We start from the raw sequence: 119430 nt of genomic DNA, 5'->3' as shown, positions 1-119430 counted from the left end.
TTATCATTAATTATTCATAACTTATGAATTTTTATTAATTATTAACAATTAATGATCCTCTATTAGTTATAAAATATTAATATTTGCTCAATATCGTCAATAATTAATTATTAATAATTAATTTAATAATAAATTGATAAAAATAAGTTATTAAGCAAAAATGTTCTATTCATAATTATTAAAAAGTTAAGTTTATTAATTATTGATAAAAACAACTTAATAAGGGAAAAAACTTTAATATTTCTTTAATAATTCTTTATAACTTAGAGTTAATAATTAATTATTAAGAATTAATTGCAAGATTAATGACTACAAATTAATTACTAAGGAATTTTGAATTTTTATTGTGAAATTTGGAATTGTCAAAATTATTTTTGACAATTTTTAAGAGTTGTAAAAATAAAATAAAAAACTTTGGATGCATTGAAAAAATTAAATTGTTAATTTTAGCAAAACTTCTTTTAAAAAATTTTGACAGAATAATTAATGCGTAAATTTGAATAATTATTCGGTTTTCTAAATTCATTTGGGATTTACATATTTCCCTGGAGGACACAAGTGTTGAAGCAGAACTTTTTATAACCCTTCGTCACTCACTTAACGATCTGGCGCCGCCTCTTTACATTTTAAAGGTTTTTCTTATAAATTTAAAAGTAAATACAAAAAAGTAACTCAGGAATTTATGGAAATTTGGGCATTCAAAGGGACGAAAGTCATCGAGTTTTAATTTTTCACACAAAAAACCATTCAAAGTTTACCGTTTGGAAATATTTCAAATTTTTCTCGACAAAGTTTTTAATTTATGGCTTTTAATTTAAAAAAATTAAATTATTCAAGAAAGTTACAAAGAAAATTTTGGACAAAAAGATAAAATTTTAATTGAGGCCGAAAAAAAATTCACAGCCTCTGCCTTTATTAATTTTTAAAATAATTTATCACAAAACCAAAAACTATAATTTAGAACTCGAGTATAATAGTTATTTTTCTCAGAGCAGAGGGTCGAGGTCGAGGTCGATTGTACCGAAATAAATCACCGAGATATTTTCTCGGCGTGAAAATCTTCGGGTTTTCGGATAAAAGTGTGAACTAGAACATCTCTAACACCCAAACTAATTTTTTATCTAATCCAAGTGTCGGGTTTTGAGTTTTAATGGACTCGGAGTTAATATTAATTCTTTAAGGAAAAAATGGAACCCAGCTGGAGGAGATAATTTCTGTTTTAGTATCTTCGCAGCATCCTCGTCCACCATATGTCGGGGATTTGCATCGGGAAAAGCTTTTCCACATAACAGAGCAGTCTTTTTAGTTTATTTGTCGGGTCTATAGCTACCAGATGGCCGCAGGAGATTCTTTTTCTCCCTTTTTATTTCAGTTCTCAATCGGTTAGGCGTCATCGCTAAATTTTGGGCATTAGTCCTCCGGGGCATTAGTCAGCTGGTCAAGAAATTTAAGTGCTACGTAACACTATCCTTCAATATTATCTTTAATGAGTTATTTATTTATCTGAAAAATTCTGGGGTGTAATTTTTGTTTTTATGTTTTGATATTTAGTTATGGCTTTATTTAATAGTTCATTTATTTTTTTTAATGATTAAAATCGAATTTCTTACAATCAAAGCTTTATAATAAGTAATTAACAATTAAATCAATGATTAATGATCTATAACTACATATTAAACATAAATGATTGATTTATATCCTAAAAAATTAATAATTGACAATTATTTCAATAATTAATAATTAAAGAAAAATTATTATTAATTATTCATAATTTAGGATTTTTAATTAATAATTAAAAATTAATGGTCCTTTATAAGTTATTTAATATTAATTTTTGCCTAATATTGTTAAAAATTGATGATTCATAATTAATTTTATTAATTATTGATCAAAATAAGTTATTAAGCAAAAATATATTAATAATTATTAAAAATAAAAAATTATTATCAATTATTCATAATTTAGGATTTTTAATTAATAATTAACAATTAATGATCCTCTATTAATTATTAAATATTAATACTTGCTCAATATCGTCAAAAATTAATGGTTAATAATTAATTTAATAATAAATTGACAAAAATAAGTTACTAAGCAAAAATGTTCCATTAATAATTATCAAAAATAAAAAATTATTATTAATTATTCATAATTGAGGATTTTGAATTAATAATTAACAATTAATGATCCTTTATTAATTATTAAATATTTATAGTTGCTTTATATCGTCAAAAATTAATGAATAATAATTAATTTTATTAATTATTGATCAAAATAAGTTATTAAGCAAAAATCTATTAATAATTATTAAAAATAAAAAATTATTATTAATTATTCACAATTTAGGATTTTTAATTAATAATTAACAATTAATGATCCTCTATTAATTATTAAATATTAATACTTGCTCAATATCGTCAAAAATTAATGGTTAATAATTAATTTAATAATAAATTAACAAAAATAAGTTACTAAGCAAAAATGTTCCATTAATAATTATCAAAAATAAAAAATTATTATTAATTATTCATAATTGAGAATTTTTCATTAATAATTAACAATTAATGATTCTTTATTAATTATTAAATATTTATAGTTGCTCAATATCGTCAAAAATTAATGGTTAATAATTAATTTAATAATAAATTGACAAAAATAAGTTACTAAGCAAAAATGTTCCATTAATAATTATCAAAAATAAAAAATTATTATTAATTATTCATAATTGAGAATTTTTAATTAATAATTAACAATTAATGATTCTTTATTAATTATTAAATATTTATAGTTGCTTTATATCGTCAAAAATTAATGAATAATAATTAATTTTATTAATTATTGATCAAAATAATTTATTAAGCAAAAATATATTAATAATTATTAAAAATAAAAAATTATTATTAATTATTCATAAATTAGGATTTTTAATTAATAATTAAAAATTAATGATCCTCTATTAATTATTAAATATTAATACTTGCTCAATATCGTCAAAAATTAATGGTTAGAATTAGAATTAGGGGGGGGGGAGGGAATATTGTAGCCGACATTGAGCCAAGCACTCAGTCCTATTGGACCATTGTACTCAGCCCTTCTAGGTTGGTTACGTTATATAGCTTGGAGATTGGCCAGGCCTGTCTGCTTCAAGAAGTGAAGCAACTGTCCCACGCCAATCTCCTGTATATCAATAGACTCTCCATCGTAGAATCCTAGTATGTCCTTTCGGGCTGTTGCCAGTTTTCTGCAATGGAGGATTAGATGTAGAGGAGTTTCCTCCTCCGATAGGCATCTGGGGCACATCGAGTGATCTGAGATGCCTAGGCGTCTCAGATGCCTGCCGGTTAGCCAGTGTCCTGTGATATACCCGACAGTTAGCCTTAGCAGCTTCTTGTCGAGCCCTATCAAGGACAAGCCTAATGTCTTGGAGGGTCCTTTAAAAAGTGCCCTCGTATGCATCATGCCTTTTGCCTCTGCCCACACTTCCTGAAACTTGTCATTAGTCCATAGGGAAGCGTGTTGCTTTATGAGACTAAAAGGCACCGCTATGCTGATTACTGGTTCAGGGTCTCTTTTACGAGCTCCCGCTTTCGCCAGCTCATTTGCTTTGTCATTTCCTGCGTTCCCGCTATGGCCCGGTACCCACAGTAGTTTGACTTTGTTATACTCTGCTAATTCATTTAGGGAGTCTATGCATTTTCGCACTAGTCTCGAGGACACTTCAGTTTGTTCTAGTGCCCTGAGCGCAGCGCAACTATCGCTGCAGATGTACACGTGCTTGTTCCTGTGGTTGAGCTTAGAAATGTGCTCTACACAGGCCCAGATCGCGTATACCTCTGTCTGGAAAACCGAAGCAGTGTCCCCTAGCCGCAGAGAGATTTCTGTTTTCGGTCCACTGCTATAAATTCCAGCTCCTGCCCCTTTGTCCGTTTTGAGCCGTCCGTATACCAGACTAGCCCTATGGGGGACAGGATGCTCTTGTTTTCCTCGTCCCATTCCTGCCTACTTGGGATAAGGACCTTATATTGACGTCTGAAGTGGTAGCTTCGAGGGCTCATGTCTCCTCCTTGGGTTAGGAATCTGTCGAGTCCCCTGTCCCTTAGGATGGCTGCATGTCCCGTTCTAGCCCTTGTCCAGTGTCCGTTAAAGAGCAATCTCATTGCTGTTTTCATAGCAAGAGCTTCTGCAGTGATATGCGGGGGCTCCAGGTTCAGGAGCGCCCCCATTGCTAAGGTAGCTGTGGTTCTTAGAGCCCCAGTTATCCCTAGCAACGACAGTCGGTAGACTTTTAGGAATGCCTTGATGTTGATGTTCTTCTTAAGCGAAGGCCACCATACAACAGAGGCAAAGGTGAGCTGTGGAACCAAGATCGCCGTGTAAATCCACTTGATCAGTCTTGGTTTCAGGCCCCATGTTATGCCAAATATTCTTCTGCATGCCCAGAAAGTGGCAGTTGCTTTTTGGGTCTGCTTCTCGATATGGCTTCTCCATGTGAGCTTACTGTCTAGAGTTACGCCTAAATAGCGTACCTCCTTTGAGAATTTAAGCTCCATGCCAAAGATAGAGGGAGCCGTAATTTTCAGCTTCCTTCTTTTGGTGAAGAGTACCATCTCTGTTTTGTTGGGGTTAACCCTTAGAGATTTTCCTATGCACCATTTCTGGATGAGATCTAGAGCACGTTGTGTTCTCCATCTCATCTCCGTCGGGCTTGAGCCTTTAATCATCAGTGCGACGTCATCGGCGTAGCCTACAGCATATACTCCTAGGTTTTCTAGTGCCACTAGGAGCTCATTGATGACCAGGATCCACATGAGAGGGGAGGTAACCCCACCTTGTGGGCAGCCCCTTCTCACACGGGCCCGGACTCTAGTATCACTGAGTCCGGCAGTCACTATTCTTGTGCGAAGCATAAAATGAGCCCAACTGGTGATAGATTTCTCTACCCCGAAGAGCTCTGTAGCCTCGCATATTGATTCGAAGGGGGTATTGTCAAACGCCCCTTCTATATCTATAAACACTCCCAGGACCGATTCCTTCCCTCGAAAGGCCCTTTCAATGTAGGTAACCACATCATGTAGGGCCGTTTCGACGGATCTGCCTGCCTGGTATGCGTGCTGTGTATAATGCACCGGCGTGTCGTTTAGTGCATTATCTCTTATGTGCCTATCCACCAGTCTTTCCAATGTCTTGAGGAGAAACGATGTTAGGCTAATAGGTCTGAAGGACTTGGCCAGGTCATAGCTGCTTTTGCCATGTTTTGGTATAAAGACAACCCTGACCTCACGCCAAGCCTTCGGTATGTAGCTTAGGGCCAGGCAGGCCCTAAAAAGTCTAGTTAGGTGTTTGATGAGGATTTCTCTTCCCTCCTGCAGAAGAGCCGGGAAGATCCCATCCACCCCTGGGCTCTTGAACCTTTCAAAGTTTCCAATTGCCCACCTTATTCTATCAGGTGTTATCACTCTGACGGCTGTGCTCCAGTCTCCTCGTTTCGTGACTGCTTTTATTATCGCATTCTCTGAGGCTTCTTCCTGTTCCAGTTCCATGAGTTCCGAGCCAGGAAAATGAACCTCGCAGAGGTGCGCTAATGTTTCCTCGTTGTTTTCAGTCACTCTACCATCTTGTAGGGTGAGGACACCGAGTTTTGTTTTAGGTCCTGAAGTAAAGATTCTGCGTAGGCGGGCCACCAGTGGTAAGTCCTCCAGCTCTCCGCAGAATCTCCTCCAGGCGTCTAGTTTTGAGACCTTGATATGTTTTTTATACAGTTTTTGGGCAGCTTTATAGTTTGCCCAGTCTTGGTCCGTTTTTGTCTTGATGGACTTATTCAGCAACTTTCTGGACAGGGTGCGAAGCTTATTCAGCTTTGCATTCCACCATGTCACCCGTTTGTTGCTTTTCCTAACTTTTAGTGGGCAGGCAATCTCATAGGACTGAACAATGGCTTGTTGCAAGTGTTCGGCCACTTGCTCAATCCTTGGCACGTTCCTCAGTCCTCTTACAGGTCTCCCCAATCTGTTTCTTAGCTCTTTTTTATATTTGAGCCAGTCCGCAGATTTGGGGTTCCTATAAGTGTCCTGAGTTCCGTTGCTATTGTTGCCTCTCACTAAAAAGTTTATCTGTCTGTGGTCGGAAAGAGAATCCTCTTTGCTGACTTCCCAGCCTCTGATTTCCTGTGCTATCCTTCGAGAGCCCAGTGTTATATCGATCACTTCTTGCCTTCGAGAAGTGACAAAGGTAGGTTTGGATCCTTCATTCAGGATTTCCAAGCCTGTGGTTGAGAGGTACTCCAGCAATGCTGAGCCTCTTCTATTAATGTCTGAGCTGCCCCACACTATGTGATGTGCGTTTGCGTCACACCCCACAATGAGTGGCAGATCATTGACTTTGCAGTGCTCCACCAGTCTAATGACCTCCTCAGTGGGCACTGTCGTATCTTCATAGGGGAGATAGGCAGATCCTATTATGATATCCGCCTTAGTTTCTCCTATGGGAATTTTTATTGAGGCAACAGCCAGGTCTCTGGTGCAGAACTGGTGCAACTTGAGCGCTGTATGCTTCCTGTTTATGAAGATACAGGCCCTAGGCCCCTGCTCTGATTCACCATAGACCAGACTGCCACCTTTCAGTTCTATCCCTAATACTTGCCCTTTGTACGTCCAGGGTTCTTGTATCAGGGATACATCTGTGTGCCTCACTGCTAGGTCTCTGCTAAGTAAAGCAGATGCCGCTTTGCAGTGCTGTAAGTTAATTTGCGAAAACGTCGTCTGCCCTGCAGCTGTAGTTGCTGCATTGCTGACGGTCTTCGCGAATTTGCGGGAAGAGGGAGGTGGGAATGTGGGGGAAGGTTGGAGTTAAGGTGTGTCAAGGGGGATGGGGACATTTTCATGCCCATCTTCATCTCTCTTGCCTTGGGTGTTTGGTTCCTTCAATGTGCCGGACCCTTTCTCCCATTTGGCTAGGGCCTGAGCAAGGGTAGATTGCTTACCCAGCTTAAGCCCTTTGGCCCCTTCTTTAGCTAGCGTCTCCGCTTTAGTGGGCCTTCCTCTGGAGCTGGAACGTCCCTCGGGGATCGTTCCATCTTCTTCGGAGGCACTCCTAATTAGGAGACGCGCAGGCTTCAGAAGGGACCCTATGCCCTGCATCGTCGTTAGGGAAGAAGGACCCGGTTTCGTCGCTTGTGCCTCTCCACGGGAGGCCTCTCGGCTCTCCAGCGGGGTGGCAGCGACCGAAGTCCCTCGTCCCTCTGGAGGGATCGAGCCGCCCTTGGCATCCGAAGCCTTGGCCGGCTCGACCTCTCCCGTCGACAGTCCTCCCTTGGGAGGCTCGGTTTTGGGTGTGGGCTCAGTAGCCCCGGCAGCACTCTCTTTCCCCCCTCCGGATTTGGATTGGGCCTCGTAAAAGCGAGCCCTACCCAATCCGAAGTGGGGTGAGTAATTGCACCCCGAGAGTGTCGCCAGTGACTTCTGGTCCACCCCCAGAACCAGGTGAACGGTCTTGCCGACCGTTCGTCTGTCCCAGATTCTCCACAATTCAGTGTTGAGTCCAGGGTTTTGGCGAGCGAGTCTTCTCATAATGACTCCGCTCTCTTCGTTGGTTCCCAGGACCGCCGTCAGCTTCCTGAGCCGAGGAAGAGCCTCCCTCTCCAAAACTTGGAGAACGAGACCCTCCCTAGCCCTGAGAGCTGGGACTGTCCTTAGGACCCACTTTTTGGAGTCTTCGTCGGTGCAAGTCACCCACAGCACTCCCTGTTCCCACCGGCATCCCTCGAAGCACGGGACTGCTTGTCCTGTGGGGACAGCATCCAGCGCTCCAACGAGTGCCTGCGTTACCAGGTCGCTGGTCTCTTGGCTCAGTAGCACCTCAGGGTAGCCAGAAGGTGTTATTGCCACCTTCCTGCTCGCCCGTACGGCGTCACTGAAGCCGCTCGACCTGTGGGCTATTTTGCCCTTTTTGGCCAAACTCTTAGCCTCTGGTGGAGTGTTCCCCTCGGGTCTAGGCCTTTTATTGCTTTTTCCCCTGGGGTCCTCCTCCACTTTGGCCACGGAGATGGTGGGAGGAGTAGTCCCGCAGTTTTGCTCCAGAGCCTGGGTCCCTAGGGCCAGTTTGGCTCTTCGGGCCCGTCTCTTTGCAGCACCACTGCGGTTCCTCTTCCTTCCATCATCTTTGGAGGAGTCTTCCTCATCTTTGGGGGAGTCACTGTGCCCGGCATTTGTCGAGCCCTGTGCCTCCTTCATGATATCTTTGGAGGAGTCACTGTGCCCGGCATTTGCTGAGCCCTGTGCCTCCTCCACGATGTCCATTTTCATGGAAGGACTGGGGTTCTCCGCAGAGTCCCCCAGTCCGTTGGGGTTTTTTATTGTGTTGTCCATTTTGGTCCCACGAGTCTCCAGGAACTAAAGGTCACCGCTAACAGAGCCTGGCATGCCAGCGGAAGGCGCATAAATACAATGGGGTTGCGCCTGTTGCCCCAAGGGCATCGTTTGCGGCACTATAACCCTAGTACCATACAGCCATCGGCACGATGGCTCCCACCTTAGCTTAGGGGAGTTGGTCCGCGGCAGGGTCGAGGTCGCCCAAAGCCAGGTTTTACACTGGTTGTGCTTCCTTCGGCCTCTGCTGGCCGGGATCTGATTAGAGATCCCTGTCCTCTGTTGTAAGGGGTCCAGGTTTCTCCAAACAGGCCCACAGCCCCCCTATCCGCCACCCGGGGACGCGCCCGGTCGGCACTCAACCATGATATCCGCACCCGTCTATAGGGTTAGGATATCCCGAGAAATTAATGGTTAATAATTAATTTAATAATAAATTGACAAAAATAAGTTACTAAGCAAAAATGTTCCATTAATAATTATCAAAAATAAAAAATTATTATTAATTATTCATAATTGAGGATTTTGAATTAATAATTAACAATTAATGATCCTTTATTAATTATTAAATATTTATAGTTGCTTTATATCGTCAAAAATTAATGAATAATAATTAATTTTATTAATTGTTGATAAAAACAACTTATTAAGTGAAAAAACTTAAAAGTTAATCACAAAATATTATGATTAAAGTTAATTATTTATAATTTCGGATTTTTAATTAATTTTAAGGATTAATTGCAAGATTAATGATTAAAAATGAATTAATAAAGAATTAATTTCAATTAAACATCAAATTTTTTATAAATTAGAGTAAAAAAATTGAAAATAAATATTGAATTTAATAATTTAATAATTACTTAATAATTAATGATTAATGATTGACAAAAATAGTAATAATTAATTTTAATTTTTATTTTGGCGATTAAAAGGATTTTAAATAATTAAATAATTGAAAAAAAATGTTTCCAAATTTTGAATGAAATTAAAAGCCGCGAAAATAAAGAAGAAGATTGAATTTTATTGAATAAAACAAACCTGGAGGGGTTTAAGGTAGTACTACCGTTACCACAAGAGTCAAATGCCAAAACCTAACCTTATTTAGTTAACGTAGTAGATTTCCCTATACTAAATCACGTTGGAGAAAGAGAGACAGAGACAAATTTTGAAAAATTTTTTTATTAATAAATTTTTTACATGCTCGGAAACCATACTGATCGTTATTAAATATCTTCTAGATGTTATTTTCTCTCGTTGTCTCAATTTTTATAAGAATCTTAACGTCCAGTTTTGTGAAATAAAATAAAGTCTGTAATGTTCCATAAGGATCAATGGTAAAGGCAAAAATATGTAAATATTAATATCTTTTTTTCAGGACTCGCCAGGCTTCCAAAAATTTTACTGCTTAATTATGATATTATAAAGTACCAATATGCCAAATTTCATTAAATTCTGAACACAAATTCTAAAACCGGTAGTACTACCTTAAGGTGACACAAACCGGCCCGAATATCGACTATCGAATAATCAAAGTTAAGTAAAGTGTGTCAGGGACCATTAAGGCAATTAACAGTCGGCGAGATCTTAAGAAACACCTGAGTGGTGGCTGATTTTGGATCCTCACTGATTTCTCTATTCGCCGGTTAATTGAAACGTAATTATTAACGTAAATGAGTTTGATTATAAATTCCGCGATAATCACCCAATCTCTAATGCGATGAATAATTACGCAGAGATAGGATGCGTTTTGGTCCTCGGGCTCGCGTGTAAACCCAACACTCGTTTCTTGTTTTTGTCAGACCATGCAAACAATGCGGACAATGGAGAGAAAAATGAAACAGACGTCGGGCATCAAGCATAAGGCATTAACCACCAGATCTCCTTCATCTTACAGAATATTATTCGGGTTTTGTTAAATCTAAGTTCGGTTTAGTTTCTTATTTCCGAGCCCGACAACAAAACGAGTTGATAATACGCCTGGCGTCTGTTATTGTCAGATATATATTATTTTCAGGCTAGAATCGCTTTGAGGAACTTGTCGTCGGGATAAAGGAAACCAAAGCCTCGTTTTTACCTGAAAAAATAATATAAATATTTTTTATTTTCGCAGAATTTTAAAGTAAAAATGATAAAATCATTTTTTAAATAAAATACTCACGAGTTTTCTGATGGAAGGGACTTTATATCAGTTTAAGATCAAAAATTAATTTATTCCATTCATAGGCTCGCTTAATTAGAGAACATTTTTATCTCTCGGGATTTTTTTCCGTTTGAATGATTGATTTTTTACTGTCCTATTAATTTTAAAATGTACCTGGATTTTTTTTATCATTTTTCAAGTTTAATATTTTGTTTTTAACTTTTCTAGCTTTTAATTTAAGAACATTAATTTTTTTTTTTAATAAATAATTGTAATTATTCTGCAAAAATTAGTGAATTTTTTTTCATTAACAAAAATTAATTCAAAATTTACACTTTTATTATTTTTAAAAAATTCCAAAGTCCAAAAAAATAAATTTAGAATTTTTTTTTTAAATTTTCTAGCTTTTAATTTTGATAAATTAAATTTTTTTTTAAATTATTAATTCTTGTAATTATTCTGCAAAATTACTGATTTTTTTTATTAACAAAAATTAATTCAAAATTTTTTTAAATACTCTTAAAATTCCAATAAAATAAATAAAAAAAAAATACTTCCCATTTTTTTTCTATCAAGCTTAAAAAATTTTATTAAAATTTTTTTGACCAGAATTTTCTTCAAAAAATCGCTAAAAATTAAAGAAAAAAATTATTAAGTAACCAAAACAACTAAAGCCATGAAATGGAAACTTAAAAATTATTTTCCACGACTAAAATCCCAATTTTGGCTTCTAATCGTCCGTGAGATACAAAATCTATCTCAAAGAGAAAAATAAACTATCATCGTTAGATCATTAACTACAAACCACGATCCGTGTCGCAGAGGTGGTTCGTAGGGGCTGTAATTTGTTGACTGTTAATTACCCAGTGGTTAATAATTACAGAGCTCTTATGAACTACTTTGTTGAAGAACCTAGCCGTAGTCGAGTTAGCTCGTTCGGAAAAAAGGTAATTTAGTTTTTTATTCTTCCGGAGTTATAATCCCACGGAGCTTTCATTCGGAAAATTCAATTAGACCGTAAACTGGCCTTCAAAGACCCGCCGTTCTTATTCATCTATTATTTTATATTATATATAATGTTTCAAATAAATATCTCAGCCGAAAAAAATTTTTTATATTTTTTCCGACGGGAATAAAAATACAAAATATAATCGTTTAAGTTTCTGAATATGAAGGAACCCTTGATGAGTAACCCTTTGTTGTCTTGGAAGGGTCATTGCGTTTGTTTAATTGTCCGTGAAAATATATTTAACTATAGAAATTTATTTTACCAAACATGTATTGTAATAATTTAAAATTAAACTTTTACGTCTGGTCTAAGAATTTGAATTGTGATCGCCAGATTGGGCCTCAGCCTTACCTGGACTCTCCAGCTAAGCAGGTAGAATATATTCCGAGCCTCGACCTGGCTGAGGAATAATAATAATAACAAGGAGAAGAATAAAATACAAGACCCGGGAATACAAATAGAAGAAAAAAACACAAATAAAAAGGAAGAATGGAAAGCAGAAAAGTAGAGCCATAACTATTGCTAGCTCTTGGAGATAAATCTCAGGAGCGTCACGTTTCTGAAAGGTCCGTCATCAACTGGACTCCTTCCTATCCTGTCCTGAGCTATGGAGAATAAAATTTTAAATTCTGAGTAAACGCTGAGGTATCACGGGATATCATCTCCTATTTACTTCTATGATAATTTGATTTTTTATTTTTTATCTTGGTTAGTTCTGTGGTTTTCAGGCATTTAATCGGGAATCAGGACTCAATCTATCGCGCAAGATTGTCGTGACAGAAGATCTAGGGTTTTATGTCGGATTGTCTCGATGTTGCTCATAAATAATTCGGGTTTATTTATAAACCTACGGAAAGAACTCTTGTATATTGAAACAAATAAATAATTACTAACAAGACGCCTTTTTTTGGGCAGGTAAATTATTTGAGGATCGTAGTCGAGTTTTTTATGAAAATATGTAGTTAAAATTTGATTATTATAATTTTTAAATTTTATTTTAGTGATAAATTTAAAGATTGATAGTTGTAAGATGGTAAAACTTTATTTTCAAAATTATTGTTGAAGAATTGAAGATACTAAAATTGATAAAGACTTTTTTGTAGAAAATTCAGTCCTTTATAAGAAAAGTCCGTAATTTTTTCATATCTTCAATATTTTAGTCAAAATTAGCATTTTAAACTTTTGAAAACTATATATAGATTGTAAAATGTTACTTTTGAACGTTAAATTCAAATTTTGGAGAAAAAAATAAAGATAGGACAAAATTGATGACCTTTTTTGTAAAAATTCAATCTATAATAAAGGTTCTTTACAATTTTTTTTATCATCAATATTTTAGCCATAATTAGTATTTTAAACTTTTGGGAACTAAAGATAAGTTTTCAAGCTTCATTTTAAAAATTCAAATTCAAATTTTGGACAAAAAATGAGAGATAGGGCAAAATCAATTATAAAATTTAATCCTCTTTAAGAAAGATCTCTTATAATTTTGTATCTTTAATATTTTAGCCATAATCAGCATTTAAAACTTTTGAAAACGAAAGATAAGTTCTATAATTTAATTTTTTAACTTTAAATTCAAATTTTGGAGAAAAAAATTAAGTTAGGACAAAATTGATGACCTTTTTTGTAAAAATTCAATCTTCTATAATAAAAGTCCTTTACAATTTTTTTTTTGTATTTTCAATATTTTAGCCATAATTAGCATTTAAAACTTTTGGAAACTATAGATAAGTTTTTAAGCTTCATTTTTAAAATTCAAATTCAAATTTTGGACAAAAAATGAGTAAAGAAAAATTTGATGAGGGCTTTTTCCGTAGAAAATTTAATCCTTTATAAAAAAAGGTCCTTTATGATTTTTTTTATCTTCAAAAAGCCAAAATTAGCATTCTAAACTTTTGGAAATTACAAATAAATTTTCAAGCTTCATTTTTGAAGTTCAAATTCGAATTTTGGACAAAAATATGAGAGATAGGGCAAAATTAATTACAAAATTAATCCTCTTTAAGAAAGGTCCTTTATAATTTTTTTGATCTTTAATATTTTAGTTTAAATTATAATTTTAAACTTTTGAATACGAAAGATGAATTCTAAAGCTTAATTTTTGGATTTTGAACTCAAATTTTGGAGAAATAAAAAGAAAAATAGGTCAAAATTGATAAGATTTTTGTACAAAAATTGAATCTTTTTTTGGCATTGTGTTAAATGAATTGAAGAGCAACAGTAAGGAAATATTATAAAGTTTTTGGTTGATAGGAGTCTTTGAATTTAGAATAAAACTCCCCGGAAAGAAGAAAAGACTAAACGTCGTAATAACGCAATCTGGATGACGATAATACACAAAGAAGCGAATGACGTAAGCCAAATCTTGTTGCAGTGCTGGCGGGAGCTTTTCACGATACGCTAAGTCAAAAAATCAACACTGTACGGTGGATGCGAACCAAATAATCCCCTTGTGTATTTACGGGCGAGGATGTTGTGTGTAGGTATGTGTACGGTGGATTTGACGTAGATCGGTCCATTCAGCGCCAGAAGAGTATAAAGTAGAGGGAGGGTCCCTTTGAATTTGAAAGCCTCCATCGGAATACGGGGCCATGAATCACTACCGGATCACACAGATGCCACTAGAGCTGCTCCCGGATAAAGTATTATATATTATACTTTATACTTTATATACAGTATTATACATTATGTATAATATAATTCAATAAAATATAATGTATAAACGCGAATGAGAATTGAGAAAGCCCCGGTCTAATGTGTATGATGAATGCACCTCAACGGAATAACTTTTTTACCTTTGGGCATATTATGTGTGTTTTTTATTTATCGATCCCTTTTCAGAGGCTCAATGCGCTCGATAAATTTAACTCGGGCTTTTACTTGTACCAAGATTTTATAAATATAGAAATTTTTCGGATAAAAAAAGGTATAACTGTTTTTTAACCTGGACCAAGTGACCGATAATTACTGAAGGAATGATTAATTGCTTTTATAGAAATAAAAAATTAAATCTGGCTTTTTCTATTTAAATTATTTATAATTTAATAATTAATAATCCTCTACTATTTCTTAAGAATAAATATTTGCCTAATATTGGCAAAAATTAATTTCATTAATTATTGATCAAAATAAGTTTTTAATAAATAATTTTTCATTATTAATAATTAAAAATTAAATATTAATATCAATTAAAAATTAGGAGTTAACAACTAAAAATTAACAATTAATTTAATAATTAATGAAAAAGAATTAAAAAAAAAAATTTAGCTGGAAAAAAATGAATTTTTTCAATTTTCAAAAATAGATGATACCCGCCATTTTGAAACTAACCAACCGATTTTGGTTCTGATTGAAGCTAGTCCTTTCAAATTACTAAAAAAAGAAGCCCCTTCAGTTTCATTGAACTCCCTTCAATATTGCAGGAGTTATTGAGGTCACACTAAAAAAAGAAATCATGAATTTTAGAATCAATGGTTAAATTTCCATAAAAATTCGATTTTTGAGCTAACAATTGTGCTGTTATTACAATATATTTTCTCTGGCTGAGTAAATACAAGCCCGAAGTTTGTTTTTTATTTTTGAAATGGGCAGCGAGCCATCAGCCGTCAAACAGAAGAGGAATAGAAGAAGCATGTGTGATTCGTCAGCGGCCGTCACGATAATGCATTCCGATGTCTGTTTACACTTACCAAGTGCCTGGCACGTGGTCGTCTTGGATGTTATATTATGTTGGGAGTACGATAGGAAGGATAGGACTCTTCACTCACCGTGACTCGAGATTTCACACATGCCTCCCCCTCATCACCATATTTAAAACATTAATGCCTACGCTGAAAAGCCAACAAATTTATTTTATTTTTTTTTATTGTATAATATAACAATACCCGCCTTAACAATACAAAATTCATTTGTTATTTATAATAATTTAACTTTTGTACTTGATTTTGAAGAACAGTTGTGTCAACGTTAACGCAGAACTGTATTCTTTGGACAGAATTAAAGTTAGGAATTATTTGTAATGAGTAATGGGTTTAGTTATTAGTTTTACAGTTCAGGTACTTAGAAAGAAGTGAAAAATTATTTTTTGAGTAGCTTAAAATATTTAGAAAATTAAAAAAACTTCTTCAAACCACCTCTTCAAAAGTTAATTTGAAAAATAATTAAATCTTCAATTTTTTAAATATTTAAAATTCTTTTCACAAAATTTAATTAATTATTTACAACTATGATTATATTTAAATTTTAAAATAATAAAACAGTAGCCTAAAATTCCAGAATTTAACCTTAGAATAAATGAAAAAAAAAAAAAAAAAAAAAAAAACAACTACCGTGACACAAAAAAGAATAAATGTCAACGGATCTTCACCTCGACATATCTGTCCTCGAATGGGTTCAGAGTCAGAATAAACTGTTATGTACATAAATTATATTACATCTACATCCACATACCAGATATAATACCAGGTACGCGATACGTAGCATAAAGAAAAGGACAAGACCCAAAGTACACGTTAGATTAATACGAACCGTATCATAAAAATGTGAGCCACGTGTCTTTGCTTATCTTGTCCTTACATAACAAAAAAAAGGTTTATTTGAACTGATAAAATTTTTTTTCTGGAGAAAAAAATTTTGTAAAAACTTTTTATGCTCGCTGGTTGCAATTCTGATTAACATTGATCGGCCGCTTGTTGATCTGGCTGCCAAGATTGATTGTGGTAATTGTTTGTAGGGTTGGCTCGTCAACAGTCGTTGATTTAGTGGCGCTGACGTCCTCTCTGTAGACGAAGGCTGCGACGTACCCAAGAAGCAACATCTCGATTAACATCAGCGCGTTGTAGGTAACTGAAATTGAGAAGGTAACATGAGCCGAGAGATCACCGATCCCAAGCTTTTGTGTAGCCTTAACCCTACCGATTAACCCGGATCACGGTCTCCGTCATCGCGGCCTTTTTTTACTAAAAATTTTGCTACAAAAATATTAATCTCGGCCTTTGTTCGTCTGTCGTCGGGCTCTCACTGCTATTCTTCGTAGAATTTATTTAGATAACTTCATTAGATACTATTGTTATTATAAATTATAAATAAAGGATTTTTAACTTACAGTTTGCATACATCTGCGGAGTTATTGGAGGATTGCAGGGGAACAGTCCAGTTGCCGGAAGAAATTTAATAACAGTAGCCTGGAGTTTTGAGAAAAAGAGGACTAGCTGCGTAAGCAGCGCCTTCAACTGCAGCTTCCCTTCTGAAAACAAACGTAAAACCTTATTTTAATTGTCATTGTTGTTCTTACAAGGGAATTAAAACAGGGAAGGGATTATTACACCTGTGTCAATACCCAGAAGTTTTTTGGGACCGGCTGCCGTGAAATTTGTTTGAAATTCAATGTAAGTTTTGGGTTGTTTGATTTTTAAATTCTTTAAATTGCAGTCTCATTTCAAAACAGACTAACTGTAATTTTAGACCCGTTTTTGTTGATATTATTACAAATTTTCTACTCTAAGTAAACAATTTTATTATTTTTTCTACAATTTTCTCGTTGATGTATCTTCTATGACTTTTATAAATTTAGAGCGTAAAAATTTGAAGACATGCCCCGCTTTTAGAAATAATTATTTTGATTAGTATTATCCCTTATAATAATTAGTATTTTAATCACAATTGTGTGAAATACATTTTTTTTTTCGTATATAAATAACGAAAATGAAATTTTCTGCGCTCGTGTGTCAGCACACACACTTTGCTCGTTGTGCCAATTCCTTTATAGCCCAAAAATCCACCCACTTACACAGTATACATAAAATACCATCACTTTAAATTGTAATAGACAATTTAAATCATTTTTATAAAAAATTTCGTATTTTATATGATTAATAATGTTTCTAAAAAATTATTAGTTTAAAAAAAAACTTTAATAATTAACTAAAAAATTTTTTTATTAAATTACGGAGATTTCTTTTATATTTTTTCTACTTTTTACGAATTTTAAGACCAAAATCCATTTTAAATAAATAAAATTCTAAACTACAGTAGTGCGTTGTCTATTTTATATGATTAATAATGCTTTTGAATAATTATTAATTCCAAAAAAAACCTTCAAATTAATTACAAAAATTTTTTTATTTAATTAAGGAGATTTCCTCTAAAATTATTGCATTTTTTACGAACTTTAAGACCAAAATCTATATAAAAAAAATAAAATTCTAAATTACAGTATCGCGTTGTCTATTTTAAATGCTTAATAATGCTTTTGAATAATAATTAATTCCAAAAAAAAAAAACTTTAATATTAACTAAACAATTTTTTTGTTCAATTAAGGAGATTTCTTCTATATTTTTTCTACTTTTTGGGAACTTTAAGACCGAAATCTATAAAAAAAAAAAATAAAAAATTCTAAACTACAGTATCGTGAACCGTAAAATTGTCGTATTAAAAACTTTTCTCACCTGGGTTCACCTGTTTGAGACTAATCGCAGCAATGTTAATCCCATAGAGAGCCATAAGAATACTTGCAAAACAGAATGGTTGGAAGAAAACGTTGTACGAGGTATAAACAACGGGGTCCTCGAGGTGCATTATCAAAAAAATAATGTATATCATTCCCTAAAAGCATCCGAGCGATTTCTTATTAGCATATATGTTAATCCTTGATTGTGCATCTTATTATGTAAATGTGTTGTAGAATAACCTTACCTGGACAATGGGGAACTGGAGGACGATAATCCTCAGCCAGGACAAATTGGCGTCGTTGAACTGGAGGCTAGGGAAGGGCAGGCAGGGCCAGCAGCAGCAGGGCCCGACTTTGAGGACCATCGCCGGGTCCGAGACCTTCCTGAGCCCGACTTCGGTGACCAGCAAGTACACTCGGTAGAAGGATATCGTCAGCGCCATCTGCGTGACTGCTTCCGTGAGTAATTGAGTCCTGAAATTTTAGATATTGTTAAGAATTGTTGTATGTTTGTCACATTCTGACGCGACAGCCACTAAATTTCCAGGCTGTCCTTTATATTTAGCGAGATACAGATCTGGGACAAAAACTCGGCATTAAAGGCTTGAGATCGATTATTTTCGGGGGAATTGTTAGTTGTTTGGCAAAAACTCTACAGATGCCGGAGATCGAGATCGAGATTCGATCTGCTTACACATAATGAAGTAGTTTCAAGGAGGTAACCCCGTCTAACAGGGAACATACAGGCTGACATTTTTTACGCCGAACCGGTTTTAAGTAATAGAGACACTACAATTACATACACGTACTTCTTATCCTTAAGCTGTTAATTTCGGGAATAAAGACACTGTAACGCTTTTTTCGAAGCTACATTTCGAGTTAACAAGATACACATCTTTTGTTTATTTATTTTTGGTGACATTACCATCATAAATACAATTAGGGGAACGAGCTTAGCGTTTGTGCGAGTTTATAATTGAGGATAATTATTTGCAAGGTTGGCAATTTATTCGATAAGGTTTGATTTGGAATTTGCAGGAAGGATAGTTTGAAATTGCACAATTTTATGATTTCTTTTTCATTTTATTAAAAAAAAAAAAAAAACAAACCCAACAGCCTAAACAATTAACAGGGTTAATAGATACATTAGTTATAAATTTTTGTATAATTTTATAAATAATAAAATAATAATCAAGAGTTCTGACCTATTTTTGAAACTTAGAGATGCCAAAAAATATTTTATTTTGAATTTATTTTGCTAAGGACCTTAAAAAAGATTTTTTTCTACATTTAGGTGGGAAAAAAAATTTTTAAAAGGTAATTCTGTGGAAAATTGAGAAAATTTGGAGTTTTGGTCAAATTTTGGTTTTTAGCAATTCTTAAAAAATTTTTAATATCCCAAAATTCTTACAAAAGGTCTTGGAAAAGATTTTTTTTTCAATTTGGGTGGGAAAAAAAATTTTTTAAAAGGTAATTATTTGGAAAATTGAAAAAATTTTGTGTTTTGGTCAAATTTTGACTTTTAGCGATCCGTAAAAAATTTTTAATATCCCAAAATTCTTACAAAAGGTCTTGGAAAAAATTTTTCTTCTAATTGGGGGGAAAAAAATTTTTTTTTAAGTATTATTTTATCAAAATTCTTTAATAAATTAAAGTTTTGGCCAATTTTTTGAGATTCAGCTTTAATATATTATTAATAATAAAACTAATTTAAATAAAATAAAGTATTTAAATTATATTGCAAGAAAACTTTCACAATAATGATGTATATCATTTCTAGAAATCAGTTATATTGTTCATCCATAATTTATTGTTTTCCAATTTCTCCACCAACTTTTCCTTTAACAATTTTATATCTCCAAAAATGTCTTTAAAAATGATCTTTCTAATTCCAAAAAAACCATCTTAAATATGAGGAATTTAATTCCCTCCGCCCTAAAAACAAGAATGACAAATGAAGAACGACAACAAAAACCGTAGATTAATATTAATCCAACGTTAGCAGCTGATAGACAAATATATATCTACGTCTTCCGACATCGGAGCGATCTCTCATCTCTCAGGAAGGATCAACACGACGTTATCTAATCGCCCTGAAATTAAAAGCCGACCTTCCTCAGATATCGGCACGAGAAACGAGATCATTAGCCTCTAACTCGAATAATCTCATTCTACTTTTTTTTTCTTTTTAATTTTTTTGTCATTTCATCTACAGCCGTTGCTCAAATGTCTCGTTCATTAAAACTGATGGTCCTTTAGTCGCTCTACATCCACAAAGATCTTTTCTAAATGAAACGATCGTCTATTCATTTGAAACCTGACATCGGACACCAATCTTAATCTGAGGTAATTGCCGTCGTTGAAAGTCTTCACCAATATATATATATATTTTCATGAATATTTATGTCCCTTTTTTTTTTTCCTTATTATTCATTTATTTATTCATCAAATAATAATAATAACTAGCAACCTTGCAGTCACTATGTGACTGCCGTGACTTGTGAACTATATAAATAAAATTTTGCTTTACTTAAATAATGAATTTTGTTAAATTGCACTGTACTTTCTTGAATATTGATCTTTTTAAAGATATAAGCTCATCCCAATGTTACACTCATCAAGAGCTTTCATTTGAGTACCCACATCAATTTTTTATATATTTTTCATATATACATATATATAAATATATAAATATATGAAAAATTGATGTGGGTACTCAAATGAAAGGTCTTGATGAGTGTAACATCAAAATGAGCTTATATCTTTAAAAATGTTAATAATTCCCAAGATATCGGTTAAATTGCACTGTACTTTCTTAACTATTGACGTTTTTAAAAATATAAGCTCATCCCGATGTTAGTCTCATCAAGACCTTTCATTTGAGTACCCACATGCATTTTTGACATATTTTTCATATATATAAATATATAAAATATATGAAAAAATTGATGTGGTACTCAAATGAAAGCTCTTGATGAGTGTAACATCAAGATGAGCTTATATTTTTAAAAATGTCAATAGTTCACAAGATACAAAATGGTTTCTTAATTATCTATCTAGAGATAAAGCATTTTCGAATGCAGCCTAAATACTTATCATCATAAATTAACTAAATCCATTTTATCATATAAATATACTGTCCATAAAATTTTGCTTATTCTCTTAATAATATAGATAATAATAATAATCTTGTAACGAACGAGCATGATTAAAAGCAAAAAGCAACAAACAATTTCCAGCGAAAGTAAATTGAAAGTTACCTTGGCAATGAAAGAGCAAGAAGACTACAGAAGCTGGCGATCGGATAAAGCCACAGTATCACAAAGCAGTTCTTCTTGTAGGTCCAGGTCTCTGCCTGAAGAAAGACTCGGTAGGAGGCGTGTGACGCTAATGAGATCGTCGCCATTGTCAGGATCGACCCGATGCTGATGAACACAGTGCCAAATGCTCCCAGTCCTGCAAAAAATGCCCATTCTTAAAAATCCGCACCAGCTGGCTGATAATGATGGCAAGGATTGCTCCTTTCAGTTTATTTTTCTACGAATCGTGTTAAGGAAAATATAATGATAATGGGCCACAGGTTTCAACACGTAATCGCCGAGAGAGTGAAACTTTCACTGAGCAGCAATACACGTTATACTAAGCATGATTATTTTAAAACAAATATTCTTTTGAATTACTGATAATTCAGTAATTGATCAATCTCGCGTAATTATCAATAAATATTCCATTAAAGTCAAAGACTTACGTTCTAGGTACTCTGATGAGGGCGAAATGATATTTTGGTCACAAGAAAGGTTCCAAAAATCGTAAGTTGGGCTGTCTTCCGGCACGCTCAAATATTCGTCCATTTTCACTCAGAAAAATTGTAATTTTCACTCAGAAAAATTGAAAATAAAAGTTTTATTTGATTTAAAGCAACTACTTGCTCTCAGGTTGAACACCAATAGACCAGCGGTGAGTTGCCCGAGTGAGAGTTTCTTCCCCACTCGCTTTCTGTTACATAAACATTATTTGTTTTTATGACTTTGATTTTCAAATCGGGCATAAATCAGTCGGCAAATAAATCAAAATTAATCTCTCATAAAATTGCAACAATCATATCTAATCTCATTACTTTAAAAGAAAAATCTTATCATCACTCCGCTTTTTCCGGAGAAATTTAAAAATAACGAGCAGAGCGATTTCTGCATTTTCGACCGCCAGTTGTTACCTTCAGGCGCTTAGCTCAAAAAAGAATTTTTTTTCGACGGATGGAAAAATAACCTTTTACCAAAAATAAGAGATGGATGTTGACTTGTTGATAGCCGATGGAAGTAAAAGTTTCCTATGTGCTGGGAAATGAAATCGAATTACAGTTCAATAAATCAGCGATCTTGAAGGTCAATCTTCTGACCCGATTTCCTCAATGGCTTCTAACTTTCTTTAGATTGCCTAAAAAATGCCCGCGACATTGAAAGCAGAAAGTGAACTTGGAAGAGATTATATGGAGACTTTATTTGATCTAGGGCTGGATGATCTTTCGTCAAATGGATATATCAACGGTGAGGGTATATATAAATGGAATACCCGAGTTGGGACCTTGCAGAGGGAGAATCACAACTTGGTAAGATAGAGAGAGTTTGAAAGTAGGCCTCAGTCGTTCAGTCAGTTGGTGACTACTTCTCCAGACGATTGGACAGAGCTATGGTGAGTCATTTGAACCAATAACTATCAATTTAACAAACTTAATCAATACTTAATCAAACTAACAAAACTTTGCTGATTATCAATCAGAAATTCAAAAATTCAATCATCCTAATTGAAATGGTCAATTAAATTCTAATTAATTCTCTCTAGAATTGCCAAAAAATTTAAAATTCAAATTGCTGATGAATTAATTAAATATCAAGCTTATAATAAATTAATTCGCTTATTCAAATGAATTAAAAACACAAAACGCAATCAAGCAAATCGTTATTAGTGTGTTAAGTGCGTGCGTGACAATCTCGGACTTTCTCGGTTGGTCACGCTAGTCAAGGACCTCTCGCTCGGTGTTCACTCACCTCTGTATGACTACTTGTTACGTGTGTTTGCTTATAATTTATAAATAATAACATACTATATAAACTTATTGCAAAACGCGGTCAGATCTTCAGAACAAGAATTTTAGACCACGTTTCGGGTCAGAAATTTTTCCGGCCGCTTTAAAATTAATTATTGTTCCAGATATTACTAATTTTGGTGACCATTATTGGTCTGGGAAGATGCCTGGAGCAGGTTCCTTCCAAATTGGAGATCGAGTCTTCGATCAACAGGACGATCGAAGAGGTAGAGCGGATGATAGACCGGGACGAAAAGCTGCCTAAATTGTCAAGGGAGCAGATCGTGGACATTCTGTTCAACATCACGAGCCAGGACATTGATTCGATGGAGGAATCGGTTAGACAAGCGCGATCTGATTATCAGCGAGCGTTGCTGGTGGTCTTGCCGTACAATTCAAAGGATGCGAAGAATCAAGATATCAAGGATTTGTACACCAAGCCGCCGATGGTCCAGATAATTCCTGACTCAGAAGGCATGATTCCCTTTTCTTCGATCCAAGAGGAGAACCCGGTGCTGGACAACTTTATCAGCTCCAAGTATGTGGAGGAAATCAACAACGAGTTTGGGAGCATGCAACACAGTTCGGAAGAGAAGGCAGGGTCTGATCCGGAAAGGTTTAGTTTGATTAGTGATGATTGGGAGATTGAGACCAAGCAGACGAAGAATAACCAGGTTGGATCTGGCAAAACTGATAAGACTACCAAGATGATGAAGACTGCCGAGCCAGAAGCTGTTACTGTGCCTGCTACTAGGTCTACTGTTAATGTTCTGACTTCGGATCAATGGAGGTACTTTGGTCCTCCTGCTACGCCAAAAACTACCACTTCTACAACTACAACAACTACGACGACAACTACTCAGAAACCAACTACAACTACTCGAAGACCAACTACAACAACTACAACAACTACAACGACTACTCGAAGACCAACAACTACAACAACAACCACAAAGTCTCCATTAATTGGATTCTCGAAGGAATCCCACAGAAATTGGGCGCCATTCCTTCCAACCGCAATGTCATCAAGCCTAACGGAAGAAGCTTCCTCAATTCCTCCTTTCAAAAAGCTGCCGACTACCACGACAATCCAACCTGAGATTATCACCTTCGATATGATGGAGATGATGAAGGATGAACCGCAGCCATCAATATTCGTCACGCCAATGTCATCCCACTCTGATGAAAAGCTAATCAATTTAACATCACTAAAAGACTCTAAGATTGAAATTCCGATGAGAAACGAAGTGATGACTCTGCTAAAATCGATTGGACTTAGCGGGAGCGAGACTAAGTTAAATGCCAATCCCTCGGCAGGCCAGGGGATCTACGCGACCAATTTCGAAATTCCAGAGTCTGATAGCATTGGCCAGATGTCCGCGATGGGGGTCGACTCCCCGACGATTGCCAGCCAGAATACCTTCGAGCAGACTCCCAAGGACGTCCGGCAAGGGTTCAACAACTTGGCGCCAGATGTTCAGTGGCTGTTCCAGAGATTCGGTATGGCTGCTCTAAAAGATTTGGACAATCAGAAACAAACTACTACTTCTACGACAACCAGGGCTCCAGTTCCAGTTCGCTGGAATAACTTCAAGCCTCTTCCGACTTCTGAGGTCAAGGACGAGTCTATGAGGGAGTTCCTCGCTAAATTCGGCCTGGGGACTGACAGGAACCGCAAGTCTATGAAAGATCAGCGAACGGCAGAAAAAGATGAGCAGTCAGTGATAGAAGCCGTTCCTGAGAACATGAGGGGTATTCTGGCCAACATAGGACTCATAGAACGGAAAAGTCGTCCTGGAAAGGCTAAGCCAACTCCGAGGGTTGATTCCGAGCCTAAATTGCACGTCTTCAAGCCCCATGAGATTCAACTCAGTGATCAGCGGCAGCGGATCAAGATTAATCAGCTTCTAGACACTGTAAGACTCGCTCAGGAGGGCAAGGCTCAGGTTTCTGATGTCCGTCAAGCTGCTTCCGAGCTTCTAGAGACGGCTAAGACTCTCAAGGAAGGCCCTGACCCGCTGAATCTTCAGGAGTTGATGCAGATGTACAACAACGAAGCTAGGAATGAGGTCAAGCGGCAGAACAATTCTTCAATGTCTGATGGTAAGTTGTTTTTTAATTCGGGTTATATGCGTAACCCTTTGAACATTCTTTAGATAAGTAGCTTTTGACCGTTGGACGTTTCTCAATCAGTAACTGGTTTTGTCCTTACTTTTTTTAGTTTTCTAGTCGTTATATGTATTAATAAACATAAATGTATGTCTCGTTGCATCATCCAGAACTTTCATGTTTTTTTAACATGTGCTACTGCTACAATATTGCAGAAATTCAATATATTCAGTTTGGTACGCCTTGTCAAGCGAATTGCATGTCTGAGAATTGCATGACAAGTGTCGGGAGCTGACAAGTTAAATAATTGTTAGAATGAGGAAATAACGGTGATAATATTATTCCTGATGATATGAATTTGCTGCATGCTATTTACTGAATTCGTTAAATAAAAGTTGTTTTTCTGATGCGTGAAAGTCGTTTGACTACTTTTTAAAGTACAATTGTTAATAGGAACTCCGGATGCCGAAGAGGATTCTACTACGTCAATCACGACAGCTTCTCCCACTCCGGCTACTTCCAGCGAAGCGACAGGTGCGGAAATGCCTAAAGACGCTGAGTTATCGGCAGACAGTGTGGGGGTTTCCAGCGACTCTAGCAGCAAGACCACGGAGAGCGCCAATATTGATGACCTAGCGGACTCTTTCGGAGGAACCACCAGCGAGCCTGATCCTGTTTTACCGACGCCCAAGAAAACCGGGCTCTATTTTCTCGTAGATTGGAATTCCTTCTTGGAAGTCGGTGAGGATGATAAGGACAGTAAGGTCAATCTGAGGTTCGCTCCCAAAGCTGGAGATAGGACGCAGTTTATTCCAGTTGTTATTCCGTAGTTTTTGTAATTTTGTTGGTAGTTTTAAGCGTGTGAATAGTATTTATATTTTATTTTTGTTCAAAGATTTAATTTTGTAGTTTTAGGTTTATGTTGTACTTTATGCCATTGAAAATAAATTTTTATTATATTTATAACTTGTCATATCTACATATTAATGCAAGAATTTATTATTTTTATTCTTTAGTTTGTTTATTTAAAATCATTTGATGTTAACAAGTCATTTTTTTTTTTAACAAAAAGCCTATTAAATATTAATAAATTCTTCAATCATATTTAATACAAAAATTTATTTTTTATTTTAGTAGTATAAATATGACTTTTCCCGACTCTAAATAATCAAATAGGACTTAAAAATTGTTTTTAATTTAAAAACATAATTGATTTTCACCAAAAAAGGATCACAAAATTCCAATCCAAAAAAATATTTTTTTTTCGTTTCCTCTATTTTACACATAATTTTTTTTTTTTTTTTTTATCTTAGTAGTATAAATATGACTTTTCCCGACTCTAAATAATTAAAGAGGACTTAAAAATTGTTTTTAATTAAGAAACATAATTAATTTTCACCAAAAAAGCATCAAAAAATTCCAATCCAAAAAAAATGTTTTTTTTTCGTTTCCTGTATTTTATCCATAATTTCATTTTTATTCATGAATTCATCATTTACATTATAAAATAAATATTTAAAAAATGATGTTTTAATATATAAACTCCTATAATATCATTTGATGTTCAAAAAGTCATCATCAAATTTATCAATTCCTATAATAAATTTATCGACAATCGATATAACTTTACATTTACCATCAATCCTTACTTCTAACGATAAAGCAGACTTCTACTCACCACAGAACTTCGTAACAACCCTGATAGCCACCTTACCTATAACTTACTATCAATCTACGTCCGCAATTTGAAACAAACTTGACGGAAAGAGTTGGCAAAGCGAGCGATTACCTATTAGTTACCTATAACTTACTCTGCAAATAGACGGCAAAACTTGCTGTACAAGTATTTCCATCAAATTGTAGTAAAGTTGAAAGGAAATTTAACTACAAGTTTGATTGTTAACTTGTATTCAAGTTGCGGCCGTAGATTTCCGTCAATTTGCTTACAACTGTTGTTGAGTGAAGAATTACCGCCAACTTGATGTATAAATTAACCGTAACTGCTGGAAGTCAACACTTACTGAGAAAGCGCTGGCTATCAGGGTAAGATCAATCCCTCCAAAAATACCTCCTAAATTTTTTCATACAAATGTAAACCAATGTTTCTTAAATATTGATGGCTTTAATGGAGCTTTCGAGTCAAATAAAATCCTTTATCTATCTATCTATGAATCTATTCCCCAACAAAACAACATTTTCCTTCATCTCCACAACGTACCCTCCTAGATGACAATCCCGACCCCCAAAAGCCCACCCAGAATCTGAATTGTCAAGCCGAAGTGGATGAACTCCATCGCTCTGACATCCCAGCTTCTGTTCGATAAATCGAAACGTTTGCGTACTGCGAACGCGTCGCCTTAACGACGCAGCTCGTCAGGCCGACGGACAGGCGCAGACGTACTCTCGGTCTTTACTCTGACTCCGTTTGCCTAGTTTCTGTCACGGTTTTCCCAATACAAGTCCATGTGTCCAAGTTGCGCTTACCTCTCAAAGTATCTCCAAGCTTTAATTCTCAATTATTAAATCCAATCATCTCCCCCAAAAAGATCATCAACCCCTTCATTAATCATCACCCCAGTTCTAGTGATCAGGATGATTGTCACCTTTGTTGTCTTCGGGAATCCGAAGCCTTCTGTCAAGAACATGTGCCCTTTCGGCGTCTATTGATCCGCCTGCTCCAAAGCTAGGTGAGTTTTTTCCTATTTCTAATTAATTCCACTTTCTCATTTTAATTAATTAACATTAACAGCGCAATTGCATAATTCTCGACGGTTATTATAATTAAAGTCAAGCTAGTTTGGCGGAGTATTGATCGTGTTTGGGTTTCGTCTGGTGAGTCTCTGACTTTTGAACCCTTCTTGTAGCACAACAATGAGACGCGTCAGCATTGTCACCTTTTTTGACTAAAAAACAGCCAAGTAGTGATCAATGTAATGTGCCACGTGCTAGGTTGGAAGCTTTAGACACTAGTGCATGCCTTGAAATAGCTCAATGCAGTGTTTGAAGAGAGCGTCTATCTTTCCGCCTTTCTCCAACATGACTTGGACATTACATTACACTAGATCAAGACTTGCTCACTGATTAACGATACTCTATATTGAATCGTTTCCCCATTAACGACCGCACCTGCATCGGTATCGATATCATGTCCAGGGGAGAGATAATTTAAATCCAGCCGATGATTAATGAATGATGAATTAATGGAGATTGTTGGTAGGCAATTCAAGTCTTAATTAACTGCGGATCGTCTTACCGAATCTACCTTGTAGGCTTTCCGCTAGACACTTTTACAAGCAATTATTGTATATGCTAATTGAATTGATTAAGCTAGGCAAGCTAATTCGCTTTGTGGGGGTTAGTTGTTTTGTTTTGTTGGTTGTTTCGGAGGTAATTGGGTTAATTAACTAGCGATGGATTGTAAATTGTGGGAGATATTACTAATAGGAAGGAGGTCGGAAATTTCGGTTATTAATTATTTATGTCAAGGGTTTTGAATTGTGGCGTGCGTGATAAGGTTAGGGTGGTTGTTTCATCATGAACGGCTTAGTGAGTTAAGGGAGGAAATGTTAGTTGTAAAATTTTGGGAAGTTTAGATTTATTTTGTAAATTAATAATTATTTTTTTAATTGATTTCTTGATGGTTTAAAAAATTAATGAATTCGATTTTTAGTTACAAAATTTACTTTCGTTTTTATGAATGAAATTTATTGATTAAATATTTATGAAATATCGACTTTATAAATTAAATTTGTAACTCTATTTTTGAACAGACAAGAATAGATCAATTAGATTAACTTCTCAATAAAGCGAAAGTCATTATTCTTCATTGACTTTACTAAAATAAGTTTATCGAGCGACTGAATAATTTAATTTCGATAATATTAATGAATTAATAAATTAAAGTAAATATTTTGATAAAATAGTATTGTGATTTTCGGTAAAACAAAATGACCTTTATTAAGCATGTAATAATAAGGAGATAATGATTCAAGTGCAAATCCTCGTAAATATATATGACAAAACACACAGCACGCGAGCAGAAGTAAGTTGCAAAATAACTTGGCATTTTAAAATGTCAGTACCTTCCTACATGGATTCCGATACATCTATTCGTACTTCACTTATATATTTACCTTGTATATATATCTAGTATTTTATATCACCTATTGTCAATTGTAAATTGTTAATTCATTGACAATCGATGAGGAAGTGTTATAATATGTCTTTAGACCGATTATTTTTACTTTGAACGTTCCACAATTATTAAATCATTTATTATTATTTTATTTTAAAATTCTAATTCTAATAATAATAACAATAACAATAATAATAATAATAATAATAATAATAATAATAATAATAATAACTTGTTTTTAAAAATTAAAATTAAAAATTTTGGAGAAAAAAAATGTAGATAAAATAAAATTGATAAAAATCTTTCATATAAAAAATGAAATCCTCTATTATTATTATCATTAAGCTTGTAGATAATTAAACTACAAACGTCTCGCTGATTAATTTATTGTAAATCAAAATCAGATAAGTAAACATATTTCATAGTAGATAATTAAGCCGTAAGCGATAAGAATATTTAATTTCCAATTAATAAAAATCCCGACTGATTAATTAATTGAATCCATAATTCGAAATAATACAGGATATATATTATACATGTGTGTAGAGCGATATAATTTTACAGAAGTGCACATGGGTATGGTGCAGTGAGATTCAGTCTCGAAAATAGTCTCGGTATTTACCCGTGAAACGAAGAAACTCCGACCTCGAGTTAGATCTTCGTTATTTTTCAACTCTATTTATTTTTCTCGGGATTTTTACGGCGAGCGTTAAAGTGAGACACCAAGCCTTGGTAGAGCGTAAGATTGAGTAAGATTGAATTTTAAAGCGACATGACTCCGAGCTGGAGGGTGACAACACGAGCAGAGCCGTGTTTATTACGCTGATAAACTACTCGAGTATTAATAGATGTAAATAGATAGACCAGAGGCTGGATAGGAGAGGCTTGAGGTTGGAGATGCTCTACACTGTGTCAATTGGTACAAAGAACCCGATGAAATCGATACTGAGACCAAGACCGAGACCGAGATCGGCTTTACGAGCTTCATACATCTCTACGTCTCGGTAGAGTAACGACCTTAGGTATTAACATGTGTGCAGCTGTCAGCTGCTTGTTTGGTTTGCTCTTCAAGGGGACTAGTCTATTATATCTACATCTATAAGTGTATTCTTATTCATATTCATATAAATATGTTGGAAGAAGAGTGTTCACATGGAAGCTTACTAGGTCCTGCCAGACCATGTGTAATTGTCTACACTCTAGTCTATGGCAGAAGTCCTGAATCTTGGAACTGGTTTTCTTGGTGATCAAACTTGGACCTTGACCATCGCACTAATTTCAGCCCGGGGACAGATAGTGACAGTTAGTTACGACTTTGGTGGAGTTTGCAAAGTCCGTTTGCAGAAAGTGACCTTACTTTTGGTAATTTTAAGAGAAATGATACATAATATTGAGCTTAATAACAAGGATTTTATTTTTGTGGAGAAAATTGAGCTAAAGTGATCAACTTTCGTGTTTTATGAAGAATTGTGCATCATATTGATCAATATTTGGGTGTTTTTTTTTAATATCATGCATAATTTGAACATAATTAGGTAACGTTCTTAGTTTTTATCAATATTTGTGCATGATTTTGAGGTCAAAGGATTGATATGTTCTCATTTTATCTAAATTCATGCATAATTTGATTATAATTAGTCAAAATTTATGCTTATTGATAAAATTGTGCATGATTTTGAGCTCAAATGGTTGACATGTTCTATTTTTATTAAAATTGATGCTTAATTTGAGCTGAAATGATCAAAATTTAGTATTTTCATCAAAAATTATGCATCATATAAAGATAGTTGGCCTATATAATCAATTCAAATCTAAATTGATGCATAATTTTGAGTTTGAATGAACTACATTTGATATTTTTATAAAAATTCATCCACAATTTGAACTCGAATGATCAAAATTTGGAGATTTTATCAACATTAATGCATAATTTGAGCATAGTTAGTCAAAATTTATGCTTATTGATAAAATTTGTGCATGATTTTGAGCTTAAATGGTTGACATGTTCTATTTTTATCAAAATTCATTCTTAATTTAAGCTGAAATGATCAAAATTTAGTATTTTTATCAAAAATTATGCATCATATAAAAACAGTTAGTCTATATGATCAATTCAAATCTAAATTGATGCATGATATTGAGCTCAAATGAACGACATTTGATATTTTTATAAAACTTCATGCATAATTTGAGCTTAAATGATCAAAATTTACCGTTTTTATTAAAAACTATGCATAATTTTAGTTCAAATAGTCAAAATTTGATAATTTTATTAAAATTTATGCATAATTTGAGCTCAAACGATGAAAATTTAGTGTTTTTATTAAAAAGTATGCATAATTTTAGTTTAAATAGTCAAAATTTGATAATTTGATCAAAATTCATTCATAATCTAAGCTTAAATGATCAAAATTTCCTATTTTTATTCAAAAGTATGCATGGATTGAGTTCATATAATCAAAATTTTTCTAATTTTATCAAAATTCATGCATACATAATTTAAGCTTAAATGATAAAAAATTACTGTCTTTATAAAAAATCATGCATATTTAAAGGTCAAATTTTCAATAATTGTTAATTATTTAAAAAATCATGCATTTTTTAAACTCAAATGACTGATAATATGTATTAGCATCATTTTTTGAGCACAATTACTCTCTACAATCATTTTACATAAAAAATAGATCATTTTGAGCTTGATCATGATCACAAGTATATTAGCTCAACACATCTCCCTTAAAATGACGTCATTAGCAGGATCAAAAACTTATCTCACGAGGGAAAAATCGTTGACATCGATTCGCCTAGATCGGAGATAAACTATATTCAGCAGGTATATGTTGTTGTATCTTGGATCTCTCGACGGTACATTACACTAAACCGCGAATTCCTTTCACGGTCATCGAGACTGAAAGCTAAAGCTAACTAAAGCGTTTCCACGACTCGTAAAGAACTTGTTGCTCTGCTAAGGTTCATCAACTATTGCTTCTTTTTCTGGCTTTTACTACCTTGTGCCTCAGTCAGCAGCCTCCAGACACCAATCCAACTTTTATTCCTATCCTCAGTTTCTCCCCCCTGACATTGTCATCACTTTTTGCGAGGCGCCTTCTTAGAACACTTGTTTATTGTTTTTGCAGATTGTTTCGATTAGCAAGAACCACAATCAGAATCATAATCCGTGCTCTAAGACCGTCAATTGCTTTAATTTGCGCAATTGCCGCTTGTACTAGACCCTCCGGATGCTATCATTACCCGCAATTTGCGTTACATTTAAGCCAGGCGTCAATTTTATTTTTTTTTATTTTATTTATTTTAATTTTTATGAAATTGATCAGTGTCCTTGACCCGATCTTTTTATACAGCTATTGATTATTATAATTGATAATTAATATTATTCTTATCAATTTTTTCTCCAAAATTTTAAATTCAAGTTCAAAAATAAAGTCATAAAATCCATCCATAATTTTCAAAAGTTTAAAATGCTAATTATGGCTAAAATATTGAAGATAAAACAAATACAAAGGACCTTTTTTATAAAGAATTAAATTTTCTACAAAGGTCCTTATTAATTTTGCCCTATCTTAATTTTTTTCTCCAAAATTTGAATTTAAAATTCAAAAATAACATTTTAAAATTTATCCATAGTTTTCAAAAGTTTAAAATGCTGATTTTGGCTAAAATATTGAAGATAAAAAAAATATAAAGGACCTTTTTTTATAGAAAATTAAATTTTCTATAAAAAATTCTTATCAATATTGCCCTATCTTAATTTTTTTCTTCAAAATCTGAATTTAAAATTTAAAAATAACCTTCTAAAATAAATCCATAGTTTTCAAAAGTTTAAAATGTTAATTATAGCTAAAATATTGAAGATAAAAAAAATACAAAGGATCTTTTTTATAGAGAATTAAATTTTCTACAAAAAGTCCTTATTAATTTTCTCCTATCTTTATTTTTTTTCCAAAATTTAAATTTAAAATTCAAAAATAACATTCTAAAATCTATCCATAGTTTTCAAAAGTTTAAAATCTTAACTATAGCTAAAATATTGAAGATAAAAAAAATACAAAGGACCTTTTTTTATAGAAGATCAAATTTTTTACAAAGATCCTTATCAATTTTGCTTTATCTTAATTTTTTTCTCCAAAATATGAAATTAAAGTTAAAAAATAACATTTTAGAATTTTTCAAAAGTTTAAAATGCCTATTATGGCTAAAATATTGAAGATAAAAAAATTAAAAAGGACCTTTTTTATAGAGAATTAAATTTTCTACAAAAATGGCCTTATCAATTTTGTCTTACTTTATTTTTTTTCCAAAATTTGAATTTAAAATTCAAAAACATTATTTTAAAATCTATACATAGTTTTCAAAAGTTTAAAATGCTAATTATAGCTAAAATATTGAAGATAAAAAAAATTACAAAGGACCTTTCTTATAGAAAATTAAATATTTTACAAAAAAAGTCCTTATCAATTTTACTGTATCTTTAATTCTGAGGAAAAAGTTTTAAAATAAAGAATCAATAAAATTAAATTTTGGAAAGAGTGTAATAACACTAACAAAAATTAAAAAATAAAATCGATAAATGTCCTTGACCCGATCTTTCCACCCAACAAACATCCCTCTTAACGGCCGTGAAATTATAGCAATTATGCAACTATTTATCTTTTAACTGAGGGCGTGGAGGAAATTACCATGCATGCTTCCGGAGTCCAATTACCAGCGTTATCATAATTGTAATAATAATTTTAAATATCGACTTAAAATTGCAACATTGTCCTCGATGTTTATCATTTAGTGTCCTGGATAGATAATTTATGCGTTGATTAAAAATAAAAATTGCTGTTAAGTTCTATGGAGTGTCTCTACACCTATAAACTCGACGTCTCGCCAAATGGGTCAACCAAATGGGTGACTAACCTCGTGCCACGGGTAGGGGGACAGATGTTTTAGTTTGGTCCACGCACTTCCTACTCCAGCTCCTTTCTGTTCTGTTGAAAAGGGCTTCCACTCGGCCCCTAAAGGATAACCTTCAATGTTTAACTACCCTCATGTCAATTTACTACAGACTGTACCTACATGAGCATGACTATAGTTTTTCTATCCAAGCGACAGACATTCGGCAGTAGCGACCCGGCTGCTGTCAAAAATGCCGGCTTTTTTTTGAGGAAATGTTTTTTTTTAAACATAAATTTATCTGAAAAATTTCTGTGAATTCTAAGTGCGAATTTTTTTTTAAATCAAATTTTTTGGTAATTGCTTTTATTTAAATTCTGGCTCATGGGTGGGAGATAAAAAAATTGATAAGGATTTTTTTTATAGAAAATTAAATTCTCTACAAAAAAGGTCTCTTATGTTTTTTTTGTCTGTTCAAAATTTGAGCGACAATTTTAATTTAAAAATATTTGTAAAAATTGTTGACTTTGAAAATAAAAATAAAAATGTGTGTAGATTTAAAATAAAAATGCCGTAAATTACTCGCGATATATTAATTAAAGTGTAAAGGAGATTTACCATAAGAGCGTCTAAGTCTATAAGTCGACATTCCGGCGAATTTCTCGAGGTAAATTATCATACAAATGACTTTCAGCTTTGATTTTAACTCAATATTTATCTGCTTAACTTTTAACACGGCATTCCTTACACTCGGGGTTTCTATTATATTATTATATTTGTATACAAGTGTCGATTGCCGGTAATTCTTAAGACTTGCGATCTTAATGCCGCGGCCTATTTTTACTTTGTCAATTTCCGGATTTTCGCGCACATAAGGGTGACGAGAGAGTTACAGAACAAATTATCCAATCGGACGTGTCACTCTTGTCTAAAGCTGAATTGCAAGAGCAAGCCAAGACCGGAAGAGTTTAAGTGTGTACTTTTATTTGTACATGTGTGAAATCGATTATATTTATCTTTGATGTATAAGGATGTGCGGTATTATTATGTACACGTGATAAATGTCCACGAGCTGTTAAAGTCATCGCTTATCCGCACATTCATGCAGTGAAAAGTGAAATTTTTTTTTATTATTATTTTTTATTTTATCGAATAAAAATTTATACATCATTATTTATTAATTAATAATAATAATAATAATATCTAGCAACCTTGCAGTCACTATGTGAACTATAAATAAATAAAATTTTGCATTATTAAATAATGAATTTTGTTAAATTGCACTGTACTTTCTTGAATATTGACTTTTTTAAAGATATAAGCTCATCGCGATGTTACACTCATCAAGAGCTTTTATTTGAGTACCCACATGCATTTTTGATATATTTTTCATATATACATATATATAATATATATAAATATATGAAAAATTGATGTGGGTACTCAAATGAAAGGTCTCGATGAGTGTAACATCGGGATGAGCTTATATCTTTAAAAATTTCAATAGTTCACAAGATACAAGGCCATTTCTTAATTATGTCAAATTGCACTGTACTTTCTTAATTATTGACAACATTTTTAAAGATATAAGCTCATCCCGACGTTACACTCATCAAGAGCTTTCATTTGAGTACCCACATGCATTTTTCATATATTTTTCATATATACATATATATAATATATATAAATATATGAAAAATTGATGTGGGTACTCAAATGAAAGGTCTTGATGAGTGTAACATCGGGATGAGCTTATATCTTTAAAAATGTCAATAGTTCACAAGATACAAGGTCATTTCTTAATTATGTATCTAGAGACAAAATTTTTCTTATTCTCTTAATAATGTAGATAATAAATTTCATTTGATTGAATAAAATATAAATTTATTTCGACGAAAAAAAATTAACGGTTGACTGAATCTTATAAATTTCTAATAATAAATTCAAAAAAAAAAATACAAAAAATGTTAGCAAAATAGAGTCCCGTTAAAAAGACAATATAATAATTTAAAATTCTTGATGGCTTCCTGGACGCCTTTGACCGCAGTACAGACAAAACAAATATTCAGCAGTCTAGATCAGTATCTTTAGTTTCTAGCCGGGTTTCTATCCGGAGAATATATATTAACTTCGAAATGATTCATCGAGGTGGAAATGAGTTGGGGTTGAGACCTGTGCTCCCAGACGAAATCAATAGTAAACACTCCCTCGCATCTTCAACCCCCAGCAGTCTTAACCCTCTAATTACTTCTATTCGGTTACTCGCTTAAACAGACAGACCAGACCGACTGACTGTTTAATGCCCAGTTCAATACTCGATACCGATACCGTTAAAGTATTCAAAACACTGTGTGACCTTGGTACAAATGTCTCGTGAAATGGATGACTTAACGGGCCAGAGTAAGTAGGTACGAAAAATTAACATAACACATCATAAAATCACAATACGCTTTTGTTCAATAAACTCGAAAGATTTAGCCATTTTTTAACCAAAAAAATATTCAATTAAAATTAATAAAAAATAAATGAATTATGCTTGAGAACATAGAGCATGAATAGACGTTAACTTGCAAAATGGTTGAGAAATCACCGATAGGTCTGCTCTCTCATGCATAAAGTTTCTAATCTCCCAGGCTTTGAGAGCGAAAAAATAAATATAAAATATAAAATATAAAATAATAAAAAAACAGTGAATGAAAAGAGAAAAAGGCTTGGTAGCAATACGCGGGTAAATGTAATAGTTTTAGAGGAAAAATCTCGGTCCACTGACCCAGAATCGGGCGATAAGCTAAGCCTGATACGCTGATCCTGATAGTTCTTTATTGCATACAAGGCACTTCCTATTTTCTCCTCTCCACTCGCTAAAATTCGTTATTAGTTATTACCCTCATTACCACCATCATCATCATCTACATCTATATTTTCATTTTTACGACCATTTAACTGCACAGAAAACTTTTATCGAGCCGCATAACCCGATGTTTATCAAAGAAAATAACTTTGGACGTGAGAAGATTAACATCGTCCAAATACGAACGTGTCCGGGTTATTTATTGCGCTCAGCAATGAGCTAACAATCTTTCAAAGTGTTTAACATTTATTTTGAACTCCTTCCTACTTGCTCGAAGGTGTTTGCCGGCAAATTCTCCTTGTTACATTTATGTGGTCTACTTACAGTCCGGAAAGGACACTTGGTTGTTATTATTATCATTATTATTATTATTATTATTATCTTTTTGACACTGATGATTTTTAGTTAGTTAGTTATACTTAATACGCGTCCGGCATTATTATATATCAAGACAGCCCACGCGTTTTATTTCATTTATTAACATTGTGTGTGACTTGATTTAAATGCCGGTCAGATACGGCCTCGTTGGTCGCGATCGAGATCCAGATCGAGATCTATATTCATTTCATCTATTCCAAAACAACAGGAGGTCACTGTCCTATATTATTTATATTTTTCTTAAAAACATAATTCAATTTTTAATTATTTAAAAATAATACCATTTTTTAATTTATTTATTAGTATTATATTGACTAAATTTTAAATTTTTTTTATAAAAAAATAAAAAATTTTTAGGAAATTATTTTTTAATCTAAAAATTTAAAAATTAAAAAAATAATGTATTTATTAATAATGTCGTAATGATGATAAATAAATTACCAAAAAATCTAGTAAACGATTCGATTACTTACATCGATAGAAAATAAAGTTAAATGTCAGCAATTACCGATGTTAATACGTATTAAAAAGTTTTCATTAATATGATGACTGTAAGAGTGGACGAGACGAAATCCGGGGGAACACTAACAGTAATAAAAATCCATTTTTATCGGCAATAAATACCTTAAGACCTGAGATTTGACAAATATCACGGCGATCGCGGCTAGATATAAATATATTTACATAAAGGTCTTTTGAATTATTTATCATCACTACGCTCGCGGATAAAAAAATTCTACTGATATCTAATTGTAATTGTCCATTTCGCTTTATGGGTGTCATCATTTGACATTATTAATTCATACATCTAGTGTCTCAATTCGGTAATATAAAAAAAAAAAATTGGTAATTTTTAATAATAAAAGCTAAGAAGGAGATCGAGAGTAGATTGTCGGCTCTGAAAGTTAGAATGATCCTCTGAATAATATTAAGAGAGTATATAAGTTAAGTATTAAATGTGTGGACATGTGAGTGTATAATACTACAGTATAACGGGTCTCGGTGAGTAGGTCGATTCGTGGTACGTGCAGCAGTTGACACCGATTAGGACATTGAGAATTAAATGAATATAATATGTAGTAACCATACGCGGTGTAGAGCACTTTAACACTATAGACCCGGTCTTTCTCCGACGACTCAATTTTTGGGTGGTCTAGGCGCTTTTAGTCTCGTTGTTTACACATTTTACTTGGATCGGTATTTGCCAAAGAGATTATGGGCTCCGAGCCATCCCGAGATATTTAGATTTTTATTTTTTATTTATACATATAGAGGATTAAATTAAAGTTAAGCGATAAATCTCTAGTGAAGCCGTGGCATTATCGGGTGTCTAGTCGTGTAGGTGTCGTGACATAATACTCAGGCATTTTAAAAGTATACGATCTTTCACCTCTATGCAGATATCGGTACTGTTGGCATGTGAAAAAAGGATATAAGCATTATCAACAAATAAATTCACACTTACACCTGGGTTGTGTTAATTGTCTGAATCTTTTGAATTTTTTTAAATTTATTATTATTATTATTTTAAACAGAAATTTAAGTTTTGACTCTCAAAAATTTCTGATGTAATTTTTTTAGGGTGAAAACACAATTTTTAAATGAAATTTTGCTTTATTAAATAATGAATTTTGTTAAATTGCACTGTACTTTCTTAAATAATGACATTTTTAAGAATATAAGCTCATTCTAATGTTACACTCATCAGGAGCTTTTATTTGAGTACCCACTTGCATTTTTTATATATTTTTCATATATACATATATATATATATATATATATATATATATATAATATATATAAATTTATGAAAAATCGATGTGGGTACTCAAATGAAAGCTCTTGATAAGTGTAATGTTGGAATAAGCTTATATCTTGGAAAATATCAATATTTTACAAGATACAAGGTCATTTCTTAATTATGTTAAATTGCACTGTACTTTTTTAACTATTGACGTTTTTAAAGATATAAGCTCATTCTAATGTTACACTCATCAAGAGCTTTCATTTGAGTACCTACATGCATTTTTGATATATTTCTCATATATACATATATGTAATATATATAAATATATAAAAAATTGATGTGAGTAGTCAAATGAAAGGTCTCGATGAGTGTAACATCGGGGCGAGCTTATATCTTTAAAAATGTCAATAGTTCACAAGATACATGGTCATTTCTTAATTAAGTATCTAGAGATAGAACATTATCAAATGCAGCCTAAATACTTATCATCATAAATTGACTATTGGTAAGAATGATATGAAATCTTGAAAAGGCACAACTTCAGGTTTAGACCTTTTTAATGACACCAAATTCAACCATAAAAACCCATTTTATCATATAAATACACTTGCCACAAAATTTTTCTTATTCTCTTAATAATATAGATTATTATTTTTTGGAATTTCAATAAAAAGGAAAAAAAAATTAGTGTTCATTTTCTATTTATTTTTTATCTTGATAAAAAATTAAAATTTTTCTTTTTTAATGGAAAAAAATTAATTATGTAAAATTTTTGGTTATTTATAATTTACAAATTTTTTAATGCTAAATTTACATTTATTTCTACAATAAAAATTTATATTTTTTTCACTATAATATTCAAATTTTAATTTTTGGAATTCTTTTTAAAATAATAATAATAATTTTTCACAAATAAGTATCTTTACAACTAATTCCACAAATAAATCATATCCAATTCCTCCAAATCTATTAAACATTACGGTAACTCTTTTAAAACTCCATAACGAGAAACAAAAACCCCAGATACATAACACAAGATAGTTATTACAAGAGCATTAGCAGAAAAACGTAAGAATAATTGTAATTGCCCGGTAGCGGAATAACTCGTGCAGCAAGAGCGACCTGTTACAGCCTCATTCCCCACTTCTCATTTGTTCCCTGTCGATTAAACAATTATCAGCGGGATCTAAAAACCGAGTATCAACTATCAGTCAATCAAAGCTTCAATGATAATAGAACAGATTGTGATTCTATTAGCCGTGCTTTCGAAATCGGCAACACGGTTTATTTCCTCCAGCGTCCGTCCGAGCGTGATGCTCGTCCTCCTGACCTGACCCGCGGATCTCCGATCTTTCAGCAGCAACAACCAACAACCAACAACTAGCAACTAGCAACTGGCAACTAGCAACTAGCACTGGAAAGTGCTATCTCAAAACAACTTCCTCTATCCGAGGTTTTAGAGTTAAGATTCCGTGGAGATAGAGGTATCATTCTATCAGAGACAATATTATATGTTAACTGCATCAACAGCTGGAAGTACATTAGTGTAGAGCTAGCAGACCAGCTGTCTACCAAACACCACTTATTTATAGTTGTAAGTTATAACGTTTTGTTACAAACTAACGGCTTCTGTCGAGGATCGAGAAATCCACACCCGCGTATGGATCGATTTATACATTCATACATTCTAACATAAATGTATATAAATATAAATATATTGCATGGTTTACGGTATATCTACGTCGGCATACCTCAAAATCGTTTGTTATCGATTTTGCTGACACAGTTTCTTCTCTACGTGCAAATATTTCCTTATTTAGTTAATATTATTGCACTAATGACTAATAAAAGAGTGATTTATTATTTAAATAAATTCTTTTTTATTTAATGAAAAGAAGTAGTTGTTTTTTAATAGGTTCATTTGTCAAAAATAATAATAATAATTTTGGAAAAGATTCTAAATTTCAAAATTTGTTAAGGATACATTATTATAATTGTTAAATTTTGAAAATCTGATAATAATAATTTTAAAAAAGATTATTATCAAATTTTCAAACTAAAAATTGATATTATTGTTAAATTTTGGAGATCTGATATTAATAATAATTTTAAAAAAGATTATCAAAATTTCAAACTAAAAATTGGTATTATTGTTCATTTTTGGAGATCTAATATTAATAATAATTTTAAAAAAGATTATTATCGTCAGAACTTCTATTGCTAAATTTTGGAAATCAATAATTTAAGCTTAAAGCGCTGGAAAATTGAATTATTAGCTTATTTTTGAGCTTTTTAAACTTTCTAGAGTGATAAAAAAATTAAAAGTTTAAATTTTAAACCAAAAATTTAATTTTTGAGAAGTTTATTATTTTTATGCAGAAAAAATTTTGGAATAAAAAAATTGTTTTTAGATTGGATAATTTTTGATTGATTCAAAAATTTTTTTGCTTAAATTAAAATGATCTAATTTTGTAAAATAATTTTCTTGGTTCAAAATTCCTTTTTTAAATTAAGTAAATTTTGAAATCATGCCAAAATTTATTTCTTTAAATCAAAAAAATTCTAGATAATTTAAGTTATAAATTTAGATTTAAAAAATTGAATTTTAAATTATATAAAAATATTTTTTATATTTTGATTGATTGAAAAATTTTTTTGCTTAAATCAAAATTATCTTTTTCAGAATTATTTTTTTGGTTCAAAATTTTTGCTTTTAAATGTCAATTTTTAATTAAAAACCCCAATTTTCTTCTATATATTCAAATTCAAATAAACTTCAATGAAAAATTATTATTATTACATAATTATAAAAAGAAACTACCCGCATTTTAAGTCTGCAGCCTTGAATTCATCGATTTAAAAATTGACTTCTGTTTAAATTATAAATAATTAATTAAAATTACTTCTTTTACAATCAATTCTATTCTAAAATCTTTTTAAAATAAAATAATTACTAATTTAGGCTAAAATTTGTCCAAAAGTATTAAATATTAAAGAATGAATTGATAAAATAAAATAAAAAGAAACTTATAAAAAATGTAATAATACCTCAGCAAGTAGTTTAATTACTTTAATTTCATATCCCTTGTTGTGTATGGAAATGAGTATGTGGGCGTCTGGAATTATGACACACAACTCGTGCGGTAACCAATCACGGTAAACTTTTTCCATCCAAATAAATAATAAATAACGAGGACGTTAATGTCAAATTTAAGTGACGGGAAGAGCCCGAAATTCCAACCGGATAAAATTCTAGGATTTTAGAAACCGAAAAAGTGAATTTGAACCTGAGCTGAGTCCATTACTCGGCTGAGAGTAGAGATAAGCCAATAATAATATAATAAAGACAGTTCCTTGTGATCCCCCTCCAGCTTTTTAGTGAGGCTCTCCCGTCAGGCCGTCAGGAGAATACAGGTAGACCGTGCAGCAGGTTGCTGTTCTCCGAGGTGTTGTATTTTCAGCTGGCAGTGCCAGTTCAGTTCCCCTGAGAATCTCGAGCAAGAACGTTCTCTCTTAACTTGAGATTGTTGCTTTAATTATTATCCTTTCGGTTTCCCCGTTTATTTATTTCCGTCCGAGTTACATTCGCTAATTTGAATACTGCACGTGCTTGTTCTCCTTTAAAGATAAATTACATTTCATTAATAATTAATAATAAATATTATTTGTTTATTCTCGAGACAGTCTAAGTGAAAATTTATAAATTCGGACCAAAAGTAGTGACCAAAAAAATTAGTGTAATAAAAGTTTGGACAAGTGAAACTTCAGCCCCGGGCGGAACTTTCGTGCAGACAATTTGGGCTCTCACCTGTGCTGCATTCTGCAGCCTGGACATTTATTTTTTATTTTTTATAGCCTTTATCTCCTCTCGGAGAAACTCTGTTATATTTTGGAGGCTCTTGGAGGTTTTGACATGCACCCCGACAGGGCAAAGCCGCTGAAATTCTCCGTGGCTCGTTAATATTGATCCACGGAGCTGGTCTGGAGTCACACGCGTGACCGACACGCGCCAACATCCAGAGACAGCACGCGAGTCCTCGGGAGGAATTCTCAAAATAAGTCACCGTGACGTGCCCCGATTATATATAATTATTTGTTATTTGTTATTTTGATTTCAACGGGTAATTTTCACCTGTCAAGATGGACACTGTGCTTGAGAAAATTGGAAAATTCAACCTGGTAATCTTTTGTTATTTCTATTATTTATGATGCGCTTCAAGTTATTTTTATTACAGTCGTTTGTTACGCGTTAGTATTTGATGACTTGCAGTATACTTATTAATTTCAAGGAATTTATTTTTTATTGTTAGGATAATTTATATTTATATTTATATAAAAAATAATTTTAAATTCAATTTTTTAAATCTAAATTTTCTAGAATTTTTTTGTTTTAAAAAATAAATTTTTGGCATTGTTTCAAAATTTACTTAATAGAAATTTTGAACCAAGAAATAATTTTGAAAAAGATAATTTTTATTTAAGCAGAAAAATTTTTGAATCAATCAAAATATAAAAAATATTTCTAGGTAATTTAAAATTCAATTTTTTAAATCTAAATTCATAAATTAAATTTTCTAGAATTTTTTTGGTTTTAAAAAATAAATTTTTGGCATTATTTCAAAATTTACTTAATTTAAAAAGAAATTTTGAACCAAGAAAATAATTTTGATTTAAGCAGAAAAAGTTTTGAATCAATCAAAATATTAAAAAATATTTTTAGATAATTTAAAATTCAATTTTTTAAATCTAAATTTATAACTTAAATTATCTAGAATTTTTTTGATTTAAAGAAATAAATTTTGGCATGATTTCAAAATTTACTTAATTTAAAAAAGGAATTTTGAACCAAGAAAATTATTTTACAAAATTAGATAATTTTAATTTAAGCAAAAAAATTTTTGAATCAATAAAAAATTATCTGAACTAAAAACAATTTTTTTATTCAAAGAATTTTTCTGTATAAAAATAATAAACTCAAAAATTAAATTTTTGGTTTAAAATTTAAACTTTTAATTTTTTTATCACTCTAGAAAGTTCAAAAAGCTCAAAAATAAGCTAATAATTCAATTTTCCAGCGCTTTAAGCTTAAATTATTGATTTCCAAAATTTAGCAATAGAAGTTCTGACGGTTAAAAAATATTTATTAGTGTTATAAATAGCTTGATATAATTTTGGTTGATTATGAAACACATGTAACATTTTTGATGAATGTTTTCGAAGAGTTTCGTAGTTTAATAAAAATAATACCTGATTAACACAAAGGTCAAAGTGTGTGTGTTAGATTGTTTCTAACTAGCTCCATTTTTTTACAACTATTCAAATTTATTGTGACACATATTTAAGATTCATTAGATTTTCATTTGATAAGTAAGAAGCTTATTTAAATAATATGTGACTGATGTACTGATATTCAGATGTTCACATAAATCATATAGATCAACAATTTTTAGTTTGAAATTTTAATAATAATCTTTTTTAAAATTATTATTATCAGATCTCCAAAATTTAACAATTTTAATAATGTATCCTTAAAAAATTTTTGAATTCAAAATTTTTATAAAAAATCATTTTAAAATTATTATATGTGCCACAAAATATAATTATAAATATAATGTATGCTGTCGTCTAATTAAAATAAAAATTAAAATGATTTGAGGCAATAATTTATGCAATAACGGTAGGAAAAAAGTAATCGGAATATTCGCACAATTATCAATAATTGCCCTTGTGCAAATACAAAATAATTAATTGTAAAGTTTGTTAGCGTACCTATTGTACATTGTGGTAGAATGAAAATAAAAAAAGGCATGATTTATTGGGGTCTTGTGTACTCTCACCGAAGATATTCGAGGAGAGAAACTGTACAAGTTGATTTGCTCCTGTCGAATTGGTGTACGAATAAACGATCGATCGACGATCCTTCCTTCGTTTTCACTTGTGTCTGGTTCCGAGTTCCAGCTCAACAACCCAAGACTCCCACTGATACACTGTCCGGTTTGGCCTGACTTTTTAAAAATTCCTCTTTATCTTCCATCTACCTATTTTTTTTTTTTTTTTTTTTTTTTTTACATGTGTGTAATGGTATTTTTATTTTATTATGGGCGGTGCGGGCACGGTCTCATTAAAAGTTTGTTAGAAAATTTCTCTCGGGTCAGTTCCAAACAAATGGTTATTTACGATTTATCATCACCATCATCATTACTGTTATTATTGTTATTAACAGCGTGTTCATTGTAATTACTGTTGCGCTGTTAATAAATTCAGCAGAGTCAGAGTCAAAAATCTCATTAGCGATAGACGATAGGCGATAGACGTAACTGATGAGAGCAATTGCTTAAGTGAGCGTACAAATAACAGTAGAGAGTTGAGGATTTGGATTTGTATCATGTATATCGTAGGAAGATGATAAAAGATTGGAATTTTTATTTTTATTTATCAAGATTTGCTAAACGCAAGATTGTTTATACTATTAAGAGAATAAGCAAAATTTTGTGGCCAATATTTAATAATATTTATACGATAAAATAGGTTTTTTGATCAATAGTCAATTTATGATAATAATTATTTAGGCTGCATTCGATAAAACTCTATCTCTAGGTACATAATTAAGAAATTACCTTGTATCTTGTGAACTATTGACATTTTTAAAGATATAAGCTCATCCCGATGTTACACTCATCGAGACCTTTCATTTGAGTACCCACATCAATTTTTCATATATTTGATATATTTATATATATTATATATTAAATATATGAAAAATATATCAAAAATACATGTGGGTACTCAAATGAAAGCTCTTGATGAGTGTAGCATCAGGATGAGCTTATATCTTTAAAATGACCAATAAGAAATGACCTTGTATTTCGTGAACTATTGACATTTTTAAAGATATAAGCTCATCTCGATGTTACACTCATCAAGAGCTTTCATTTGAGTACCCACATCAATTTTTCATATATTTCATATATTTATATATATATTATATATATGTATAAATGAAAAATATATCAAAAATGCATGTGAGTATTCAAATGTAAGCTCTTGATGAGTGTAACATCAGAATGATCTTATATCTTTAAAAAAGTCAATAGTTAAAAAAATACAGTGCAATTTAACAATAGTCATTATTTCATAAAGCAAAATTTTATTTATTTACAGTTCACATAGTGACTGCAAGGTTGCTAGTTTTCTATTAATTATTATTTGGGCAAAGATTTTTCGTTTAATTTTATTTGTTACTTAAGATGTTGATTTTTTTTGTGAGACCCGGAAGGAATTTGCTGTTGCTGAGATTTTAGAATGACTTGACATTCTTAGAAAATTTTTGAGGGATTTGTCATAAGTTATACGAAAATATTTAGTAGAAAAAAAAAAAATCTGTTGACTCAGGTCACTTTCTTGTAAATTTTGACTAAATAATTATTGAAAATTATTCTTATGATTATTGATTGAAAAATAATTATTATGACCAAGAAAATATCAATAAATTTCCATAAAAAAAATATTAAAGAAAAAAATATTTTCCTCGGATGTTTCGTATTTATAATTTAAAAATGATGCAATTTAAAATAAAAAAAAAAGATGTTAAGCGGTGATTATTATGCGGTAGTTTATAAATTATTATCAGACCTGACTTCACATTCTTCCATAAGTTGATTACCATAATACGTGTTTATCATATCGCGTTTGCGTTTATAAACGTACATCATAATGTGAGTATGTAGTGTGTAACATGTAACCCATCTGACAATATTTTCCTTGTTAATATTAACATTTACGATAAACCATCTTGACCTTGGATGACATTTACCTACACTTTTATATTTCAATAAATAAAATAATTAATAGTAATTGTTAATTACTATTTTTTTAGCCAATAATCTTGAAGAAGGTCAAGTTTAGAAAATCAAGGAGATGTAGATTAAAAATAGTTTGTTGTTTGTTGCAGTAATATAATAAAAAAAAAAAAAGTATATATCGTCTATGAATAAGAACTCGTGCCGGTGCATAAATATAACTACTGACTATAAACGAAGTTATTTAATTGTTATTTCTCAATGAAAGTTTAGGAGTCATTGTGTTCGCGGTAATTAATTTAAATTGCAGATAACGCGGGACAGTAAATATTAAATTAAAATACCCGTGGTGAAATAGCACTTTAACTTGGACACATATTACAACTATTGACTTTCACATACTGACCGAATGACATCTTATACTTAAGTTTAACACCGGAATATTTTTTTTAACAAAAATTTTAATTATCTTTATTTCTTACGCCCGAGCATAATGTATCCTTTTAAATCTTGTTTTTTAGTTAATAAAAAATGTTATTTGATACACACGATCCATGACGTAAAATTAGTAACTTAATATTGTCATTGGATATTTTCAAGGGAAATAGGGACTAAGTAACCATTAAAGTTCTTAAAAAAAATTTTTTTTTCTACGATAAATATTTTAAAATAATTAAATCAACTAGCAACCTTGCATTATGGAACTGCCATGACTTGTAAAATATAAATAAATAAAATTTTGCGTTATAAAATAATGAATATTATTAAATTGCACTGTACTTTCTTAAATAATGACGTTTTTAAAAATATAAGCTCATCCTGATGTTACACTCATCAAGAGCTTTTATTTGAGTACCCACATGCATTTTTGATATATTTTTCATATATACATATATATAATATATATAAATATATGAAATATATGAAAAATTGATGTGGGTACTCAAATAAAAGGTCTCGATGAGTGTAATGTCGGGATGAGCTTATATTTTTAAAAATGTCAATACTTTTCAAGATACAAGGTCATTTCTTAATTATGTTAAATTGCACTGTACTTTCTTAATTATTGACGTATTTAAAGATATAAGCTCATCTCGATGTTGCACGCATCAAGAGCTTTCATTTGAGTACCCACATGCATTTTTGATATATTTTTCATATATACATATATATATATAATATATAAAATATATGAAAAATTGATGTGGGTACTCAAATGAAAGGTCTCGATAAGTATAACACCGGGATGAGCTTATATCTTTAAAAATGTCAATAGCTGACAAGATACAAGGTCATTTCTTAATTATCTATAACAAAAAATAATTTTATGAAATAATATATTGAAAAAAAAATATTTTAAATTGACCCGCTTAAAAGTAGATATTTATGCATATCGATACAGCGGAGGGCATAATAGCCCCGATAACAACTTGTGTGTCGAGATAAAAACTACCTATCGGAATTTAAAAACCCGGGAAACAAAAGTTGAGTTAGTCTTCACTTTTTAGTGTTAAGTTTCAGTCTTGGTACGCCGCTATCGGAAGTCGCTCGACGACCGCAATGTACACTATAAATAACATATAAAAACACTTAATACTGAAAAGCATTAAGTGACCAGCAGTACCAGTTTTAGCAATGATAAATAATTGCTTGGATATTCTGTTAATTTTAATTGCTGATAAGTGATAATTGTTATTGATTAGACGAACCGGAATGGGAGTTTATCTGACACAATAGAGCTCCGCATCCGGAAGGATCAGCTGATGACTGGCATAGAAATAAACTTTCAAAGAAACTAATTAACATGATTTTCTATTTAAATGATAAATATTAATAATTTATTGTATTATAATTATTAATATCATTGTGTTGCTTCAGAGGATTCCAAGCTGTTCGTTGAAGAGTCCCCAGCCTTTGAAGGAGTTTGTGGTGCACTGCCAAACGATGCCGTCGAGAGTAAAGAAATCATTCTGCGGTTGCTTGCAGGTAAGCGACTCCTCATAATTATTATTATAATTGTTATTATTGTAATGATAATGATAATGATGAGCCCGATGCGAAGCTAAGAAGCTAGAAACCGAGAGTTTATTATATCGTGCGTGGTGAGTTTCATTTCCATCATTGTATCTCCCAGGAGTCAATGAGCTCCGTCGTTATTCATTATCATTATGAATACGGTTAGATGCATACTAACTACCGACCACCAACAAAATTCGCTCTCACTCATCAAGTGAAAGTTTTTAATAATCCAGTGTCATTTTAATCCTCTTCCCAGTTTAATCTTAAGCGATACATTTTCGTACTAAAGTCTTTAAAGTCCACTTTGCTCCCAGCGATGCGGAACCCAAAGTAAAGTTTGTCCTTGTTTGCTGAGTTAATGTAAATATATCGACCTTGTGGTTGCCGGAAGAAAGTAATCGGGTTGTTTTACTTGCAAGTAGGAGGAGCTAATTAAAAATGTAGAATGAATTCGATCTGAATTGAGCAATTTCAAAGCCAATTTGATGGAGAAATTGCGTGAACAAATTTCGCTTCCAATCATGTGGGATCCATGATTTCTAAGTGTCCTTGTTACTCAAGAGGCTTTGATGTTTTATGGTTAGAAGGAAATGAAAGTTATTTGATTATTTCATTAACGAGAAATAGAAAGATACAATTTTTAGATGAATTGGTTTGAGATTTTTTGCTAGAAAACTGTTTTTAGGGGCGTTACTTAGTAATAGTTGCTAAGAAACAATTTCTAGGGGCGTTGCTAACCACTAGTTGCTAGGAAACGGTTGTTAGGGGCGTTACTAAGTCATGGTTGCTAGGAAATAATTGTTAGGGGCGTTACTAAGCCATAGTTGCTAGATAACAGTTGTTAGGGGCGTTACTAATAATTTTTGGGAGGTTTTTAAGGACGAAAATTAATAATTTTGATATTAAATATAATTCTACATTTAATTTTACATCAATATAAATTCTTATTAAATTAAATTCTACAAATAAACCATATTATGTTTGAAAACTAAGAAAAAGAATTGAATTATTAAATCTTTCAATACTTTTTCACTTAGATCATTTGTATATTTAGCGCTGATTTTGAGTAGGTGCAACAGGTTTTAGAATTGATACTAAAAAACTAGATTTCCAGAGTCCAAAGAAAAATCGTATATCCTGTCGTCCTTGAGAGTTTATTTAAAAAAAAATAAAAACTAACTCTCTCTTTCTGAAGCCCGTTTTGACATTTATTTGCCTTTTAAATCACATTTATTTCCCTGAAAACACATATCCCGAGTCGATTTCGCCGTTTAAACTCGACTTTTGGGCAGTTAAAATAATTCAGAAACTTAATAACGGAAAATACCGAGCACTAAAATCCTCCAAAATATCTCAAACCGGTAACTTATTTCTTGTAGCAATATTTAACCGGGCTGTTATTAATGTTATTGACTAAAAAGTTCGTTTGAGTTCAAGAGTAAGAGAATGTTTCGCAAACTGCGCTCGGTGCAGGATAGAAAGGTGAAGAATTCCCTTAGAAAGTAATGCGTGATTGCCCGCATCAGACCTTTATAACCGATTTGCTTAGTAATATTTATATTTGCTCAATAACAATGTCTGTGTCTATGTCTAAATGTTTTCTACGAGTCAGAGAGCAATAAGTAGTCTTTAAAAGTTCAAATTAACACATCATTGCGTCATTTTCTCAATCTTCATCTATAAAACTCTATAAAGAGCAAAAAAAAATATTTTTGTTACATTACTTAACTCCTCAAACTAAACTCTCTACAAGCGAGAAGATTTTGCAACCATGCGCCCCCTATCGGAAATTTCCAGAACTAAAATAAAAAATTTTTAACTCAATTCAATGCTCAGCAAAATAAACACCTGGAATTTAATCTTAATAATTAATTATTCACGTGTGAAAGTACTTGAGGAATTCTCCGATGAAATCTCCAGAGTAAAGCTAAGTCCTTTTACCTTTGTTGACTGGGTGAGAGCGCGTCTGACAAACAACTCGCTCCTTTCTTTAAAACAAACATAGGTTTCTTTTTGCAAACATTGTAACACATACTGTTTGCTTATCATTATCATAATCACAATCACTTGTCACACCTCGTTTCTTCTTTTCTCCCTTCCAAAGCACGAATCATCTCAATAACTTAATCATTTTATTGTTCCAGGATGATGAACCGCCAGAAATTACATACTGCGTGGTGGAGCAGACGGGGACACTCACGCTACAGGCAATGACACCGACGCTTCCCATGCCAGCGGAAGAGGAGCTGAACAAGATGTTCCTGGAGTTGGTAGACGAGCTCGATCTCACGCAAGCTAATCGTCAGGCAGTGTTGGCCCTTCCTGCGAACAAAAAGTGGCAAATCTACTGCTCCAGGAAGGGCAACGACACCTTGGACAACGGAGGGCTCAGGACCACTGACCTTAGTGGTGACCCTGAGGATTACATCAACAGGATCCGAGTGATAGCCAGCGTAAGAACCATTCCTTTGATCTTTGATCAATCAATCCTTACTTTTGCAGATTGGCTCAATAATTTCTAATCTATTTCAGACCACCTTCTCCGAGGACGCGGAAGAACTGTCCAACCAAATGCGACAAGCAGAAGCTCTGAAGACTGCCCTAAGGACCCAGCCGCACAGTTTCGTCCTCAGGTTCATCGAGCTCGACGGGTTGAATGCTCTCTTGCAGGTCTTGGGGACGATAGACGTCGAGGCGGCCAACAGCAACCTTCATACCAGCGTGATAGGATGTCTCAAGGCGTTGATGAATAATTCTGTAAGTAAATTTAATCAACATTCATCACAGTCTTGATGATTATTATGATAACTAATTCCAGAACGGCAGAGCTCATGTTCTGGCGCATCCGACAGCAATCAACACAATCTCCCAGTCGCTGGCGACTGAGAACATCAAGGCCAAGATATCCGTCCTGGAGATCCTGGGAGCTGTGTGTTTAGTTCCGGGCGGCCACCGCAAGGTTCTAGAAGCCATGCTGCACTTCCAGCAGTTCCATTCAGAACGCACAAGGTTCCAAAGCATAATCAACGACCTGGACCGGAACTTTGGGGTCTACAAGGACAATCTATCTTTAAAGACAGCGATCATGTCCTTCATCAACGCGGTTCTGAACTACGGACCTGGCCAAGTCACCATGGAGTTCCGGCTGCATCTGAGATACGAGTTGCTGATGCTCGGAATCCAGCCGATTATTGAAAAGCTTCGTAAGTATGAAAACGAAACCTTGGACAGGCATCTGGACTTTTTTGAAATGGTCCGGAATGAAGATGAGAAAGAACTGGCCAGGAAGTTTGAGAAAGAACACGTTGATACCAAAAGCGCGACGGCTATGTTTGATCTTCTGAGGCGGAAATTGAGCCACACTGCAGCCTACACGCATTTATTAAGTTTGTTGGAGCACTGTTTGCTTCTGCCGCTGGACTATGGATCTTATCCTCAGCATTGGCTGCTTTTTGATCGAATTGTCCAGCAGATTGTACTTCAGTCTGAGGGCAGCGAAGCCGGCAAGGCTCGGAACCCAGACGTGGCTCCAATTGACATCAATGTCAAGGAAATTGTCCATCTTCTGGCCAAGGAGGAGGAATTGGTCGCTGCTAGGAAGAGGGCTGAAGAATTGGAGCGTGATAATTGTGAAATGTCTTCTAGACTGGCGAAGAAAGAGCAGGAGCTTGATCTGAGAACTCAGGAGAAGGAAGACATAGAGGCGAGTCTTGCGAGGATCAAGGAACGCCTTGAAAAGGAGACTTCTATGCACATTGAGACCAAGCAGAAGATCTCCGAGCTTCAGGACAATGTTGAGACTCTGTCAAGGCAGGTTAATAATGAGAAGTCGGAGAGGAAGAGGCTTGAACAGTTGGTCGCTTCTGGAAGTCTTCCTGATGACGCTAAGGCAACTATCAAGATTGTCGATGATGATGTAGAGGAGAAAGTTGAATCAAAGCCCACTCCGCCGCCGCCGCCACCTCCACCTCCGCTAGCTCCGCCACCTCCGCCGTGCTTGATGCCCATCGCTCCTCCGCCGATGAAGATGGAGATCATTAAAAATGTTCCTCAGCCTAGTAATCCCTTGAAGTCGTTCAATTGGTCGAAGATTCCGGAGCAGAAGCTCCAAGGAACGATTTGGTCTGAGCTGGATGACTCCAAGCTGTACAATGTGATGGATCTGGAGTCTATTGATAAGATTTTCTGCGCTTATCAGAAAAATGGAATCCCTGCTGAAGGATCCATTGAGGATTTGAGGAATTTGGGGAAGAACAAGAAGACCATGTCGGTGATTGACTCCAGACGAGCGCAAAATTGCACTATTTTGCTGTCTAAATTGAAGATGTCTGATAATGAAATCACGAGGACCATTTTGTCGATGGACCAGCAGAATATTCTTCACATTGACATGGTGGAGCAGTTACTGAAGTATATTCCCTCGTCGGAAGAAGCAGCTCTGTTGGATATGAACCAAAAGGACTTGCAGAGCAGAGCTGACTGTTTTCTGTATCAAATTTCAAAGTAAGTGTGACTTGGATAAATCTTTGAATAATTTAATTATAAACTTTCTCCTCAATAATGCATGGAACTGTTGTAGGTAATGAATTACGTATAAGCGGTTATTTACAATGTTGTCTTGTAATATTGATTCCAGAGTGCCGCATTACGAGCAGCGCCTGAGGTCTTTGCACTACAAGAAAAAGTTTTCAGCGAGCATTGCGGAATTGACGCCGAGGATGCGTGCCGTCCTCGAGGCAAGCCGACAGGTTGCCAGATCTCGACGACTCAGGAAGTTGCTCGAACTGGTTCTTGCGCTGGGAAATTACGTCAATCGTGGAAACGCTCGCGGCAACGCCTGCGGCTTTCGATTGGCCTCCTTGAACCGGCTGGTTGATACCAAGTCCTCCTGCTCGAAAGGCACCACCTTGCTTCATTATTTGGTTCAGATCTTGGAGTCTAGGTTCAGGGAGGTTTTGGATATTGAAGAGGATATGCCTCATGTGAAGACTGCTGCTCGGGTTAGCATGGCTGATCTTCAGAAGGAAGTTGCTAATCTTAAAAATGGATTGCAGGATGTTCAGAGGGAGATTGGTAGGTCTTTTAGCCTTTATAATGCAAGATGTATAGTTTTCCCTTTTCCAGTAACCTTAGCAACTGTTGCCAAGCAACTATTGGTTGGCCACGACTCTAACAACTATTTCCTAGCAACCTAGCAACTATTAGTTAGTAACGCCCCTAACAATTATTTTACTTCACAATTGTTGCCTATTAACGCCCTCTAACAACTGTTTCCTAGCAACTATTAGTTAGTAACGCCCCTAGAAATTCTTTTTTAGCAATTATTGGTTAACCACGCCCCTAACAACTATTTCTTCGCAACCGTTGCTTAGTAACGCCTCTAACAATCGTTGCCTAGCAACTATTGCTTAGTAACGCTCCTAACAATTATTTTACTTCACAATTGTTGCTTATTAACGCCCCTAACAACTGTTTCCTAGCAATTATCGGTTAGTAACGCCCTTAACAACTATTTCTTCGCAACTGTTGCTAAGTAACGCCTCTAAAAATTGTTGCCTAGCAACTATTGGTTGGTAACGCCCCTAACAACGAGCTTAGCAACCTAAGCCACGCCCCTAACAACCAATATTTAGCAACAAAGCTTTACAACTCCCACATTGACTTTTTATTCAGAAAAAAAAATTACTACTACTATTATTTGTTGATTTAATGATGAATTTTTTTTATTTCTTGCAGAATTCCATCGAGCTCAAGCCCAAGTTCTCCAAGGCGACATGTTCCTGCCTGCCATGCGTGACTTCCAAGCACAAGCAACCTGCCGACTAGCAGAAGCCGAAGATCTGTTCCAGGACATGAAGACCAGATTTGACAGAGCAGTCAGACTCTTCGGTGAAGACTCTGCCGGAGTTCAGCCCGATGAGTTCTTCGGAATCTTCGAAAACTTCCTCCAAGCCTTGACAGAGGCCAGGGCCGATGTTGAGAACATGAGAAAAAAAGTCGAAGAAGAGGAACGTCGCGCTAAACAAGAGCAAGAAGTAATAAGACTGCTATTATGAATTTTTGTTTTTGTTAGTTTGTTAGGTAAAACGTAAATAACTGTTGGCCTCTTGTTTCAGCTGAAGAAGCGAACGATGGAGAGAAAAAACTCACGAGAAGGCATTCTCAACAGCATCGCGCTCAACAAGAAGAACGAGAGCAACGGCCAGGGAGACAATAAAGGCGAGTTCGACGACTTAATCTCCGCGCTAAGGACTGGAGACGTTTTTGGGGAGGATATTGCTAAATTTAAGAGGTCCAAGCGCCGTCCTGTCACTCCCAGCAGCCAAGATTCCCGCAGACACAGTATCCACCGAGAAGACTCTCGCGAGCGGCATTAAGACATCTCTCTCTCTCTCTCCTTCTATACTCGCTGTCGGTAACTTGTCGGCGCACGACTCTGTCGAGTCCTTTTCTGTCTCTTGTGAATAGTTTACCCTCTAACTTTCTCCAACAGTTGATAATCATTGTTGTTTTTCATTCTTCGATAATCGGTTGGAGACAAACTTGTAGATTAGTTTGCCAACTTTGATTACTGAGGATTTAAAATTTTGTTTTTTTATTTTATAATTTATTTGTGTAGTTACATTATCGGGTTTTCTCGGTAATTTAACTACGAGACTGCAAACTAATGTATAGTGCCAAGATGTTTAACGAAACAAGGTTGATCCTTTCTATAGAGAAACATATCTAGAAATTTGTTTAAGAAATTCTAAATAACATTATTATTATTATTAATTATTAATATTTTTTCAGTCTAATTTGAATAATGGTATGTGGAAAATTTTTAAGATATGTCTAGTTATCCTTAAAAAGATTATATTTTGATATATTTAGCCAGATATGGTTTAATATATTCAGATATAATTTTTAATAGGTCTTAATGAGGTCTGGTATTAATATTGGCTATATTGGGTATCAATACTGGCTATATTATCGGTATTAGATTCTAATATCAGCTATATTGGCTATATTTGATGTAAATACCAGCTATATTAGCTATAAAAGCTATATTAGGTATCAATACTGGCTATATTGTCTGTATTAGATTCTAATATCGGTTATATTAGCTATATGAGCTATATTAGAAATAAATATCGGCTATATTGAATATACATGTGGGCTATATTGGCTATCAAAGCTATATGAGGTATTAATACCGGCTATATTGTCTGTATTAGATTCTAATGTTGGCTATATAAGCTATATTAGATACAAACTTGGGCTATATTGGTTATATAAGCTATGTTAGGTATCAATACCGGCTATATTGTCTGTATTAGAAACTAATATCGGGTATATTAGCTATATAAGTTATATTTGATGTAAATATGGGCTGTATTAGTTAGCTATATAAGCTATATTGGATATCAATACCGGCTATATTGTCTGTATTCGATACTAATGTTGGCTATATAACCTATATCAGGTATCAATATTGGCTATACTAGCTATATTTGATATAAGTATGAGTTATATTGGCTATATGAGCTATATTAGGTTTTGATACCGGCTATATTGTCTGTATTAGATTCTAATATCGGCTATATTGGCTATATGAGCTATATTAGGTATCAATATCAGCTATATTATCTGTGTTAGATACTAATGTTGACTATATTAGCTATATTAGGTATCAATATTGGCTATACTAGCTATATTTGACATCAATATTGGCTATATTCGATATATTAGGTCACATATAGACAAATTAAGCTATATATAGATATATTAGACTTGATATGACTTCATATGTCCTCAAATGACCATAAAAAAATTCTGACATGTTTATAGACCATTTTCAATATGTTTTGGTCTTAAAATTGGCTATATTAGATCTACTATAGCTATAGCAATAAATGTTTGGCTATATATAGCTTCAAATGTCCACATATGACCCTCAAAACAGCCTGACATAAAAATTGGTCATATCAAAAATTTTTTTCACGAAATCCCAAAACGGATAAAACTAATCGTAAAATTAGATTCGAAAAAGTGTTATTAATATTATTTAAAAATATTAATATAAATCCCGTAGGAATGTTTGCGGTGCAATATAACTTTAATAATATATCCACGGAGAAATCTAAAATCTTTATGCCTCAGTCGTAAATTAAAAACACATATATTTTAAATAATAAAATTTTACCGGTACGGAGTTTTTATAAATTAGAATCTCATTAGAAAGTAACTTTTCTAAATCCAATTTTGATTAATAGCCTCTGAAGAATTAAAATTTTCAATTTTACACCTGAGGTAATCTGTAATTGACATGTAAAAAAATTTATTTACTTTTCTTTTTTTAAATTCCGACTTACAGTCTTAAGTCATAAATACTATATTATAATATTTCTATATATTTTACGTGAAATTGAGTCATTTAAATTTAAGTGATGTCTGCTCGTAGGACCAACACATGTGTTACAACTTGTGATTTTAACGATTAAGTCAAGTACAGCTTGGGAACTTAAGCGAGAAATTAAAAATTAAAATAACAAATTTATAGCTGAAGTAATTGCTATAATAATTACTCAAAAAAAAAAATTCTAATTGTAATTATTATAAAAAAGGCCTACGCAGTCCGCTGCCAATCAAGTCTGATTTTATAATTTTTTATGGAAAAAGTAGCTCACATAAGTATTATAGACTTAAAAATATTATTAATAATTATAATTAATAAATTCGGTTATAAATTATAAATTATAAATTGAATGAACGCCCACAAGCTTTTGTACTTTTGTAAATATTTATCTGTAATTTAGATTACATTAAATTAGTACATAAATCATCGATAATTCTCCTATGTTGTGACTTATTACATTAATTAATTATTTTATATTTTATCACTATGTAATACATGATCAATAAATTCGGTATCACAAAGGAAAGGTCAAATAATTAAATGGTTTTTTTTTTTTTTTTTTTTTTTTTTTAATTATTTAATATATATATATATATTTAATTTAATATTTAATTTATATTTTGTTGGTTGGTTTTTTGTCTTTAATAATAACTTTTGTCAGAAACTTTATTTTACGTACACTAGCCGACTACTATTCATGCGACGGGACGCTTACGAAATGTCCCGAGATTATTTGCAATAACATTTTCCAATAATTAGGTAAGTACTTTAGTGCATTACATGTTACATATCTTCATTATTTCCAGGATTTTTGCCGTAATTTTTAAATAATAATTAGTCGTGTCTGATTTTTGATACTAAAGCGAAAATATTGGTCGGATGAAAAAATTTTATTAATAAAAATTGTTAATTTAATTTTCTAAAAAAAATGTCATAATTTTTTTAAATTAATAATTAAGCCGCAATTTGAAAATTAAGATTTTTTATTAGAATAAATTTTAATTTTAATTTTAAAATTACAGGAAAGATTTTAGGCGTAAAAAAAAATTATAAGACATTTTTTGTAGAAAAGTAAATTTTTTTAAATTTTTACTTGAAAAATTTCAAAAATTAATTTTTTAAGCAAAAGTTTTAAAAAATTAAATTTTCTAAAATTTTTACTTGAAAAATTTCAAAAATAAAAATTAAATTTTTCAAAATTTTTACTTGAATAATTTAATTTTTCAAAATTTTTACTTAAAAAATTTAATTTTTCAAAATTTTTACTTAAAAAATTAAATTTTCTAAAATTTTTACTTGAAAAATTTCAAAAATTTAATTTTCTAAAATTTTCATTGAAAAAATTAAATTTTTTAAAATTTTTACTTGAAAAATTTAATTTTTCAAAATTTTTACTCAAATAATTAAATTTTCTAAAATTTTTACTTAAAAAATTTTTTTTAAGACTAATATTTACATCAAAAATCTTGGAGTTAATTATCATCTTCATACGTTGAAAAAAAAACTTAAATTTATTAAAGAAAAAATTTTTATTAAAGCTCAAAAATTTGTTTCTTCAATAAAAAAATTTTTTTTTTCAATAAAATAGTCAAATTGCTCAACCGAGGAGGCTTCCGTGACAATCTCTGGTCACCTAACTCAAGCAGTCTTTTCTTCTTTAATTTTAATTAATAATGATTAATTTATATTTAAAATTTACATTTAATAATTATTAAGAGCTTACAATTACAAATTCATTATTGATTACCAACATATAAAAAATAAAAAAGAAACCTTCTTTTTATCTAATCAGGCCGCTTCTACAGAAACCCCCCCTTTTCGCAGACTACATGTCCATTATAATTATTAATTATCAATTATCAATTATTTATATATATATAATAATATTTTTATTTATATTAATATTTACAGAGAACCCGGAGGTGAAACAGAAGTCCCGGGTTCAAATCATGCCTTAGGTTAGCTTAATTCAATATTGCACATTTGACAGCAGTTATCTTTGTTAGTACCTCTTGTAAGTACTCCATTATTATTATTGTTATTATTAAAATTATTGTTATTACACACTCATATTTTTTTTATTAATTAAGAATTAAGACTTGTTCTGTTAATTCTGTAATAAATGCAAAGATAACCTTCGATGTACGTAGGTACCGACACTCGATAAAACAGTTAGTTCGTTGACTTTACAGGTTTATTATATATATTTATATATTTATATGTTATAGTTTGTTGCTTTTGCTTATGGTAACGTAGGCCGCGGAGTAACAGAATTCAGGCCTGGGTTTCTTCGTTGCCGACAAAATGGCCGAACTGAAATCGTTGATTAGGCGATTTATTAACAAAGTAACTAAATATTGTCGTGTTAAATAATTCTTCAAGGTTTTGATGGCTTAAGTATTTATAAATTTAATTTATTAAAGGAGTTTTTGGAATTTTATTCAAATTTAGGGGTTACTTTATCTATAAGAAGAATATAGAGGCTTTTTATTAAACTTATTTCTTCCCAATTTTTTAATATAGACTATTTTTTACTTGAGATTTTTTTAATTGAAGTGTAGGAAGGTATTTAGAGATTTTTGACACTTTTTATGGTTTAAAAAATGAGATTTAGTTTTAATGAAAAAATGTCAGAAGAAATATGAATAATTTATAGTAAATTTCTTTTTTTTTCTTAGTTAAAACATTTCTTCTCTATAAAATGATTTTTTAATGAAGAAAATAAATTATTTTTCAATCTTTTCGACTTTTTACATTTAATTTTTCTCAAAATTAAATCATTAATAAAAAAATTAGTAAAAAAAACCTTCAATAATAAAGAATAAATATTTTTTTCCTGAATTGATACATTTCTTCTTTAAAAATAATTTTTTTAATGATGAAAATAAATAATTCTTTGTTTTTTATACTTTTTAAATTCAATTTTTACTAAAAATTAAAGCATTGACGAAAAATTAGTTGAAAAAAAGTTCAATAATTTTGAATAAATTTTTTTTTACTAAATTTGAACAGTTCTTGTTTAAAAAAATTTTTTTAAGAAAGAAAATGAATAATTCTTGATTTTTTCTACTTTTTAATGTCAATTTTTCTCCAAATTAAAATATTAACGATAAATCTTTGATAATTTTTAATAAAATTTTCTTTTTTTCTCTAATTAAAATATTTCTTCTTTAAAAAATTTTATTTTTTGAAGAAAATTAATAATTCTTAGTTTTTTTTTTCTTTTTAAATTCAATTTTTCTTTTTCTAAATTTAAACATTTCTTCTTTAAAAAAATTTTTTTTTAATGAAGAAAATGAATAATTTTCCATTTTATCCTTCTTTTTAATTTCAATTTTTCTCAAAAATAAAATTTTGAAAAAAAATCTTCAACAATTTTGAATAAAATTGTCTTTTTGTCTAATTAAAATATTTCTTCTTTAAAAAATTTTATTTATAAAAAAAAATTAATAATTCTTTGTTTTTTTTTTCTTTTTAAATTCAATTTTCCTCAAAACTAAATCAATATTAAAAAATTTGTGAAAAAAACCTTTAATAATTTTGAATAAATTTCTTTTTTCTAAATTTAAACATTTCTTTTTTAGAAAAAAATTTTTTTAATGAAAAAATTGAATAATTCTTCATTTTTTCCTTCTTTTTAATTTTAATTTAACTAAATATTAAAATATTGATAAAAAATCTTCAACAATTTCATTTTCTTCAAATAAAAATAATTTTTCTTTAAAAAATTCCATTTTTGAAAGAAAATTAATAACTTTTTGTTTTATTTATTTTTTAATTAAATTTTCTTTTAAATAAATTATAAACTCCTTATCAAATTCCATCAAAACCTTGAGAATCTTTAGTAAGTATTAATAAGGATAACGATACTGATAATGGTAGCGATTGAACGAGAGTAATAAATGTAATAAATAATCCGATATAATCCCGAGGTTTAAATACGTATCTTTAGAGGTAACTCTCCGGATAAGTAGCTCGAGGAAATTAGTTTCCGGGCCGGGTCTGGTTTACCGGTGCTAAATCAGACTTGTGCAGATAGCAGATCATGGCCTGAGAAGGGAGAGAGTGGTGGTTGTGTTCGAGGCCGGCAGTCGCTAATATTATCAACGGAAATGGAGCGAATGAACCAGCCTCCAGTTCAGGTAATCCAAATAACCTGCCTAGCCGGAACGGGGTAATGGAAGGGACGCTGCTGATGGAGGACCGAAAATCCAATTCGATTGATCAATTGATTAATTGATGATTGAGAGTCTCTAATTAAACAGAGGCGTGGAGCGTGCTGGTCGGCGGAGGTCCTGTCGGATATGAGGTGCTTCCGGGAGTTGTTGAGGCGCTGCTGCCCGCCGCCGGCTGCAGGCTCAGCTGGAGCTGGTGCTGCTGCGCCTTCGCTCTTAAGCACGCGATGCTTTCGTTCCTCAGCTGCTCCGTGTCCTGGACGACTCCTGGAGGACCAAAGGACAGTCTTTTTAATTTCATTTAATGTAAAAAATTTTATTAATTAATTTTTTTTACAAGTAGAATTTTTTTTTAAATAAATAATTTATTAAAAAATTATTAAAATTGCCATTTAAAAATTAAAATCAGTAAAATTTAATTAATTAAATTTATTAATCAAAATAATTTATTAAAATAATATTTATAAAAATTTATTTCAATTTTTTAAAAATACAATTAAATTAAACAATGACTTTTGTTAAATTGCACTGTACTTTTTAAACTGTTGAAGTTTTTAAAGATATAAGCTCATCCTGATCTTACACTCATCAAGAGCTTTCATTTGAGTACCCACATGCATTTTTGATATATTTTTCATATATACATATATGTAGTATATATATATATATATATATATATATATATATATATATATATATATATATATATATATATATAAATATATAAAATATATGAAAAATTGATGTAGGTACTTAAATGAAAGGTCTTGATGAGTGTAATCTTAAGGTGAGCTTATATCTTTAAAAATGTCAATAGTTCACAAGATATTTGTTAAAATGCCCTGTACTTTTTTAACTATTGACCTTTTTAAAGATATAAGCTCATCCCGATGTTACACTCATCGAGAGCTTTCATTTGAGTACCCACATGGCATTTTAATATATTTTTCATATATGGTATTTGTGAAATATATAAATATATAAAATATATGAAACATTGATGTGGGTACTTAAATAAAAGGTCTTGATGAGTGTAATCTTAGGGTGAGCTTATATCTTTAAAAATGTCAATAGTTCACAGGACATTTGTTAAAATGCCCTGTACTTACTTGACTATTGATGTTCTTAAAGATATATTAAGCTCACCCTGACATTACATTCATCAAGAGCTTTTATTTAAATACCCACATGCATTTTTGATATATTTTTCATATATACATATATATAATATATATAAATATATGAAAAATCGATGTGGGTACTCAAATGAAAGGTCTCGATGAGTGTATCATCGGGATGAGCTTATATCTTTAAATATGTCAATAGTTCACAAGATACAAGGTCATTTCTTAATTTACATCAAATTAAAAAAAAATATAATTAAATTAATTTTGCTTAAAAAATTTTTTTCCCAAAAAAAAGAAAATATATTTACCAGAAGAAGGTCCTCCCATGCCGTCCTGGCTCTCCTGGCCGCTCTCAGAGCTGGTGGGTCCTCCCTGGTGGTGATTGTGGCTAGGACTGCTGCTGCTCCCAGCGTGGTCGTTTCCGCTGTCCTCGCCTCCAGACTTGAGGTGTTCCGCAGCCTCGATCGACTTCCGGTGCATCCCTACGGGGCCACAGTCAATCAGTTCTTGGTTAGTTTCGAAATCTTGACTAAAGCCGGTTGTCTTAGACGATTGTGCTGACAGAGACGGACAGAAAAAATACAGTTCGATATTGTTCGTTTAAATACGACGTCCCGGGACGATTATTTTTATTTTATTTATTTCTTCTGTTCGTTTTTTAACCCAGCCACCTCGTCTGACTCAAGAAGGTCATTGTCAATCGTTAATAATTATTAATATTGTTTTTTATCAATAATTATTAATCATTAATTTATTAATAATTCTTAACTTACCAAGGAGCCAGGGAGCAACAGACTCGTTCTCTTTGGCGCTCTTGAGTATTGTCTCGGGAAGAGGCAATGAATGCCGCACCATTGCTCCGTACAGACCGTACTCCGCCATTATGGTACTTCTGCCCCAACATTTTTCCGTTTTGCGCCATTTTGCTCGCCGATTTTGAAACCAGACCTGCAACAGATAAATAAAAATATTTTTTTTATTTAATTATAGATTATAAAATATTTTAATTAATTTTTTGAAAATTAATTAGTCAAAACTTTCTTGATAATTAATTTTATTGAAAATAAATTAGTACGCTATTGATTATAATAATATTTAGCAATTTTTTGTGCTGAAGTATGTTTAAAAAATATCTTTATTATTTAATTATAAATTATAAAATATTTTAATTAATTTTTTGAAAATTAATTAGTCAAAATTTTCTTGATAATTAATTTTATTTAAAAAAAATTAATTCGCTATTTATTATAATAATATTTAGCAATTTTTTGTGCTGAAGTATGTTTAAAAAATATCTTTATTATTTAATTATAAATTATAAAATATTTTAATTAATTTTTTGAAAATTAATTAGTCAAAATTTTCTTGATAATTAATTTTATTTAAAAAAAATTAGTCCGCTATTTATTATAATAATATTTAGCAATTTTTTGTGGTGAAGTTAAAAAAAAATATAAAAGGTAAATTTTATTATTAAGGTTAAAAAATTGTAATTTTAAAATTAAGGGGTTAAATTTAAAAAAAATTTGTTACTTTATTATAATTTAGTGTTTGAAATGAAATATTTTGGAGTTAAAGTGATTAATTAATTTTGTCAAAATTTATTAAATAATTCTGGATGATTAAAACCATAAATAAGAAAAAAATGATAAATAATCTATCTGTAAGCCATAATTATCAGAATAATAAATATCTAATAAGCCGGAGGTTGAAAGTATGAAAGCAGACAGTGGGAAGAGTAGCAAGTGTCCCGCGTAATGATGTTGACGCGTGGCGCATCCCAGCAGGAAGCCGAAAATATCCATCTGATCTCCAGAAAAGGGCTGTGTGAGAAAAACTTGTATGCGGTTAATAACGACTCGTTACTTCGACAAATAAATTGGCTTACCGTGTCCATAAATTAGGGATGGGAGTTTATTCTGTCGCTAGTCTCTCTAATATATTATTAGTCATCTTTGTATCTTATATCATATAATATAACATTTATTAGACTTGAACCAAAAATTCACATTTGATGTTTTCAAATTAAAAAAAAAATAATTTGATTCAAGGAAAAATTCCTTTAATCAAAATTAATTAAAAAAAAATTATTTTATAGATTAATAATGTAAAATAAAATTTCTGGGTCGAATAAAATTTATATCATATAACATTTATTAAACTTTAACCAAAAATTCTTTTAAAAATTCATATTAGATTTTTTCAAATCAAAAAAAAAATTAATTTGAATCACGGAAAAATTTCTTTAATCAAAATTAATTAAAAAAAATGATTTTATAGATTAATAATGAAAAAACAAATTTCCTAGGTCAAATAAAATTTATATCATATAATATAACATTTATTAAACTTGAACCAAAAATTCATATTTGATGTTTTAAAATTAAAAAGCAATTAATTTGAATCAAGGGAAAATTTCTTTAATCAAAATTATTATAAAAAGAGAAACAACATTTTTTTAAAAAAATTAAATTTATTTAAATGAAAAAAAAAAATGTTTTTTGCTTAATTTTGAATACAAAAAAAATATATTTAATTATTAAATTATTATTTAATAATTATTTCATTATTAAATAAATTATTAAATTAATAATTTGTCTCTTAACATTTCTTGAGCATAGAATTCGAGCGTCGTCCTTAATCTAAAGTATAACTCCTGATTCCGAGTATTGAAACCTTATCAGGAAGATTTGACGACTAACGAGCACCCAATACTCTTGATAACGACCCTCCAGCTCCAGCCTCGTATCATCATAATCTAATTTGAAGAGACAGTGAGGAAGCACAAAGGCGATGTTAAATTAGCAAATATTTAAAATAAAGCTCATCGGCGGATTATTCTCGAGTTAGAGTTAGAGTTTGGCTCCAATTGAGATTTGTCAGATGAGTCGGCTCTGATCGATGATACGCAAGTTACTGCGCATGCCACTCGATAACTCTGTAAGAGTAGAGATCCCCTCGATACGATGCCAGTATCTGGATACGGAGGATAGCAGGAGGGGATGAATAAATAAATTTTCATGGTAATCGCTCGGAATAGAAAAGCGAAAACATTGAGCGGCTGTCAGACAACTTGGATTGCGTTTTTAATTTTTATCAACGACTGCCGAATAATTGTTTTTAATTACAATTACCAGGTGTCGTGAGAAGTAACGGGCTGTAATGGAAAAAGGACCGGGAGGCCCTCGATATAATAGAGAGGACAAAAAAGTAATCACAGGATCGGATCCTTTTGCGGAATCCAGGCGCAAGATAATTTCTGGCTGGCAGGACAAATTGACAGGACAACGCTTGTTTCCCATTCACTAAAATTACGTTTCAATTCTGCTGGTGACTTTAGCATTGTTGCTACAAATTGGTACACGCCCTGGCTCCAGGCTGCGAGCCTCCCTCCACTTAACTGCCACCCTTTGCACCCTTTAGATACAATGTACACCGTGGATATTTACCTATACATTTATATTTAAATACTATTACCGAATAGTCACGTACGCTATTAAATTATTTTCACTCGACGGTCTAATTTAATGGGAAGCTGCCTAATAAATCGCTGGATCTTTGTCGAGCTATCGGGCCTTTTTTTTTTTATATAATGAAACTATTTGCTGGACACGTGCTGGACTCTGCGGGTGACTGCTAACAAGAAAATTTACTAATTTTAACTCCAAGTTTTCAGATTGGATTATTTGTCATGTTTTTTTTTTTTATTGTTAAACAATATTTAAAATTTTTTTTTTAAGTTTTAGAAATCAATACTTGAAGAAAAAAAATTTTTAATAAAATTTTTTTGATACTTAAAAATTAAAGGGAATTTATAATAAAATTATTGAGCCAAAAAATAAAAAAAAAAAAATTTACTTAAATTTGAAATACTAAAAATTAAAAAATTGAATTTTTTTCTTAATTTTTAGAATAAGTCCTCATTTTTTTTGAGAAAAAAAATTATTAAAAATATTTTGGGATACTTTAAAATTATAATTAATTTGTGTTAAAGTTATTGAGCCAGTAAATTAAAAAAAAAGTTTATTTAAAATTAAAATACTAAAAATTGAATTTTTTCTTATTTTTTAGAATAAGTCCTCATTTTTTGGAGAAAAAAATTATTAAAAATATTTTGGGATACTTTAAAATTATAATTAATTTATGTTAAAATTATTGAGCCAAAAAATTAAAAAAAACATTTTTTTTAAGTTTATTTAAAATTAAAATACTAAAAATTGAAAAATTAAATTTTTTTCTTAATTTTTAGAATAAGTCCTCATTTTTTTGAGAAAAAAAATTATTAAAAATATCTTGGAGTACTTTAAAAATTCAAATTAATTTATGTTAAAATTAAATTATTTAGCAAAATAAAATTAAGGTTGTTTGAATTTTTGAATATAAAATTCTAGTAATTTTTCCTACCAAAAATGACCCTCAATTAATGTTGAACTACAATCCTAGAAGACGAGGTATATGTAGGATATTTATTAACCATGTCCTTAGATTGAAATACTTTAAATCGAATTACAAAAATTTATGATCCGACCGAAAATGAAATTGCCGTGGGCGTGGTCGAGCTGGACTAACAGTAATGCGGTTAGCGGAGATTTATATCTAACTACGTCAGCATCAACGACCGCTCTTCTGCTGGTATACTAATATAATACTAGTCCACAACAGTGCTCAAGAGTTTATTAGAATTTACAATTGCGATTATCGCGTCAACGCCCAAATTGCGTCGTCACGCATCCACCCACACATACAATAGAGTTCAATGGACCAAGGAGCTTATTTATTTTTGTAAAATTTATTGCAGAACCGGTCAATTTTAGAACCACCAAAAAATTTATCAAAATAATTTTAATTTTTTTTTTTTAATTTTCACATTTGGAATTTTTTTTTAATTATTTTATTACTAATAAAATTATAAAAAAATTTCTAATGTCTGTCAATTGATCAGTGTCTTAATATTTAATATTTTTTAAATAAATTTATTATTAAAAAATTCGTCAGAATTAAACTTAATTTTGTAAACAATTAATTTTTTTGTCGTCTAGTCATCGCTTAAACATCCGAATCAAATTAAAATAGAATTATCTTATTAAAAGTACTCCTAGGGAGCATCATCAAGGGTGAATGATAAACTCATCTTGTCTCTATTTGTCTTTGTGTTTTTAACTCTGAAGAGCAGAGCTCCCTTCGGCTCTGAAAGACAAAGCTCATGAATTTTCGTCGAAATGATCGAATGATTGTTGCACCAGTGAAATGTGTCTAGCAAGTGATATGCCTGGTATGAATTCGCCGGGGTCACGGTCTTTAGTTCACCCTCGGACTCATATCAGGGTGGCAAGTACCGACCCCCATTCCCCAGTACATTTATTATTTATATTAATAGGCACCCCATCAGAGTGTCAGAGTGTCATGTCTTCTCGACTTGGCTCACCGCAGTCGCTCCAGTTTCCCGGCTCTTGTCTCTCATCTCTGTCTGCAGCTGCAAGGTCTATTAATTCAATAACCAGGACCAGAACCCAACAGATAGATAAATTATTTATTTATTAGTCTCTTCGGTTGGCTACTCATCAGTAAAGTATTTCTAAGTTTTTTAATAAAATTAAAAAACAATTTATGACAAATGTTAATAAATATTCATTAATTTTTTTTTATTATTTTATTTTGCTATTGGTTAAAATATTTTTTTTTATTCAATAAAAAAAATGAAGCTAAATAAAAAATTAAATGATTAAAATTAAATAATTTTTCGATTTAAATTTTTAGTTAAATATTTAGAGACTAAAAATAAAAAACTAAACTTTGTTTGAGGGTGAAGAAAACTCTTTTTAATAATTTTAAAAAGTATCTCAGTGGAAGTGGAAGTAGAAGTACAAGTGGCAGAGTCTTTTTGCGGATATTAAATCCGACAGGGGTTGTTGAGATTTAGAGGCGACACCGGCATTATTACGAATTTAGAGTAAGGATTTACAGAGCAGTGCTGCTATATCACTATCACTGAGGTGCGTCTCTTCCATCTTTGCCGTTCGTCTACTATACTCTTGTTACTTTATTCGGAACACCCGAAGAATAACCCTCGAGTATTTAATGTATTGTAGCTTTATGCCGGATTTCTCTACATTATAACTCATAACTCATATAACCCACCGCTTTTTGTCCATTTAGATAAACGGGTTCGCTACTTTTCGCCTTTCAAGCTACCGATCTTGTTATTATTGTTATCTTCTAACGAATTTTGTCTCAATGTTAATAACCGTACGGAGGTTTAAAAGCTTTTTTTATTTCCTCCGACATCAAAATAAGCGAAATTTTATTTTTTAAAAAATATTTCAAAGCAAAATAAATTTTTAGCTTATTTCGGTTCTTCGGAAAAGTTAATATAAAATTCTTTGAAAGATATAAAGATGTCCAAACCTATTGAAGAGCTTTCTTTGTCACTGGGTGCCTTTTATCTAAAATTTCTCCAAAAGGCTTCAAATGTTGACATCATTTCAATGAATAAATAATAAATCGATTCAATAACTTGTAAAGATGTGGTTAAAATCTATTTAAGAATTTTCATTGAAAGTTTCTACGAAACTATCACTGATAGAAGGATTTATTTAGTACGGAGTAATAAACCGAGTAACAAAATTTTTAGTCATTTGGGAGAAAAAAAAATATTTTTTACCCAACAATATTATTTTTTAGTTTAATAAATTATTTTTTTATTCTAAATAAATTATATTAATATAAACAAAGCTTTATTATGTGAAAATAAATTTTTTTTTCCACCAAATAATATTTAGTGGCAGTTACTAAATATTTTTTCCCTGACGGATCCAAAGTGCGGTAGAGTACGGTAATGTACGGCAAATTTACGGTAGGGTACGGTAGAGTACGGTACGTACAGTGATTTACCGTAATACAGTATGACACCGTAAATTACGGAGATTGTACGGCAAAGTACCGTGATTGTACAGTAATTTAACGTTATTGTACGGTAAGATACCATGATTGTACGGTAAAATACCGTAATTGTTAGTAAAATACTATAATTATCCGGTAAAAAAAGTAGTGTTTTTGTACGTTAAAGTACCATAATTGTTCGGTAATGTACCGTAAATGTACGGTAACTTATCGCTAAAATAAGGTATAGTTGACGGTAGGGTACCATTGGAATACGGTAGTGCGGAAAGTTCAGAAGTATATATTCTACCGTATTTTCACCGTACCCTACCGTAATTTTACCGTTCTATACCGTATTTTCACCGTTTTTTACTGTACGTTACGGTGTTTTACGGTTTCTACCGTGCAAGTAGAATGCTACTGTAATCTACGGTGGCCATACGGTATATCGACCGTATTTTTACCGTATAATACCGTAATTCTACGATATTTCAGATCCGCCAGGGTTTGGTACGTATTGATAGTAGATTAGTTCCAATGTGATAAATAACCTTTAATAAATGATTTAGTAACTATTACTATAAATACTGGGTAATGAAAGGTTTGTTACTAAATCTTATTAAATAGACCTAAATCCTTCTACACTGATAAAAGGATTTGTTTATAGTTAAAAATATTTGTTAATATTTAACAAATCATTTATTAGTGACCACTTTTTAGTTCTTAACAAACATTGCTTAGTATTTAAAAAGATTTATTAATATTTAATAAATGAATATCAGATTTATTAAATACAAAAAAATCATTTTAAATACTAAGAAATATTTGTTTAATACTAAAAAGTCGTCTCTACTGAATGATTTGTTAACTATTAACAAATATTTTTTTGATACTAATAAATCCTTCTATCAGCACTGAGAGAAAAGTATTTTGCTACTAAGGATATTTTTTTTGATAATCAAAATACTTGGTATTGTGCTACTAAGAATAGGTACGTGGTATTTTGATTATCACAATTATCACAAAGTATATACTGATTATCACAATACCTAGGTATACTGATTATCAGTATACCAATGTAACAGACTATTAGATGTTTATAACCTCTCTTTACTGGCACAAATCAATTGACTTATAAAGCTAACAGAACAAATTAAAATTAAAAGTGTAATAATAAATTTTTTTCAAACTAACATATAATAAATATTAGTTGAATTCTATTTTTACCAGTGCATAAATCAAATAAACTGACTGTTAGTGTTAAAACGTCGATGCCCTAGTAGAAATAATCGAGTTTTCACTCGATATAAACCAGTAACTGGCCAGTGATATCGAGTAAAAACTCGAAATCGCGCCACCTACAACTAAGTCATAAACATTGGTTACACCGACACTGTATCTTTACTAGTGTGTGTGTGTGTCTGTTTATTTTTTTCTGTTGACCTGTACGCGTCGTTGTTTTAAAAAATATTAAAAAACAGTGTGAATTACAAGCTGTCGGAGTAATTTTGAGTAACTCAAAAGACTGGGAAGGCAGTAGAAAACCTAAATAAATATTTTTTTAATTTTCTCTAATTAAAAACAATTACTTTAATGTTAGATTTATTGTGATTATTCTATTAGTCTAATGATGTTATTTATTTTATAATATAAATAAATATAAATGAAACGTTCATATGATATCGTTTATTTAACATTATTTTTATTTTATTTGACAATTTTTTATAACCCTTGATAACCTCAATATTCAAAATTAACAGTTTCACTGAAGCCGCCATGTTTTGTTCGATCTCTAGTAAAACTGGCCAGTTAATTGACAGAAACTCGATATTACACTGGCCAGTTACTGGTTTAAGTCTAGTCAAACTGGCTAGTTACTGGCTAAAAACTCGATATCATTTCTACTAGGGTGGCAGTGACAGTGCATATATTATAGTTTACTGCGCAGAGTATAGGTCTTGAACTGACTTATATTCTGATAATCACAATACTTGGTATTTTGATTATCAAAATACCAAGTATTGTGATTATGACAATACTTTTTTCCCAGTAAGTGTATCAGTGATTCAAAGTTAATATAAACTTCTTTGAAGGGTATAAAGATGTCCGAACCTATTGAAGAGCTTTCTTTGTCACATGGAGCCTTTTATCTAAAATTTTCCCCGAAAGGCTTCAAATGTTGACATCATTTCAATGAATAAATATTAAATCGATTCAATAACTCGTAAAGATGTGGTCAAAATCTATTTAAGGATTTTCATTGAGAGTTTCTACGAAACTCTTGAGGATTTTCTTAAAAAGTATAAAAATATTCCTAATAATCTAAAAATTGTCAACCTTAAAATGAATTTACATTAAAAAATGTCTGCTAGTGCTGCTAGTTATCATTATCAGATAATTATCATTCGAAATATGAATGAAACATGGTAGTTTTTTCGTAATTTGTTCGACATCTCACATCTCACATCTCGATTACTCTATTCAGCCCGTATAATAGAGACATGATGGATAATTTGCCACTCGAATTATTGTCCGATGAAAATACGATCATCATTAAAATTAACGAGCGATACGCATTCACTTTATTCACTTCTGGGATCTTAGTGATCGAATCGTCTGAAGCGGATCCGCCTCTTTCTTTCACTCATCCTCTCCTCTCTTCTCTTCATTCTTTTACTCAACTTCATCCACGTTACCTCCAAGTTGCCTCCTACACCCGTTAAATTAAATGTATACATAAATATATATTTATTATCCGACTCAACAATATTTATTTAGAGTCAACAGCTAATTTTGACGCTCTGTTTACACAATGCACAGACCAGCACCGTTACCCAAATAAAGGACCAGTAATTTGTTTGCTTTTCAAAATTCAATTCTTATTTTTTATCCACTCATTTTATTTTTTTTTTATTTATTATTGTTACCTTAAAGTACAAAACTTTTTTTTTTATTTATTTTATTTTTATTAGTAATTAATTATTTTATTTAAATATCAATTTATTAATTATTATTACAGATAATTTTAACACTAATTTCAGATTTGTAACTACAAAAAAATATTTTTTGGAAATAAAAAAATTTTTATTATTAATTTGTTTATTAAAAATAACATTTTTTTTTTAAATAAATTTTTTGGAACTAATTTTTTGTAATTTATTTTTTGTAACTAATTTTTTGGAACTAATTTTTTATAACTAATTTTTTGTAACTAATTTTTTGGAACTAATTTTTTATAACTAATTTTTTATAACTAATTTTTTGTAACTAATTTTTTGGAACTAATTTTTTATAACTAATTTTTTGTAACTAATTTTTTGTAACTAATTTTTTGTAACTAATTTTTTGTAACTAATTTTTTGTAACTAATTTTTTGTAATTAATTTTTTGGAACTAATTTTTTGGATTGATATTGAATAAAAAAAAAAAAGAAAAATGACCTAATTGTCGTTTTAAAAATAAAATTTGATTGAAATTTAACTGAGTACTAAGTACTGGCTGACAAGAAGAGGAAAAAAGGAAGGAAAGAGAGGGTAAGAAAGTAGAGTTGAATTTCCCGGTTGGATTCGTGGGTCATTTGAGCCGTTTCCAGACCATTACCTTTTCTTAACTCGACTTGCACGTTTGGTCGCCAGCCGGGAGTCGGTAGTCTAGCTCTGGAGGTTGAAACGCGGGGCACGTAATCGCCCTGGCATCATATATCTATATCAGTATATCCTCGTTATATAAGCTCGATTTCTTTAAAGATTACACTCTCGAGTAAGCGTCTTATTTGGTCTTTACTAGCTCCCGGTCTGGCTCCTGGACCAATCCCGCTTTGTAAGGCTCGGAACAGTTCCGGCCAATGGCAGTCGCCAACTATCGGAAAAGTTATGGGCTGCATGTGTGTATGTGTCCGAAATAACGCGGTTTTAAAAGTTACTTGCTGAATAAAGACCGAACTTACTTAGATACATTATTTAGCTTTATAACGATCTCTTCGGGGGATTTGCCAACTGTTTCTCCTGGAAGGGGTTCATTTTATTTATTGTAGTCTTCGAAATTTATTTTAGACAAAAATAAAATGGAAAATTGCGGATTTTCTTGGAGTAATTTGGGTTAATATATTAAACAGTAATTATTAATATTAATTCAGTAGCAATATTTTAATGAAAACTTGAATTTGAAACAATTACAAAAATTAATAAATTGTTTAAATTTATTATTTAGTTGGAATATTTTTTATTTAAAGGAAAAATTGATGAATTGAAGGAAAAATTTGAGCTTAAAATTATAATTATAAAATTTAGAGCAATAATTTTGAATTAAAAATCAAATTTAATTAATTTAAGAACAATAATTTGAATTAATAATTAAAATTTAGTATTTACTGTTAATATTTTGAATTTAAGAGAAAAATTAATGAATTTAAAGCAAAAATTTGAGCTTAGAATTAAAATCATAAAATTTATAGCAATCATTTTGAATTAAAAATTTAATTTAGTTAATTTAGAAACAATAATTTGAATAATTAATTAAAATTTATAATTTTTGGCTTATATTTTGAATTTAAAAGAAGAATTGATGAATTAAATGCTAAAATTTAAACTTAAGATCAAAATTTACAATTTAACAGCAATAATTTTGAATTAAAATTAAAAATTGTTAAATTAGAAGCAACAATTGTAATTTAAGCACGAAATTATAATAATTTAATAAAATAATTTGACTTAAAAATAAAAATTGACAAATTAGAAGCAAAAATTTGGATTAAAATTATTAAAAATAATAATTAAAATAAAATATTTGTTATAAAAACTCCAAATAAATTCAAGGAAAAATTTTATATCAATTCAAATTTATTTTTTCTTCCCAAAAAAAAATTTGACAGCTAGAAAAAAATATCTTTAAAAGAGTTTATAGAAAAGCTAAGGGAATGAAAGGCGCCTCCCGCCGCGAGTTAATCGAAATGTCTGCTCCAGACCTGAAGATTCGCAACAAAGTTATTTAATAAATTTTTGTAGTCTCTCTCGGTGGCACAGAAATCAAGCTCTCGCCGTCCACAGTTAACTCAATTATCGACTACTATATACTGTACATGCCTAAATACTATTTACATAGTATTAATATTAATATATCAATACTAACAGCGCTATAAAGAGTGGCAAATTGGTCTGCGCTACTTTAATAAACAGAATATCGACAAGGGAGCCGAGCCAAGACGGGGATGAAGAAGGACAAGGACGGGCCATTACGAGGGTTACGAAAATTATACTGGCTGGGCAGCACGCGTACTAAGGGATCGATACCTCATACCTCGTTTTCAGTTGGCAGTACTCACGAATGTGGACATTATCGATGGAGCCTTGGGTTTATATCCGACAAATTACACCACGAATCACCACTATTGGATTATTATTTGATTAGTTCGCCGAGGAACCGGCTATAACACGTGAAATATATTATCCAATTATCTACTCAACTCCACTCGATCAAATATCAATTGTATTTTTATATTTTTCTAGAGAAAAATTCAATAATATGGACTGCCATATTTTAATCTAAATAATGTTCATTCCAAGATATATCAGGCCATATAAGGACATATATGGGTATATCAAGATATATGAAGCCATATATAATTTTTTTATGCTCATATCAGCATATATCAAGCTATATATAGCCATTTCAGGATATATTAAGCCATATATAATTTTTTTAATTGCCATATAAGACATATATGGCAATATTAGGATATATCAAACCTTGTATAGCCATTTTAAGATATATTAAGCCATATATAATTTTTTATATCGCCAAATCAGGACATATATGGCTATATCAATGCATTTATGACCATATATAATTTTTTTAATTGCCATATAAGATATATATGGCTATATTATGATATATCAAATTAAATATAGCCATATGAAGATATATTAAGCCATATATAATTTTTATATGGCCAAATCAGGACATAATGGCTATATCAAATCATTTATGACCATATATAATTTTTTTAATTGCCATATAAGATATATATGGCTATATTAGGATATATCAAACCCTATATAGGCATATGAAGAAATATTAAGCCATATATAATTTTTATATGGCAAAATCAGGACATATATGGCTATTCTAGGATATATCAAGCCATATATGATTTTTTTTTGTGGCTATATAAGGATAAATCAAGCCATGTATTGCCATATATATTCTAATATGGCAAATTTATAAAAACAGGACATATTTTTCCTTACAAAAAAATTATATATGCACATATCAAGGCTTATTAGGTTATGTGTAGCCATATACAATTTTTTACATTGCTATAATGTGATATATCAAACCATATATGGCCATATATATCCTAATATGGCAAATTTCTGTAACAAAATATATTTTGCCATACAAAAAAATGATATATGCACATATTAAACGCATCAAAAATTTTAATATAATGATAAATGATGATATAAAGCCATATCAGAAAATTTAGTTGACGGGTTCCCAGACTTTCCTTCAACTGAGCCCCGTTATATTTACATTGATGAAGGCTCGAGTGGCGATAGCCTTCATACCTGGTAATCCCGGTCTTTGTAACACCCTATTAGCGGAGAATTTGACAGCGTTACATCAACCTCTAAATAATAAACTGAACTTGTGAGTATGTGTATAAGCCTCTACTGGATGAACTGGCAAGTGGCGAGTCATCTACGGCCTCTTGCTACCTCTAGGATCCAACAATGTTGAGCAGTGGCCTCATATACTTATATACTTGTACTTGTATGTCTGCACGGGTTTCGTCTTGAGTGGTGGAGCTCACAAAAAAACAAGAAGAAGAAGAAGAAGGTTTTCTCAGGGCCAACAATACTCTGGAGGAGAAGGGCCATTGTGGCATAAACGCGTGGCGCCATTGAGCACTCGTTAAAATAACCCCGAACAGGTATACTGGACATTGACAGCTCCATTGACATTCTTGTACTTAATATCTCGTGTCAACATATTATTGCCCGACGGATTAATTTTTTCTTCTTTTTTTTTTTTGGTGAGCGATAAATGGGGGGTAATGACAGATGGAAATTTATGAGAATGGAATTTGGGTTTCGATTTGGGTGTAGATGATTAATTTTATTGTGGATTATTGTTTTATTTATGTATTGAGAAATATAAGAAAAAATAATTTTTTTAACTAAAAAAAATTAAAATTTTGCTTTATTAAATAATGACATTTGTTAAATTGCAATGTACTTGTTTAACTATTGGCATTATTAAAAATATGAGCTCATCCCGATGTTACACTCATCAAGAGCTTTCATTTGAGTACCCACATGCATTTTTGATATATTTTTCATATATACATATATGTAATATATATAAATATATGAAAAATTGATGTGGGTACTCAAATGAAAGGTCTTGATGAGTGTAATATCAGGATGAACTTATATTTTTAAAAATGTCAATATTTCACAAGATATAAGGTCTTTTTTTAATTATTTTTGTTAAATTGCAATGTACTTTCTTAAATATTGACGTTTTTAAAGATATAAGCTCATCCTAATGTTACACTCATCAAGAGATTTCATTTGAGTACCCACATGCATTTTTATATACTTTTCATATATACATATATATATATACATATATAATATATAAAATATATGAAAAATTGATGTGGGTAATCAAATGAAAGGTCTTGATGAGTGTAAAATCGGGATGAGCTTATATCTTTAAAAATGTCAAAATTTAACCATAAAAATCCATTTTATCATATAAATAACCTGGTCACAAAATTTTGCTTATGCTCTTAATAATATATTAGCAATTTTTTTTTTAAGAGTAGCCTTTATTCTAAAAGTACTATGAAAAAAATTATTTGATAACATTTTTCAACAATTAAAGTAATTAAAATTCTAGAGAAATAATTAGGAATTTATTAATTTAGTGAAACAAGTAGTATAAACCAATATTAACGAAATAGCAGACGGATAAATTAATATAGTTAAATGAAAATTGAAATGTCAGCGTGTCCTCAGTAATTAATATCAAAGGTAAAAGGTTCATGTCGCTATTTTAATTAACGCAATAATTATTCACAATAAAATTTTATTGTAAATACCTTTTTTGACTAAAAAATAATTATTTACAAGTAAAATAAATATTTCAATTTAAAATTAAAGTCCCAAGATTTTTTTCTCTTGAATCAGTAATTTTTTTTCAATAATTCAAACCTCTGTTATTTATTTATTTACGACAATCTTGCCCGCGATCAAAATAATAAATTATAAATCATTGTGCGATCTCCCATAAAATATTTATCCAGCGTACATTGACACGTGGCGAGTTATTTGAGTGACAAATATTAACGATTAATTATCGAGCCTTGAGCGGAGCACAATGATAGTCATTACTCATTACAAATTAATATCCAATGAACAACAACACGAATCGCGGCCAGCAGATAATTATTTATCAATCATCAATCACCGAGTTGACAGGCGTCACAAAAAAAAAAAAAAAAAAAAAAAAAAAAAAAAAAACCTCATCTCAATTAATCGCGATGATAATAAACAGCAATTACCCAGTTACTGAGTAATGAAGGAATAAAACAAATAAGTATCCGCCTCCTTCTTTTCGGCACGTGTGACTTCTTGCACTTATTCGCGGAACAAACAAGGGTGGAAAGGAGCCGAGGACATAACAGGACAGAGGGAGTAAGCCCATAAACCACGCACACATTTGTCCCCGTTATGTTTTATATTAACGAGCGTAGGGCTCCCTCCCTCCCCCCCCCTCATAATGTGTCCCCTGGCGTTGCGGAACTTAGAAACAAAAGACGACGGAAGCCAGGCTCTGATTGGCCCCCTGGCTCGCGAACCGAGGTCCTGATTGGCCCGCGGAACCGCACCCACCCTGCAATGGCCGCTTTGTCAGTGTGTTCTCGCTGGAAGTTCGCCGCGCACCCCTGCACGCGTTTACCCGCAACCACTACCACCACTGCAAATACTACTAATACCACCGCGGCCCTCTTTACACTCCCACCCGGCCACCCTACCACCCAGCCACCCAGTCACCCACCCTCGGCGCCGGCATTACCCTGGTCTGTGTTAAACTCAGCCACCACCGCTACTATTCTACTCTCTACTTGCACTGCCTTTCAATTATGTCTAAATACACTCACATCCACATTCAAGGGCGGATTTACCACACCTAAGCCCATTAGTGTCGACGGTCTGTGTGTGACCTCTCATTTCGATTTTTTACTGTTTTAATGCCATTTTCTCAGGTAATGTCTTGATATTATAGCTCAATTCTGGCATTTCTGCTGCTGACATTTCGGGAAATTATTTAGTTGGCTCAAATAATTTTGAATTAAGAATATTAGAGTGAAAAATTTCATTTTAATTGAGTAAAAATTATTTTTTTGTTTAATTTTTCAACTAGAAATCTTGCAGTCACTATGTGACTGCCGTGACTTGTGAACAATGACAGTAAATAAAATAAATAAATAAAATTTTGTTTTATTAAATTGTTTGTTAAATTGCACTGTACTTTTTTAACTATTGACGTTTTTGAAGATATAAGCTCATCCTGATGTTAAACTCATCAAGAGCTTTCATTTGAGTATCCACATGGCATTTTTCATATATTTTTCATATATACATATATATAGAATATATTTTAAAGATATAAGCTCATCCTGAGATAACACTCATCAAGAGCTTTCATTTGAGTACCCACATGCATTTTTAATATATTTTTCATATATACATATATATATATAGTATATATAAATATATATATATATATATATATATATATATACATATATATATATAGTATATATAAATATATGAAAAATTGATGTGGGTTATCAAATGAAAGGTCTCGATGAGTGTGACATCGGGATGAGCTTATATCTTTAAAAATATCAATAGTTTACAAGATACAAGGTAATTTCTTAATTATGTATCTAGAGATGGAAAATTTTCAAATGCAGCCTAAATACTTATTATAATAAATTGACTTTTGGTAAAAATGATATGAAACCTTTAAAAGGCACAAATTCAAGTCAAGATTTTTCCAACGATACCAAATTTAACCATAAAAACCCATTTTATCATATAAATACACTGGCCACAAAATTTTTCTTATTCTCTTAATAAATTAGATTAATAAATTTATCTTGATTTAAAAATTTGCCTTAATTTAAAACGATAAAACTTTTTAATAAAGTTTTTTTTTTATCAAGTAAATTTTTTTTTTATTAGTATAAAAATTAAGAAGTAAAAAATAAAAATTGGATTTATTTGATTTTAAATTTCTTGGCTTATAAATATCTTCAAAATTTTAAAAGAAAAAATTCTTGTGAATTAATTATTACTTTAATTTTAAAAAAGTTGATAAGAATGATTTAGAAAAAATATCAAATTCCCGAATTTTTATTTCTAAACCAGTAATTGCCCGAGTGTTTTAAAAAAAAAATATACCCCGGAAAGCTGGCATCCCTTCCGGTTTATTAAGACTCAGAGTTTCCTCGGCCTCAGCCCCTAGGGTGGCTCACAAAAAGAAAAAAGGTAAAAGAACCTTGTTCCGGTGCTACGGCGCGGAAACCGCAAACTCAGCTCTGCTTTCCCGCTCGATATTTTATTTAATATCCAGTTTTGTAATATAATAAAATAATTAATTAATTAAGATTAAAACTCACTTGTATTCTGTCCTCGGGGAGGTCTGTCCGGAGGCTGAGCATTTCGCGTGCATAGACGTCGGGATAGTGGGCCTCCTTGAAGGCAGCCTCCAGCTCCTCCAGCTGCTGGGACGTGAAGATCGTCCTGGAGCAACAACCACATGAACCTAGTTATATGCCATTACAATTTTTCCTTAAGACTACTCAGCAGGGGGAACATGATTTTTTCTTTAAAATAATAGTTTGTAATTTATAATTGGACGGTCGGCCAATTTCGGCAGGTAATTATTAAATTACCCAACCACTGACTAGGTTGTTTTTAAAATAATAAATAGCTGTAATTTGTGATGATAAAAGGCGAGAAAAAATAATAGCCAAATGGAATTTAAAAATTCAAGTCATTTCCGTGTGCCGGAGCGCCGTTTCACAGGTGGCTTTTGTTAGTTTTAAATGCGGACAGATTTTCAGCGCCTCGTTTCACACTACGTTTACACGCCTATTATTGACCGCCCGAAAATTTATTTTTATTTACCTTTTTTTTTTTTTTTTTTTTTTTTCCGTTTTAAATTTATTTTGTTTCGCGTTTTTCAATCCTCTGTTCTCACGTAATATGTTTGAACTTACTCATAATGTTTCATTTCTATATTTAATTCGTAGACAAAGTTCAAATAGACTGTTTTTATTTTAAATTCTAGTGTAATCAATTTTTCTTTATTAAATAATGACTTTTGTTAAATTGCACTGTACTTTCTTAACAATTGACGTTTTTAAAGATATAAGCTCATCCCAATGTTAAACTCATCAAGAGCTTTCATTTGAGTACCCACATCAATTTTTCATATATTTTATATATATATATATAATATATTTTAAAGATATAAGCTCATCTTGATGTTATACTCATCGAGAGCTTTCATTTGAGTACCCATATGCATTTTTGATATATTTTTCATATATACATATATATAATATATATAAATATATAAAATATATAAAAAATTGATGTGGGTACTCAAATGAAAGGTCTAGATGAGTGTAACATCAGAATGAGCTTATATGTTTGAGAATGTCAATATTTTACAAGATATTTGTTAAATTGCACTGTACTTTCTTAAATATTGACATTTTTTAAGATATAAACTCATTTCGATGTTATACTCATCGAGACCTTTCATTTAAATACCCACATGGCATTTTTTATATATTTTATATATATGGTATTTGTGAAATATATAAATATATAAAATATATAAAAAATTGATGTGGGTACTCAAATGAAAGGTCTTGATAAGTATAACATCGGGATGAACTTATATCTTAAAAAATGTCAATAGTTCACAAGATACAAGGTGATTTCTTAATTATGTATCTGGAGATAAAGAATTTTCAAATGCAGCCTAAATACTTACACTGATAGAAGGATTTGTTTATAGTTAAAAATATTTGTTAATATTTAACAAATCATTTATTAGAGACCACTTTTTAGTCCTTAACAAATATTTCTTAGTATTTAAAAAGATTTATTAATATTTAATGAATGAATATCTGATTTATTAAATACAAACAAATCATTTTAAATACTAAGAAATATTTGTTTGATACTAAAAATGGTCTCTAATAAATGATTTGTTAACTATTAACAAATATTTTTAATACAAATAAATCCTTCTATCAGTGTATCATAATAAATTGTCTATTGGTGAGAATAATATGAAACCTTGAAAAGGCATAAATTCAAATCAATGACACTAAATTTCACTAAAAAAAACCGCATTTATCATCTGAATATCCTGAACACAAAATTTTTCTTATTCTCTTAATAATAAATATTGTTCTTTTAATAAATAAGAAGCTTAAAAAAAATATTTGTCTTTATTAAATATAAAAAATCAATTATTTTCTATACTTTTGAAGCTGTTTTCTAAAAATTAACTTATTAAAAAAAGTAATTAGGAAACATTTGAGGTATTTTTAACTTTTAAAAATTTAATTATGTTTTTTTTATCATTTAAAAATATTTTCATATTCTTAGACATGACAAATATTTATATAAGAAATTAAAATAAAATTTTTTTTAACAAGTTATTACACTGAAGGATAAAAATAAAGCATGAGATAATAATAAAAGTCGAAAAAATTAATTATTATGATAAATTAAATTACTAAATTAATGTTAGAGACTCACCTATGACGACGTTTTTTCTTCTTTTTTTTACTGAATCCTGATAACCCGTCGACGGTGAAGTCCTTACCGGATTCAACATGATGGCCGACGCCTCCTTAAACAAACAAACCCATTATTAATATTTGAAATAATTAATTTAAAGAGAATAAACAGAGTTAATAATAATTTTTAATTTGTGATGGGCAAGTTGAAGGCTCATTATTTCTCACAGCCGATATAATTGATAATTATACGCCCGAACGTCCAAATCCTCGCGCATTTCGGTATTCGGCATCAAATTACCTATTATACCGGTTATTATACTTCGGCTGCATAAGACCGGGATGAGCTATTACGCGGAAAAGGGAGAGAATAAGTAAATAAATTCATAAAAATAATTGAGGAGGTACCTTTCCTAGTGAAACTTGTTAATTAAAGCGTATGAGTCTTGAGGGCGTAAATACTAATTGTCAGGTTGTTTAGTTTCACTTTTTTTATTTTGTTTTGTTTTTGTTTTTTAAATTATTCTCGAGTATTTGAGACATTTATTAAAGCTAATTATTGTTAATTTAAAGATCTACTTGAATTAATAAAAGCTCGCGGCGTCTACTCATTGACTAATTGCTCGCGGTAACAATACTATTGTTTTGCTACTTGAGGGAGTGTATGACCATCGAATACATTATTTTTGCCTTAATCAAGTGAGTTTATAATCAAGCTAAGAATTTCTTAATTAATTCTTTTATCAAAATTATTTTCTTAATTTTTATTCTTAATTTTTCAATCTTTAAAATTAATTTTTTTAGTTTTTAATCTCTAAATTTAAATTAAAAACTAATTTTTCAATTTTTTAATCCAAAATTTGTCTCAAATATTTATTTTTCAGTTTTTTAATTAAAATATTTAAAGTATAAATTAGTTTTTTTAATATTAATCCCAGAATTGGAATCAAAAATTAATTTTTTAGATTTTAAGCTCAATATTATTATCAAAAATTAATTTTAAAAAATTTTAAGCTCTATATTATGATTACGAATTAATTTATCAATTTTCAAGCCCAATATTTTAGTCACAATATTAATTTTCAAATTGATAATCAAAATTTTTAAGTATAAATTTAATTCTTCAATTTTCAATTCCAAAATTAATATAAAAAATTAATTTTTTAAATTATAAGTCAATATTGATACCAAAAATTAATTTCTCAATTAGTTTAGCCAAAAATTGTAGTCTTAATATTAATTTGCAAATTTTTAATCAAAATTTTTAAGTATAAATTTAATTTGCAAATTTTTAATTCCAAAATTAAAATAAAAAATTAATTTTTCAAAATTTAAGCTCAATATTAATATCAAAAATTAATTTTTTCAAATTTTAAGCTCTATTTTGAGATTAAAAATTAATTTATCAATTTTTAAGCCCAATATTATAGTCTTAATATTAATTTTCAAATTTTTAATCAATATTTTTAGATATAAATTTAATTCTTCAATTTTTAATCCCAACATTGAAGTAAAAAATTAATTTTTCAAATTTTAAGCTCAATATTAATATCAAAAATTAATTTATCAATTTTTTAGCCCAAAATTGTAGTCTCAATATTAACTTTCAAATTTTTAATCAAAATTTTCAAGTATAAATTTAATTCTTCAATTTTTAATCCTAACATTAAAGTAAAAAATTAATTTTTCAAATGTTAAGCTCAATATGAATATCAAAAATTAATTTGCCCATATTTTAGCCCAATATTGTAGTCTAAATATTAATTTTGAAATTTTTAATCAAGATTTCAAAGTATAAATTTAATTCTTCAATTATTAATCCCAACATTGAAGTCACAAATTAATTTCTCAGTAAACAAAAAATTAAGTCAAAGAAAAATAAAAAAAATTCGATAAAAAAACAAAACAGTTTTTGGTAATTGTTACTTAACCCCCGAAAAAGTCACCCGAATTATCCATATTAAAGACAATTAGTCTTAAAAAAATAAACTAGCCAACCCGAACTTGAACGGGTGTTGAGGTTAACGAGTAAATAAATAAACAGAGCTATTTGTACATCAAGCATATGGCTCAACTCAAACCTCCGACTCACAGAAGTAACAACTCAGCCTTCCAATAATAAAATAAAATAACCAGCAGCAGCCAGAAGTAAAGCCCGACATCATTACATTATATTACAACATTATTAAACCGGAGCGACTCTTTCAACACCAAAGGATATCAATAATGCTTGTTGTCTTAAAATATAAAATATTCCTGGTGGCGTCTGGAGTCTCGAGGGTTGTTGTCGCACATATTTATATGCCAAAGGCGGCGTAATAATAAAAATATCATCAAAGAAACGGATTCGTTTATGCTTAGTTGAATTACTTGTAATTTTGAGAGGCTGACGTCGATTTGAGTATGTAAAAATAATTCGTATTTGTCCTCCCCCGGGGGAGGGGGGGGGTTGCAGGAGGGTGCAAGTGCGACGGAGAAACAAGACGCAAGAGTGTTAAAGAGAGAGAGAGAGAGGGAGAGAGTGCTCGGGAAAGTCGGTATTGAAATAGGGGGTGAAACTACAACTAGCAGTAGCGGCAAGCCCCGGATCCGAACGGGAACGGGCTAGGGGATGCTTTCGTTGTGGATGGGTTCGGTTACCAGGCAACCGGCGATAAAGGAACGTGGATAGCCAATGGCGGTCCTCCAGCCGCTCCTCAAGCACTAACTTGGCTCACTGTTTTACATGCTGGAAAGTAAGACCGAGCTACTCCGCTGTCCCGGGTAAGGCGGGCGAACTTATACAGACAAAGCTCCGGAAATCGGCCACGACCAGGATAAGGATGGTTTAGTGGCTGTTAAGGATTTAGCTCCTCTTCTTCTTCCAGGCAGACAACACTTTTACGGAAAGTGAAAAATTTGCGGAGTGGGTGATTTTTAATTGATTTATATTCACTCTAGAATTATTTTATTTGAGAGAAAAAATTCCTGAGGAGAATTTTTCGGCTAAAATAAAATAATTGTTTTGAAAGTAAAATAATATAATAAATTTTTGAAAATTGAATTAATCTATATTATTAAGAGAAAAAGAAAAATTTTGTCTACAGGGTAGTCATATGATAAAATCGGTTTTTTTTTTTAGTGAAATTTAGTGTCATTACAAAGGTCTTGATTTGAATTTGTGCTTTTTCAAGGTTTCATATCATTCTTGCCAAAAGTTAATTTATTATGATAAGTATTTAGGCTCTATCTCTAGATACATAATTAAGAAATGACTTAGTATCTTGAGAACTATTGACATTTTTAAAGATATAAGCTCATCCTGATGTTACACTCATCAAGACCTTTCATTTGAGTACCCACATCAATTTTTTATATATTTCATATATATTTCATAAATACCATATATGTAAAATATATAAAAAATGCCATGTGGGTACTTAAATAAAAGGTCTCGATGAGTGTAACATCAGAATGAGTTTATATCTTAAAAAATGTAAATAATTAAGAAATGACTTAGTATCTTGAGAACTTTTGACATTTTTAAATATATAAGCTCATCCTGATGTTACACTCATCAAGACCTTTCATTTAAGTACCCACATCAATTTTTCATATATTTCATATATATTTCATAAATACCATATATGTAAAATATATAAAAAATGCCATGTGGGTACTTAAATAAAAGGTCTCGATGAGTGTAACATCAGAATGAGTTTATATCTTAAAAAATGTCAATAATTAAGAAATGACCTTGTATTTCGTGAACTATTGATATTTTTTAAAATATAAGCTCATCTTGATGTTGCTCTCATCAAGACCTTTCATTTGAATACCCACATCAATTTTTCATATATTTTATATATGTATATATGAAAAATATATAAAAATGCATGTGGGTACTCAAATAAAAGCTTTTGATGAGTGTAACATCGGGATGAGCTTATATTTTTAAAAACATCAATATTTAAGAAAGTACAGTGCAATTTAATAAATTTTTTCTGTAATTATATCTTTTTTAAAAAATTATAAAAATTGCCAGTAAAATTCAAGTATTTAATTAAACGTAATAAAATAATTTATTAATTTTCATTTTTAACGCTAAAATTTTTTAACAAGACTTTAAAATAATATTTATCAAAATTGTATTTAAATTTCAGAATAATATTTTTAATATTCTATAAAAAATAAATTGTTCAAAGCAATTCTTCCTAATTTTGAATTTAAAGTTCATTCGACTAAAATCTAATTAAAGTCAAAAAAGTCACTCCAGACTCTCCAGAGCATAGAAGTGACAACGATAATTGATATTCTAATCCTGCTTAGCTCTACTTTATGCAAAACCACTCGATGTACGCACCAACAGCGGCATTATTTAAATTTAATAATTCATTAGCGAGAGAGAGGGAGGATCGGGAGGTTAAAGAGGAGAGGAATTTGTAATTATGGATTTTTAAATTAATTATTAAGAAAACGCGTACGCAGTGATTCGCGATGCAGATGCACGTGTCCTCCCCCGAGTCCGGGCTTCGCCGAACGAGACTGTTGAGTTACGGAGCACCCTCTTGGGACATCTTGCGACACCACTTGTATACTTGTATACTTGTACACTTGTATATACTTGTAAGCTTGTATATTGTGCACCGTACACTTGTACAACGTATTAAGCCTCGGGTACTAATCCCGAAATTTAATTTGAAAATCTTTTCACCCGCGAATTCTAGCAACCACGCCCGCACCAAGGATACCTACTGGGACTGGGAATTACCGCTTTGTATTGGGTAATTGAAAATTTGTTTCCCGGCATCCCCGGATCCGCTCACATTTATTATACACACGAGTTATATTTTTACTCGTTTTTATTTTTAGTCCTTTGATCTTGAATTAATGCCATCCAGTCATTATTCATTTTCGGAGAGAGTATTATTGGAAATTTGTTAATAATTGTCGTCTGTCTATATACACGAACTGTCTTTAATTATTTTTTTTATAAATAAAAAACAAATATAAATTATTTTAATTTAAAAAGTTTACTGACAAAAATTTAAGAATAACAAATTCTAATTTATTTTTGCTTGTATTTTAATAAAAAATGGTCGGATCGAGATTTTAAAAAAATCCACTTAAAGCTTAAAGTCTCTAGTATTAAAATATTTTAGCCAAAAATATTTAATAGCTATAATTGTCGAGAAATAATTAAAAAAAGAATGAAAAAAGTAGCTTGAAAAAAAAAATTTCAAAAATTTTTGGTTTTTGATTTAGAAGCTCAAAAAAATTTTTTAAAAATAAATTTTTATATAGGTTAGTTAGTATAATTGTCCAGCTTTAATTTGCTTTTTACCAGATTTTATTACGTGCATTTTTTACTGAAATATAGCCGATTAAAAACTCACCAACAATTAGAGTTTTGTTTAGCTGTTTGAAGAATTTTGAAATTTTTAAAGAAAAAAATTAAATTTTTTGTTTTTGATTTAGAAGCTCAAAAAAATTTTTTAAAAATAAATTTTTATATAGATTAGTTAGTATAATTGTCCAGCTTTAATTTGCTTTTTACCAGATTTTATTACGTGCATTTTTTACTGAGATATAGTCGAATAAAAATCACCAACAATTAGAGTTTTGTTTCTGTTGGAATTTTTGAAGAAAAAAATTAAAATTTTTGGATAAAAAAAAAGAAAAATAATAAAGCGATTGGAAGGAAGAATTTTAGTGAAATTAAAAAAGTGACGTTTTCATCGAGTATTCAGCAGTTCGCGGGACGAATCGAGCGTATCGTAATAGCGTGTGGGGATGTTTGGACAGAGAGAGTGAGGGGTTCTCAGGATACATCCCTTGGGATGTTTCGGTAGATTAGGGACCCCGAGTAGTCTATTCGCAACATTGTAGACAGTGGAACTTCTCATGTAAAACACTTGTAGAAAAACCGACAGCCGTTCTGGGAGCGTTGACGCCTGGTAGTCGGTGTGTTTGGGGTCGATCCTATTTATTATTTGGTCAATTCAATTTTTCATTTCTCCAGAGACTTTTTCACAAGCGAATTAATCCTCTCTTTGCTCGGTAATGCCAATTCGAAAACTAGAGCTCCCTTTCCCCGAAACTAGCCACCAAAATAGGAACCACAACACCAGATATTATAATTTTTTGTGCTTTTTGTTGGGCATTATAATAACCAGGCATTCTGTAACCCGAAACACCTCTGAACGTGTGAATATTATGATGGTCAGGCATTAAGGTGTCAAATCCAGACAATCCCCAAGTGTTGATTGCCCAAAAACAACCTTTTGTCTCACTTCGTACACCAGACTTTGTTCTACCAGGTTCTACTCTTGTTTCTTCCTCTGGCTCGTGAGCTGAATCTTCTCAAAAAAATTCTACGCTCTATTTATCCATCACATGATCTCTACGAGAAGAGGGTTAGCCCTCTCCGTCCTTCAGAAAGAATTTATTTTTCTTTGTAGAAATTGAAAACTTTTTTTATATAGTTTTATTTATGTAATTAATATAAATAATATTTCAAAAACTATTAAATTTAAAAAAATTTTTTTAAACAAAAGGTGTAGCCTTCATTTTAATTGGGAAAAAAGTTATGAATTTTTAAAGTATGCCCAAAAATTTGGAAAATTGCTACTTTATTAATAATGAAATTTTCATTATGAATTAAAAAAAATTTATAACTTGGTAAATGTTGGCCCTAAAAAAAAAGTTTGAAACAAAAGTTGTAGCTTTAAGTCTCTTCTTTAAGACAAAATTTGTCTGGTTCCTTAATTTTAATTAGGAAAAAAGTTATGAATTTTTAAAGTATGCCCAAAAATTTGGAAAATTGCTCTATAAGTAATAATGAAATTTTCATTATTAATTTCAAAAATTTTATAACTCGGTAGTTATTAGTCCTAGAAAAAAAAGTTTTAGTCAAAAGTTGTAGCTTTAGGTCTCTTCTTTAAGGCAAAATCCATCCGGTTTCTTAATTTTAATTAGTTTCAAAGTTATGGATTTTTAAAGTCTGCCCAAAATTTGAACAATTACGATATTTTAATAAAACTCAACAAGTTAATTTGATCCATAAAATTTTTCTCATGATTGCTACAATTCCCACAAAGTTTAATAAAAAAAAAAGTAACCAGCTGTAATAAGCGTCAAATATATGACACTTAATAGGTACCGGAACTAGATATAGAGGAAGAGGGATCGAAAGTGACGTTCCCGGCGCCAGACGACATGTGACTTTGTTTCACTTAAAATACTATTGGGTTACTGTTAAAACATAAGCAGGCGTCAACACCTTCCTGAAATAGTGCACGTGTTATCACGTCTCTGGCATAATATAATATAACACATCTCTATTGAAGATCTGAGCAGTCTATTAAATAAAGCGCCCTATACTAAGCAAAGAAGACTCGAGATATTTCAGGGAATATGATACTCGAACAATAAAATAAAAATAAAACAGAGTATACAATTAGGCGGAGAGGTTTAAGCCAAATAGTCTTTGGTCATCCGAAGGGAGTGGAGTAGAGTCAGCAGTCGTAAAGTCTTTGGTCATTGTCGCAAAGAGACAAAGGGATATTTTGGTCCATCGGATCCATCGAGGGAGTTAATGGGGTACGGTAGCTCTTGGAAAGTGTAAAGTGCGAAGCGGGAAAGTGGATGCCGGATGGTGGAAGGTGGAAGGTGGAAGGTGGAAAGCGGAAAGTGGTTGGAAACCCCCAAGTCACGTTAAACCCAGGGCCATTAAGCTTAATGACATAATGAAGTAAATGGCTGTGCATACCGGTGCCCTGGCAATAGCTTATAACCGTTCCACCCTTTCGGAGGCATCCCACCCTGCTACTGCTCTAGCTCGTTCTAGGCGCCGTGACACCGCTCCACGTAGTAATATAACGCAAGTCCGGAATTCCTGACTTATGCCCCCAGAATGAACGCTCTGATGCTATCCCGTAGACAAAACCAGCTCGGTTATTGAGTGGAAGAGTTTAACTCTGCATTCTCCACGCACGCTCTCCTAGTTTCATTTCATTAATTATTTCATGCTGCTTCTTGCATCTGCTACGGAATTAAATGTGTTTGATGGTTAGTTTTGGATAAATTTCATTTTTCAGGATCAATAAATTGTTGATTAGCTTTAATTAGTCACACAAGGAAAAATTCAAAATTTTTAGCAGACTTTTAAAATTCAAAACTTCCAAACTAATTAATATTAAGCAACCGGATTAATTTTACCTTAACGAAGAGACTTAAAGCTACAACTTTTGTTCCAAACTTTTTTTTTCTAGGGCCAATAACTACCGAGTTATGAATTTTTTGAAATTAATAATGAAAATTTCATTATTAATAATCAAGTTTAAGTTTTCAAATTTTTGGGCAGACTTTAAAAATTCATAACTTCTAAACTAATTAAAATTGAGCAAACGGATAAATTTTATTTTAAAGAGAAGACTTGAAGCTACAATTTTTGTTATAAATATTTTTTTTAGGACCAATAATTACCGAGTTATAAATTTTTTTAAATTCATAATGAAAGTTTCATCATTATGAATAGAGTAATTTTCCAAAATTTTGGACAGCCTTTAAAAATTCATAACTTTTTTTCTAATTAAAATTAAGGAACCGGACAAATTTTGTTGTATAGAGGATACTTAAAGCTACAATTTTTATCCAAAACTTTTTTTTTTAAGTTAATAATTTCCAAGATAAAAATTACTTTAGAGAACAAATTTTTTCAAAAAATTCTTATCTTTATCAAATTCCGCACTATCTTTTTATTTCCACCTGAGAAAATTCTAAAATTACACTGAACAAAACCTCCAGTAACCCACTAAAACCATCATGACATTCACCACTCAACTAAAGCTCCAGTGATTTTCCTTAAAGCTGTGAATTTTTCACGATCTACAGGTACATTCAAGTACACACTACTCATTGTCAGTTCACCTCTTGACTTATTCACAACAGTAGATAGATATATGTATATAGAGCCCAGTATCCTACATACCACCAAATCAACACAGTAAGTATTGAGATGCAAATGGTAACTTGGCATTATCAAAATAATTTCCCGAATATAATATGTATCCACACATCCAAATATGAGTCGACGACAATACTATCGATTTATTCAGCCACCCCATTGGCAGATGCTCCTCTCACCCTCACAGGCTCACACACTCGAATTTACATGGGATTGATATTTACAACCTCGACTATTATTCAAACGAGATACCTCGTAGCGCTCCGGCAATCGACAATCGAGTAATCCTGTAACGTAAAACGCTAACCTAAACCTGAACCAAAAAGTAACCAAAACACCCCGTTACGCCCATCTCTGTCAAAATATTACCCGAGGGGTGGGTCGCCACCAGGAACCAGTCCTCAGAAAGGGTTTAAAGTTTCTTCCATTTATCTGATTCACATTTTATTTTAATCTAAGCCTGCCTCCTGCAGCAATAATTGCCAAAGCTGGATCCATTGTTCTCCAGTCGAGTGTTGGATCTCCCGATATGGCGTCAGAGACTTCACTAAGGTCCTTTGTCAGGACAGCTGAGTCAAAATGGCCACGCAGTGACGTAACTACTGCTCTTGTATGTAAACAAGCTGAGAAATTTGTGGTAAATTCATTTTTTTTTTAATTTAAAGCTATAATTTACAATAGCAATTATTTTTTTTTATTTATGCAAATAAAATTTACTGGACTAGTAAAAAAAATAAACAATTTATATTTTATAAAAAGTCAATTTTATTTTAATTAAATTAAATGTTTAATTAATTTAATAATAAAGTTTATTTTATTTGAATAATAATTAAAATATTTTTTTAATTTCAACAAAAATTAAATCAATTTTTTTAATTTATTATTTTTTTAAAATTGTTTGATAATTTTTAATAATAGAAAAAAAATCTTGTGATAAATTTTAATAATAAAAAAAATCACAATTTTTAATATTTTAAAAATTTTGATGTTTTTTAATTTATAATTAAAATTTGGCCTAAATTTTTTGATAAAAATTTTTTTAAATTAAAAATTAGTATTTTAAAATTTATTTAATTAGAAAAAATTAAACAAAAATTAATAACAAAAAATTGTAATTTTTTATAAATTTTAATAATAAAAAATATCAATTTTTAATAAAAAAATTTTGATATTTTGTAATTTATAATTAAAATTTTGCTTCAATTTTTTGATAATAATTTTTTTAAATTAAAAATTAGTATTGTAAAATTTATTTAATTAGAAAAAATTAAGCAAAAATTGAGTAATTAATTTTTTAATTTTAACAAATTTTAAGTATTTAGTGATTGCAGCGCCATCTCAGTTAGTAGACAATATTAATACTTAAATTTATTTTGACTAAAAAATCTCCAAAATTTTGAATAAGAATATTTTTTTTCTAAAATTTTCAACAATAAAACAGCAAAAAATAATTAGTAACGTTGATAATACTACAGTAAAAATAAATTTTCCATTTTTGTATTGTATATAAGTAAATAATTATTAAAAAAATTGTGATTAGATAAAAAAAATTGCTAAATATGCCACGATTTTTTTGATTTTTAAATAAAATTTCTTTATTTAAATACTGTAGAATTTTTTGAAGCAATCGGGGCGCCTTCAGTTGTAGGTGGGGAAGTGTCACGTTTTAATTACTGCCATTTAGCTTGCTAATTAATGGAGCTCTCGTGGGTTATTAACTTTTAAATTAAACGGGTTTATACTGCGTTGAATGCGTTTTGTGTGATACAACACATGAAAAGTAGAAAAGTAATTAAGAAAAATATAAGCGTAGAATAAAATAAAATAAGTTAGTATCTTAATCTGGTAAATGCTTCTTTTGAGTAATGACAGTCTTTGAGCGGAGAATTAAGCTGGATCCAGCGGCGGTTTGTTGTAATTCTTAGGAAAATAGCTCGAGAGAAGCCACGGCGAGCGCTCAAAGACTAATTTTCTCCGGGAGCTTTGAAGGAAACCTAAGTCTAAGGCCCCATTACCAATTTCTTAATTTTTTAACCTCTCAATTATGCTCAAGTGAATAAATACTTAAACGCTTTAAGTTTTATTATTTTTCTCTTGCATACTGGAGTTAGTTTTAATGAATAGTGAATAAATGAAATATAATTCACTCGACTTTTACTTTTGTATAAATATAAATAAGTAGTCTAAAGTGTACCACGGCAAAACGACGCAATTTTATTCTAATGGGCGCACCAAGCCCCGGGCTGTTATTACTCTATTAAGGCAAGAACCTAACCAAAGAGACTCTATTTTATATTAATGTAATAGCTTGTTCTACTGCAGTCGTCATTATAAGCGAGCCTTTACAGTTAAACTCTATTATTTGGGATGAAAAATCCACTTTAATGTCTTGTTGGAGAGTTGGAGCTTCCAGAAACAGAACAAGAGGGTCTACGTGCGCAGTCTTGGTTCGTAAAATTATTTTTGGTCGAAATTATTTTTGCTTGATACTTTATTTTTTGGTCGAAAAAATTGGTTTGATTTAAAAGAAAAAATTTTTTGCTTTGTTTGATTGAATTTTGATTAATTTAAAAATTTCTTGTCTTAATTTAAGATAAAAACATTTTTTTAAATGATTTTCTTAAATCTAGATCAATTTTTTGTTAAAATTTAATGTAATAAAAATTTTTAAGTTAAAGTTTTTTTAAAAATCAAGCTTTAAAAGTTTTTAAAAAATTAATTTTAAAATAAATTTGGTAATAAAAATTTTATTTTAATAATAAATTGCTCCTAAAAGCTTTAAAAAATTTTTTTAGACAAAAAATCAATCTAAAAAATTTTATAAATTGAATTTTTTGTAAAAATCCAGCTTTGAAGGTCTTTAAAAAATTAATTTTAGAATAAATATGGTATTAAAAATTTTCTTTTAATAAAAAATTGCCTCTAGAAGCTGAATAAAATTTTTTTTAGACAAGAAATTAGTCTCATAAATTTAATAAATTGAATTTTAAGTAAAAATCAACTGTCTAAAATTTATTATAAAAGATATTTAATTTTAAAAATTTTATTTTAATGAAAAATTACCTCTAAAAACTTTAAAAAATTTTTTTGGATAAGAAATTAGTCTTAAAAATTTAATAAATTGAATTTTAAGTAAAAATCAGCTGTCTAAAATTTATTTTAAAAGATATTTAATTTCCAAAAATATTATTTTGATATTAAATAACTCTCAATAGCCTCTTATAATTTTTTTGGACAGGAAACTATTAAAAAGTCTGAATAAAAATTATCCCGGCCAATTTGAGGCTCTTTTAATAAAAAGTCCAGCAGTCCAAGTTGAATTGAAATTAAAATGACAATAAGATATCATAATGATAACCCTGGAAGTTTGTGGAAAAAATACCTGCGTTGGATTGGGATACGGGGCCCGTTAATTCTCGAATTATTTTCCATTGAGTCGAAGAATCGAGACCTTTTATGAGCATACTTGGAGACTGGCTTCGGATTACGGCTGAAAAGTCTCCGGTTACTCGATTAGCGTCTAAATCTTCTGGGCGTAGTATAGTTCGCTATTCAGTTTACAAGTATTGTCGCTGTATCACATTTATGTTTTGACAGCCAGTTTGGTATCGATTGATGTTTAAATCAGAATTGTTGAATTTTAATTTTAATTTCAATTTTTGGGTGTTTAATGGGACAGATACGGGATGAAGTCTTAAACTGGCGAGTCGGTGAGTAATCATACATTCAGGTTGTCTTAACTCGCTTAAAGCAACATCGGTCTTGTCCAAGTGCATGACAGCAGCCAGGCTTAATGGCCTGGAAAAATCCGAGTCATCCCCGGAACCATGTGTATGAATACTAAATGAGCTTTCCTACCATTTATGACATCATCACGGGTAAGCGACACTGATTCTCATTTATTCGCACTCTACCGACTTTTAATGTCGTTAAATTTTTTTATTGTTGTTTTTTTTTTAATATAATATTTTAATTTAAACTTTGTTTAAAAATTTTGACAAAAATTAAATTAACTTATTGTCTTAAAAAATTTTTTTAATAATTTTTTATATAATAGAAAATTTTAGTAATTAAAAAATATCAATTTTTAATTTTAGAATTTATAATTAAAATTTTCCCTAAATTTAATGATAAAAATTTTTTTTTAATAAAAATTAGTATCTAAAAATTTATTTATTTAAAAAAAATTTATTTTGAAGGATTTAAAATTTGAAAAAATTATTATAATAATTTTTTATTGAATAAAAATATTGTTTTTATTTATAAATCCTTGAAATTTTTTTATTATTGTTTTTTTTTTTTAATACATTATTTTAATTTAAACTTTGTTTAAAAATTTTGACAAAATTTAAATTAATTTTTTGTTTTAAAAAATTTTTTACAAAAAAAAAAAAAATATTAATTTTTAATATCAAAATTTTAGAATTTTTAATTAAAATTTTGCCTAAATTTAATGAAAAAAAAAATTTTTTTAATTAAAAATTAATATCTAAAAATGTATTTATTTAAAAAAAATTTTATTTTAAAGGATTTAAAATTTGAAAAAATTATTACAATAATTTCTTATTAAATAAAGATATTATTTTTATTATAAATCTTTAAAATTGTTTTATTAATTAAATTTCTGCAGCTATTTAAATATTTAAATTATTTGTTAGGAATTCGCTAAAACTTTTTATCACAATTAACAAGTGTCTAAAAAAGTAATTACATACAAATAAAGATAGAGTATCATTCAGTACCACGACAAACAAGCTAAGCTCTGACTTAGCAAGAAATAACAATCTAGAAGCAATAAGAAGCAAGAATTCTTGAGCTAATAATTAAATTTAATATAAAAAAAAATGAAAACTCACCGAAATTAGTGTTTGAGTAGTTACTCTTTGACTGGGAAAAATCTGAAAAACAAACAACTTGTCCAATTATACATGAAATAAATTAAGTAATATGTGAAAAACATTTCAATGAGCCGGAAAATGGAGGAGAGGAATCAGGCTTTTAAAATTGTTTCTAAAGGAGGCAGTTTGATGGGTCTAGCCGAAGATTTTGAGCCAGAGGGAGGCTGTATTAAGACATTTCGGCACAGCCATTTTCTAATAAAGCCGTCGAGGTTCCGAGGGAGGAAAAACGGAGGGTTGAAAAAGATTCATCTCCCAAGAAAGTTTCGCCGCACCACCGTGCCGGTTTTCTGATTCTGACGGATATACATTGTAGATAGGGTGTATTATCCCGTTCCTGTTCAACCCGGGTTACTTGTATTTTATCATCTTATTTTTCTCGTTCATTTGGCTCCGCTTGGCTAACTCGCTGAGAATATATCCATTGATCATCTGAGTTACTAATATTTTAATGCCTTTTTACACTAATCACTTATTTTATTTAATATTTTCCTCTTATTTTAATCCAAATTTTAGTTTTTTATAAAACTTTTTCAATTAATAAAATTATTATAGATCAAAATTTTATTGTTTTAATTATTCAAACCAATAAAACAAATTTTTAATTATTTATTTTCATAAAATAATTGATTTTTTTTACTTAAATTGAATTTTTAATTAAAATTTTTATTTAAAAATATTTTTTACGTAAGTTAAAATTTTATTTTTAATAAAAATTATTAAATTTGTTACTTTAGGATTGATTTAATTATTAAATTTTATTAAAGAATTTTTTTACTAATCTTTAAACTCAAATTTTTATTATAAAATATCATAAAATTTTGCTTTATTAAATATTGACTTATGTTAAATTGCTCTGTACTTTTTTAAATAATGACGTTTTTAAAAATATAAGCTCATCCCGACGTTACACTCATCAAGAGCTTTCATTTGAGTACCCACATGTATTTTTGATATATTTTTCATATATACATATATATAATATATAAAATATATGAAAAATTGATGTGGGTACTCAAATGAAAAGTTTTGATGAGTGTAACATCAAGATGAGCTTATATCTTTAAAAATGTCAATAGTTCGCAAGATATTTGTTAAATTGAACTGTACTTTCTTAACTATTGACATTTTTAAAGATATAAGCTCATTCTGATGTTACACTCATCAAGAGCTTTCATTTGAGTACCCACATGTATTTTTGATATATTTTTCATATATACATATATATAATATATAAAATATATGAAAAATTGATGTGGGTACTCAAATGAAAGGTCTTGATGAGTGTAACATCAAGATGAGCTTATATCTTTAAAAATATCAGTAGTTGACAAGATACAAGGTAATTTCTTAATTATTTATCTAGAGATAAAATTGACTATTGGTACTGGCCACAAAATTTTGTCAATTCTCTCAATAATATAGATTAAAATTTTATTTTTAATAAAAATTAATTAAACTAGCTCCTTTAAAATAAATTTAATCAATAAATTATTTTTTCTAAGTTTCAAAACTCATATTTTAACAATAAAATATTTTAAAAAAATTTATTAACAAAAATTTGTAAATTTATCACGGTCTAATACTGATTGTGCATTTGTCTAAACAGACTTTCTATCTATGTCCTGTTTTGTGAGTATTTTTTGTAGTTTTACGAACAATAATACCAGCCAAGCGCGGTAATCCTGCCCCAGCTAAAAATGATCACCACCACAGCCCCCGCATTGTTTTGCGCCCCACACAACAGGAGTGTTGCGCTGTACGTATTTGAAAACGAGTGTGTGAGGGCGTACGAGTTGAGGGTAGTACGTGTTTCTACATATTAGTTAGAAGGTGCCGTTAGAGAAAAATGAGTGAGAAAAGAGTAGACGTGGCAACGGTGGTGAATTATTTTTGCAGGGGAGAAAGTGTTATCTTTTCTTAAGGCAAGGGAGCTTGTTAGTTAGTATATACTATACATTATATACAATATACACTGTTTGCTGTATATATTCTACGGTATATAGAAGCTTTGTGTCCTCGTATCTTTCTCAAGTTATCCACGAGTTAACGCTTTTTATTTTTTAGTTTATCTGTATTGTTCTTGGGTCGCTTCTAACTGACTACTTACTTGTTTGTCACACTCATACGTGCTTATTAAAACACCGACGCTCGATATTATTTATATATTTTTACCTTATAACAATAATTCACTAGAAAATTATTTTCTAAATTTTTTTTTTTTTTTAAATTAAAATTTTATCGTAAAAAAAAAAATAAAAAATTTTTTTTTCATTTTTAAGGCTTTAAAAATTTTTTTTTGCTTTATTAATTAAATTTTTCTATAAAAAATTTAATTTTAAACTTTTTAAGCTTTAAAAAAAATTATTTTTAATAAAAAAATTATTTTAAAATCTTGAAAATAAATTTTTTTCTTAAATAAAAAACTAAAATTTGTTTTCAAAAAAAAAAAATAATTTTTTTCTACTTTATTAATTAAATTTTTCTATAAGAAATTTAATTTAAAAATTTTTTTAGCTTTAAAAAATTTATTTTTTAGTAAAAAAATTATTTTAAAATCTTGAAAATAAATTTTTGCTTCAATAAAAATCTAAAATTCAAAAAAAAAAAAAAAAATAATTTTTTTTCTACTTTATTAATTAAATTTTTCTATAAAAAATTCAATTTTAAAATTTTTAAGCTTTAAAAAATTTTTTTTTTAGTAAAAAAATTATTTTAGTCTTAAAAATAAATTTTTGCTTAAATAAAAAACTAAAATTTGATTAAAAAGAAAAATGATTAAATCAAATGAATATTTTAATAAATTTTTCAATCCTTCCATCTGTCAATCAGGCGTCTAAAATTCTAAAAAAGCGATTGTGCATTTACAGAAAGGTCTGTACGCGTGTCACGGATTTATCCTCATATTTTTCGAGAATTTTCCCCCACATCGACGTCGAGACGGCTGAAACTTAAACCTCAATCATTGCTTTTACCCTGAGTGGTTTCACATTTTTGAAAACCTTGGGTATTGTCGAGTGCTCGAGAAAAGAGAGCCTCGATTGCACCCAGCAGTCAGCACACAGCACACAGCACAGAGCACATCAGCCAAGTGACAGAGAGCCTGCGAGAGAGAAAGAGAGACCCGTTGAGGAAATCCACTTCCCAGGGCTCGGGTCTCGTGTTACCCGTGAGTATTTTGACAAGATCTTATTGTCGCGCGATCACCGAACCTCTATTGACCCTATTATCCTTCTATTAGTATTATACTCGGATTTGAGGTTTTCTACACCCCTCGCCCTCTTTCTTTCTTCCTTATCCTTCCGCCTTTTTCTCAAACCCAAACCAGGCGAGACCTTTTCTCATGGAATTCGCTGGCGAGTAATCCTCTTGACTATCGATTAGTCAGAGTCAAAAAATAATCTTGAGGGCCACTTGTCTCAAAAAAAGGCAGATTTTTAATTTATAGAAATTTCTTTTTATTATTATTATTTTAAGCAAAATATTGAATATTCAGAAAAATAATAAGAGACCTTTTTTTATAGAAAATTCAATTTTAAATAAAAAAAAGTCCTTATCAATTTTTTTTTTTTTTTTATCTAAATCTTTGGGCAGAATATTAATTTAAACAAATAAATAAAATTTTTTTTTATTAAATAATGAGTTTTGTTAAATTGCACTGTAATTTCTTAAATATCGACAATCTTAAAGATATAAGCTCATCCTGATGTTATACTCATCAAGAGCTTTCATTTGAGTACCCACATTCATTTTTGATATATTTTTCATATATACATATATATAAATATATAAAATATATGAAAAATTGATGTGGGTACTCAAATTAAAAGTCTTGATGAGTGAAACATCGGGATGAGCTTATATCTTTAAAAATGTCAATAGTTTACGAAATACAAGGTCATTTATTTATTTTGTTAAATTGCACTGTACTTTCTTAAATATTGACATTTTCAAAAATATAAGCTCATCCCGATGTTACACTCATCAAGAGCTTTCATTTGAGTACCCACATGCATTTTCATATATTTTACATATATACATATATATATAATATATATAAATATATGAAAAATTGATGTGGGTACTTAAATGAAAGGTCTTGATGAGTGTAATATCAAGATGAGCTTATATTTTCTAAAAATGTCCATAGTTCACGAGATACAGGGTCATTTCTTAATTATGTATCTAGAGATATTTTCTAATACAGCCTAAATACTAATCATCAAAATTATTTTGAGATAAATATTAAAAATACAAAAAAAATTGTAAGACACCTTTTTTGTCGGAAATTAAATTTTGAATAAAAAAAGTCCACATCAATTTTTTCAAATTTTTGATTCTTTGGACAGAATATTAATTTAAACAAAAAAAATAATAATAACTTGGAACAACCCTAAGAAAAAATGTGAAATGAACTGCTACTTAGATCAACTACCACAAAGTAAAATCTAGTATTCATCAAGATGAGCGCCGTGACACGCGGATGCGAGGGAGACAAGATTACGAGCTGCAAGTGGGAGCAAGCGAGAGGGATTACGAAGTTAAGCGCATGCGCTTAGTAGAGCATCCATATATCGAGTCCTCTTGTCCCAGGTCTCTTACTCTTACTATATACTCTTACTCTTACTCAACAAACACGGTGTAACTACGTACACAGACTGGAAACAGAATAGCGTGTGGTGGAGGCGAGAATTCATGTATACGCTTACAAAGTACTCTTCAGCAGGGACAATCGAGGTGTTGGACTGGAAATCCATACCAATTTGAGTAACTTACACGCTGCAGCTCTCGACACACAGATATTATTCGCCTCAAAGAAACCCAGCTTCAAAGTCACTCGTAATAAATTACTGCAAGCCTGCGAATTCGTTAAATTCGGAATATTTTATGCTTCAAGTATTGTTCCTCTTCCCACATACAGTGTACACACTGTACTTGCCAGTTAAACTTTAAATTCAGTTACTAGACGGTCCGTGCGATAATGGACATAGTTTCCCGGTAATGTCCGAGACTAATTCCCGTGTTATTTCATTAATGTCCCACAGGTCCCTCGGGCACCTACTCCACGCCAGACGCCCCTTCTCACCCTTGTTCAAGCATTAGGGTGTCAAAGGGTGCTAGATTTACGACTGCCCGATTGATAGCCTTCCATATGCGTCAGCGTTGTCCCAAAATTTTTTTATTTTTATAAATATTTTATTCATTGACCTTTGATAATACTCACCGTCAAATATTCAGCGTTATTAATCGACATTTCCACGACTGCTGTTGTACTAAGTTCCGGAATACCCCAGGGGAAAATCGATCTCCGAAGATTGTTATTCTAAGTTCTCAAGAAAGTAACTACTACTTACGAGGGTCTTGATTGACAGGTTGAGAAAATAATTTCGGGGATTAAGGCCACAGGAAAATATTAACTTGATCTGACGCGAGGGAATTATCACCGGAAAAGTCTCCGGATCTTAATTTTTATCGAAAAAAATTTTTTATATGGCTAGATATGATCATATATAATTTTTTAATCAGTCTATATGATTTTATACAGTCGTATATGCTAATATATTCATATATAATTTTTTATAAACCCATATTTGGTCCAATATCATCTGACATGTCAATATCTGGTTCAATATGATCATATATAATTTTTTATAAGCCTTGATATAGTTCAATGTGTCAATATCTGGTCTAATAAATTAATTGTAATTGTTTATACGTTTTTATCTGGCTTAATATTGTCTCATGGTTCAATATTTGGTCCAATATGTTCATATATAATTTTTTATAAGTCTTTATCTGGCTTAATAAAGTTATTGTAATTTTTTATGACTCTTTTTCTGGCTTAATATTGTCTAATATGTCAATATCTGGTCCAATATGTTCATATATAATTGTTTATAAGTCTTGATATTGTCTTATATGTCAATATATGGTCTAATAAATTAATTGTAATTTTTTATGAGTCATTAACTGGCTTAATATTGTCTGATAAGTTAATATCTGGTTCAATATTATCATAGATAATTTTTTACAAGTACTTATCTGGTTTAATAAATTAATTGTAATTTTGTATGCGTCCATATCTGGTTTAATATTGTCTTATATGTTTATATCTGGTTCAATATGTCCATAGATAATTTTTTATTAGTTCTTATCTGGCTTAATATTGTCTGACATGTCAATATCTGGTCCAATATATTCATATATAATTTTTTATAAGTCCTTATCTGGTCTAATAAATTTATTGTAATTTTTATAAGATCTTATCTGGCCTAATAAACTTATTGTCATTTTTTATCCGTCCTGATCTTGCTTAATATTGATTGATATGTCTATATCTGGTTTAAGATGTCCATAGATTTTTTATAAGTCGTTATATGACCCAATAATAAAATCATACTGTTAATAGAAATATTTCTCTGGCTGTAAACGAAGAAATGAAAATAGTTGGGGAGCAGTAAAGCCATGAATGTTGACAATCAATAGTAAAAGTCTTACCCGGTAATAAAGTCGTGGTAAAATTGGGAAAAGAGGTGTTATCCAATTATTCCAAGTTGTTAAGGCACGTCTTGGAGCGTTTAAGGGACTAAATTAAGACATTCCACACAACAAATCTCCCAAGAATCTCAATTAACTTCTGCAGCGCGAAAAGCTTTCCCTTTAATTAACTGTTTAATTTCATTTAACTTCTCCCAGCCCCAACAAAATTAACATCCAAACAAATATATAAATAACGCGTGGAAGTAAAACTTTTATGTTGGGCAAGAAAATTTATCGGAAAACTCTCCTGTGAAGTGGTTCGGCTTCAGCCTCGAGGAGAATTAATGAGAGCGCCAATTTGAGCACACACGTATAAAATACACTTTTAAAAACTCCCACCCGGACAAAGCAAAAGGTAGTCAGCGGTACGAGTAATAAATAAAATTTCCCCCTCTCTCCCTCTTTTCCTCTACCGCTACTCGGTAATCCTTTAAAAGGATTATGAGTGATCAGATAATTCGCGAGCATTGAGGCCTGAGTGCCTCCAAATAGCTTTGAAGTACTAATCAGTATCGAGCAGACGGATTCATCATTCATATCAATCTATATATATATATATATGTGTATAAATGCAAATATATATATATATGTATATGTAGGTGGATGCAGCCCTCTTCAATAACCCGCGCGTACACGGAAGAGCGCGTCGCGCCGAGAAAAAGTGCTGGAAGAACGGAAAAAAATAAGAAGAAATCGACAAGACTCGGGTGAAATGAAAACCCGGATCGGAAAGGGAGTCTGCTCTGTTACGCTAGAGAGTCGTGATGAGCCAGCCAAGCCGTACGGGGGATCTGCATGGATATAATAAGTACGTATAGTACATAACACTGCAGCGATGATGTTGAGAATAAGAGTCAGAGTGAGAATCTGAGAATAGACCGAATAGCTGGAACTGGAATTACGAGAGTACTATACCGTGAATAGGGAAAAGTGTCACACCGACTCATTGTGAGGGTGTTGATAGGCAATCTGGTTGATTGCCAACTTCAAACGACTACCACCAAGACACAAGACAAGATATTATTGCCTACCCGGCAATCCCGGACCAGAAAATCAACAAACACTCCTCTAATAAGCAATCTGGATCAGTCTTTTTGATAGTAACCTCTGGAAAAATTTTATCTTGTGGTTTTGGGTGAAAATTGGTCAGATTAAGCTACATCTAGCCTAATTCGGCATATTAAGACACATTAAAGCCATTTCAAGAAAGATATGACCATATCTGGACTAATTTAGCCAATTTTCATATCAAGGCATATTAAAAATTGTAAATAGACTTATCAGATCTGATTTGGGTATATTAGGACATATATCAAGCCAGATATATTGTAAAGCGGCTTGATACGATCATATGTGGCCTGATATAGCTAATTTTCAAATTAGAATACATCAAAACTTATCAAACATTGTAAATAGACATCTATAAGATCTTATATGACCATATCTAGACTAATGTACCTAATTTTCATATCAAGACATATTTAAAATTGTAAATAGACCTATTAGATCTGATATGGACATCATATATCAAGCCAGATATACTATAAAAAGGCCTGATAAGATCATATATAGCCTGATATAGCTAATTTTCAAATCAGAATACATCAAAACTTATCAAATATTGTAAATAGACATCTATCAGATTTTATATGACCATATCTGGACTAATGTAATCAATTTTCATATGAAGACTTATTAAAAATTGTAAAAAGACCTATCAGATTGATATGGACATTTATCAAGCCTGATAAGATCATACATGGCCTGATATAGCTAATTTTCAAATTAGAACAAATCAAAACCTACCAAATATTGTAATTAGACATCTATCAGACCATATATGGCTTGATATGATCAATTTTGATGTCATTCCTTCTTAGAATTCATCCAAAATAATATCTGGCCATATAAAGACACCAAAACTCATTTATGAACATATTGTGATTTATCAAAAATTACATATTGATATATTAGATCAAATATGGTCATATGAGATTACATTAGGACGTAAGAAGTCATGTATGGATATATCTGGCTAGATATGAAGTTTTTGGAAAGAGTTTTTGGCCACATTTCGGAAGATTGATTTATAGGAAAATTTGTTACGGAAAAGCCTATTTCAGGTATCCGATTCTCAAAAAAACTTGGGATTCTACAATGACGAAAAAAGTGTTGTCTGAATAGCATTGCTAAGCTGTCTTTCTCGGGCATAGGTGCCAAGGTCAGCGAGAAGTGTGTTGGTGAGACGGCTGTAAAGAGCAGAAAGCAGTGTTGCCTATACATGAGCAATGCCTGGTGTGCTCAGCGATTTAGCTGAGACAAAACGATAATTCGGAGTTGGAGAGAACGAGGTGTAAGTGAAATTTAAATGGAATAAGTGAAGGTAAATGCGTTTGCGTGTGGATTTAAAATAAAACGCAAGGAGGTGCTAGGAGTGACGTTTGAATGCCCGGGCAAAAGCTTTGTCCGCTCGGTAACCCGACACCCGAAAATCGTTCTCAAAACCAGCCAAGGAATCTGCTCAGATTCCGTATCAAGGCAAAGTTGATGATTTCTTTCCGAGAAATTGGAATAAAATCACGAAAAACATTTTTGGGAGTAATTAGACTGGGAATATTGTTCCTGGAAAATTGATCCGAGGACAAAGCGGCGCTCGGGAGAGGAATGTCGAGGGGGTTGTAGGTGAAGGTGGAGCAGAACAAGACAGCCCTCTTTAATCGGAGATGAGACGAGCTTTGCAAATTGACTCGTTCGCCCCAAGATTAATGGAATTAAGGCTCTTTTGCCAGAGCTGGAGCTAGAGCTAGAGCTGGAGCTGGAGCTGGAGCTGGAGCTGGAGAATCTGGAGCTGATGGGGAAACGGGTTGAGAACAGTCGGCTCAACGCGGCCATTTTAATGTTTTGTTCTCAAGCTTTGTGTTTTGGTGAGACATTGCAGCTCTGCCCAACACTCAACTCATTATACCACTAATTATTCATAACGCCGTCGATTATTCTTATTAAATAATAATATAAGATCCAATTCCCAGTCGTAAACTGAAAACAAACTACTACAATTAATTATCGTCTCTGCTTTCTTTTTTATCTTATTCTTTTCTTAGTATTTATTTTATTGTGCTCGGCTGGGATCTGGGATATGTATATATATTATTTAATTATCATTTTATCAGATACTTTCAATCGATACCTACTTCTATAGACTCTTTAGCAGTCATTATCCCGTCGTGAGGAAAAGTCGTTAATTTAGTCACGCGACAGTACGTCTCTGTTTGAACGAGCTATTCAACAGACTCGAAAATTGGAAACGGTATTTAGCAACGTTATTAATCAATACCGGTACTGCTGGTACTTCAAATGTTATAATACACCCCATTACTTTGCTTTACTTTTATTTCCCTAGTTTTGTTACTTTTTAACAAGAAATTTATCATAATTTTTTACGTAATTCTGTAATTACAGATATCAAAATTTCTATCATTTTTTTATACAAAATATTATCAATACAGTGATTTTGATCATAATTTTCAACTATCGCAACAATAAATACAGTTTAAGACTTTTTATGCATTTCTCAAAAATATCCTTCTATAATTTTTTGCAGACTTGAACAATTTATACAAATAAAAAGATGTTCTTTTAAGAATTGATAAAAAATTAAATTTATACAATAAAAAATACGGATAAAAAAATTAGAGAAAAAGTTTGCTAATTGCAACAATATCAAAAAATTTTTTAGTCTGTCTTTTTAAATATAACATTTAAAGATATTTTGAAAATGAATTTTAAGAAAATTGGTTATTTCTTAGAGTTAGTTAGACCATTCTCATTTTTTGAAGAATAAAGCTTAATTCAAGACCTAAAAGCTTCATTTTGCAGTTAATTAATGTAATACTATAGAATCTTTAATACTTAAAGTTCAAAACTTTTCTAACTTGGATGGAAATTCAAGAATTGATCTTCAATAAGAATCAAAAAGTAACAAAATAAAATTATCTCAAATTAATAAGTTATATTTTAATAAAATCATCCTTTTCTAAAGAAAAAACCTCTATAACTAAAACTAATAGCCCAAATTTTCACCATTTTTTACAACTTTAGTTCATTAAAGCCCTATCGTCCCCAAAAGATCTTAATGAAATTCTAAATTCTTCAAAATAGAAGCCAAAATCAATTACCACCTCTAAAAGATACCCATAGCTAAAAGACCCGAAAACAAAGTATCTGAAAACCAATTCAAGACAATGATACTCCTTGGAATGGCAATAAGGTATCGATTTCGATGTTGGCAGTCGGGTAACCGGATCCTAAGTGGCTCGAGAACATCATGCAGGCCTAATACATCGCTATCAGGAAGCTAAGTGCTCGTTTCACACCTCCCGACAACATAAGATACAGCTATTAATTCACTTCAGCATCCAGGCACAAATGAAACGGAAGCGAGCGAGGATGAGTTACTCAATTACTTTGGCACCCTCCATTAATCCTCGTTACCTTCAACCGATTCTCTTTCAATCATCCTCCATTCAACCCTCCAACCGACCATCATCTTGATCAACATTAACATCAAGCATTAGCAAAAAGTTTCAAAAACTTACCATGGGGTGGCGTCTGCTGGTGACTGGGACTGTGCTGGTGGTTGCTGGACACACCGGCCCCCGGAAGGACGTGCTGAGCGTGCGCAGCAGCAGGATGGACGTTGATGCCCGGAGAGCCGGGCAGCTGTCCTTGATGGACCTGGTGGGCGACATGGTGAGCCGGGTGCGGGTGCGGAGGCGGCAGAAAAGCAGCTGCCACGGCTGCTTGCGCGTTCAGGTACGCCATCCTCGAGGCAGTCAGGTTCCCGAGGTTCCCCAGGTTCCCCAAGTTCCCGAGGTGGTTCGTCAGGCTGGGCATGTAGTCCCATATTTTGTGGTGCGGAGCGGCCACTCCGGGCCCGTAGGACACTGCGGACACTCCGGCCGGCGGCGAGCCCTGCTGATGAGGGGATCCTCGTTCCTGGTGATGTCCACTCCCACTTCCTGTTCCGTTGAGGCCCAGCAGCTCCTGGATCGCAAACGGCGACCGCTGCGGCATTTTCAAGTCCTTCGGCTGAATCGTGATTGCTAAATTAGCATCGCTTTTTTGATAAAACTCGCTATCCTCCTCTTTCTTGTTCCTATTTTGGGCTGATGCTCAATTTATATTGACCTTATTTCATCATCAATGATTAATTGTTGGTCAGTTGAAAGAATTTGCAAAAGCTTGAGAGTTTTCGTGGAGTTCGCAAGCGACGGACGCTTACATTCTTGATCCGACGGCGCAGAACACTTGCTGATGCAAAATCTCAGCTTCTGTCACTGGCAAAAATTATTTACCTGGTTTGGAGGATTGTCATGCTTAAAATTGGAGATGTTGATGATTCTTGAGGCTTAAATAAATTTTTTAAATTTATTTGGGTGCAAATCAGTTGGGTGCAATTCAGCCGTAATTTACATATTAGGAGTTTAATTTTGATCCAACTAGTAGATTTAGGCCTGAGGGAGTTGTTATTATTATTCTGAAGGTGTTTTACTCACAAAGATCGGATTGAATTACAGGTACGGTGTCTTTCTTGCTCCATTCATTTCTTAGAACCCACGTTAAGTTATTCACTGGGTCAGTTGATGGCAATTAAATAAATTGTGGACACTAATAGGCGAACTAAATAAAAAACACACAAATCCAAATCATGTTGTTGAAAAATAAATAAATAAATCAGAGTCACGTCTCATCACTGGTGTCCACTTTCACAAAAATAAAATTGGTGTGTTTAAATTGCACAGGTTGGTTTGAGACGGAGATTTGGCGAGACAAAACACGAGTGTAGATGTTTGGTAAGAAAGTGACGATAATGGAGAAGCGGGTTGGGTTCTGTCCGTTAGCTCGTCGCGGCAATCGGCAACTGAACGTACGGGGGTGACGTCGACGGGAAGAAGGAGCACGAGCAGACTTTACCCCCGACTTTGTAAACACTTACACACCGATTGCGGGGTGGATTGCCGATTGTCAGTGTGGTGATGCGGGACGTACAAGCTCGATCTTGGACGTGTGAGCGACTGTGTAGGGTAAGGAGACGGGCGAGAATGAGCTCGGGGCGGTCGGAGTTGTAGACTCGGTACCTCTTAAACTACCCTCCCACGTAACAGAGGGGGGCGACTCCGCACAAAGGGAGAGCGGACTTTTTTGTGACCGACAGTGGCCGTCTCGGTTCCCGGATTGGTCCGTTTTTTTAATCAGAGCTTCTGGAGAGACATAGCCCTAGTTAACGGCAGGAGTGGTTTCAAAAATTGTTTACACCCATTTCTGATACGCCTACAGCCGCCCGTTTTACTCTAGCACATTTTTTTTCGGTTTGGGTGGAAATTATTGCTCAAATTTTTTTGGAAAATTTATTTTTGAACTTAGAAAAATTTTTGCTCATGCTTTGATAATTTTTTTCAAATTTTAATGAGTAAAATTTGTTCAAATTTTAAAAAAGTCAAGTCTTGAATAATTTTTAATTAATTTTGATGTATATTAATTTCAAAAAATTTTTTTTTGATCTTTTTAGTCAATATTAAGAAAATTTGATCCCTAAAAAATGAAACAATTAATTTAATACAATATTTATAAACGTTTTGCTTGAAAAATTTTCAAAAATAGTTTTTTGGAAATTTATTTCTGCTAAAAAAAAATTTTGATCATACTTTCATAGTTTTAAAAAACATTTAGAGAATAAAATTTGAACAAATTTCTAAAAAATTAAATTTTGAACGATTTTTAACTAATTTTGATTTATATTAATTTTCAAAAATTTATTTTTAACTTTTTAATAAATATTAATAAAAATTTGATACTTAAAAAATTAAATAATTTATTTAATACAATATTTATAAACTTTTTGTTTAAAAAGTTTGGACAAATTTGCAAAAAATTTTTTTTTTCGATTTTTTGGAAATTTCTAAATTAAAAAAAAATTTATTTTTGAGATTAAAGGGAAAAAAATCAACAGAATAAATATTTTTGGTTTAAAAAATTTGATAAATTCCCAAAAAAATTCATTTTTAATTAAAAAAATGCTAGAATTAATTTTTTTAATTTTTTCAAAAGTAATTTTTGATAAAAAAAAATACACCAAGACCGTAAAAATATTTTGTACAGTGTGAAACGTACTCGTCGCCTCTCACCGCGCAAACTACCATGGGAGTGGCCTGGCCTGGAGCCAATGAGAGCTTAGCACTTGCAACCCTCATTGGCCGGAGCGCAAATCGATTTATAACTCACCCTTAAGCCTTGGCCCGCGAATTCGAGCCTTCTGTCCCAAGTGTTAGAGTCTGTTTTTGGACACCGGCAATTCCAAATGATAGATACGTCTAATGCACACATCGACATCCTCACAGCACATTATACTATCCTGCAGTAGTTATAGTGGTGTCTTGGCCAAGTAGAGAACAAGGAGGCAGAAGGAAGAAGGGTATTTTGGATTTCCAAAATTAGTGATAACTCCTATTCATTAAAAACCTCCAAATTTTTTCTCCCTTAACTTCCTTATTTTCTCGGCATAATTGCTGGGTCTCCATTCTCACTAGCACAGTTAAGTCCCTTATTATAATTATTACTCCTATTAATCTTGTTAATTTTGTCAATTAAACTTTCCAAATTAATTTTGAATTTAGATATTTAACGCATAAATTAAAAATAATTTTAGTCCATCATCATTCGTTGTCGTTTGTTTACTCAATGTTGATCTTGAGTTTAGAGCCGAGACTCGAGAGATTATCGTGCAAATATTATCACCTATCATCATAATGATAATCAGAGAGGTGTACACTGCACATAAGATATGAATAATATATCTCAAGCTATGCATATAATAAATTTAAAGAAGCTCTAGAATATACTGAAGACGGAAAATATTTATAATGCACAAAAGTAGTAGTGCATCATCGGGGAATAATGGGTTTCACTAAAAGTGAATACAACCAGGATGGATCCATTAACGTAAACACTATTTTTCTTGATGACTTTTCACCAGCACATGAGCACGCAAGTCGCGAATTCTAAAATCAAGTGAAACGAAAATAACAACAACAAATTTTCTTTTATGATTCTGATAAAAATTCGAGCCAGATGCATCTTGATGCAAAAGCCGTCTTCTGGAGAAGGAGGGGGAGGAAAATTACGACAAAGGAGCTTTTATTTTCAGTAATATCTTTTGCTATTATGCGTGCAAAGTGTCAAGTTAAGTATTTAATATCTGAAGAAGCATTCACGCATTGAATGATATCCCAGACAATCCGAGATGCGGAGGCGCACTTTCGGCTTACAGCTCCAGATGACGACTTAAGTCTTGAGGGCCGAATGTGTTTACCCCTTTTAAAGCTCAAATCCTCTGGAGTACTCGGTATTTTTCCTCTGTCGAATTTATACGCCATTAAAATCCGTTATTCGCCGGATGTCTGGTCGTCAGCCGTGACGATGTGAGTTTTATCTCATTTTTGGGGATTTTCAGGTGGGTTTACTTGTAAATGCTCGGTAACTGACGGACAGCAGCCACTTCAGGTGGTAATTGTTTCCTCTACTGTTACAGCTGGTTGAGTTTGTAAATATGGTGGAAACTTTTTTTTTCTTGGATATGTTAATTTTGTAGGTGAGAAAATTCTTAAAATAAAAAATTCCTCAAAATAAATTTTTGTTTTTATCGAATAAAAAATTTTTTGGATAAATTTTGATTTATTTAAGCTAAGAAATATTTATTAGTTAAATTTTTAAACAGAAAAATTCTTGGATTAAGTAAAATTAATTTAAAACAAGAATAATTTCTTACGAAGAATTTATTTAGTCTCTTAAAAATAATTAAACTCTTAAAAATGAAATTTTTTAGTTTAAAATAATTGATTTTTAATCAATTTGATTGATTATTATTGTTATAAAATAATAAAAATAATGTTTTTAAGGTATTTTAATGTATTAATAAGCGTAAAATTAAAATAAATTAATTTAATGGGCATAAAATGATGAGAATCATTCTAAGAAATTTTTTGATCTTTAATAAAGTAGAAAAATTATTAATCTTAGAAATTTTAGTTAATTTTATTTGATTTAAAAATTTTTTCTATTTAATTCATGATAACAAAATACTTTAAAACGATTTTTTTGGCTTTGAGAATTGTTATTTTTAATCAAATTAATTTTTTTTTCACTGTAATTAATATATTTTCAGTTTAACATTAAGGAATTTTAACAATTTTTCTAAAAAATTAATTATTAGATTATTACATTAAAATCTTTTTGACTTTTCTATTAATCTTGTAGCTTTTCATAATATTATAATAAAATAATTTATTTTTATTAAGTAAAAATATAAATAAGTAACAAAATCAATGATTTCTCAAAATATTAAAAAAATTATTGGAATTAAATTAAATGTAAAATAAATTAATCAAATTATTATTCTAAAAATGAATTAAAATCTAAAAAAAAAGACATATTCTTTTTTAAAGTTATTTATTAATATTTCTACTTAAAATAAAGTCAGCATAAAAAATAACAATATTATATTCAATTGAAATAAAATTTCAACTCACATTAATAAAAAATCTTGAATTTAATAAAGAGTGTTTTAAATAAAAAAATAATTGAAAATTATTGCCGAGATCTCCGAACTTAATCCCCCTTAAATAACCCAAAACTCGGATCGGTTCTTAATTCAAGTCTATACTCTCGGCGTTTTTCTTGTCTGTGTCTCAGCGCTGGAACTTAAACGCCCGGTAATACTCTTGGCAGTTCTTTGTAAGCGAAAATACTCAATTCGGACGTTAAATTAAATTACAGTACTGATTAATCCTAAGTATCCTCACTGTTACACTCTTACTCTATTCGATAATGAACCGAATCGAGTTCCGAAGGCGGATTTATTCATTCAATCTAATCTCTTCAATAATAAATCCTCGGTTGCACTGAGGGCCAAATTATGCTGACATAAATTTTAATTTAATGTTTTTTCCATAAATGGTAAATAGAGGGTTCAATATTTAAATAATTTGAAATATTAAAATAATAAAATTACTACAATTATATTGACAATTATAATTAAAATGACTTTTCCCTTTTACTGCGTGATAAGACCACCCACGCACTTGGCTCTTGTCTTGTCTCGAGACAAGATAATTCGAGGCTCTCGAAAAAGCACCAGTCATCGCTGCTAACTGGTGTTCTTTTCTCTTAATCTCATCAGACTAGACTTAGGACTTAGGACTTAGGAGGATCCAAATGAAGGTAAGGACAATTGGTCAGCGATGGTGATGCCTGATGAGAGTTTTCGAGTGTTTCTCATCCCATAACTGCACCGTACTGTGTTGTCTATTATTATCCCATTTAACAATTTAACTATTTAAATTAAATCTTCATTTTATTTCAATTATTTATTATTTTATTTTTAAAATTTAAACGAGTAAGTTTTGTTATTTTATTTGTACTGTCTGGGGTAATTAGGGGGATGTTTGCGCAGTTGGTGAGCTTTGACAGAGATGGCAGTTACGTCGAGGTCGGTAATTCCGGACGTGCTGCCCTCAGTCTACAACTCTTATAAATTAAATTCGCTCAATAAATTACAGTCTTAGCTTTGTTTACTTTATTTTAATTGCAGTTTTTTATTTTATTATCATTATTTTTTAATTTAAATGACAAGCTTTTTAAAATTTTTATTTATTAAAATTATTAAATAAAAATTTCATTTTATTTTAATTAAATATGAATTAGAAATTTTTTAAGCAATAAAAAAATTATAATATCTGTCTTTATTGCCGTAAAAAATTTTTTATGGCTATATTATTTTTTATTTTATTCATTTATTTATTTTTAACTCTGAATTTAGACTCTGAAGTTAAAGCTCTTTAAGGGTCTTTCTTATAAAAATAATCTTAATTAAGCAAGTATAAATGTATGGGAATAAAAAAAAGTTTTATTATAATTTTTATCTCTAAAAAATTTTTTTAGAAATTTTGTTAAATAAATAACTTAAAAAAAATAAATTTAAAAAGTTAAACCATAAAAAAAGCCTTTATAAATAAAAATGAGGGTGTTTTGTCTCTGTAAAATTTTTTTTACGGGTATAGTATTTTTTATTTTATTTATTTATTTATTTTTAACAATTTAGACCCTGAAAAAGCTTCATAAAAATCTTACACAGTAGTTAATCTTATAAAAATAATCTTAATTAAGTAAGAATAAATGTATGAGAATACAAAAAAAATTTATTACAATTTTTAATAATTAATTTTATCTCTAAAAAAGTTTTTTAATAAAATTTTGTTAAATTAATAATAAAAAAAAAAAAAAATTAATATAAAAAGTAAAACCATAAAAAAAGCCTTTACAAATAAAAATAAAAATTTTTGACGGCTATATTATTTTTTATTTTTTTTATTTAAATATTTTTAACAATTTAGACCCTGAAAAAGCTCCTTAAGGGCCTTACAGTAAATAATATTAATTAAGCAAGTATAAATGTATGAGAATAAAAAAAATTTATCATAATTTTTATCTCTAAAAAATTTTTAAAAAAATTTTGTTAAATAAATAACTTAAAAAAAAGTAAAACCATAAAAAAAAGCCTTACAAATAAAAATGAGGGTGTTTTGTCTCTGTTATTGAAATTGATACATCTGACTCTGTAAATTTAATGACGAAGAGTCCTCAGCTGGATTTCGACATAATACATACAATCCAAAGGATCCACGCGATCGCGAGCCGCGACAGCGGCCTCATTAAATATTAAACTTTATAATACAACACCGAGAAGTATCTCCCTTAAGTTATAACAAAAGTAATCTAGAAGCTCGCACATCATCTCCGAACTTTTTCCTTTAAATTATTATACATAGGTAAAAATTTCTCTTATTTTTACATGAAGTAAAGCGGGAAGATCGACACCCGTCATATCACAATAACGAGCTAAGAGCTGGAAGAGAAGCTGTGACTCGTACTTGGCACCGTCTGGCGCCATTACATGTATTTCACCGATTACGGCAATTTTCTCCCCAATATTACGGAGCTTTTTACTAACGCGAATTTCCATCTGCTCCTTCCTCATTCTGGGATAATTATTCCCGACGAAACAGACGTACATATATATCGACGTCGCGTTCAGTTAACTGCTACCGAATTGGCTCTATTTGTCGCTGGTAGAATGTCAAATGTCGGTTTGAGCACGTCTAGTATATTGGCCAAGCTCGACAGGACGCAATCACGAAATCACGATATAATCCACTATTATCACTATCAGTTTCGACGTTTCAGTCCAAGCCGGGCAATATAAGCGAGGCGTCTCTCCAGATTGGCCATATTCAGAGACAACGCGTTCCGTTCTGGATTAGACGCCTCTGGGCAGTCTCCAAATTCTAGCTCAATAGTCACGATCTCGTTAAAAGGACTCACCAGAGATCCTGGACTGCTACAAGCTCCAATCATCACCACTCGCTCACAGTAATGGTAAATATCTTCCCGTAAGTCCTAATAGACCCGTCTCCCGACATAACACTAGTCTCTTGTTATTGTTCCGCTGGTTATTGTCCTGTCGATCTTTCACAGGATAGTTATTGTTATTGTATATTATTATATAAAAAGACACTTTTAAAAATACTTTGTGTCAATATATACACGATTATGTATCACCAGGTGCTGTTACTTTCTACTGCCTAGTTTTTAATGGTGTGAGTGCGATGTTTATCGCAATATGTAATTTTGAATTACAAACAGATGGTTTTTTTTTTTTTTAAGTGTCCAATACTGCGACTTTTTTAAGCCTTTCTTTGGGAGATTTTTAGGGAAAATTTTTTTCTACACAGAAAAAAAATTTACTGGAATCAAGTAAATAATTTTGAAAAATTTCATTTTTTTGGATTGAGTTTGAAAATTCTTAAACTAAGAAATTTTTCTCAGTTTAAGTGAATTTTATAATTGATTCAAAACTCTTCAAAATTATTTTCTTGGTTCAAGAATTTTTCTCTTTTGATTCAACTTTTTTTTTTTCAGTGTAGCTATTAAATTTTAAGAATTTTTTTTTTTTGTAGAAATAATATTTGTTAACTTCCTGATAAGAAAATTGAAAATTTTCCTCTAAAGGGAAGTTATTGATTTTGGTCCGACTTTTTTTATTGCAACAATTTTTTAATTATTAATTATTAAATAAATTTATGCACTGATAGAAGAATTTCTTAGTATTTAAAAAGATTTCTTTGTATTTAAGAAATCATTTCTTAAATATCATTTCTTAGTATTTAAAAATTATTTTTTATTATTTAAGAAATATTTTTTAAATGCTAAGAAATGATTTCTTAAATACAAGAAAATCTTCTTAAATGCTAAGAAATCCTTCTATCAGTGTGGCTAAAATTTTTTGACTTTAAAAGCGGTTTTTTAATTTAATTAAGAATTTTTTTGGATGCTTAAGCTTAAAAATAAATTATTAAATGAATTTATTGATCATTGAAATTATTTTTTTGGAGTATATAAATTAATTAAAAAATTTATTAAGCATTTAGGTTTGAAAATTTTAAATTATTTATATGAATAAATTTTTAGCATTTAATAGAATATTTATTCAAATCCATAATTGCAATTGGCCAGGAGTTTACTGACTAAACAAAATACTTAAACTTTAACATATATAAATTTTGTATACATAAAAATAAAAATAAAGTTATAAAAACGTTTATAAGTAAATTTTTAGGGAAATTTTTTTTCAGCTATTAGATTTTAAGAATTATTTTGTAGAACTTATAGTACTTGTTTTTATATTGATAAAAGGATTTATTTGTATTAAAAAATATTTTTTAATAGTATTAAACAAATGTTAAACTTAGTATTTAAAATAATTTGGTTGTATTTAATAAACCTAATATTCATTTATTAAATATTAATAAATATTTTTAAATACCAAGAAATATTTGTTAAGGACTATAAAGTGTCTCTAATAAATAATTTGTTAAATATTAACAAATATTTTTAACTATAAACAAATCCTTCTATCAGTGTATTGTAACAATTTTTTAATTATTAATTATTTAATAAATTTATGTCTAAAAAATATTTTTTTTTTTACTTTAAAAAAGGTCTTATAATTGAATTAAGAATTTTTTAAGATGCTTAAGCTTAAAAATTCTTTAAAATAAATTATTAAATGCATTTATTGATCATTAAAATTATTTCTTTTAAGTATATAAACTAATTATCCATTCAGATTAAAAAAATCTTTAATTATTTATAAGAATAAATTTATTAATTGTTTAAATTTTTTATTTTGAGCAAAATAAAATATTTATTTAAATTAATTTGATCAAAAAAATTTATTGAATGTATTTTTTTAAAGATTCTTAATTAAATAAAATTATTTATTATTAAAATTATGAGAAATTAATTTATTAAAAATTCATCTGATAAAATTTCTTATAAAATTATTTATTATTAAAATTATGACTTTTAATTATGACAAAATAATTAATTAAAAATTTATTTAATAAAGTTTATTATAAAATTAAATTTTAGCAAAATTATTGAATTTAAAGAAAGAAAAATTTTTTTTAAAGGTAGACAATAAAAATTCAAAGACGCTGGTCTTGATCTAAAAATATTTCGAGTGTTATTGTTACCGAGACATGCATTAAAAAGTAGCTAGCGGCTATAGAAGACGCAACAGGCCTCTAACCTCTAATATATAATAATAATATAAATATATAACAAGAGTGTAGTAACTTCGCGGAGAATCTCCTCGTATTCTAGTGGCCTCGTGTTATGTGTAGTGTCATAGATCCAAGTGCTACTCAGACGAGACAGTCTGCACTGGATCCATCCAGGTAAACAACCCCACACCTCACCTAACTCACATTTTTCTAATTATCTGCTTAGAAAATTAAATTATTATTTTAACTCATCCATGTTTGCTTAATTAGTGACTTTTTTTTGTAATTTCGCCTCTCGAGAATTTATTTATGTGTTTGTATGTTGTACATTATATACGCAAGCCATCGAGTCTTTACTCTACATTAAAGCTATGTACCGAGTATATTTAATATTTAATATTTAATATTTAACGAATGATGGCCCGCGGTTACCACTAGTGTAGTGCTTAGAGCTCGTCGAGATCTCGACCGGAGTGAACAATTATGAATATTAATATTGCTGACGAGCGCTATCCAAGAGAGCCCTTACCAACTTTATTCATATATATATATATATATATATATATATATATATATATATATATATATATATATATATATATATTTATTTATTCACTGATATACAACCATTTGTTTTAATTTGATAAGATTTCTTTTGTAATATTTAATTTATTAATTTTTTTTATTAAAAAGGGCATTTGGGGAATTTATTTAAGCAAAGGTAATATAATAAATATTTATTTTGATTGCTGAAAAATTTTTTAAATTATTTTTAAGACAAAAAAAAAATAATCAAATTCAAATTATTAATTAAAATTTTATTGAATTATTTTATACTTTTTAACTAAGGACTAAAATTTTTTTAAACAATCTTTTTAGTAAATTTGGCCAGCAATTTTACGTTTTTTATAAAAAAAATTAAAACAAACTTATAAAAAATTGAAAATTTTACTTGACTAAAAAATTTTTTAGCTTAATTCAAGGCAATTATTTTTTAAAAATAATATTCTTTGTTTAAAAGTCAGTCTCTTAAATCAATTTAATTTTTTTATCACTTAAAAAAATTAAATGATAAATTAAGCTCCAAAAAAAGGACTTTCTTTTAAAGAATAAAAACGATTGACTAAAAAAATAATTTTTTTTTAGTAAATTTGGTGAGCAATTTTACGTTTTTTATAAAAAAAAAAATTAAAATAAACTCATAAAAAATTAAAAATTCTTCAATTATAAAATTCTACTTGATTAAAAAATATTTTATTACAATTAAAGGCAACAAAATTTTTTAAAAACAATCTTCATTGTTTAAAAATCAGTCTTTTAAATCAATTTAATTTTTTTATCACTTAAAAAAATTAAAAATAAAAATTAGATGAAACATTAAGCTCCAAAAAAATGGAGTTATTTTTAAAGAATAAAATTTATTAACAAAAAAAAATAATTTTTAGTAAATTTGGTCAGCAATTTTACGTTTTTTATAAACAATATTCAAAGAATTAAAATAAACTTATAAAAAATAAAAAATTCTTGAATTATAAAATTTTACTTGATTTAAAAATATTTCAAAAATAATCTTCTTTGTTTAAAAATCAATCTCTTAAATCAATTAAATTTTTTTATCACTTAAAAAGTTAAAAGAATAAATTAAATGGACTTTTTTTTAAAGAATAAAAATTATTAAAACTAGAAAAATAATTTAAAAATAAAATAAGCTGATAAATTTTCCTTAAGCTTAAATAAAAAAAATAAGGACTAGAGTAATTTATCAATAATGCCTGATTAATAAATAAAAATAAAAAGCAAGCTCTTTGTTAGTGACATTCGCTTGATATAATCCTCAGTAAAGCCCTCGGAGATTATTGCACATTGAGGTCGTAATATAAATTCGTAACTCGTTTTGGACTGGCAAATAAGGACGGGGATGGCGTGGAGGATCGGGGACTGAGATCAGGATTGGGAGAATATA

At 30.8% G+C, this 119430-nt stretch overlaps 4 protein-coding genes and 1 long non-coding RNA gene across 16 annotated transcripts; 3 read left to right on the top strand and 2 right to left on the bottom strand.

The window, feature by feature from the left end:
* Positions 1-15764: 15764 nt before the first annotated feature.
* LOC123263158 (organic solute transporter alpha-like protein 3) lies at positions 15765-47398 on the bottom strand. Of its 3 annotated transcripts, none has more exons than XM_044725705.1 (6): positions 46799-47301; positions 21225-21420; positions 18210-18438; positions 17963-18119; positions 16620-16760; positions 15765-16360 (listed from the first exon to the last, which is right to left on the bottom strand). In XM_044725705.1, the coding sequence occupies exons 1-6, from the start codon at positions 46830-46832 to the stop codon at positions 16161-16163; spliced, it is 957 nt and encodes a 318-aa protein (XP_044581640.1). In that variant the 5' UTR covers positions 46833-47301; the 3' UTR covers positions 15765-16160. The 3 variants fall into 3 exon arrangements, with proteins under 3 accessions (XP_044581640.1, XP_044581641.1, XP_044581639.1); XM_044725706.1 differs by lacking the exon at positions 46799-47301 and adding an exon at positions 47310-47398 and having other exon boundaries at positions 15766-16360; XM_044725704.1 differs by lacking the exon at positions 46799-47301 and adding an exon at positions 21713-22021 and having other exon boundaries at positions 15766-16360.
* On the top strand, positions 16781-19013 carry LOC123263165. The gene is made up of 3 exons (XR_006509109.1): positions 16781-16902; positions 18199-18423; positions 18512-19013. It is a non-coding gene; the product is annotated as an uncharacterized LOC123263165 (long non-coding RNA).
* Positions 22516-26030, top strand: LOC123263152 (nuclear pore complex protein DDB_G0274915). Its single transcript, XM_044725698.1, has 3 exons — positions 22516-22653; positions 23173-25150; positions 25610-26030. Exons 1-3 carry the CDS (start codon positions 22651-22653, stop codon positions 25984-25986), a joined length of 2358 nt encoding a protein of 785 aa, XP_044581633.1. The 5' UTR covers positions 22516-22650; the 3' UTR covers positions 25987-26030.
* Positions 27536-57505, top strand: LOC123263149 (disheveled-associated activator of morphogenesis 1). Of its 3 annotated transcripts, none has more exons than XM_044725692.1 (8): positions 27536-27843; positions 48844-48951; positions 51129-51437; positions 51517-51741; positions 51803-53487; positions 53621-54057; positions 54721-55019; positions 55101-57505. In XM_044725692.1, exons 2-8 carry the CDS (start codon positions 48910-48912, stop codon positions 55359-55361), a joined length of 3258 nt encoding a protein of 1085 aa, XP_044581627.1. In that variant the 5' UTR covers positions 27536-27843; positions 48844-48909; the 3' UTR covers positions 55362-57505. The 3 variants fall into 3 exon arrangements, with proteins under 3 accessions (XP_044581627.1, XP_044581628.1, XP_044581625.1); XM_044725693.1 differs by lacking the exon at positions 27536-27843 and adding an exon at positions 34728-34857; XM_044725690.1 differs by lacking the exon at positions 27536-27843 and adding an exon at positions 42631-43345.
* A 3621-nt stretch (positions 57506-61126) lies between these two features.
* On the bottom strand, positions 61127-108995 carry LOC123263325 (visual system homeobox 2). 8 transcript variants are annotated; one of them, XM_044725980.1, is made up of 7 exons: positions 107385-108995; positions 96208-96249; positions 82424-82514; positions 80260-80389; positions 63458-63632; positions 62993-63241; positions 61127-61824 (listed from the first exon to the last, which is right to left on the bottom strand). In XM_044725980.1, exons 1-7 carry the CDS (start codon positions 107860-107862, stop codon positions 61640-61642), a joined length of 1350 nt encoding a protein of 449 aa, XP_044581915.1. In that variant the 5' UTR covers positions 107863-108995; the 3' UTR covers positions 61127-61639. The 8 variants fall into 8 exon arrangements, with proteins under 8 accessions (XP_044581915.1, XP_044581917.1, XP_044581914.1 ...); XM_044725982.1 differs by having other exon boundaries at positions 80260-80383; positions 107385-108994; XM_044725979.1 differs by having other exon boundaries at positions 82424-82517; positions 107385-108993.
* Positions 108996-119430: the final 10435 nt, after the last annotated feature.

This window comes from Cotesia glomerata, linkage group LG4, assembly GCF_020080835.1.
Source record: "Cotesia glomerata isolate CgM1 linkage group LG4, MPM_Cglom_v2.3, whole genome shotgun sequence".
Taxonomy (NCBI): domain Eukaryota; kingdom Metazoa; phylum Arthropoda; class Insecta; order Hymenoptera; family Braconidae; genus Cotesia; species Cotesia glomerata.
The sequence above is the reverse complement of the archived record's forward strand: the minus strand, read 5'-3'. Positions and strand labels throughout refer to the sequence as shown.

What these genes read in the sequence shown, in the direction of transcription:
- LOC123263158 (XM_044725704.1), bottom strand. Translation starts at nt 21,815, where the DNA reads ATGGACGAATATTTGAGCGTGCCGGAAGACAGCCCAACTTACGATTTT. An exon ending in TCCAGTTCCCCATTGTCCAG is followed by an intron (nt 18,120 to 18,209) that starts GTAAGGTTATTC and finishes GGATGCTTTTAG; the next exon opens with GGAATGATATACATTATTTT. An exon ending in TCCGCAGATGTATGCAAACT is followed by an intron (nt 16,361 to 16,619) that starts GTAAGTTAAAAA and finishes TCTCAATTTCAG; the next exon opens with TTACCTACAACGCGCTGATG.
- LOC123263152 (XM_044725698.1), top strand. An exon ending in CAATTCTTCAATGTCTGATG is followed by an intron (nt 25,151 to 25,609) that starts GTAAGTTGTTTT and finishes AATTGTTAATAG; the next exon opens with GAACTCCGGATGCCGAAGAG.
- LOC123263149 (XM_044725690.1), top strand. Translation starts at nt 43,307, where the DNA reads ATGGACACTGTGCTTGAGAAAATTGGAAAATTCAACCTG. An exon ending in GGATCCGAGTGATAGCCAGC is followed by an intron (nt 51,438 to 51,516) that starts GTAAGAACCATT and finishes AATCTATTTCAG; the next exon opens with ACCACCTTCTCCGAGGACGC. An exon ending in GCGCTAAACAAGAGCAAGAA is followed by an intron (nt 55,020 to 55,100) that starts GTAATAAGACTG and finishes CTCTTGTTTCAG; the next exon opens with CTGAAGAAGCGAACGATGGA.
- LOC123263325 (XM_044725979.1), bottom strand. Translation starts at nt 107,862, where the DNA reads ATGCCGCAGCGGTCGCCGTTTGCGATCCAGGAGCTGCTGGGCCTCAAC. An exon ending in AAGAAAAAACGTCGTCATAG is followed by an intron (nt 80,390 to 82,423) that starts GTGAGTCTCTAA and finishes ATGTGGTTGTTG; the next exon opens with CTCCAGGACGATCTTCACGT. An exon ending in CATGGGAGGACCTTCTTCTG is followed by an intron (nt 61,825 to 62,992) that starts GTAAATATATTT and finishes TTGGTCCTCCAG; the next exon opens with GAGTCGTCCAGGACACGGAG.